General features: G+C 39.0%; 3 protein-coding genes and 1 long non-coding RNA gene across 6 annotated transcripts in view; 3 read left to right on the forward strand and 1 right to left on the reverse strand.

The window, feature by feature from the left end:
* THG1L (tRNA-histidine guanylyltransferase 1 like) overlaps positions 1–4,060 on the forward strand; it is a 6,856-nt gene extending 2,796 nt beyond the window's left edge. The window contains exons 4-6 of the mRNA XM_019740399.2: positions 148–236; positions 1,412–1,519; positions 2,583–4,060. Of these exons, the coding sequence (XP_019595958.2) occupies positions 148–236; positions 1,412–1,519; positions 2,583–2,744 (359 nt within the window). The 3' untranslated portion in view covers positions 2,745–4,060. The remainder of the gene's footprint in view (positions 1–147; positions 237–1,411; positions 1,520–2,582) is intronic.
* A 1,542-nt stretch (positions 4,061–5,602) lies between these two features.
* LSM11 (LSM11, U7 small nuclear RNA associated) lies at positions 5,603–18,991 on the forward strand. 2 transcript variants are annotated; one of them, XM_019740422.2, is made up of 5 exons: positions 5,603–6,080; positions 11,316–11,455; positions 13,337–13,420; positions 13,868–13,975; positions 14,054–18,991. In XM_019740422.2, exons 1-5 carry the CDS (start codon positions 5,642–5,644, stop codon positions 14,276–14,278), a joined length of 996 nt encoding a protein of 331 aa, XP_019595981.2. In that variant the 5' UTR covers positions 5,603–5,641; the 3' UTR covers positions 14,279–18,991. The 2 variants fall into 2 exon arrangements, with proteins under 2 accessions (XP_019595981.2, XP_019595973.2); XM_019740414.2 differs by having other exon boundaries at positions 5,605–6,080; positions 13,868–18,991.
* Positions 18,992–42,235: 23,244 nt separating this feature from the next.
* Positions 42,236–99,580, reverse strand: CLINT1 (clathrin interactor 1). 2 transcript variants are annotated; one of them, XM_019740454.2, is made up of 12 exons: positions 99,337–99,580; positions 69,951–70,055; positions 69,299–69,395; positions 67,695–67,803; positions 66,575–66,739; positions 63,352–63,529; positions 59,769–60,015; positions 57,638–57,707; positions 50,907–50,981; positions 47,024–47,316; positions 44,956–45,106; positions 42,236–43,982 (listed from the first exon to the last, which is right to left on the reverse strand). In XM_019740454.2, exons 1-12 carry the CDS (start codon positions 99,375–99,377, stop codon positions 43,636–43,638), a joined length of 1,878 nt encoding a protein of 625 aa, XP_019596013.1. In that variant the 5' UTR covers positions 99,378–99,580; the 3' UTR covers positions 42,236–43,635. The 2 variants fall into 2 exon arrangements, with proteins under 2 accessions (XP_019596013.1, XP_019596005.1); XM_019740446.2 differs by having other exon boundaries at positions 44,956–45,160.
* Positions 99,581–102,720: 3,140 nt separating this feature from the next.
* On the forward strand, positions 102,721–130,292 carry LOC141567130 (uncharacterized). The gene is made up of 3 exons (XR_012489524.1): positions 102,721–102,915; positions 103,470–103,594; positions 130,138–130,292. It is a non-coding gene; the product is annotated as an uncharacterized LOC141567130 (long non-coding RNA).
* The last annotated feature ends 13,887 nt before the right edge of the window (positions 130,293–144,179 follow it).

The raw sequence follows: 144,179 nt of genomic DNA on the forward strand, positions 1-144,179 counted from the left end.
TTTCCTGTGTATGATTTCGGGCAGGTCTCTAAATGTCTCTGAGATCTCATTAAAGAGGAGAGAGGTGGGGCTCTAGTATTCTTTGAAGTGTGAATCCCGAATGAAGATTATGTGTGTATAAACAGTACTACTTTATTCTCGTTACAGGTCACATCAATAATCTTTATAATACAGTTTTCTGGGCACTCGTACAACAGTCTGGACTAACACCAGTACAAGCCCAAGAGAGATTACAGGTATAAAGATCTTACTGTATGAATACTTAACTGGGGACAGTTTGCTATAGGCTCTCCCATGACATTTTGCATTCTCTTCAAGCTCTCTTTACAGCTTTGTTTTGAAAGGATATAAAAATCATCCTAGTAGCAGCTGTGCTGCTTTGCTTGCTCTGTGACACTGTGTGAGTTAGTGCTTCTCCCTGAGCCGCAGTATTCTCAGCTGGAAATGGAATCAGTGACATTGGCTTTGCATTCCCATGTGGTAACGCTTGGCTGGAGCTGAATATTGGCTGCTCTCTTTAGACAGGGTGTGTGCTTTTTTGGGGGGTCATCCCACCTGTCCTTTTCCCTCATTGCCACTGCCTGCTGGGCACCTATAGTTTCTCCGGTTTATGACCGCAGTGTATTAAGAGTCTGGGCTCTGGGAGTCAAATAATTGTACTCAGATCATGCTTCTGTTCAATTTTATTCTCTCTGCCTTAGTTCTTTATAGGTAAAATGTGGAAAGTAATAGTTCCTACCTCATAGATTTATGGTGAATGGCATGATGCATATAAAACACGTAGGATAGTACAAAGCACATTGTAAGTACTTAAACACTGGCTTTTATTATTAGGTAACTGTTTCTTGTAGGACGAGTAACTCTGAAATGATTGATGTGTTATAATGGCTCCTAGTACAATGCCTGGTACTTCACTCAGTAAATGGTTGTCATTAATAATAATGATGAAGATTTACATATAACAATAATCGGAATCCTAATAGGTCTATCCAGTTTGGAAGAGCCAAGTTTAGATTCTGTTCTTCTTAGAAGAATAAGAACAACCTTTAATCTTGAGCAATTTATATTAACTTTCTCGGCTTCAGAGTTATCATCTCTAAAATGGAGATGGTTATGAGGTTCAAATAAAACATATGTAAAGTATCTAGTACAGAATAGGTTCTCAGCATTAATTCCTGTCACCCCATCACAGTCATGACTTGTGAAGCCATTGTTTGCTACAGAATTTTTTGAATTTACACATCTAAATAAGTTTTGACCTCCTCTTAAAATGCAAATTCATTAGTATCAAAAGATGTTTGATAGAACACTTCCCCTTCGTGATTTGTTTATGGAAGTTTAGGTCGAGGGTGGAATGGTAGCGGGGAGAGAAGACATACAAAGCTTTTTATATCTGTTTTTATTTCCTCAGGGAACTCTTGCGGCAGACAAGAATGAGATTTTGTTCTCTGAATTCAACATCAACTACAATAGTGAGCCACTAATGTATAGGAAAGGAACTGTGTTGATATGGCGGAAGGTAATGCTGTTGTGTCCCGGGGAACATGGAGGTCAGGAAGGATGAGCCTGTGCTCATCCCAAGGGTGTCTTGCCTGCTGCCCGGAAACTGTTGTGACTGCAGTTGCTAACACAAATTAGATCCTTTATGAAACAAGATGCTAGAGATTACTATTTTGATGCTTTTTTTTTTTTGGTAAGGGCTCATTGTGTTTGTCAGTGAACTCTGTGATCTGGAATCTCCCCTGTAAGTAGAATCACAGAATTTTGGAACTAGTACACTTATTTTTCTGTGTCATGAGCTCTTCCCAAATCAAGTAAAACCCTGATAAAGGGTTGCAGTGCAGATAAAAGTATTTTTGCATTCACTGAACATTTAAAGAATACTTTCTCCCACACTGCATAATACCATGAAATGGTCTGTCCTGTAACAACTGTAATAGGAGGCCCTAAGAGATGTTGATCTGAGGGTTCTGACACTTACAGAAGGTTTATGAGATTCCCCAGACATTCATACTTACCTTAATATTCTGTAATAAGTCTGTACATTTACCTAAGTCCTTAATTCTACCAGTATTTTCTCTCCGTATCCGCTCCTGGGCATAATGATTTCTCTAAATGTATTTCCTCCCACCTAAAGTAGTTTTTTCCTGAAATGAATGTTTTCAAGTCTTAAGGGCAACCTTAAGAGTGAGTCATTCTACTAGCAACTTCAGCTCTTTTATTAGTATTTTTAAAACACATTTGTTGTTTGGCACAGACTTGGGTACTTCTTAATGCAAGTGGGAGAGCTAATATACCATTAGTTCTACAGTTATTGCTAACAAGGAACATGAAACTCCTCCTTTGTTCTTAAATGTCCTTTTAGAATATAGCAACATAACATTTTTAAAGTATTTCTTAATTGTAAAGAAGTTCATGTATGTTGAGATATACATATGTGTGTTGTATCTGTATCTCTCGATAAACATATATATGTGTCAGAAGTATATAAAATAAAAAAGCAAACTGCCCTCGCATCCCCCCCTTTCCCTTCCTAAACCCACTCTCCAGTTAACAGTGTCAATATTTTAACTTGCCTGTAGGTGGATGAAGTCACGACAAAAGAAGTTAAGCTGCCAGCAGAAATGGAAGGAAAAAAGATGGAAGTGACCCGAACCAGGACTAAGCCAGTGCCCTTGCACTGTGATATCATCGGGGATGCTTTCTGGAAGGAACATCCAGAGATCCTAGATGAAGACAGCTGACCCTTTGCTTTTCAATCCTGGCGTGCTTAACCATGCAAGGCCTTCCAATTCTTCTGGCCTTAGGTGGCCTTAGCATCCCTACCACCCAGAACAATGTCCCAGGAGTGACATGCCTCTGGTTGGGAGGGGAACAGGGAAGGAAGGGATGGATGGAGGTGGGGTATCTTGTTCTGCTTTAAGTGGGACACTTTTTATGCAGTATTGGAACATGGTGCCTTCGATAGAAGTGCGTTTTTTAAAAATCATGGTACTATTTTTATAAAGCAAGAACTATTTCATGCCTTGCAGAATGAATTATTTTTAGGTTGTGGCATAAGTCTTATAAAAACCTGCCAAGCTCTTTTCACCTGTGATAGAAGATGAGCCCAAACTTTATTCTTGCCCACCTGTTCTTAACTAGAATATTCAGTGACCTTGAAAAAAATGTCACCTTTCCCACCTATCTACTTGCTTCGTCTTTGGCAGACCTGGAGATAAATATAGGTTGATGCCTGCATGATGTCTTTTGAATTCAGGAATTCCAGGGACAACTCAGCTTTGTGTCAGTCTCCAAGTCGCAACTTGGGCTGAACAAATAAATTGGAAGTCCTTGTGTAAACATTCCAGAGATTGAGTCTGTGGAGGTATCAGTGTGATCATCATCTTGCCAGGGTCATTGTTTGCAAGGCCACTTATCTCTTTATAAGAAGAAAGAATTATGTGTATATATGAGAGAAAGAAAACGTGTGAGGAGGGAGAAACTCACTCCGTGTCCTCTAGATACTTCAGTCACCTTGTCACCTATTGGACTTACTGAAAAAGATTCTCATGTAGCCTCTGTATAATTAGAACAATGACATTTGAATTGGAGAGCAGCGGGTCAACACTCCCCTTGGGGTCACAGGTGTCAGGTGTCAGAGGAGTCCCAATAATAGCTCCACCTGCGGATGGGCCAGCAGAGATGGGTAAGGAGCAGAAAGCGACAGCTTTCATTTTATGTTGTCAAGCTGTTGGCCTCTGAAAGGGGGCAGTAGTCGGGACAGGTGGTGAGAGAACTCACATGGCCTCTTGTCCTCGGTTTCATATTTTAGAGGAAAAGATTATTTGGCTGTTAAGGATTAAGAGACAGCCCACCTCACAGTGTCTGGTCTTGCACTGCAGGCCAAGAAGAAAATGTTTTTGAAAGGGCAATGACTGGTCTCATCGTTCTCCAGTTGATACCCCATCTGTTGATGCCATGTTTTCCCTTCCTGTTCTCTCTACAAGAATAGGCGATGAGGCTCATGTTTGGTAATGGATAAAATCTCTGAGGAAAAAAAAATAAAGGTTTCAACTCCCTTGGCCTCATTTTTCTCACACAAACGCAGACTTCTGGATGCAAAAATTTACTTGGAATGCTTGTGTAAAGTACTGACTCCATGTTACCCCATAAAGATTTGGGGTTTGGGGTGCAGTAATCTGATTTTTTAACCCCAAAGGCTTCTGATGCCTGTAGTCATTGATATACTACATTTTGAGCAACAAAGTGTACTGTGATAGGCCAAGTGAGGCAGTAAGGTAATGTAGCTCTTAACTGGCAAATGTAAGTGGTAAGTAAACTTACAACATTTTATATCAAATTAGACATGAAGGCATTTAAGTATAAATTTTCAAGACAAAAGCATCCAAAGACGTTCTTTCTGTAGATGCCATGTAATACCACAAAGGCTATCACTCAGTTTTGTCATAAGATACGGGGACAAGTACTTGTTCTTAAATTGCCAGCCGTTTGCAGCTTTGTTTTTTGGGCAGGGGGGTTTGAACAAAGGACTAGCCTGGCTTCATACTCATGCCATAACCAAACCTGTAGTGCAATTACTTAGAAGCCCCATGCCTGATGGTTTTGTTGTATGTATTCTAATGTGTATTGCACAGTTGTATATTCCTTTTCATCTTGCTGTCTAAAAGAATAGTATTCTCTTGGGCTTCCTTTACACAAAAGCAGTTAGTATAGAATAAATTGATGGTTTCGGGGACTGGTTGCAGTTAAAGTGATTTGTGTGGCCTGTAGGTGACTGGGAACATCTTACCTCTGCTGGATGAGGGGGCCTTCGGTATAGACTGTCATCTTAATATCCAAAACCAAAAACGTTTTAATGAGCAGAGGCTATAAAGTACAACCAGGTCTTGTAAATCCTCCATCTTCCTGTCTTCCAAGAGCTGGATCCTTTCCTCCAGTTGCTTAATGCATAGAAAATCAGTGATGGAGTCACTTACTAAGGTCCTGGTGTTAATGCAAATTACTTTTTGCACAGGGCGTAGGAAATGGAGGACTGGGATCCACCCATTCTTAGTTTCATTGTCCACTTAATATTAGCTAACATTCAAGAACAATTTATTATAAGCTCTATATGCACTGTCCATTCTTAGGACAATTCTACGAGGTAGGTACTATCATATTTCAGACGCGAATGTAAAGACTCGGAGACGCTAAATAATTTGAGCCCAGGTAGGTTAACCGCCAGTGGATAACCCCCAGTGGTGCTCAGCATGAAAGCAAATTGGGACATTCTTTGCCCGCTTTCCGCCCAATCAAGGTAGGGGAGTAGATGGCAGTTCCAGAAAGGAAACGCCTGGAGAGTTAGTGGTCCCGGGCTCCACCCCGGGTTATCTGGTGTAATAACAAACACCCTAAGTGGTAATGGTGTAGATGGGGAAACACCGCATTAAAGCAGATGAACCTGTCACCCGCGCGCTGAGGTGGTGGGGGCCCTGGCGGGTCGCAGCCCCGGGCACGCCCCCGGCGGAACTGAACGCGGACAGCTGCTGCCCCCCTGCGGCCGCGCCGGCGCAGTGCGACCCCGCGGCGCGGCTGCGCAGTGCCGCCCTCTGTCGGCTCCGCTCCTTCCCATCGGCCTCCGCTTGCGGGCCTTTCAAACATGGAGGAGCGGGAGCGGGGGGCGAGGTCGCCCGGCGCCGGGAGCCCCGCGCGCCCGCCCAGCCCGCGGCTGGATGTCAATTCTGACAGCTTCGACCCGCTGCTGGCTCTGTACGCGCCCCGCCTGCCTCCCATCCCCTACCCCAACGCGCCCTGCTTCAACAACGTAGCCGCATACGAGAGTTTCCTCAGGACCGGGTGCCGGGGCGCCAGGCGCGGGCGGGCGCAGGGCGCGGCCCCCGGCTCGGGCGCTCCTGCCGCCGCTGGGCCCTCGGGCAGGACCCGTCGCCGCCAGGACGCCCCCGCCCCGGACCCCGAGCGCATCCAGCGCCTCCGCCGTCTCATGGTGGTCAAAGAAGGGGACGGCGCCGCCGGGGAGAGCCGGCGAGGTCCGGGCCGGAGCAGGAAGGCGCCGCGCAATGTGCTCACGCGAATGCCCTGTGAGTCCGGCAGGCGGGGGCGGGGACGAGAGACTGACCGGCCCTCTGTCCGGAAGGTGGCGGCTGAGGGGACGTTGCCGCGGTGATAGGGGCTTGGTGTACTGGCGTCTGCACATGTTAGGGGGAGGGTCTCGGTGAAGGTCTGCAGAGGTGATCAGCGACCGTGGGGACGTCCTCCTTGAGTAATGAGGGAACTGGGGTTGGTCGTCCTGAGGAATGAAGGGTCTGCCTGAGCAGTGGGGGCGGAGTGGGAAAGGCTGTAGCGGTAACACGGGGCCATGGAGAGGGTCTGCGTGGGCAATGGGTGTAGAGGTCTGCGCAGGTGGTGGGGGTCCATGGACGTGGCTGCAGGGCAGGGCTGTTGCGGAACCTGCAGCGAGGATCTGCAGGAGCGGGCGGTTTGGAGAGAGAGATGGGGACATCGGAGGGGGGTTTGCAGAGGTGATAGGAGTTCTTGGGGACCACAGACGGGGGAGGCGGTGCACAGCCAGTATTAGGAGAATGAGTGTTGGTCAGTGGGATTTGGGGATGATGGGATGCAGTGTGGGGAGGTCTGTTCAGGTAGCACAGGAGACATATAAGCTCATAACCCCTGCACGTTAAGTGACAGCTCATGCTCCCCGTGCTATAAGCAGAAGGGCTGCAGGGTCTTGATACACATATGTTCACATTGCCAAATCACAGTGCTAGAGCAGCAGGCACAAAATGCCCCTAAAACACACTGTCCTCCAGCCATTCTACCAGGCTGGGTGCCGGACTGTGTCTGTCAGGCTCATATTACCATAGGCACAGGTTATTTTAAGTTCGGAAGGTGGAAATGGCGCTAGGGGATTTCTTGGAGCCGCCTAATAGATCCTTAAAGTAAAGCTGTCAGCAGCAGAGGTTGCTTATGTGTGAGCTAGGTCTTGTATAAATGGCATGAACACAGCCCAGGCTTATATCTTTTGTTATCTGGCAAGCAGTGCTGACATCTGCCCCCTGCACACAATGACCTACTTAGCCATTCAGAGCATCTGTATCCTGATAGCTAAATTGTGATATTATTAAATCCCCACCTTTGGAATGGAGGGTTGTGCTAAGCAAGGATATATTTTGATTCATTCCTAGACCTGTGTTTATTAAGAGAGGAACATTCTGAAAAGCTGTATGCTGTTAGGAGTGCCTTTGTGGGTGGGATAATGTACCATGCCAGAACATCCCTGCCCAAGCTCCAGGCTCACCCCGGCTTGCGTGCCCAGCAGTAAAACAAAGATGGAGTGTCATGTTCCTAAAATACGAGCAGTCTGGGGTACCTTATTTTGCCTATACTTTTTGCCACATCATATCTTTGAAATGCATTTCAAATCTCAGATGGTAACATTTATTTTCATTTTGCCAGTTATTGCTTTGCTATTGAGATTGTCAAGGAACAGAAATCTTTCTCTGTGGTGGGTGGTTTTAGCTTTACTTATGGAGCACTTTGCTCTATTGTTATGGCGGAGTATGAAGACCAGCTTTGTTGACCCCGCAGTAGAATATATGCCTGGAATCAGGGTCTCAGAGAATGTGCCCTAAGCACTGAAAATTTGAATCATGCCGTTGGAAACAGTTGGGTGCGTAATAGACATGGATAGACATCACAAAGAGTTGATGATTTTCAGAAAGCAAAAAAAATTCAGAAATGTGGGTGAGGATAGATTTATGCAAGAAGGAGTTCCTGTAAGAGTAAACTTCTAAGTCTTGAAGTTAAGAAAAAGCATGGTTGAGGATAGCTAATTATTTAAAAATTAGGCTACTGAGGTGTAATTTACATATAGTAAAATACTATATGTAAAGTGAGTTGTGACCAAAAAAAGTCTTAAAATCACCACCACATTCAAGATACAGAACAATTCCATCACCACAAAAAGTTTTCTGAAGCTTCTTTGTAAGTCAGGTGATAATTTTATTGTTGCTAATTATAGCTACTGTTATTAAGCACATGTGCTATAACCTTTGCTAAGCCCTTCAGATACATTATATCTAATTTTACCCTTAGATATGACTTTATACATGAGGAAACTGAGGCTCAGTTATCTGTTGTTGCCCAGGGTCACATAACTAGTTAGTTTGCAGCTGAGAATCCTGGGTTTGTCCAGCTCCAGGGCCTATGTGCTTAATAGTTATGCTGGTGTCAGGAGAGGGAAAAGGAGAGTACATTCTAATTTTTCTTTGCTTGTTTGGTGTGTGGAGGTTACTACATATGTGAGGCAGAGGATTTATGTCCAGAGCAATGAGAATGGAATTTGAGTCCAGAGAGGCATTTGTTGCTAGAATGCACTGAAGAGCCAAACCAAAGAGTTTCTGTTTGACTTTGTGATGCTAGAGAGGGAACTTTGGTCTATATTCTTAAGCAAAAGCACTTTTAGGACGAGTGTTTCTAGAAGCTAAGTTTCTTGTTGTAAAATGTATGTAGAGCACAGGGGTTTAACTGTCTATGTTTGAATACTGGCTCCTCCATGTTCTAGCTGTTTTACTTTAGGCAAGTTACTTAAACTCTTTAGGGCCTCAGTTTCCCCATCTGTGAAATCGGGACAATAATAGAATCTACCAATAGCTGTGAGGTTTAAATTAGTTAACACAGTTAAAGCATTTACAACAGTAATCTGCTTTAGCACATAGGGAAATTCTCGGTGAATGTTAAATGTCACTTTTAGACCATCATAATTAAAAACCCCAGGTCAGGATATATATAACCTGCCTGTATTAACTGTTGGCTCAGCTGTTTACTAGGTAAGTAACTTTGAGCAAATTATTTAAACCTTTCTGAGCCTCTGTTTCCTCATCTATAGAAAGAGGTGAAATAGTAGTCCCTATGTGTTAGAGTTGTGAGAATTAAATAAAATAATGTGCATAAAGTTAAACTTCCCAGGGCCTGGCCCATACAAGGGCTCAGTACTTGGTAATAAGGACAGTGACAGTGATGATGATGAATTGGTTGACGTGAATGAAAGGACCTGGGAGACTCATTGTAAACCTATCATCTGATAAGGCTCCGGACGGTATGGTTGGTCGTGGAAAGAGAAAAGTATTAGTTATTGAGAATCTATTGCCTGAATTTAGTGATTGGTTGGCCGTGAACAGGGAGAAATGAGTGGAATTAAAGATGACCTGGACTTAGAAGGGTGTGCGGCCCAAGTATAGTGGCAGTGGAGAAGGGGATTGGAAGAATATGTTTCTTAAAAATAAGGCTTTTTTTTTTTGGTCATGTTAAGTTTTTACCAGCCTGGCTTATATCCATTTGGAGTTTGTCACAGTCACAGAGATTGCTGGAAAGAGATTCAGAATGTGGAACTCATTTGTGCCTTGGCAGTTTGTTCTGATAGGGGGTGCTAGTGTTGTATGTTTGGTCACACGAGGATAAAAGTGCTTCCTGGAATTACACCTTATTAAATCTTTGGAAGAGAAAGATACAGTGTGGGAGTTGAAACACCTGAGTTTGCCATTTGTTTAATTAGAATAAGAGACTGTTGTAAGATACATGCTTGCCCTTTCTCTTGGACTTGGAGGGTCAGGGGAGAAGTGGTGCCCCTATTTTTTTCCAAGTTAGAAAAAGAATGGTCTGTCCACTCTTTGTGGAAACATGTATATGTTTGGGCTGGGGGGCAATGAATGGGTATAGGTGAAGGAGTAATCCAGGCATTGTGATCAGTTGCTAAGAAATTGAATTATAGAGATTTATTCCTGAATCTAAAATTTAACTAGTCATCTAACCTCATTTTATGAATGAAGAAACTCGGACTTGTAGAGAAAAAGTTACTCACCAAGGTCATGCAACTAATTAGAATGACCTAGAAGTTGTTTACGATGCTTGATTTAACACAGTCTATAGCACATATCCACATACATGTACACACACACACCTTATATATCAAAGGTTCAAAGAAATTTAGAATATTGCTAGAGGAAGGGTAGAAGATGAACGGCAGACCAAGGTTCTCGTGTTCCTTTCCAAGGCTGCTGTTTCTGCCACTCTGCTCTCCCTGTGCCTTCTTGCTGAATCTTCAGTCTGACATAAGTTCCTACGTCTCATCTGCTAATTCACTTTCTTCCAAGAGTATTTTCTTTTATTAATTTATCACTGCCATCATTTATAAGCCAACCCATGAATGAGGAATAAGGAGGTAAGAGTAACCAACTTAGTTTTCCAAACTGAAGTGCAGGACTGTTGTTCTCTCTTATGCCACTAGAAACAAAACAGAGTGATTTTTTGTTGTTGTTGTTGTTTACTATCAATGGCATAACCTCCAAAGAATTTGCATTGCACACTTGGGAGGGAAAGACAGACTGTGCATGTATGAGTGTGAGAGTGTGTAAGAGAGTATGTGTATGTGTGTCGTTCTGTTTTGAGATGTTATATATAATATAGCCAACATGTTGTGAGAGCTAATTTAACATGAAGTAATAAAAATGAAATTCATCCCTGCTGTCAAGCTCTCACAAAAAGAATTCACTGTAGTAAAAACTGAAATTATAGTCCCAGCCTTCTACTTAGGAATGGTCGGACTGCTCTTTTTACATGATGCTTATCACAGTCTCAGGAGCCGGGTGCTCAGCAGGTGCCTGTTCCCCAGCAGAGCTTGAAATAGCACCAGGTGTCTGACGCTGAGTGTGAAGATGATGTACATTGAAACACTAGTGACTCTAGAGAGCCTGTGCACGGAGTAGCTCAGACTGGGGTGCCTAAAGGCCATTTTCACTCGGAGGATTATCTGTGTTGACTGTTTAATGGAAGATGTGTTACAGTTTGTTGCCTTCAAACATATGAACAAGGTTTTTGGTTCTTTGGAAGGCTCAAGCTGGATATGTGGTTCATGAGAATTATCCTGAAACAAGTTGTCTTAAGAAAGCACAGAACTGAGAAGAATCCAGCTGCTGATGTGTACATTTAATGTGATACTTCTTTTTTGCCCAAAAAGGTTTTAAATGATGGTGCATCTTAGAATCAATGACGTCATAGACGATAGGATATACAGGTAGTGAAACATGGATAATAGCTATTCCTATTATGGTTTAGCAACAGTCCGCTGGAATCTTGTTTCATTTCTGTGTGTTGCCTGTACTAGCCAGTTGCCCGTTAGGCCTTCCTGCTGCCATGGTGAGGTTGCCACTACACCGTGTTGCCTTGTGTTGCTGGAGATGGTCGGGTGGTCTTGGTTGTTAATTCTGAGAATAACAGATGTTCATGCCACACTGATTACTCTTCTCTTGTTTCAGTGCACGAAGGCAGCCCTCTGGGTGAGCTCCATCGTTGTATCCGGGAAGGGGTGAAGGTGAATGTTCACATCCGCACTTTCAAGGGACTTCGGGGAGTCTGTACAGGCTTCCTCGTTGCATTTGACAAATTCTGGAATATGGTAATTATGTCTTTCTTAAGGGGCTGGAGAAGCTCTTAGAGATTAAATCTTTTATATGTCTAAAGGATCTGAGTAACCTTATTCAGTGAAACCTACAGAGTAACCTCTCAGATGAACTAGAATCTTTACACCCTCTTGGGCAACCACAAAAAAGGTCTTTTTATTGCTTCCTTTTCCTTAAGGCAGTGGCTTTCAATGGGGCAATTTTGCCCTTCTCTCCCTCCCAGGGGCACTTGGCAACGTCGGGGGATATTTTTTTGAATGTCACAACTGTGAGATAGGGTGCTGCTGGCATCTAGTGCGTAGAGGCTAGAGCTTCTGCTGCATGTCTTACAATACGCAGCAGCCCCACAGCAACAAAAAATTACCCCCTCCAGAGTGTTAGTAGTGCCAGGGTTGGGAAACCCAGCCTTCAGGAAAAATTACTTATTTCATTGTTTAGTAATTTTGTATTGATTTCCTATTAAAAATATTTATTGACTTCCCTCTTTGGTTGGACATATTCTAAGTACAGAAGTTTCAGAAAAGAACTTTCACTCCACTGTTTTTGGCAAGAGAGATAAGGATAGAGGGGAAACAGCTATACTAGTAAGAAGACACTTGGCATGGTGTTTTCTTATAAAGGAGTGTACCACACACCCCAGCCTTCTAGGAGCTTCCTGTTTACTATAGATGTTTGTAGGAAAGAAGGGACGTATTATAACACAACTGTAATATGAAGCAGTTAAAAGAGGGCCGCCGGGGCTTTCCGTGTTTCTTTTCCATATGTCACCCATCTTCAACTTTCCTTTTTTCCCTGTGCCTTATCTCCATCCATGCATTGCCCTGGATAATAATAGTTGCTCATATTTATTAAATACTTGTTATGTGCCAGATACTATACTAAGGACTTTATATAATCTCAGTGAATGAGCTGTAGGTCTATTACTGTTCCATTTCACAAATGAAGAAATTGAGGCTAGAGATTTTGGAAGATTGGTGCAGATCACACTGTTACTATGTAAGTGGAAGGTACCAGGATACTATCCCAGGTCTTTCTGACTTCTAAGACCATGTTTTCAACCATTATGGAATCAGAAAACCTGGATTTGAATCCTAGCTTTAATACCTGGTAGTTGTGTGACTCTAGGCAAGTTATTTCTCAGAGGCTCAGTTTTCTCGCCTCTAAAAATATAAGAAAACATTTTATTATGATTTTACCTTTGAAAGAAAAGGATTTAAGAGAACATATTTCATGACATTGGTAATAATAATGTAATGAATAAATAATACTGTAATAAATAATAAAGCTTATATTTCTGTGGTGATTTACACTTTTCAAAGTACTTTCTCATACACGATCGCATTTGATCCTAACAGCTGTGCAGTGAGGTTGATATCTCAGTGACAAGAATTCAGCAGTGATTTTGTATGTAACCCTGGTCAATCTGTTAATTGCTGTCAGAAGCTGGAAAGGGACAAGAAGCAGTAGTGTTTCTTAAAGGGTGATTTAAGGCCTTCCTACATCAGAATCACCTGGGGTTTCTCGTTAAAACAGAAAGTTCCTGCTCTTCATCCCAGGTTTACTGCGTCTGAATCTCTAGGAGAGTAGCCTTGGATTTATATTTTAATAGGCTTCCTAGATATATATACACTGAAGTTTAAGAACTTCTATGAGGCAGTTGTAAAGGCACCTTGCCACAGAGAGACTTGTCTTTTACATGGTTGTACTTGGAGGGGGCCAGGTGTTACCATTTTTTTCTGCCCAACAGCTGAGTCACCGGTTAAGTTTAGTTTTCTACAATTAGATGTTACTTTGCCTTTTAAAATTTTTCCTGAAAGCTCTAAGAATAATATTTTTAACTCCGCCTCATTTTTTCCCCCTTTGGACTGTTTCTCTAGGCACTTACTGATGTGGATGAGACGTACCGAAAGCCTGTGCTGGGCAAAGCATATGAGCGGGATTCTTCACTGACTCTCACGAGGGTAGGTGGTTTCTCCTGACTTCCTGAGTCCCCAGCATGCTTTTAGCTTGAGGAATTAGGCTCACTGAGTGCAGTGACCAGGGTTTCCTAATGGGAAAACCCTAGTGCTGTAAGCCAGGTTTGCCTGGACCAAGGTCTTCACAGTTTCTCTTCTCATGCCTCTAGCTAATTTCAAATGCGTCCCTGCTTCTGACCTGCATATTATTTGAGCAACAGATTATCTCTTATAAAGGCTTACAAGTCTTTCCATTTTATACTGTAGAAATATGCACCTTCTCTTGACATACTGTTTTATCTGAGTTATGGCTAGAAATAGAAAATTTATTACAAACTTTTTAAAATTTACAAAGCAAGTAGTCCTCAGAGCATAGCTAAGGAATCTGGTCTTCTTTCTGTATACCGAAAGAGCGATGTTGAATGCTAATATTTGTTATTGCCTTCCTCGTAGCTATTTGATCGGCTAAAACTTCAAGATTCCTCCAAGAAGGAAGCAGATTCTAAGTCTGCAGTCGAAGACTCCACTCTGTCCAGATACTCCCAGACGTCCACGTGGAAGGTAGCTTCAGTGTGGGGAAGAGGAGACACTGACCGGGGCTCACGCAAGCATTCACGCTCTGTCCCTTCTTCCCTGCAGGCATCTACAAGGGAGGAGTCCAGGTCAGAGCTGTCAGGGAGGACTGTGCAGACAGAGGGGTCTAGTGCGGGGGGGACCTTTTCCAGAGCTACCACCCTTTCCAGGGGCCAGCCCCGTAAGAAAAAACGAAAGCCCAAAGTGGACTACCAGCAGGTATTCACTAGACATATAAATCAGATTTTCATTCGAGGCGAGAATGTCCTGCTGGTTCATCTTGCACAGTGATTAGCTCAGCCCCACTTCAGCTTTGGTTTTTAGAAATAAAATGCATGAATCGCTGCTATGCTGTGTCCTAGTATCCCAGTGAAACCCTGACTTGTAATGATTCCCTCTGGTACTGCATGTGCTGAGGAGAGAGCCAGGCTTGGGCTCTCTGCGAGATGAACTCCCTCAAGGGGAGAAAGGCCTTGGGGAGGGTGGGTGTTCACATTAATATAAAGGCAAAAGCTGCACATGGGTACACATGTCTCATCTGGTATCATGGTCTGCTTCAGACACTCAAGCCAAATATAAGATCTTCCATTTGAATCAGGGGTCATGGTATGAATTGAATTCACTCCATAGACTCAGTAGTGTGTGGGAGGAAATGAGAACAGTCTCATTTCTAAAAGCTAGTGCTCTGAGTACTCATGAATGTGATTCAAAGAGTAGCAGTATAAATTGCCCTGGAGCCCTGCACCCACATCTTGTAACTGACCATTGAATTTTTCTCTGTACCATTCTTTCTTGTTCAAGAAATGTAATCGGTTACCTTCAGATATCAATAAGATCTAAGAAAGCTACCAATTTATGTAAGTGTGAATTTTGAATAGCTGGTATGCCCAAAGCAGCCAGCAATGAATGCCTGTTTTCATCCCTCTCACTATGGAAAGGCATATGGGACCTCAGCGGTCTCCCTTTACCAGAAGTAGCTTATGTGAATGGCATACCAGATGGGACTAGAAGACGCTCGTGCAGTGGCTTCTTGTCCTTCTCTCTGACTTCTGTGGCATGGTGCTAGTGCATGTACCTTGTGTATTGCCCCTCTGTGATATGTCCTGTGAGTTTTATGGCAGGAGACTGTGACCTTCATGTCTGGCTTCAGAGTTCTGCATGAGCTCTAGAACACACATGCATCACACAGCTGAGAGCCCTCTTTCCAGGCAGGGCTGGCCTTGTGTAGAATATCTTTCAGAATGCTATTATTCTCTTGGTCAGGCCAAAGAGATTCTCATAAACTGTAGTGGCTGGTGGCTGGAAGGGACACTACTCACAGGCTGGCTTCAGTAACACGAACACCATAGCACTCTCTGATACTACTTGAATCACATTATACGCTTTTTCAGTCACCGATGCAGAATGGACTATATCTTGACACAGACTGTTAGTCAACATCGATTTTTTTGTTTTGTTAGTTTATATTTGGTTTTAGTTTAGCTAACTCATGTTCAAAGTGAGAATAAGAAATAACTAACTAGTTAAAATGCTTGAAAAGAAAAATTCCCCCCATTGTATTTGTTGTATAACTTAGAAAAGCCCTCTGAGAGCAGGGTGAATAAAGTTTATGGAGCTCAGATGCCTGGTCCTTCTACTGGCTGGGGCACTGGTTCATCATATAATGAAACGAGAGCAGACTTAATCCCTCTGTGCCTCAGTTTTTCCCCATCAGACACCTACCTCACAGGAACACTGAGACAAAGAATTTTAGGAAGGCATTTTAAAGTTTCTCGACATGTTTAAGTGCCATGAGTAATTTTTACTAACCCTGTTTCATAGCTTGGTAAAAACTCTGTCTTAGTAGCAAGGCAGGTGCTACATAAGAAAGTCATCTCTGTAGGTGTCATAATTATGATCTTACTGTATCAGAAGGCAGTAATATCTTCAGGAACTATTTTCCATATTCCATTCCTTTCTTCTAAGGGACAATGGAAGTTTCAGAAGAATATCTTCAGGGAGACTAGCATTTCTTTGCTGTGCCCCCTATATCCCAGCCTCCACTCTTTTCTGATCATCATCAGAAAGAATTTCCCTGAACTTTTCAGGGGTTTATATGATAGTACCAAAGGGAGAAAGAGCATCTAAAAGTGACACATCCCCAAAGGGGAATTTGCGGAAATTGTTTTGTTTTTATTTAAAATGCATTTTAAATATACTTTTTAGAGCCAGAACAGATGCACTAAGCATTTAGAGAGGTTCCAGGTCACAAACTTGAAATCTGCCAATCTTCTAAATAGTGTCTAAAATCTCAGTTCCCCAATTATTAGTTACCTTGTTTAATCATCAGGCACCCCTGCCTCTACCTCTTTCCAGTCTCCCGTTTGGCTGTCCCCATCTGTCTGCCCTCTTGTCCCTCAGTTAGAAGCTGAAATGGATACTAGATTTTTCCTGCTAAAGTAGAAATTTGGAATCAAAAGGAATGAATGAATTTCCATTCATTCTAGTGCCTGATTAAATTTAACCTGATTTGTTTTAAACACGTGCTGGTTTTCATGTTTGCATATAATTTTCATATATCCATCTAAAGATTGATTCACTACTTTTCTACCCAACTTAACAATTCTGGCTCTGAAAATTATTTTAAAATTGTATGTGATCTGTCTTATGCACCCATTTATTTGTTTGGTTTGGACAGTGATTCTGGAATGAATGAACTATCTAGTAAATGTGCTAATTTGTACAAAGCATGATAATTTTTTAGAGAAGTCAATTTTTAAAAATCATTGCTTTTTTTATTATTGGAGAAATTTTTCATAAGGAAGAACAAATAGTTCCAATGTATATGTTGTCCAAAAATGTGATCATTTAGGACGTTAGAGTTGCTATGGAAATAACTGAAGTCTTCCTCAGGAGAAAAAGAGAAAAGGGGAAATTAACAGCTAGAATGGTAGTCCTGGAGGCCCCCCAACAGCTCACTTGAGGGGGACCCTCAGCAGCTGAAATGCAGCAAAACTGGTTTCTAGTATTGTCCAAGAATTTGGGTTTGGGAAACTTGGTAGGAATAGTACTTATTTTTGAACATCCAACTTTGGTTCTTCAAAGTAATCTATAAACATGTGGGCGTGTTTTCCAGATAATTCACAGGGCATACCTGTGTACTTGTTGAAGTCTTCTCAGGAGTTTCCAGTTGCGTTAGATAAGAACAAGGGATTGAGAAATGGAAGGTATGGTTTCACATCCAGAATGATTGCTAGGAGAACTTGCACTTTAGGTTGTTCATTCTAGTATTTGGGAAGCATTTGTGCTTCCTTTCAGAGACCATCTTATGACAGAGGTGGGCCGTTGGTGAGATTGTTAGCCAGAGTTAGCAGTGTCTATTCAGTACCCTGCTCTCTGTGCATGGTGCCTGTCACGTCAGAAAGCTTAGAAAATATTAGCATTAATGTCTAGGTGCATAGGAATCCTTGCTATCAGTTGTTCAATGGATCAAGAGGGGCTCTATCTGTTTTCATGGTGAAATAGTCCAGGAGCACCTTTAGAGATTGTCAGGTCAGGAGCTGTGAGCTGCCCTTAATCCTCAGAAGCCTTGCAGAAATGTAGCTGTACCACTTCTATCCCTCGAGAAAAATTAGAAACTGAACTTGATGCAGAGTAGATATTTGTATTTTCAATTTGCACTATTCCTGTAACAGCTGACATGGGTAAAATTAAATAATAGATTCTGTAAATTACTTCTTTAAATTTTGTCTAAATTTGCCTTTAGGAAAAGCATTAAAATTATTCAAAGACAGCTAGCTGTCACTGGTGCTGCCCAAAGCTTTTCAATCCTTTATGTTGTTTTTTTTTTTAATGAATGAAATGCTTGCTGTGAGAAGGTCAAGGTTATGTAAGAATATCATGGTCTAAATATAATGGTTTTGCAACTGTTGTAATTTTTCTTTTCCTGTGCCAGGTATAGAATGCAGTCGAGCCCTTTTCAGTAACTTCTGTTCATCATCCTGTGTTTTTTGGGGGCAGTACCTCTCAGAAGGCTTTTCTTAATGATTCTAAAGCAAAAAATATCTTATCTGGGGCTGTGTTGCAAAGGTGGGTTGTCTGTTATTACTTTCTGGCAAATTGAGTTGATGGATTTAAGATAAGCCTGTGGGGTTCCTGTCACAGTTTCCTCGGCTCTAAAGGGTTGGGCCTTCTTTACTCTCAGTGTTTTGAGTATTTTTCAAATGTTTGTAAGTTCTCTTGCACTCCTCTAATAAAAATGAAAGCTCTCTGTCAAGAAATCGCTTTGGATGGTTCAGAGATCTAGGGGAAAAAATAAGTACACCAGAGACCTTCAGTTGGTTTTTTATTTATTTATAATATAAAGTAGTTTGATAAGCTACCAGAGTTAGTGCTTCTTTAAAAACACTCTCTGAAAAGATGGGAACTGTCTCTCAGGAAAGCTATAAAAGCTATTCCCAATACATTGCAATTGCTTTTGATTTTTAGTCCTTTGGAGCAAATGTCTGATGTTATGTCTGATGTTATGTTTAGAGCTATGGGGGGAAAATGTCTTAAAAATTTTTAAGGGATATTATTTAAACAATGATTATCTAGCTGAATTATGTGTGAACTAGGTTCTAGGGCAGCTGTCCAGTTCTTTTTCTATTTTCCAGATAGTAAAGCAGATAGTAAGCAATGTCTTGAAAAGTGATGTACTTATTTCCTGCTGACATCTAAAGACGTTCATTAGCCTTCTGGGCTACCCTGGGGATAGCCTTCTGCACCGACTTATTAGTGTGTTTTTAGACAAGGCTAAACCTGGATGACTCTATGTATTTGTAGTTTCTCTATTCATATATCGGCTGCTAAAAGAAAAACCATGACTTGTAATCTTGTCTTAAAATTACTTCTATTGTTAAGTTGACCTAACCCCTTCCTGTTTACAGAGGATTGCTGCTAGTAACTTAAGTTTGCAATGTTCTGCTTTACATATGTGTCATATGGGAGTGTGGAAACCGTAATAAATATGATTGCATTAATGCACTGGCTGCTTTGTCTCTGCTGATTTTGGGAGTGGAGGAGAGAAGGCAGAAGAGTCTATTGTCAAGTGAAGACACCTATCTAGAAAGTTAAAATATCTCAGGCCTCTGCAATCTCATTGTTGTAACTTGGGTCTTTTCTTTACCAAAGCACACACACCTAGATCCCTATCCTTGAAGTAGCTTTGTTCTTCCAAGTCTATTTGAAGTGCATGCTTAGAAAAGAAACTTGGCTCACATTGTGAATTACCTCTTCTAGAAGCCTCAAGCAATGGGAATTGCCCTGTGAATTCATTCCACCTAATAACTCACTGGCATTAATCCACTGTCCTCACGATCTGCTGAGATCACTATTGACTGCTCCCCTCTCAGTGTTTTACCACATCTGAAGAATTGATCCTCCCTGCTTCCAGAAGTATCTGAATTTGCCACCAGCTTTCCTCTGTGCATGTACAAGCAGTTGAGCTGCCCAAAGATTTGCCATATTGGTTACTTGGTCTCCTCTGTGTGCTTCCAGAAATGAGACATCTTGGTGAGGTGGACACACAAAAATCACATTGATTCTTAGAGAGGGAAACCTCAAGTGAACTGTCAAGACCCAATTCCCCACTATCAAAGAATATGTTAATAACTTGGGCTCAGCTGACATATGGGAAATTTCAAAGAAGAAGAAGTGGAGGTAAGGGAGGCAAGACCCAAATGCTCCAGTTCTGCCCTTGCTTACTTGTTTTGTATCTCAAAGATTTCTGGTTAAAGGAGAATGTCCTCATTAATCAAAATAAAGGCAGAAGAATCAGCTAGCTTGACAAGTAAAGTAAACAGTGACAGTTAAATAGTGGCAGGAGAATGGAGGCCAGTGGAATGGCCTTTCCCTAGGCTTTCTGGAGAGATAGGAGTGGCAAAGACAGAAAGTTCCTTGCCCGACTGCTTTCTCTCCGTGGATAAAAGTGAAGCTTTTTTCAGTCTGCTCAGTTACCGCTAGGTGGCAGTGAGTTAAAGAGAACTGTTTGACTAGAGGTCCCAGAAGGACCTGTCTCCCCCGATCTCCAGTCACTGCTACAATTAATTGTTAAATGCTCACCAGTCTGGACTGAGATAATCAAGGAAAAACAAGCTATAATCAACTCAAGTGGCAATATAAGCGTTTCTTACCGATATTGAATTTACCTAATTTGAAGCTTAGGAAGCCTGACTGATGGCAGTCAGCCAGCGAATGTGCTGGGGGAAGAGTGGTTAAAAGAGAAATTGCCCCGTGTCCACTAAAATTTTAGGCTTTCTGTCACCACTCTGACATCATGGGGGTCCTCGTTTCTTCTTGGAGTACTGTCTGTCACCCAGCGTCTTCCTGTCTGCTGCCAAGGATCACCCAGGAAAACTGTCTTGATGCACCAATTTCTCATCACTTTCTCAATTTTGGAAACAGTTCAGTTCCATCCAGTGTTGATGCCTGAGAACCCATTTGTGACAAAGGTTGCAGCTGTCTTATGATTCCGCAGCCACAACTGAGCCTCCACTCCAAGACTGCAAGTAAATAGTCTCTTGAGTCGGAGGAAAATTTATAATAGACTCAGAAAAGTCTGTAATTTTAGACTGGGCACTGGGGCAGAACGGGCGGTGGGTTGTGCTAGGAACCCCCCTAGAACTTCATATCAATGTCTTCAAAAGACCTTCCCTTCTCTACCTCAAGAAAGAATTTCCCAGCAACCTATGGTGACGAGAAATACAGTATGTGAAGTAATAAATAAATAGTGGCCTTCAGATGAATAAAAATAAGATTCCAATAAAGAGCTTTATTTCATACCTTTTTGGACCTTGGCAGCTTGTACCACGTTTCACTCAATCAGACTATGTGAAAGGGAAGAGGACAGAACATGCAATAAGAAATACCATCATTTTTGAGCATGTCAGCCCTGTGCCAAGCATATTGCTTGCGTTACCTTGTTCAGATAACAACCACCACGAGAGGAAGATTTTGTCCCTATTATATATGGGAGGGAACTGAAACAGGATAAGTAACTTGCCAACATCTCTCTGCTAATAAATGGTGAATTTGTGATTCTATCGAGATCTGACTCTTAAGTCTATTGTTGGTCAATTATGCTTTAAAAATATTAAATTCCCTGGGCACTGACCAGGAAATTTTGAGGGCAAGCTGAGTCATCCCCTACGACTAATCAGATACCAAAGGGCTGAGTTAAAATACGGCTTGTTGGTTTGCTCAAATGTCTCTATTCTCCTCTGATTCGCACTGTTCTTTGACCAGTAGACACACACACAGGGCTTCATGGCTTCCAGAGAGGACCAGGGTGATGGGCACCCCCAGGGCACTAGGCCAGCTGTGGCTCTGGGAAGGGCAGCTGGAATACTTTTCTCGTTCTTGACTGTAAGTGTATTAGTAAAAAAATTCTTCTCAAGGCTAAACTATGGATATGTTAAAGCTACAGAAAAATAAAGGACCCATAGTCTTTCTTCTCCTGGCACCTAAAAAGGCACAAGCAGAAAGGTTTGGCAAGCTGTCTGTCCATCTTGTAAAATTTCCCTTCAACTCGATGATGTGTTAATTTCCAGAATATGGCAATCCTGGCAGGAGCGCACTATCCTAGGCAAACAAATGGACACAGCAGCATGTTGTCATCCTTTTTTCTAGCACACAGGTGTTTGAAAGATTGTCCCCAGGTTGCCTGAGTTCTCCGTGCTTCCTTAGTTGGCTCTTCCTGGGTTAAAACTTCAGAATATCATCAACTTCCCCACTGCTGGGAGAGATGTGTGCTCCCCCAGGAATGACATTAGGCTCCACAGGACATTCATTAGTTGAGGTTACGAAAGGACCACAGGGCACTGGAATGGTAATTTCCTACATGGGACCCCAGTGACCCAAAGCGAGCTAGCTCAGCTGGTCTGAGCATGTGGCTAATGAGGGAAGGGTCATGGTTTCACTCCTGTGTGGGCCAATTAGTGTCACGTGGAAAAGCACGCTCTTGGGGCATCAGACAGCAGCCTCACATGTGTATGACACTGGTCACCAGGATGACTCAGTATAGCCATCATCACTATCAGAAACCCAAGCCAAAGCTTACACCTTCTTTCTTATTATTACATAGCCCATTGTTTCAAAACTTGGGTCATTTTCAGAACACCTTCATGATTTTTGCTTTATCCTAAGTAAACCACTGCATTTTTATTTAGTCAGTATTTTTCTATAAATGGATTCACTTTTTAGCTTACATTTAAAAGGGAGCTGTGCATCACTACTGTCAATGGAAAATTGGGAAATTTACCTTAAATTGAAAGTTCGCATTAAAATATTACAACTATTAAAATTAAAATGTTTATCTTCATACTATCTGCAGACACCTCCTGAACCAAAAGTGATGTATTGTGTGTTAATAAATGTTGCAGGTATATAAGCTGAGTATGTTATATAATACATTGTTCTGTAATAAAATGGTCATATCAGCAAAAACTATTACAAAGCTATTGCTTTATTGGAAAGCGTTGGGATCAGTGGGGAGTTTCACACTTGAAGTGATGAAATTATTCTTGCAGGAATTTCAACACCAAAGGTCTTTCTAATAGCCATAAATGTGTAGCTATAAAACCTAAACTCTGAACAAATCCAGGGTTTAATTTACATCTAGTTTTTGCTCAAAAGTCGTGGCTTTCGTTCACATTCTCCATTGATATTATCATTAGCCCTGTGCTTCTTACACATCCTTGTCGTTACCACCCGTTTCATGGGAAACAAAGCACAAACAGGCAAAACAGATGTGTTGACTGCATAGCATCCTTGTTCCCCTCCAGTGATGAGCCACTTCCTGCTAATCTCCCTGGTTGCCAGTTCCTTATGGAGATCAAAATACAACCTGTAGTGGTGTTGGTAATAAAAATATTCCCTAATTAGTTGAGCGTGTTACATACAGTCCAGTTATGAAAATGGGCACTGGAGGAAAAATGCACATACACACACACACACGGGCCTCTTCAGGGTGAAGAGAGCCTGACCACTAGCATTTTTGAGGTTCCCAATACATTAAAAAAATGAAGAAATGTCAAAGCAGCATTGTAAAAGTTGTGTATATTTTACAAATTCAGGTTGAATGATGGACAGCTTTCAATCCTCTCTGTGTACCTGTGAGTGGGTGTGCAGCCTCACTTGGAGGTAGAGCCCCAGGTCTGGATGTGAGGTCTTCGTGAATGTAAGGTCTAAAGGGTCCTTCCTCCCTGCCCCCAGGGCAGGAGATGAGCCCCACCAGGAGCATTGACTTAAGTAAGGACCGGGGTTCCCATGGGCCATAAGGCAGAGCATGACATTTTAGCAATGTGGAAACTCATTTGGGGTGTAGAAGGGTGGGAAGGTGAATAGCGTTCATGTTTCTTCTCATGTCCCCCTTACTTTGTGAATTCTTGCTGCAGTCACTCCTATTATTTCAGTGCTACTTGGGTTATCCCACTTTACTGGCTTCTACACCATCCGTGGAAAGCCATTAATTGGTAGCAAGAGGGCCCGGCCATTTTATAAGTGCCAGAAGACTTACTTAGACCAGAAAATAAAAATACAAAGAAGCAGGAATGCAATTATAGCTTTCTTCCATTGCACGTGGACCCAATGACTTTAAACACACACACAACACACACACACACACACACACACACACACACACACACGCTCGCGTAGTAAAGATCAGGGAAAGGAAACCATGCCATTGACATCTACAGTGTTCTCATTAGACAATACTTGCTGGAACAGTAAGATGGTGTAACTGGGGAGGGTTGTGTATGTATTTTTATAAAATAGTACAGAAAGCAAATACTTTAGATCTATTAGGATTCTGTTTGTATGGCCTTGTTCTAAGACTGATGCATACATGTGATCTTTGCCTCTGAGAGCAGGAAGCGATTAGTTCATTTGGTATTCTGCGCGCGGAATCTGAGGCCCACATTAAGGCCTCTTTCCTACCCTTGCCAGGTCCAATTATGCCTCAGCAAGTCCTCTCACCCCCTCCTCCCTGTCCCTAGAGTTCATCTGAGCACATCTGTTGCTCCATGAAAAGTATTTTGGCAGAAGCTGCCTCCCCTGGGAGTCATCTGTCCTGACTGGTTTAGAACTGCTTTTACTTACTTTATTGCAAAAAAGACATACATATATGTTATTAAAATGTATATATATATATATATTTATGGTGAGAGAGAGAGTTACATACCTTTATATATGAATATGCGTGTCATTTTAACAGACTAACGTTTTGACATCCAATCATGAATGATGTAGAGATTCCAGTTCCAAAGGGGTTGGGAGACACAGCTGTAAACTCGCACATGCTAGAGGAAGAGCCCGGCATTCTGGATGTTTCTTCCCAGCTCTGCCTTCCACTCTCAGTCTTCCCTGGGTGTAACCCTCAGGTATCATACGTCAAATCTAGACTCTCTTGCACTGAGTGGCTTTCCAACAGTTAATGTTAACTCTTCATTTTGAAAGGTCTTACCGATGACCTAGTAGACATATCTCAGGTCACAGAGCTCTTACCAGAAAGTAATGTGCCTGGGGACTCATCCTGCACGGGACTGCCAAATGGTAAGCCATGGCATTTTGAATTGTATAGCTGCTGCCTCAGTTCTTGGGAGGGCTGGGACCTCTGGGCCAGCCACCTCTAGCCACAAGCATCAATGGCTTCAGCAGGGTCCCTCCGGGATGCTGAATGGAGCAAGCTACAAGGGCACGTGAACGTTGAACCTGGCGAGCCTGATGACATCCAGATTGTTATGTATACTCCATGTCGAGGAGCTGAGTGCCGCAGTTGAGAAATGGCTTCACATCTCAAAGCCAGTGATGACAGATGCCTCTGCCCATCATGGGCAGAGGCACAGAAGGGCTACTGAAGGAGTTCGTGAGCCAGGTGCCCCAGATGTCAGCACCAGCAACGTCATCCGCAGGGCCCAGTGAAAAATGAAAATGCAGGGCCCCTTGCTCAAAAAATCATTTTAAGGTGACGACAACAGAGCATTAATGCAAGTATTAGGTCCTCCCGAGCTTCCATGAAGCCGGCCCTGCGAGAAGCACAGCACTTGGCCAGAGTCGAGCCAATCGGAAGTCCCAACGGGCTGGTTGGGGGCAAGGGAGGGGGCAGGCCCAGCGCCAGATCTGTCCTCACAGACATGGACTCTTCCCTCTGTGACTGACATGCCCCTCCAGTGCTTGGCAACTAACCATGCATGAGCCGCCTATGAATTAAAACATTACCATCATTTTGAAATACTTTATTATGAGAAAGTTTCCAAAGATTTGAAATCCATTCACACAATTTCAAAAAATTTCAACAGTGCAGTTGTCAATGAAAGAAAATGAAGAACTGTTAGATTCTTTAAATATGACTGAAATGTTGCAAAATTTGGCATGGTTTAAAATTTTTTTTTTTTTTTTTAATATCGCTTGCTTGGGTGAACAAAGTTCATAGGAAGTGACGACTAGCAAGAATTTGAAGAGATCATGATTAAAAAGTCTTGATTGGATTAAAAAAGGCATCAGGAATTGCTATTTCAAGCATGTAATCTGACATTAAAAAGCTGTATTCATAAAAAGCAAATGCAAATTCCTCATTAAAAATTAAAGAGATTATTTTTTAGAATTTGTATACATTCAGTTTTTAATATCTTCCCTAAATTTTGAATTTCATCTCTTATATAACAAAGAATAATGAAGGCTTTTGCTATGCCCCATGTAGATGGCCCAAGTCCTCTCCAGTTTACTCCAGTGTGTACCTTAAAATATCATTTTCTGTGTGTGTTACAAAGTGAAAAGTGTTGGAAGCAGCAATCTATCCAGCAGCTCTCTGGAGTCTGAAGCGACTCATCTGCCTTCGCCCACTGAGATTTGACTTGGGAAATCCTGACTGTAACATTCAACCATGGGGACAATTAATAGTACTTCACAGAGCTGTTGACATGATTACATGCGATACTGTATGTAAAGTGCTCAGAACAATGTCTGGAACGTAGGAAACACTCAATGGCAGTTACTATTCCCTGGCATCTTGGATAACCATTAAGTTGACAAACTGTTATTCTGTCTACAGTGCCTCAGCTCTGTTCTTGACCTTATTTTCCATTCTTCCTCTCCCACCCCGCCATAATTTAGCGTTACTGCTCATCTGACAGTTATATTAGCCTCTCTATTTGTCTTTCAGATTCCAGTGTCTTCATTTTTGACTCATCTGGTTCAATTAAGAGACTTTAGGCAGCAAGTAACAGCGTATCCAACTGAAACTTCCTCTTTCATACATTAAGACATTCGAAGTTTCCAGAGTTGGTTCAGCATTCAACAGTATCAGGGCTCAAGTTAGGGAGGGAAAGAAAGAGGTGTTTTGTTTGTTTTGCTTTCCCGGCATGGTCTTAGTAAGCTGCTGTAACTCCAAGTTTGGTCACCTCCACTCACGATTGCATCCAAAAGCATGGAGGAAAGAGGAGACCTTTTTTCAGAGTGGAAAATTCTTCCAGAAAGCCTCTTAGAGTTCTTCAGAACACATGTACCTTAACCCAGTCATAGGCAAAGAGCAATGGGAGTACAATAACTGCTTTAGGCACGTCGTCATTTATCATTGGGCCTGGGCCTGTCTCCCCTGGACGTAGTACTAACCCTAAGCCAAAAACAACTGGGATTCCGATAGCCAGGAAGGAGTGATGGCTGTTGGGTAAACAACCACAATTTCAGCCAGTCCTTCCTATACACCACTGGCAGAGTCATCAAGCATTTCCTGTTTGAACAACAATTCACAGTCTGCTGAGTCTCTTCACCTGAAATTTAGTGTTTGATCCCTCATCTGGAAGGTGAGGTCAGATTTCATGAGCAGAATTCTCTTGGAGCATCTTAATATTTTTCTTTATAGCTCCTTATCACATTTTGTAATTACACATGAATGTAGGCAAATGCATGACTGGCTTCTCTACCCGACCGACTCCAGAATGTAAGCTCCATTTGAACTGTGTCTGTTTTGCTCATTATACGCAATACCTAACCCAGTAGGTATTCATAAATATTTGTTGAGTCAATGAATGTCTATACCTGTCAAAGGAAGCAAGCAGCAGTTTCAACATTTAGATATTAGTCTGGCAAAAGCAGGTTTCTATGTAGCTATCAAAAGAGGTTGAAAGAATTGGGTATCTCAACATCACCAACATTTTGTTAAAGGACTAATTACCAAGCCCTGTGTGCACGTGGGACCATTAGTAATTCTGTAGCTATGCAAATTAAAACAGTGATGTATGATTTATAGCTTTAATAACATTCTGAAGGCTCTTAAATTTTAATCACTTGCAACATCCTTTTTAATATTCAATTACTTTATTAACTAATTAGGTCACTTGCTGAAAAAGCACATAAGGCTGGTGCTATTTTAATATCAGCTGAGCCTCACAAAATACCTTTGAAATGGTGCAAATGGTTTATTTATTTTAAACAGATCATTAAGATGCTATAATTAATAAACCAATTATGAAAAAAGGCCCGATAGTGATAGATGCACAAGTACAATAGCAGTGTCCGATGGATTAGTCATTTTTATACACATACATCAAGGGACAAAACTTAAATGAAAACCCACTGTAAAAAGCACTTTCCTAAATAATTAATTTGTGCGATGACTGATAACCCTATCAGGACAAACCTAACTTGAGGCTTATTCATTTCGCAAACCTGTAATGTGTACTTTCGTTTCACCTAATGACACTCGCAATAGAATATCCATGGCACGCTAAACTTTGTGTTCCCTGATTACTGACGAGGGCCTTAATTTGCAGACCGAGATGGGCACTTCAGGACTTATCAGTGCATTGGAGTCAGCCGAGCCTCCTTGAGAATTAGGAGACCCATACATACAGGGTCAGCAGCCTTGCTTATTGATTTCTCAGCACCATGTTAAGATCTTCAAACATAGTGAACAAAGAAAGCTAAGGGCAAGCCTGTGGGATTTTTTTCATCCAATATTCTCAAAGGAGACTGTGGATCATAGTGTGAAGCCTGTATTGCTAGTTGGGACTGTGGCTGAGGGTAGTGGGGTGCAGTTCTTAGGCTGGGACTAGAATGATATTTCTAGGATCAGAGTGAGGCAAGAGGTACCAAATCATTTTGCTGGGCTGGGAAAGAACCCTGTTAAATCCTAGAGGCCAGGTAATTTTTCTGGCTTAAAATCATATAATAAAAACATAATAGCCACTGAGGGGCAGGCGGATGGCTCAGTTGATGAGAGCACGAGCTCTGAACAACGGGATTGCCGGTTCGATTCCCACATGGGCTAGTGAGCTGCGCCCTCCACAACTAGATCGAAGACAACGAGCTGCCGCTGAGCTTCTGGAGGGGCGGCCAGATGGCTCAGATGGTTAGAGGGCGAGCTCTCAACAACAAGGTTGCCCGTTCAATTCCCACATGGGATGGTGGGTTGCGCCCCCTGCAACTAAAGATTGAAAACAGCGACTGGACTTGGAGCTGAGCTGCGCCCTCCACAACTAGACTGAAGGACAACGACTTGGAGCTGATGGGCCCAGCAGAAACACACTGCTCCCCAATATTCCGCAATAAAAAAAGAAAAACAAAGACATAATAGCCACCATTTGTTGAGTGTTTACTACTTACTAACTCGGCACTGTATTCATTGTCTGAGTTATCTTCTTGGATATTTCATGGTGTTTGTTTAGTTAACATTTGTTTACTGAGAAAATTTCAAATACAAAAGAATTGAAAGAAGAAAACACAGGAAAAAGAAAAACCAAAAGAAAGTTAAAAAAAAAAAAGAAAAAAGGAAAAGGAAACATTCATTTACTGAGTGCATTCTAGGACCAGGCACTGTTCTAGGCACTGGAGATAGTGGGGTGAATGGGACAGACAAGTCCCTTGCTCTCGTGATGTTTGCATTCTATTGGGGAAGAGACAAAATCATACATTGCAAGGCAACAATATAAGCAGCAGCTTTAGGCAATGCAAAGTGCCATGAAAAGCAATCAAAAAGGAGAAAGGAAGAATGTGGTGGAAGGTGACAGACGGCTCTTTGTGACTGATTTGCTGGGGAAGGCCTGTGGGAGGAAAGTATTATAACACTTGCACATGCACAGGAGGGTCTTGAACAGCTTCGAGTTTGTTCTTGGCCAGTGTCACCAGTTGTTTTCTGATTTGTGTCCTTTTCAAGTTAGTGGAGGTGAATGGGTAAGGCCACCAGGGTGAGAGACTGAGGGAAAATGGGAGATGGCATCATTATATTGCTGTCATTAGCATTCTTTTGCAAGGGCGGCCACTTTTTTGCAGTCAGACTCCAGTATGAACTTGCATGCATTGCGTTGTTTGTGTGTACGTGCTGGTGGGTGAAAAACTGCAGGGAGAGCTATTCACATCCTTCACTTCTTCCTGCCACAGACATGCTCTGCTAGTGGTGCAAGCTTTGTTTTAGGTATTTCCAGTCTGTTTAGCACCTTCGTGTGTTGATGAAACTTTAAAATATTCATAAATTTCCACATTGTCCCATGGATGCTAAGCTCTTTGAGAAGAGCAACCTCACCTGAATGCTAAATCTGATGTGGGTACTGCTCAAATATGTGGAAAAAATATTCTGCCTGGGTCCCTAACGGAAAACATCAGAGAGCGCCCCCATAATCTCTGTCAATGGTGAACTTAAACAGCCTTCTAGCGAAGTGTGCCCCTCCCTTCCTGGGCTGCTTATCTGGAGGGCCACTGAGACTTTTGTTACATTCACGTGGCCCAGTATATACCCAACTCCCAGCACAAGCTGAATTATCTCTGAGAGGTGTGTGAAGAGCATTTCTTTTCACATGAGACAAGAAAAGGTTAAATATAAGCAGATCCCCATATTAATGGATAACTACTTTAGTGGGTGAAGTTCCGTGGGACTCAAATGAATAGTGGTTCTTTCCCTCTTTACTGACCCTAATAAGGAATGCACCCGGAAGAAGTGTACTAGTGATACTCTAGCATTAAGGAAGAGAAGAGCTGTGAGTTTTGCAGTGTGAAGTGGGACAAGAAAAAGCTGGTTCTGTGCATCTTTCGTGGCTTTCTAGTCTCAAAGGAAACTAGAAGATTTTTTTTTTTTAAAATCTTCACTAAAGTCTCTATTTCTCATTTTCGTGGCTTTCTCTAACTGCCACCTTGTTCAAAATAAATTATTCTTATTCAATTTTTGTTCCATTTAATCACTAGTATTGTAACAGCATTATAATCTGTAAATTGTCATTGCACATGTCTAGTTCTGCCACAGTGAGTATTAAATAGATCTTTTCTAAGAAAATAAGTTAATGTAAACCATTTTTATAGAAAAAATTAATAATACTCAGAAAATTCGGGAACACAGTCTGTTTGTGGCCTGGGTCTTCCTTCCTTTTTTAAACTTGGAGCTGGAGCAAGATGCTTGGGTTTTGAGGTCTCCAAAGGACTGTAGCAAACCGCCTGTATCTTTCCCATGTGAGGGTGACCCCCGGGACACACGTCTTTTACTCAGGGGTGGATTCTTCAGGGTCTTCTGCCCTCTCTCAGGCATAGATAAGGCGCGAGAGAGAGGGCAAGTGTGCCTAGAGCAGGCGGCCTGCAGACACGCTGATAGTGCGCGTCCTGGGGCTTATCAACTCTTTTCCCTCACCTAGTAGTAACCAAACCTTTTTGATAGAATATCCTATCCATAAAATGGTGTTTAGTGTCCCACCCCAAAAATGCATATTTATAAAATAAGTATCGATCCTACTGTCAGTCTGTATAGTAATCATTAGTAAAATTTATTTTTCTATTTCTATATTTTAGATGAAGTAAATACAAGCAGACATTCCATCGTTATCATACTGCAGTGGCTCCTCTGGCGCTCTCCCAGGGCCTGTGTGAAGGGACCTTTGAAAATCACTACTCTGAACAATTGAAGTGACCTGAGGTAAGTATGGTTTCTTGCAGAAAACTGACCCTTGTTGAATGGGGACAGACCTACTGCTGGAGACACTTTAAGAGCATTTTGGGCATTTCTTACATAAGAATCTGGGTGGAAAATGCATGAAACAGTGTTCTGGAAGGCCTTTGGCCTTCCTTGGAGCTTCTCTTGGGATCACTGGGCAAAGCTTTCAAAGAGGTGTGCAGTCATCTCATCTGCCAGTGCTTCCCAAAGTTCTGCCTTTCTCATGTCACAATTTTTGCCTTGTCAGAGCACCATGGCATTGTTATTTTAGAAGTACTTTTCTTTAACTTTTCTCATTTTCACTTAAATTAATATATTAATAAAGATTTTTTATATCACTACCATAAATGGAATACCAACCAACCTCACTTACTGTAGCAGAAAGAAATTTTTAAAATTAAGTGTGTAATTATTAAATTTTAAAAAACAGTGAGATATCACTTTATACCTGTTAGAATGACTATCATCAAAAAGACAGGAGATAACAAGTGTTGGTGAGGATGGTGTTGGTGGAGAAAAGAGAACCCTTGTACACTGTGGGTAGGAATGTAAATTGGTGCAGCCATCTTTTCAAAAGTTTCAACGTGTTTTTTTTTACCACTCAACAATGAATTAAAAAATCCTTTTCAAGTACAAAATATGGAATTTTGAAGGTATAACTAACAGGAATGTAAATAATGACTTAATATTATTGAAGAATTTTATGAACCACAGCACTGATGGCTGAGTGTACCTGTTATGTGAAGCCCATGGAAAAATCCCCAATGTGGGGCTTGGGACCCACCAACACTTGCCATATAACAACAAAATATAACATAACCTTGACTGAGAAAAACACCATCATCTCAGATTGCACTGCCAACTGACACCAACAGAACCTACCATCTGCCCAAAATAGTTTTGGAAAATGGAGAAGTAAAGGGGAAAAAATTCAATAATAAAAGGAAGTTGTCTTGCAAATACATTATGAGGGATGGATGAATATTATTATTTACATTGCCTGAATTTAAGCCATTTATTTGCTAGCATTTAAGATATGCAGGGTTATATACAAGATGGATTGCAATTTTTAAGGAATTTTTTTCTTAAAAAAGAAAATTTATGTTTTCATCATACGTGTACTAAAAATGATACAAATATGTTGTATCTGTTGTATAGTGACTGCCTGAGTATGACGTTGGAATTCCTTCAAAAATTTCCCCACGCAATCAGGGATAGAGAATATTTTGCATATCCAAATATATGATTTCCTACTGGATTGTGGTGTAGAATATTCTTATAGTTACATGAGCAATACAACTTGTCCTTCTCTACAAAACCACTTTCTTCTGATACTAAGCCAACTCATAAGCTGAAGTTTTTGGTGTATGGCTTTCCATCTGTAACAAGAGTATGTTAGATGATGTGATAGTTGTGGTGGTAATTTTTATATAGTTTTTAGGGAAAATGGACCTTACATGCCCACAAATAAGATGATAACTTCTGTCTAGGAATTCGAGGTGATGTTTTATTTAATAAAGTAGTCACTCACACAACTAGGGTTACAGGATTTTACATACGTATTTGATGCTTTGAGTTCTTTCTTTTTTTAACACATAGCATTATATTAGTTTCAGGGGTACACCATAGTTAGTCAACATTTATATACCTAAAGAAGTGATCCTCATGATAAGTCCAGCAACCATTTGACACTGTAGAATGCTATCACAATAATATTATATCCCATGACTTATTTGTTTTATACTTGGAGATTTGAACCTCTTATTTCCCTTCACCTTTTCCCCCATTTAAAAATTTTTCAATTACAATTCACATTCAGTATTATTGTATATAAATTCCAGGTGTATAGCATAGTGATTAGACATTTGTATAATTTAAGAAACGATCCCTCTGACTAGTCCAGTACCCACTTGGCACTATACATAGTTATTACCATATTATTGACTATATTTCCTATGCTTGACTTTATATCCCCATGACTATTTTGTAACTATCAGTTTATATTTCTTAATCCCTTCACTTTTTTTCACACTGCCCCAAACTCCCACCCACCCATCACCCCAACAAATCTAGTACCCATCTGACATCATACATAGTTATTATTGACTATATTCCTTATAATGCTATTGACTATATTCCTTATGCTCTACCCTACATTCCCATGATTACTGTTTAACAACCAATTTGTACTTCTTAATCTGTTCCCCATTTTCACTCATCCCCAACCGCCTCCCATCTGGCAGCCATCAAAATGTTTTCTATATCTATGAGTTTTTTCTGTTTTGTTTGTTTATTTTGTTCTTTAGATTTCACATGTAGGCAAAATCACATTACATCTGTCTCTCTCTGTCTGACACTTCATTCAGCACAATTCCCTCCAGGTCCATCCATGCCACCACAGATGGCAAGAAGCTGTTCCCTTCCCTGGGCAAGCAATATTCCATTGTATATATGTACCACCTCTTTATCCATTCTTCCATCAACGGACACCCAGGCTGCCTCCACATCTTGGCCATTGTAAACAATGCTGCAATGAACATATGGATGCACATGTCCCCTCTAAGTAACATTTGAGTTTCTTCAGATAAATACCCTGAGGTTGGATTACTGGGTTCTTCTTTTTCTGGAGTTTTCTCCTGTTCTTTCATTTGGGATGTATTTCTTTGTTTTCTCATTTTGGCTGCCTCTCTGTTTATTTTTATGTATCAGGTAGATCTACATCCCCCAGTCTTGGCCAGGTGGCCTTATGTAATAGGGGCCCAATGGCACAGTCTCCTTGGTTCCCTGTACCAGGTGCTCCAGGAGTGTCCCTTGTGTGGGTTTTGTGTTCCCTCCTGTTATAGTTGAGACTTGGTTGCTATTGGCACACAGTGGGTGGGATCAACCCTCAGGCTAATTGGCTGTGGGGTTTGGCCATGTCCACAGCTTATGGGCTGCTCTGCCGGGGGCTTACCCCACTAAGTGGGTTTTGCCCCAGCAGGCCCTGGTGCTTGTTGAGTTTGCCCTTTGGGTATGCTCCTTGTGGAGCTAATTGGACGATGTTCTGCTGTGGTCTGAAGCCAACCTCCAAGTATGTTTGGTTCTGGGACCTCTTTCGAGGAGCTCCGGTGCAGGTCCAGGTCACCCACAGCCTGTGACTGACTGTGAATTACTTGGCAAAAACTAGAAAGCAATGAGCAGATGTTTGCTGCCTATACTACCCCTGGAGGCATGTGGGAGAGGCCACGCTGTGAACCGAGGTCATCTGCCACCAGTACTGGACCTGGAGTAGTTCCGCAAAAAGACAGGACACCCCATCGCCTGCTGCCACCTGCCAACTCCCATACGGTTCAGCCACTGATAAAGCCTCATGCTGTATGCAAGTTGGGTGAGGCAGGGTCTCAGAAAGTCACTAGGTTAGTAGAAATTCTGATTTGGTGTCAGTGCTGAGCCTAAAGCTACTGAGCAAAAGTCTTATTAGAGTACACCAAGGCCAGTTGCCACCTGCCTGGGGTCTGTCAGACTGATAGTTTTCCAAGAAAGAATGCAATGCAGACGGGGCTGGCTGCTCTTGGAGAAAGTGCCTCCTGTGTTGGGTGAGGTGGGGTCCTCTGAGTCAGCAGGGTGGGGCTGCAGATCTCACCAGACCATTCAGATTCAGATTTGACCTTAAACGTAGGGGGCGGGCACAATGCAGTTAAGATGGCGTCAGCCTACCGGCTGCGCAGGCAGGAGGAGGAACCGTCACAGCAAACATTCCGACTGTCCTCCAGCCCTTGTCTCAAAGCCACAGAACTCATTCTGCTCCCCATATGTCTCCAACAGCCCCCAAGTTACTGTTCCTTCGCTGGAGCCCAAGGTGAGTGCCTGGGAGTGAGAGGGTCTGTGCGCAGGCCGTTTAAGAGGATATCTGGGTTTCCCACAGCCCTTCATCCCACCCAAATGGTCGGAATCCCCACTGTTCTTTACAGCCAGATGTTGTGGGGGCTCCTCTCCCAGACACAGTATTGTGGGCTGGGGAGTCTGGTGTGTGGCTGGGACCCATCACTCCTCTGGGGGGAACCTCTGCAGCTGAGATATCCCTCCTGGTTCTCAACCACCACACGGAGGTTTGGGGTTAGCCAGTTCTATGTCTCCGCCCTTTCTACCAGTCTCTATGTGGTTTCTTCTTTATATCCTTAGTTATAAAACTTCTGTTCAGCCAGACTTCAGATGATTCTCCAGGTTGATTGTTCTATAATTTAGTTGTAATTTTAATTTGTTCATGGAAGGAAGCAGGCACAGTGTTTACTCCACCATCGTGGTTCTCCTTTCCACACTAACTATTCAAATATACCTGCTTTGGGTTCTTTCAAAAACAACCATAATTCTCAGCTTGTCATAGAGCACATTTATGTAAAAAATCACTTTCATATTGTGGGGAGTAGCCAACCCCATCTGCATTAATTCTTCTCCCCCACTTTTTTAAAGTTATTCCCATGGTGTGCATTTTCATTTATTTACCCACCATGAAATGAGAAAAAAAAAATAAAAGGAATAAAGTTTAAGGTTGTATTGGACTTTCTCTTTGAAAAGGCCAAGGAGAGAAAATGGAATCTGATCAAGGGCCCTGTGTACAACTTACTGGAGGGTCTCATTTACACCAGTTACCAATGTCTGAAACATTGCCTGCCCGGGGGATGAGTGGTTCTCTCAGGAGGACCCAACAGTTCCCAAGGCATCTGTAGACACATACAACTTTCATTCTAAATATAATCTGAAACTGATATTTCCTGCTTTTCCCATCTGGAGATGACTCCTTTGTTTTAAAGATTCCTGGCAAACGTGGTTTTAGTGGAACAAAATGGGAGACTTTTTGAAACATAGACACTGTAAGCCTTAAATCTAGTCAATCAGGAGAACGAAGTTGTACATTCGCAATGTGGCCAACAGTTTGGGAAGAGTGTTAGCACTAGTGTAGAGCTACACAGGCACGAGTAGCTAACAGTGGATTGTTAACCTCACAAACTCGATTCAATGTGACAGTGACACTTCACAGCACATTGCATCCAATCTCATTTGAAGCTGACAAAGATTGTTTCTGCTTTACATCTATTGGTTTATTAATGGTCTACAGCCTCTTAAGCAGATGCATATTCATTAGGTAGCCAGCTGTTAGGAGGTTCCCAGATGTCGAATGTAACTCTGTCTTGGAACATGTTTTTTTCCTCCTTATCATGAAACAAAGTAATTGAGGCCTTATTAAAGAACCAGTTAATTACTAAAGCGGTACCTTATGGCACCCTTTTTATCATTCAAATCTGAGAACTCTTGGGACATCTAAAAAATTTGGTAAAGAGACAGTATTAAAGAGCCAACCTTTATTATGTATTTATATAAAAAGACAGATACTGTATGTGTAGAAACATACATACACACACTTCCATGATGGAGGAATTCAAAGTATGTGAAAAGTTCTTAACAACTGAAAAGTGTTTAGCTACAATATCCTTTCCTTGGTTCATTATAGGAATTAGGCCCAAAGGATAACACTGATAAACCTAGTAAATTAAAAGTAAAGGTACTTTAATATTTCTTTTATCTAATCTTACCACTTTTCTGTAAATGACTTGAAAAAATGATTTTTTGTGTAACTTATGCCCAAACTTTATTTTATATTTTCCATTAAAGTCAGTATTTCCGCCCCCCTCATCAAAAATAAGAATTCATCTATTGGGGTTTTCATCTTATTGGGGTTTTCAGAATGCTAAGTATTTCTAAATGCCCTTTAAAACTGTATTCTAAAGCTGTCAATTCAGATATTCCCTTGAGAACCGCTTAAATCTAGAAATTCCATTTCTACTATTATTTGGTGGCTGGGCATCTCAATTCTGTTTCTCAAATGCAAGAATCACAGGATCAAATAAAAAATTGCCAAGAGCACACAATCTTTATAAAGCATTGCAATGTAGGTTTTGAAATGGATTCCTGAAACAAGCAGTTCAAGGCCATCCACCTTTACTAGGCTGGCTCTTAACAAGTCTTCTGATACCTAGAAGAGCCTTTGTGTTATACTTTTCCAAACCTGCTATAATTTTTTGCTTCTGAGATTTGGCTCAAGTCTTAAGTTATTTCACCATTTCTACAAAGCAAACAAAAGATTTGCTCTTCAGAAGAGATCAGATTTTATTTGCTCTGTGGCTCATCTCCTGATGGTGACCTTTAGAAAATGCAAATAGATTTCAGATACATTCAGTGCTTACTTGAATAACATATTATGTAACAACCATTTACTAGCTGTCTACTGTGTGTGGAGCATTGCATGGCGTCTGGGACAACATACTCAGAGATCAGGGATATGCAAGAAAAAGCTGACAGTTTATCTGAATGGCATGTACTATGTTTAAATGAAAAGGTCTGAAATATTAGCAGCAGAGCAATGAGGGATAGTGGAATGAAACTGGATTTGGATTCCAAAGACCTGTCCTAGGAGACCTGGTTTCATTAACTACCTTGAACTTTCAGAGCCTGTTTCCTCCTCTCTAACAAGGGGATCATGACTGTCTTACCTTCTTAGCTCAGAGCTGTTGTGAGGTTCTGGGAGGAAATGAGTGTGGATCCCTCTGTAAACTATAACATGAAGATGCATGTTAGTACTGTTTGTAATACTCAATTTGTATCTACAAATGGCCCCTTAAGTATAAAAATGTGTATCTTTCACATATTAATGAACTATTAATGTATTTCAGTATTAATTATTGACAGTAAATAACTACTGTCATACAATTTTCCACTCAAGTTTTTTTTAAAGTCCAAGGCAATTTTTCGAAGGGAATCCTATGACAACCATGGCAATGAAAGCAAATGGGGCCTTCAGCATATACCACGGCATCTGGTGGCGGTAGCCCCCCGCCTGAGGAACTTTGAGGAGAGTGAAGTAATTACGTATCTCAGCACTCAAGACACCAATTATGTTACCATCACCTTGCCTAGCCCCCCAGTTCCACTCCTTTTACATTGAGCTTCAGCCACACCCGCTAAACCTCTATGGTTCTTTGTCCACTTGGAGTCTTCACATGTATGGTTCCCATGGCTGGCTCATTCTCATCATTCTTCAGATGTCTGCATAAAAGCTCCCTTCTCAGAGAGGCCTTCCTGAGTTACGCTCTCTAAATTAGGCCTCTCCTGCTATTCTTGTATAAGAGCAACTTGATTCTCTCTTACACATGCACATACTTAAACATGGTGAGCTTATCGGTTTCTGTTGCAGCCACCAGAGTATGTAACTCGAGGTAGTGCAGGCAGTAGGCACATAGAAGAAAGTAAACACACAGAAGAAAATCTGGGCAGTTGTTCTCTGGTTTAGTAGCCCATTACCGTATTGTGGTCTCGTTACTTCACTGCACGGGCTTGGACTTTCCACATTTTCATCATGCGTGTTCTGATATTGTTTTCCTCTATTTAATTTTTGATGATTGACAAGTGAAAATATGAAAAACATCTAGAAATACTGGAACCCAGTCCACAACCTAGTATTTTAGCTGCATTTTAGAAATTAGTTTGATAAAACTGGTATATAAATGACCAGACACAAAAGATCACATCTTCAATGTCTCATTCATTAACAAAAATTGATTCTGTGCCCCAGACATGTACTAGTTTCCAAAATGAAGCTCTTCTGGGATGAGAGGGAATTGTGCTCATTTCCTTCCTCTTTCTGTGGTAAAAAGTCTGCCAAACATACTGAAGGCTAATGTTGGTCAGTTACTGGAAATCAACAAAGTCTTCGTTTGGGGGACCCTGCACAATCTTTTCAAAGCCACTTTCAGCAATTTCATTTCTGACATGCCTGTTCTGTCTCTGTCAGGTAGGTCACTGTTCCTTAGATTATGAGAAGGAGGGAGCTGATGTATGTAAGGTGCTCTGCAGAGCTTGCTACTGCTATTTCATGAAGTGGGTGGAAACCTTGCTGGATTCTTCCAATCTTGGGGCTCAAATTTTTCTAGGATTTATCAGGAACATTATGAACAGGGATAAACTATTTCTATAGCTACATCCTTCTGTGAAGTGTTTGCCAGAGAACACAGTGTACAAGGCTGCCAGGCCCCCTTGCAAACAAGTCAGAGGCCTTCAGCTTTGACCCATTTTACTCTCTCTTCTCAAAAGACAGAAAAGGAAGTTCAAAGGTCTACAATTCACCACTCAATACCCAGTCTCCAGTCTAGGCTTTTCTAAAAAATCCAAAGTGGGTAAAAAACTTACTTCATAATTATAAAAGCTAGTAAATGTGCACTATGTATCAGAAGAAATCATCTCAAAAACTGAGCAAAAGCTATGGTGTCACCGATTTTTTAATATGCAATATCCAGGGAGCAATTTCATATGACAGGCCTTTTGCTTGTGACTGAAGTGAAAGGCAAAACGAAATTCTTTGTACCTCAAGCGGATCACTTTATAAACAGAATAAATCAAGCAAATGGATAGTTACTTGGAAAAACTTAGCAGCTGTTCTCCAAATGTGGCATGAGGACCACTGGGGGGCCTGCGGCCCATTCTGGGATCTGCAAGGTTCCATCCTTTCCAACCACGTGTCCCTGAGGCCTGACTTTTCCCATGTACTTATACCAAAAAAAACCAAAAAACATAGCACAGATTAGATGCCAAAGTAGGTAAGAGAATCCAGCTATATTGTTAAGCCAGGTAATAGATTTTCAAAAATGTAAAACGCTACTCTTTTTACAGATTTTTATTCTGGAAAATAATTTTTTATAAAATTGTAATTTGACAGGTAATGGGTTAAAATTTTTATCAGTTTTTATTTTAAGTACAGTATCGATACACATGACCCACATAAAAGCTCTTTGGGGTCCTTCATAACTTTTAAGAGTACAAAGGGCGTCCTGAGCCCAGAGTGCTCCATACACCAATTCTGAGCACTCTTATCTCGTTACAAAATGGAAGGATGCTCTTGCAGCCTTTAAAGAACACAACTGCAAGGATGGTTAAGAAAAATCAAATGGGAAAGAAATGGTAAGGTTTTGTAGTCCAGGACTCAGTTCTTTAATGTAATGACATTTAAAGAGTAACACATGAAACTTGTATTTGCCCACCAGGACTTTCAAATCCGTCCCAAATTCCAGGAAAGTTAAGCATCCGAATTGGCTGCATGCTGACACCCCCGACCCCCATGGTGTAAGCAAGCAGTGTGAAGGGTTACCAGGAGCTGCTTATGTCTGAAACGCTTTCTTAGCAAGTCTGCCATTATTAAAGAAGACACAGAATTAAAGCTGTAAGGAATTAAAAGTAAACCCAAAGTCCTTGTATGCACATATATTTTTTAAGTTTTTATATCTGATTGCTTTTCTGGGTATTAGAAGAATAGCGAGATCTTAGTTAACAAAACTGCAAGAAGTCAACAGAGAAACAGATCTCTACTGCTTCTAAAAGCTGAGAACATTCTAATGAGGGCTGTGTGGCAAATCCCACGCGAGCTCACTTTCCTAGTTCTCTTCCTCACATCTGCACTAATGTGGTAGGTAGGAGTGAGTCAATACATTCACAAAATGGCTCATTTATAATTTTTCTGTTAAAAGAAAGTGGAATTCAGGCAGACAGGAAAATCCACAATTAGAAATCAATTTAGTAGAACAGTCTCTCAGGCTTTAACTACACCCTGCTTTTAGGAATCGAACAGGAATATGAATTTTGGAGTTTGCTGCATAGATTAAATGACACACGGTAAGGTTGTAGTAGTGACTGGCACAAAGTTTTTGGGATATAAGTACATTTACATACATAAAAATATAAATGGGAGACAGGGAAACATTTAAAGCATGTCAGTGCTGGTGGCTGTCACTCATCATTTTATTTATCTAATACTTCCAGATTTTAAGTTCATTTTAGAAAAAAAATGTGTCAGGACCCAGAGCAGACGGGTGAATTGATCAAGGTGTCCCAGATAGCGAGTGGTTGAAATGGGATCAGATCTGTTCTTCAAGTCCAAGCTCTTTCCACAAAGCAATGCTGGTTCCCAGGAGAGTTGAAAACAAAGCCAGTTCATTTCAGAGATCTATTTACCATAAGGTGTGCTCTGTGTTTAGGACATTATGTTACCCATGTGCTTCATAAATATTTGAGAGGGAAAAACAGTATTAACCCTTCCCTCCAAATATAATTATAGTCCCCAACTTATTAGTGACTACCTCCAAACAAAGAGCATTATATCATTCAGGCAGTTTATTTTAAAAAATAAAGGAAACATCCCAAGTGCCATACAAGAACACTGTATACATTTATGGTTCCTAAAGATCATATCAGAGAAGTGAAAATTTCAAGAGGGAAAGAAATGAATCTGGAGCGGCAGTGGAGACTCTCGCCATACGTAAATTGCTTAGGACAGTAACTACATCCCCCGCCACCCTCCAAAGTCTTAGACAGAATGAAAAACATACAATAGAAGCTGCTGAAAAGGAAAAGGGAGTATAGGATGTGCAGAAGGGAGCCCAACCCAATAATTAGATTTTTTTGATAAATCCAAATGATTTGGGGGTTTCCGGTCCTTTCTTTGAAGTATCACTCAGTTACCCCATCAGAGACAAATCATTCAACTTGATGGACCCCCAATGAGACAATTCTTGTTTTCCCCTTTCATGGCTCTGAAACAAAAAATTCTAGGATGGCAACTCTATGTTGAGGTGCAATAGTAACTGAGATGGGCTCCCTTCTGTCCTCAGAGACACCACATAGGAAGAAGGCAGAGTACAGAAAATGCTTTAGAGAGAAATCTTAATTTTATTAGAAAATAAATTTTAAACACAAAAGTTTAGAAACAAAGTATTTATTTCCTCCAAGAACCATATAAAGGTGATGCTATACCTCTCAATTTATAGAAAAAATTCATTTAATATTATGGGTTTTAAATATCAGTGAAGATACTCCCCATACTGCCACCAGAGCCTGGCTTGACTGCTCTGAAGTAACAACACTTGAAAGCTCCTATTCTTTGAAACTAATTTAAACACATTGAATTGTTGAAAGATTAAAAACCACAGTCAGCTAATTACACTCTCTCTCATCTCTTATTCAGCAAATGAATCACTTTTCATTACCACTTAGCTGAAGTACATGAATTTCTGCCTAATTAGAAATGTTGTAGATGGAACATTAGCAAGAATAGAGCGGGTCAGGATATCTTTGCTGCTTCATTTTTAATTCCTAACAGTAGAGTTTGATAGGAAAGAATAGAGAAGTCATTAAATAATTTTAAATTATTTATAAAAATTACTTTGCCCAAATTATAATTATTTTTTCCCCAAACAGTCTCAAATGTCTAACAGAATGAAAGAAAAAGCAGTTCAACATTGATTTTAATGAACATTTTAATGTTATGTATAACAGAACATTATGAATACAATGGAAACAAAGTTTTATCAATTTAATAAAAAAAAATGTCAACACCAAGTGGGGAGGTAATAATTTGATACCTATATTATAGTATTTATTTTAAAAAATATTCCCAGCTTGAGGGTGAAACAATTTTGCATTCCAAACTCTAGAACCATGATTTTCATGTGAGCTTAATGTAGAATTACAGCAAGAAAACAAAAAATTTTAATTAATTTCATTTATTTGTCATTAAATCAATAAAATCTTTGACTGCTACAGGTCTCCTTTAATAATATATATTTAACTCCTCTCTAATGGAACCATATTGCTAATGCCATGTTATATACACTCAAAACCAAAACAAGAATACTGTATAAATCTAAAAGCCAACATTGTTGAGTTGTAACATTTATATTTAACTTAAGGTCTTAATGGATTTTTACCTTTTCAATTTTTTGAAGACACCAAAAAAATAAAAATAAATATTTTCTCTTTTGACTATTCCTCACTTTTAGATGGTGGCTACAGAGACAAACACGGAAGGAAGCCTTGCCAAGTTAATCACTGCAAATTGTAAGTAATGACTGCTAAAAACAAACAAAAATACTGGAGCTTTTTTATTTTTTTTAAGTTTTTTTTTTTTTTTTTAAAGGAAACCATAGAGCAGTCTTGAAAAAAATATTTTTCCTAGTTCTGCACAGGATAATTATAGCAGAAAATATGGGAAAAGTCCCATACTATCACCAATTGCTTAAAGAGGTTTTGTTACAATAAAAATTTGGATAGTATAATAGCAGTGTTGCTGGAACATTAGCAAAAGTATATATACATTCCAGTTACCTTTGATTTAGCCATAATCACATATGTATGCCTTTTTTGGACAAAAATATATATTTTTATAAAAAACTGATCATCCAACTTTAATGATTTTATATATGGACTCGAGTGGTAGTAAAAGGAACAGACCCAATTATGACAAGGTGATTCAGGGACAGAAAAATCAAGTTCCTCAGGAAAAGAAAAGTATAAAATTAGAGATTCAAACACATTTATTCAGCCCTATTCCAGTCTTCCCACAAGTTACGATGTTCAAACGGGCTCTTTAATTATTATAAAGGGTTTCTTTCAATGGTCTCACTACCCCATTTATGGTCAACTCTCATTGGGAAAAATGATTTTGACCGCTTCACCTGAAGTGCCCTTGTCCGGCCATCTGAAATATTAGATATTTCACTTTTACAGAACAGCCTTTTTGGTTCTTTACATAGGTTTGTTTTAATTAATTGATAAAAGGGGCATTGATTAGCATTTTCCATCCCAACATCACCTATCTGCACCACTAAAAATCCTTCATTCACTCTGCTCCTTTACACTCTTATTTGCTAAAGTTGGCAAAATTTGCAAAGGCATCTTGCTTGGGTTGCACAGTTCCAGAAGCCATGGCTAAGTTGGGCATGCCCATTCCCACTGTGCCCGTCAGGCCCATCCCAGCAGTTGACATCCCTATGTTCATGCTCATGCCCATCATGTTCTGGCTCATCATCGGAGTATTTCCAAGAGGGGCCATTCCCATGGTGCCAGTCATCACATTGGGCATGCTCATAGGCATGGGTCCCCCCATCAAAGGGGTAGTTTGGGGCCGGACAGGAAGCATGTTCGATGGGGAACTGAGGTTCACAGCTCCAAAACTTTGGGTCATCAGATTCATAGGCTGTTGCATATCTACCAGGAGAAAAGAGAGAAAATAACTTTACCACAGTGAATTCTTAGATTCACAGAGCAGAAAAACAATAGTCTTCCTGATCATCAATACCTGTAAGCCACATTAAAATTCCTTTTGGTGATTATAACCAGAGAAGTCAATTAACATGCATTGTTTACTCTTAAGAAATCTTCAGTGGCTGTTAGCTCTGGTTTCCCAAAGATGTAGAAACGGTATGAGTGGGCGGGGAGAAAACATGAGGCACTTTAAAATCATTCCCACAAAATCTATTGTGGAATCCAACCTAAAAAGTTGTCAAGAGCTACTATATGTCAAAAGCCTTTAAAAATTTTGTATCCTTTGACTCATTTTATTTTTAGGCTATTATATTAAGGAAAAAAAATCACAAGCACAGAGATTTATACAAAATCATGGAGTTATTTATAGCAAAAAGCTGGAAACTGAAATAACCACCAATAGAGGAACTGTACACTGACTGATATGATGGATAACTACAAAGATCTAAAAATAATTTTTAAGAATATTCAACACAAAAAAATGATAATGCTGAATGAGAACTGCAAGAAACAAAATATAGACAAAATACTCTTAAGTATTAAAAATAGGGTTAGAAAAGATGGAAAAAATATGAATTAATGGTGATTATCCCTGGATTATGGAGTTCAGATGATTTTTGTTTCCTTGTCATATTTGTCTATATTTAAATTTTTTTTCTACAAGAAATATTTTGATTTTTGTGATCAGGCCCCCAAAACTCACCACAATACAATAAATGTTATCACATCAAGAGTAGAATACTAAGTAATTCAATGTGCCAGGAGAAATAACAAGTATTATGTGAAAAAGTCTTAAGTGAACACACAGTTGCCTTCAGTACAGTTTGTGTTTTTATCTCATGGCTTGAAGCAATCCTGGCATCAGGGCAAAAAATTACATGTACACAAAGAAATAGGATGTCTTGTGGTAACTTACTCTGTTGTTGAATCATTGTGTTGAGTGATGGCTGCTGGGGTTTGGAAGGCTGCATACCAGGTAGTAAGTTGTCTAGGCTGATGTTTACACTGGGGTCAGACCAAGTCGAGGGCAGGGTTTTGCTGACTGACTTCTGGACCATATCTGTATTCTGATTATAGAGAGGATTAGGCTTCTGCAGCACTGTGCTAACATTTTGCAAAGGCTGGAAAACAGAAAAATGCTCTAAAAATTAAGCATCTACTCTATAAAGATTATCAGATGGCAACTTAATCACAGTAACTCCAAATATATACAAAACTTTGTAATAAACTCTTGGAACTAAAAAGAACTACAAATGTTCTATGCTAACGTCTTTAATATCCCAAATCACTAGCTTCCCCAAAATGTTCCTCTGCAGTTCTAATCGTGTTTAGGGTGGAAACAAACAACATACTTACACTAATAATTATCCTCCCATCACCCGAAGTCTAGAAGCCACTTTCCTAGGGGAACTACCAACTTCAGGTTAGTACAGCTTTAAGGGAATATACAAGTGGACATTTATTCTTACAAAATGGAATACAGGATATGATTTCCCATGTTATAAAAAGCAAAACAATCAAAATAGCAAATTGTATTTCACATATCCTGATAGTTCCCTGCTCCATGGACACATCTACTGACTAAAGTGAGCAACACCAGTGGAACTTGATATATGTGGACCAATTCAGAAAAAAGAAGCAGAGGTGCCTGGTAGTTTCTAAGGATAACTGTGAAAAAGAGAGAAAAAGGAAAAGGAATAGCAGTAGGAAGAACAACTGAAAATGGACCAATGCAAACAATCACAACACAGTTGCAACTAAGATTGCAAATAAGTAGATTGGCTTTATGCTTAAATCATATAAAAGAAACTCAAATAAACTGGCTTGGGCTTTTTCAGTGGTGCACAGTTCACTTTAATGGTAGTAGTGTGCTTTCATGTCCATTTTCTTAATAGTAGGTCTAATTTCTGTTATATAGAGCAGTCACCTCCTGCTTCTTTCTTCTCTTCCTTCTTCCTAACACCCAAAAGAGGAGACTCTACACATTAAAATGAGTAAGTAGCATCAGAAACAAATATTCTGAATAGCCTGAATCAAAAATAGCAAGTTCTGGTACAACTCAGACACTTATATTCTAACCCTACATTTGTTCACATTCTAAGCTAGAATGAGGTAATTTAGATTTAACTCTAAAGAGAATTTAAAAGCTCCCAATTAGTTGTTTTCCTTTATGAAAATGAGAGTTGAAAGGGCCTATGTAAACATTATGTAATTTAGAGGAGGCCCAAAACAGAGGAAAAAAACTCATCATTTTAGAGAATGATTTTCCGTATTAGCAACGATTGTTTGCTACCAGTAAGTGACACTTCTTTAAGAACAGATTTTACCGAGTGAATGCCGCCGGTGGGGGAAGCCCAATCAGGCACAGCTCCTTTTACTGCACTTTACTTTCACCAACACTGAAGCAAGACTCTCCACCAGCAAAGTAATCAGGGCTCACTGAAGGCTCAGGTGACGGTTAGCATTTTTAGCAATGAAGTATTTTTAAATTAAGGTATGGACATTGTTTTTTTAGACATATTACTATTATTGCACACTTAATGGATTACAGTAGAGTGCAAACATAACTTTTATACGCACTATGAAAGCAAACATTCATTGTGATGTTTTTTTGCTTTATTGTGATATTCGCTTTATTGTGTTGGCCTGGAACTGAACCTGCAATATCTATGAGGTATGCCTGTATCTCTATTCCTTCTTAGAAACAATTTTTTTTAAACGATTAAATACCAATATGTTTACTGATTCAGTAACTTTTCAGGCAGTGTCTCCTTCTGTGCTTTGCATGGACTACAAGATGGGTGAGAAGGCTTGCCCTCTAGAACTCAAATGACTACACCAGGGGAGAGTGTAAGATGAATGCCACGCACAGAAGCAATCTGTACACTGCTTGCTTAGTTTTCTGTTTTATGCTAATCTATTAGATTAGTTAGAGCATCTCAAAGATTATGAAGCACAATTTCCAAGGGAGGCAGACAACTCACCTGTGATCTTGACATGGGCAAACCCAGCCCTACAGTGTTAGTGCTCATCATAGAGAAATTCATACTCTGGGAAGATGTCATGGTTGCCTGGGACGAGCCCATAAGATCAAATAGGTCTGAAGAATTTGAGGCAGCTGGAGCTGGGCCCAGAGCTGCCTGTGAGCCACTGGCAAGTTCCACAGCCGGCTGTGAGGCACTGCCAAAGAGCTCACCGCTGGACGCAGCAGGGCCCGGCGGGGCTTGGTTGAAGGCACTCCAGTCACCAAAGTCTCCATTCCCACTTGCTGCCGTCACTGAGGAAGAGCCAGCGCGCGGTAAGGGTAAGGAACTTTCTCAAGTGCACAGTACAAATGCAACAGTCTGCACACTGAAACAAACAGAGCTGAACTGTGTCTGTCCAGATGAACATCTGCGGGTACCATCTCCATCTGGACATTATTCTTTCTCATGAATATTCCACGAGCGTTAACAAGGTGGCAAAGAAAACAAATGAAACTCCCACATATAAAGTAAAATCCATCTCTTACCAGGTCTGAGGTGACACACAGAAATTATAATCAAACTTCCCTTCAACCCAAGTTTGCATATTAAATATGCTTCCAGCTAAACAAATATGAACTAGCCTGAGACCTCAAAAAGCAAAAAGAAAACTCTAAACTGGTCAAACTTTTTGTTGGGATATACAGAATCCTCATGCGAGGAGATAATCAGTAAAATCAGAGAATTCAACTCATTTCATTCATTATTTGGAAAGGTTCAAAGAGAAATCAAACTATAATTTATACCATCTCATGTAAATAAAACCCTAAATTCATGACATTAAATTTATCACACACACACAGAAAAGCATGGAGGAAAAAAGCTCCAGGGTTAGTAAGTTTCTGTACCTTCTCCCTCATTTGGCCATACTCGGGTGACAACGTAAGGGCTGCAGACAGCCGTGATATATATAACCTTAGGACACTGCTTGCTTCAAATAGGACTGCTCAGTCTATTTATTTAAATTAAAAAGTAGGGTATAATTCACGCTAATATTAAAAAAAGAAATAAAGAAAACTATCACTACACTTCAAAGTATAATTATAACAAGTTTAAGACAATGCATTCAATAATATAAAAATTGTTAATAGGTTAATTAAACTAGTGTTTAAGAGTATGGATTTTGTATCCTACTAACTGTGTGACTCTGGGCAAGCTACTTAACCCTCTCTGTGCCTCAGTTTTTAAAAAAAAAAATCTAAATTGTGAAGATGAAATAACTTAATATATAGTAAGTGCAATTTAAGGTTTATATTTATTTTGGATTAATTTTGAAAAGACAGCAGAAAGCCAAAGCACCTCTCTTTCAGGTGTGTCATATAAAAGTGTTAAGTCAAGCTTCTATAAATTCTTCATACATAATATTAACTGCTTGGAACCTAATAAACATAAAAGCAAGCGACACTTAAACTTTTCTAAAACTAAGTTATACACAACTGTAATTAAATAAACCTTTAAGAAAGGTACAAATAGATAAATATGAATTAATGGAAGTTGAAAAAACAAAGGCGAAGAAAGAGCTACATATAAACTGTCATCTGAAAGCAAATAGTTGGTATTTCCAAGTTACCATGTTTCCCTGAAAATAAGACCTAGCCGGACAATCAGTTTTAATGCATCTTTTGGAGCAAAAATTAATATTTAAGACCTGCTATCATATCATATCATCATATCATATCATTATATTATATTAAAGACCCAGTCTTATAGTAAAATAAGACCAGGTCTTATATTAATTTTTGCTCTAAAAGACGCACTGGAGCTGATTGTCCAGCTAGGTCTTATTTTTGGGGAAACATGGTAATTAACACCACCTCTTTGTAGTCCACGTTCACTTACAACTTGGAAATATATTTTGTCTAGCTGAAAAGGTAATCAACCACTGCAATATTGTCTCATTATGCTAAGTATCAAAAGAGAATAACATTAAGTCTTTAAAATTATATTCTTCTATTACCATATTAAAATTGTAAGCACCCTCAAAAGAGAAAATAGTTCACTTAGAAATTCCAAGCTCTACCAACAATTTAATACAAGAACTGGGCTAATATTCATTACCTCAGGGTTTTACTAAAACATGTCTTTGATCTTCTTTATAAAAGAGACTGAATTTGAGTTTTACAATTAGTTCTCTATATTCAACAATTTAAACTAATTTAAGGACAATTGCTGGATAAAGGTAAACTTTCATGCTGATTTTCTATTTGCTTGATATATAAACCAGAATAAGAATGGAAACTGGGGCAAAATGTGTTACCCCATCTTAAAACTTTATCTGAGATGATTAATCATGGGAGGAAGATATTTCTAGTGGAGCATATATTGTTCAGAAATGATTAATCATTACTGCAACAGTTTCAGCCCCTTGCGTAATGGTGATCAAGTTATATTAATCACATGCATACAGATGAAGAGATGTATCACTTGGCAACATTAACATATTTGAGTTATTTGCATAGTAGGCAATTTTATATACATAAAAACTTTGAGAATTACACAGGCAGTCTGTAAAATTAGGGCAATGTTTATCTTTCACTTTGATTCGCCTAAAGTAAGGTATTAACCCTTAGAAGGCACAACCATACTTCTAAAAAGAAGCAGTTAATTACTCCACCAATCTGGTTTCTGGGAAATATTTGGAATTTACACAAGTAGGCTATCAAAAATAACCCTAAATCACATTAAAACCTATTCATCTTTCTTCCTAAACCTTTACAAACCTTAACCAGACATTACTAAATACAAATTTTAACCCAGTTAATGTAACAGCAATAAACTGAAGTGAATAAGACTAATTTAGTTAAATTACATCTTTTCGCCCTGCCTCACCTCATGTTTAAAATTGTTAGAAATTTTTTGTATTATCTCTCAAACTTCAGACTGACCACATTCTATAAAAAAAAAACAACAACCCCTTTCACAACTTAACAATGAACTTAGTCCCTATTCTACACACTCCCATAGACATTTCTGTATCGTTATAAAAAAAGCACGGCAAGTAGCACCAGTTCCAATTTCAGAACGCTGGAGGCTCAGAGGCTTTCCCAAAGCTAAACAGCTACCACAATAGATAGTAAGATAAAAATATTCACAAAAAGGAAAAAGACAAGCCCTTCACCTCAGGCCTCGATGTTTAAGCCTACATTCTGCTTAGATGCTGCCTTTCTTTTCTTTTTTTTCCTTTTAAAAATTTGAGGTATAATTGACATATAATGTAATCTTAGTTTCAAGTATACAACATAATGATTCGATATTTGTATGTATTGTGAAATGATCGCAGTAAGTCTAGGGCATTTTTTTACTTCTAATCTAACATGGAATGAGGAAGTTTTGCCTGGGGTTCAGCTGCTCACTATTTAAGGATGTTACTAAAATGAAGCTCAGTTATTTTTCATAGAAATGCTCTTAAGATATCTAAGTTACAAAGAAATGACTTTTAGTAAGATAGTCTACCCAAACCTAATGTCCCTGGATTTCATTCATGAAAATCATATATGCTAAACATAAACCATAATACTCGTAATGCTAAAATGAGACGATTTATACTTATTCACACTCCCAACCTCACCCCCAACACACACAGAAATAAGCTAAATAAGAGCTACTTAGGATTAAGAACAATTTTACTTAGGTGTACCTGAGTAATTTGAAACCAAATTAATTCATTTGACACATTTAAGACACTGGCCCAATAAAATACCTTTGTGAATAAATTCATTAGGAATGATAAATACTATGAAGAGAAAAGTGCCAAAAGGAAGCTGATTTTGGGGGCAAGGAGTTGTTTTGTTCTGATAACCTTTCCATCCCCCCCAGATTTCTGACCAATCAAATACTATCATACCTTGGGAAGGAAAATTGCCTGATGCAGCAGCTGAGTCAAAGTCAGCAAATCCTCCAAATAAATCAGTTGATCCTCCTAGAAATTAAGTATGAGGAAAAAGTTAAATTTTAGAACCGCTAAACAACTGATAGCAATTTCAAAAAGCCATTTTAGCACCACACTTAAAAAATACCCAATATTAGAGGCCCCAAACCCATCGTAAGAGCTAGCTTGTTGATCTAGGTTTTCATGTCACCATGTTCTCTTTAAATTATCACAGACATTCCTCTGTTCTGTATCTAGTTAGAAAATTGACACTACAACTGTGGTTCAAGTTTTCCCTCACTTAATTTCATGAACATATTAATACATGGGCATGCAGTTTAGCAAATTGTGCTCTTTATAAGAGTCCTTAATGGATGCTAAAACCTAGCTAAAATGTTGCTGGGGAATAAGAGAGTCACATAATCCCAAAACATCATCCCACAGATTACTTAGTAAACACAAAGGGGTGAAGCTACCTAGACAATGGAGAAATTCATGGATACTACCTTAACTAAGTGATCAAACTTAATGCCACTAACAATCGAACAAAATAGTATTCATGGGCCTTCTAAAGTAAGGGACTGAAAAGGCAATCATCACTCATGTAGAAAGTCTGCCAAAAATATTTAACCTGAGTCTAATCGTGACGGATGAATCAGATAAATACAAATTGAACATATTCTGCAAAATAACTCTTAAGACTTCAGAATACATCAAAATCATGAAAGACAAAAAAGACTGGGATTGTTCTAAAGGAGCCTAAAGAAACATGACAAGTAAATGAAATGTATGATCCTTGATTGGACTCTGGATGTTTAAAAAAGTGCTATCCTAAAATGACAAAATTGAGACACCAGGGAAATCTGAATATATAGTTCGTATATCAGACAATAATACTGTTTTAATGTTAAATTTCCCACGTATGATAATTACATTGTGATTATAAAGGAGAATGTGTTTACTGTAATGAGACATGTACTTAAGTATTTTAGGAGCAAAATATCATGATGTTCCTAATTTTTCTCCAAATGGTACACAATAAACAAACAACAACAAAAAAGAACTAGAGAGAGAAATAAAATGTGACAAATTTTATATGTAGGTTTGAAATTTTTAAAACTAAAAATTTAGGGGGAAAACTTTACTTACTCCACGAACAAGCAAATATTTGCATTTTTACTGCATGAAAAAAATAGCTTTTTGCTACTTTTAGACTGGTGTTTTTAAAGGGGGTCAAATCCAAATCATAAGACCGCAAATCAGTCTCTACGTGCATTACATCACATTCTCATACAAATTTTTATTTGTAAACACTACATGGGTAAGAATATTTACTTTCATCTACAATTTGAACAATGACATTAAATTTCAATATTCCATTTCTCTCCAATTCAGCTATCAATGAAATAGCAATAGCCAAAGGATCTGAAGACTTAAGTAGTTGTCCTTAATTTTGTTTGTCCTTAAAGATTTTACCCCTTAAGAGTCACAACCTTAGAAGATTAGAGTGGCAGTTCAATTATGGTGCTTTTAGTGTTATGCGAACATTATATAGGTTACATCACAGCTGCTTAGCCTGCAGTGCTTAGAAACTAGCCAGGTGGGACTGGAACATCTGGGTTGCACTCAAATACCACCAGGGACAGCTTCCAACATCTGGTGCCATTTCTGAATTGTCTTATCGCTGCAAGACATTCTGCCCCATCTGCTACACTCAACTGGGTTAATTAAACTAGAACCATCTCCCATCTTAATAAATGGCCAGCAGTAATAACAAGAACAAATCAGTTTCTGATACATATGTACTTGGTATTTCTTTTTAATGCACATTTACTGTAGTCAACTTTTAGCAGGCATAACTAATTCCTCATTCCGTCACCTCATCACAGACACCCATATTCACATACATCCTCACTCACCATGAACTAACTGCCACCAAGGCCAAGGTTCTTCACTCCTACCAACACTATAGCTAATACATCTACTTTTGCTTTATCCAAAGGATAACATCACAATGATTTGTCTTGTTCTTCTTTATAAGTACATACATCACGATAAAATGTGACGAGGGGCACAAAAGATCAATGACCTATATTTTCGAACTATTTGAACAAGACATATATTAATAAAAAATAGCAGGGAAATGAATGTTGCAAACAGTTGCTACTTAATATTCATAAGTTGTCTTCTGTAATGTTCCTTCATATTAAAAATATTGATCAAAGTATCCAGTTAGGTAACAGAATGATAGTTAATCATTTACTGTAACATGAAGGGATTTGAAAACTGGAGATTATTTTAATTTGCTTCATCCAAGCAGTGAATAAACATCAATATGTAATTTGTTATGCCAAACAAGTTAGAAATTTTCGAATCTTATCCAGTCTGGGCTAAAAGAAAATTCATGTTTCAGATAAAAGCACTGAGTACTGTAGATCACAACTTCAAACTGGTGGAGATATTTTGTTCATGTCATATCCCGAATGTAATATTCCAGATAATTACCTACTTTGGTTATTCTACTGTTCTACTTTTAACACCTAAACTGAAATTATACTATGTCCATAATTTACCTATAGCAAATATTATTACACTCCATCCATACTAAAAGGAGGTTTGATTTCAAATGACTAATTTAAGGACATTAGGAGTAAAGAACGGAAACACACACATTTAAGTATTTTACAGATAGAAGCCACCTTTCCTTGAAAAGAATTTAACTTTAATCTTTTGAAGTGCCACAGATTATGCTTCTACTTGTGTTTTATTTACACAGCGTAAGCTTCAAGTTTGAAAACTGTCTCAAAAATCACTTTATTACATTTAGGAAAACTTTCTTTCTCCTAAGAGGAACTATCTGTGCCTCTATGCATGATGTTAGTCATACCACTGCCTTCAAATCAACAAAAATTTTCTATACTTAAGCATTTTCCCAAATAACTTCTATCTAAGGGAATTTAAATAAAAGAATCTACCAAAAATTGCAGCATGTGGAAGACTGCTAAATTTCACAACAAGAGCGATCCTTCAAGATTCCCACATGAGAGCTGTCATTATAAATGAACTATTTCCATCTGCCTTTTCAGGGCAGCAAGGAGGTTATTTACAATCACCAGCTGGGAACATGTACTTTCCAAAGCAATACTGTGATCAGGAAAAATAGAGCTGAACTAGACAGTGCTTAAAACTACAAATGGAAATTTTCTTCAACAAAAAAATTTAATCTCCAATTATTAAAAAAACCCTTTGCATAAAGAATTCTAATACTTACAAAATTTTAAAAAGACAAAATGCCAAAAAATTTGTAAATATATGACAAAGAATTAATATATGTAAAAAGTTTTTTAAACTCAGTAAGGATAAACACCCCAATTAAAAACATGGACAAAGGGCATGAACAGACAAGTTACAATTACCTATAAAAACATAAAAAGTATTCAAACTCAGTCATCAAACAAATGCAAAATAAAATGAAATAGTATTTTCTCCTTACCAAACTGGAAAATTTTGAAAGATGCTATTTCTCTACTTTAAAATAGAGAAAATTTGGGGGGGAAAAAAAAACAAAACAAAACCTAATGTCCAAAAAATAAGACACTGATTGATTAAATAAATTATAGTTTATCCATATAATGTTAAGATTATAAAATGATTAAAAGGTCTGTAAAAGAAAACCAACTATCATAAGGAAATGGTCATGAGATCTTGGTTGAAAAGCAATTTACAAAAAAACGAATATATATCCTTATCTAGAAGCCCAAAAAAGATTTGCCAAACAATAAATACTTAAACATATTGACTGAATATATAGAAAATGTATGCATTTAAGTTATGGTGAATCACTTGTTTTCCATCAGGTTTCTAGAATGAGCATGCATTACTTTTAATTAGTGAAAAAAGAGTATGTTAAAATTTTTAATTTTTTGTACATTTGGCTTAAACTAGAGACAATTCCATGGAAATTCTAATATGTAAGTTGATATATTAAAGATGTAACAAGGTGGTTCATATTCATGTAAATTTCCTCAGCTAACTTTAGTGATTACAGGCAATAGGTTCAAATGTTAATGTAATGAAAATTGTGGGTTTGCTATACTTTAATCTTTAAAAAAAAAATTTAAACTTAAAAATCAAAACATATTGCAAGTCATGTAACGTCTCTCTGTTTGTACTCTTCAACATCATTTATTGTACTAGAAATAACTTATTTAATAGCATGTTAACCAAGACCTAAACTCCTTACTTACAAAGGGACAAAGGAGACAATGTGGGCTTTTAAATAAGTGAGACATATTTAAAAAATGAGATGGAATGGTTTGTGGCATCCTATTTCTAATTGGCTTGTTTTCTAAATAAATTATTATTCTTTTATAAAATGTTTACTTAGAAATGTACTCTATATGTGAAAGTCATCAAAATATCACTTGAGTACAGATTTTAAAAGAACATCACCACAGTGGGACATTTATCAAGATAGTCTCAAGTAAATCTTGATGAATGGGTTTCACATGTGTTTTTAAACTTGGTAGACAGTCTACAATGATTTTACCACTCATATACTTTTGAAGTTGCTACCAAAAAGGATGTAGTAACACATACAAAAAAGAAACTCAGAACATTTTCTCAGAGGAGATATTTATCTGGTGAGCGGTACAGATGCTATATCTGCTTTTTGTACGTTTGTAGGTTTACAGTTCATGCCCATATATTACCTGCATGATGGTACTATTTTAAGTATAGGCACATCTGGTAAATGACACCCAAATGGCACACACCAAATAGCAATGCTAAGATGGTAGATTCTTAGCCTTTCTCATGTGTAGGTGCTAAAGATTTAATATCCAATTTTTTCCACTGAATTCAATTTCTAATATTACTGAAATATTTAAATAGAGATTTGAGGCAACAAAATTTATGTACTGATTGGAGGGGAGGTCTGCACAAATTGGTTAAATACACTGTTTCAAATAGATTAACTTTAAAAAATAATTCTGATGGCAACATTGTTTATTTGTTTGTTTTTTAAGAGAATATTAAGATAAACATTAAGGCACAAAACCTTCTAGATTTCATTTGTCTCAATTACTGTATTAATATTAATCGCTACTTCTATTATATTTAATTAGTCAATGTACTGTTTGCACTGGAGAAGAAAAACCACTCAAAGGTTTCTTGCCAAGCAAAGGAAGCATGTTATATTTAATAATTCTCTTTGTTCAAAGGAGTCTTGGTATCACTGAGGAAAAAAGTTACATCCACTCATCTGACCTTCCTAGTTATTTCTTCTCTGATTGCTCCATTAAAACTTTCCACAGATGCATGAAAGGGCCTCTTTAATATTTAATGCCAGGAAGTCCAAAATCGTTGATATTCTGTGACAGTATGTCTGTATTATCTGACCACATGCTAACTGCCAGTTAATACCACAGTTAAAATCTTAAACGTACAAAAAGCACATGAATTGTTAAAAAACTAATATAGTTGTTTGTAACCTTGGGCATGACAGTTCAAGAATTTAGAGAATATTTTTAAGAACAATTTACAGTTACAGAAAAAAAGGAATAGGAATTGAAGAAATTTCAGCAATTAGGTTCAACCAGATACCCTATCAAGTTCACTCCCAGTCCAATAATTGTCTGTCAGTAGGCAAGGAGAAGAAGAAACTATCAGGAGACTTTATATTAAGTACGTGTACTAAACTATGACTGAAAAGTAATTTCCATTACAGACTTCCACTAAAACAATAATGTAAATATTAACACAATTCAGTTTTAAAAAACCATTACATACAACTAGGAACAATAGATTTATTTTGCATGTTACTTATATACCAATCTTACCATCTATATTTTAATGTGAAACAAACTTGAAACAAGTTGGAAAAGACTGTTATTACACAGAAGTTTTACTTCTTAAACTGCTTTGACTAGTAGCACAGGAGTTTATTAGAATTCCATAATCACTGGATGCAACCTAAAATATCAATTTTTTTGAAAATAATTTATAGGGAATTACTCAAAATCTAGCACATACTGGTAATCAAATCGAATAAATCATTAGTCCTATCTTGAAAAAGTCTTGGTAAACAAACTATTCTTTTGCTACAGTCCTCTTAAAATAAGTCAGGTAGGTAGTTACACTTTCATGGAATGCTCCTTTCCTCAAAAGCACTCTGCATGTTTGTAATTAGATAACTATTTGACTCTTTGATTAATGATTACTGTACTTGTACCACTTGGTCTTCCTGTGAGGGCGAGAACTCTTTTTACTAAGCATTATACCTCTAGCACTCAGACCAGTGTCTGGTTCAACAAATATTTGTTGAATAAGTTAATAAAAAGTTTAAATGAACTCTGGACATGGCTGATGCTGAGAGCCAGAATTAAGATTTAGGGAAAGGCAATAAAATGGGCAGAGCAGTACGTTTTACTTACAGAGAAAGCAAACGACCCAAATACTCAGTGCTAAAGAAATTAAGGAGCGAGATTACTGAATTACCAAATATTTAAGCACTTTTCTTCCTTATTTTAGGCAATTAAACAATCCCTCCCCCAACCTAAATAATGCTCAGGGCTCACTAATTGCATATTAAAAATAAATCCAATGCAAAAAATGTTTATTTTTCATTCCATCTTTTATTTGACATTTTAAAAAATTACTCTGAAACCAAGGTTACTAAAAAAGAGAAAGACAATGTAGTAGCTTACCTGTTGATTGGCTGGTGCCATCAAACAGATCAACAAGGTCACCAGATGACTTGCTGCTAGGCACTGAAGTCTGAAGACACACAAAGAATAAGCTAAGAAAACAAACATCTACTTTTTTTCCAAATCTGCACTACTCGTCTCTGATTTCCAGCTTAGACACAAATACCTGTAATTACCTTAATAGGGGTAGATTTAGTATTCTGGAAAAACAAACAAACAAACAGAAGTGGCCTTGAATCCTTATGGAAAGATGGTATTTTTAAGTAATTCTATCCCCAGCACTGTAAAAGTCTGTATTTCCTTGACTCACTTTTTTCCTTACTGCATTTCACTCTGGAAAACATATCTTCCAGATCCCACTCAAATTTTAATGTTATGTATCAAAATCAATTGAGAAGCATTAAAAATACATACATATGAATATGTGCCCCATCCCGATCACAACATATTGAGTCATAAATGTCCAGGGTAGGATCTTGGCCTGTACATTCTTACAAAGCTCCCTTGATAATTCCAATACCTTAATAAGGTCTTAGATCTACTGGAATAGAGGCCAAAATCCTATCTAGTTCTAAGGATTCTGTGAACTTCAGCAACGCTTACTGTTTGTATACCATGTAAGTCAGTATAATTCTGTTGTTTGATAGACCTTGACATTTAATTGTTTCGTCTTTAGTTCCCAAACTAAATTACGGGGCTGGAGTTGTAATAGGATTTTTCCCTTTTCCATAGTCCCAAGCACTCTGATGTGTATGTGCTGTATGTTCAATACACACACACACGCTAAATGAGAACTGCTAGGCAGTAGGGAAACACTGTGAGTTCCTAGGCTTGCTAATTTGAGGTTTGAAGATTAGAATACTACATCGTGGTTTAAAAAAAACTTGAGATTGAAAAGAGATCTGAAGCAGCTGAGTAACTTTTCAAGAACTTTGACCTTCTAGACATTTTTTGTAGTAAAAAGAAAATCAAAAGCTTACACTGCAAATATAAAATATTTACGGCAGAGTGACATATAGTCAGGCCACACTGCAAATCGATATTTAAAATCCTATGAGACATAAAAATCTCAATTTATTGTTAAAAAATTATACCGTTGGTACAATTTTCTTTATGCAACCTTAAATGAATTTTCCACATAACAGTCATCACATTTGGGTTTTAATTGTTATAATATCTACCAGATACTGTATCTCCATCAGTAAGCAAAGTGTATCCACAGCAGGGGAAATATAAGATCACAAAGAAATAACAGACATTTTTCCTTTTTAACTACAACTAAAGTTGAGTTGTAATTTTGAGGTTTTCATCAAAACTTTAGGGCAAAATAGGTGAAACTATATACCAGAAGATATTTGGCAAAAGTTGACAAAATACTTCTTCTTGCCACTAAGCAGGACTACCTATATTTTCAGAGTCACCTATTATTTGCAAGGTATATTAGAAAAATGTTTTCCTTAACTTTTAGCTACTAATTCTGATGCAAAGATACAAGTCAGGTAAACAGTGGGGGGGGGGGGGGGACTGACAGAACAGCAATTTAGCCTTTAGAGACAAATCTCCCCCTGGCAGATTTCTGTCCAAAAGACTAGCTTGTGGCCAGGTATCTAGTAGGTGAATGAAAAACAAATGAAGAAGGTATAAGTCAGTCCAGCTACTGATCAGCAGTGACCGCCAAGCAAATTAGCCTCTGTTTAGAGGCATCACCTCTATATTAAATGAGACCATTTCCCCTATATGCCTACTTGGTCTTCTTTGTCATTTCTTATACCTTCCAAATACTCCGTTTCTCTTAGTGAATCTTGTGCTTCGTAACCAGCAGTGGTGTCGATAAGGAAGCAGATGTATTACATTCTGACTCATGACCTTTCCCAAATGAACCAAGAGTGTCATTTCTACTCTCAAAGAAAGTGCATAGACAATCATTCAGCAATTGGACAGGTTTCTTCCCCCAAAGAGAGTTCTTCTTATTAATGACTCAGTAATATATGCCAAACATCTGTAATTAATATGATTGCCTAGAAATTTGTAAGCCTACTAGAATTACTTTTAGTAATTACTGACAGTAACTACTAAAAGTAATTCATAAGACTAAAACTGTGTATAATGTATAAACTCGTGCCGTTCCCACCTTAACTGAAGACTGAGGCGTATGAGTTGAAGCATTCTGATCTGGACTTGCTTTGTCCCCTGTGTAATGTGCTGCTGCTCCAAGATCAATGGTTTTGGAAGGATTTGCTGTGCGCTTGTGTCTGGTTGTGGTGGTCTCTGTGGCCTGTGTGATATGGATATGCTTTGTCGTCACAGTCTCCTCTTCATCTTTGAATTCACCTTTGGGAGATCTGCCTCTCCTCGCTTTCTTTTCCTCATCACTGTCGCTAAAAGATATTAAAAATGAAGCAAATAATAAGACTAGGGATTATTTTAAAATGGAGTCCTCAGTGAGTTGAAGAATTTCAAATACAGTAGCTCTAAAATTCCATACTTTGACTATTTGACAGGGATCAACAGAATGTTATCTAAGCTATCTGAATAATGACGTGTTGGGGGGGAAAGTAGGAACCCGACAAATTCCCCAGGTAAATCTGAAACACTGCTACAAAAAAAGTATTTACATAAGTGTGTACAAATAAAAAAATGTCTGAAATAATTCAAGTGCTTATCTATTACAGATTTAAAGCTTAATTAAAAACAATAAAATAGCAGGATTATTGTCTTATCAGAATCAACTGCTGAGACCTTGGGAGCTCCAACATTGCATTTGATGACCATTTTCTTGAAATGGATTGTGTGCAAATGACTATAGTTCCCTTTACATAATATAATTCTGTCAAACTCTTACATTCTAATACAATACATAATAAAGTATACAATTTCAATGGATACCTTTTAAATAGTATCCTATCTGACTTCAAATGATTAAAACTACACTGTAAATGCAGAAAAATATGAGGTAATTCACTTTACAACTGTACTTTCTTTTACTATAGTATCAGATCAAACTTTTGCATGTCTATGAAAATTGCTTTACAGAAAACGTAAATATATTTTAAATGTTTGAAATAATATTTTTTAGGCATATCCAAAATTTTTTTAAATGAGTAAAAATGTACTTTTAATTCACGGCTTTTTGTATGCTGTGAAGTAAAAATGTCAGTATTAGTCTGTTCTCCAGTAATAAGGCATTGGGTTTTTTTCTGGTGCAAGTAGGACAGAGAGAGAATACCTGAAATATGTTCCATTACCCATATTACTTAATTTTAGAGTAGGTGGTTTAATTTCTAAATATTCTGAAATAAAATACTTAAAATTCCCCTTAAAACTATGACTGTTATTACTGATGACTGATGCAATTTAACTTAGACTAATCTAAAGCAATTTCTCCTTAAATATAAGAATTGCTTAATTCCAAATCGGTATAAATCAAGGATCAAGAAGAATGACTTCCCACACAGAGCAAAGGGGTTAAGTGTATTTTCATCTATAAGCATTTTAGGGAATCTACAAGTTCCGATTAAATGCTTAAGAAAACTCTTGTCACTCACTAAGTAATTTCTCAGCAACAAATGACCTAAAGATTCCCACCACCAGTCCTATAAGTGAAACAGAAATTTCTTACCTTTCTGATGTCCAGTTTTATTACAATACAAAATAATTTCTTTACATGTTGAGAATATAAACCTGACTAGCACAGTGAAATGAAAGCCTCATAGCTGATCAATGTTCAAGAATTCCTGAAAATAGTAATGAACTAGTAAGTCTGAAATTCTGCTAACATGCTTGAGAGGTCACATGAAACTTTGTTTAGAAATCCACTCTTCTCTCACAAATACTCCAAGATGTAAAAGTCCCTGGTGTGCCCTTTAGTTACTATGATAAATAATACACACTGTATTTTCACTCTTTTAAACCTGAATACTCCATGTAAAAGATTTAGGAATCTAGCAGATCCTGCCTTAGAGCCAAGATAGAGGGAAAAAAAAAATCAAGGGAGGAAAAAGAAAAAGAATAGGAAGACAAAAGCACGGAAAGAAAATCTGAAGGTGGAAGGGCAAAGGAGAGAAAGTACCAACACAAGAATGTACACAGATGTCTAACTACCTACCTGACTCCCACACTTCAGGAAATATCAACAGAATATATGGCCTCTCTGTTTTCTAAACCAAAATAAAAATGTAAACACACAGGCCACAAGAATATTAGTGAGGGAAAAATTGCACAGAATATTTGAAGTACGCACCATTTTCCAAAGTGTAGTATTTGTTATCATATACATACTATTTCAGCATAAAATAGCTGGAAATGCAATTATAAAATAGATATATGGATTCAAAAGTACTAAAAATAAATTCTAGCTCTTTAAAGATCATATTTCAGAAACAGTTTTGAAAAAGACAGGAATTCTAGGGATTTAATAAATATGGAAACATACTGAAAAGACACTAAAAATATTTCAGAACCTGAATAGTTTCAAAATTTATTTTTACTTTTTTTCAATTACAACTAAATCTGAACTATTAAGGGTTTTTTGTTGTTGTAGTTTTTTGTTTAAGAGATAGTACTTAGTTACAAGAACTCACTTGACTCAATTCTGTCACTAACTATGTTACTCTAAGGCAAGTTCCACATAGCCTGAATGGGCCCCAGGTTTTACTTTTAAACAATAAAGATAAAATCCTTGCTCTAGCCTGTCTAATAGAGATACTGTGGGGCACAGATAACAAAGATCTCACAAAACTTGCTTTTCAAATTAAGTGCTACATACACTGCCCTTTTAACCTGCAGGAAAACTAGTTTATAGCTATACTGGCAGGAAAAAAAACAAAAATAAATGCTATTCCAAGTATTGTTCTACATAAAACTAAATAAAAATGCCTTACCATTAGAGAATGTAGTTTATGAAACTAGAGGTCTATGCTCAAAAACATTTTAGTTCAAAAATCTATTTGGATTTTCTTCCTGGTATATACTGGCACAGAATCTAATGGAATATCACAGGAGGAGTTAAATTTTAAACGCTTTAACTCTTGTTTAAATTTAATATAATAAACTTCATTATCCGTCAGCAATACCTTAGATCTCTGGATAATCTGATGCTGAAATGCACAATGAGCTTTGAAAGTTCTTATTGCGAAAAAAATAATTCCAATAAATAGCCTGAATAAAAACATATAGGACATGTGATCAACTTTAGAAATAAATGGACAGACAACATTGAAAGCATGTCAGTACTAATTTCAAATAATGTTTTAGCTAGCATCTTAAAAACAGCCTCACAGCGCTCAAATCAGCAGCAAATATACTAAAACTTGAACAATAGTGAGAAGATTAGCAGGGCCACTGTATAACTATTCTGTATGTTCTATAATGGTGGGTATTAAGCGTTTATCAACTGTACAACACAGTGAACCCTAATGCAAACAACAGACTTTAGTTAATAATAGCATATCAATATTGGTTATCAATTGTTAATAAATGAACCAGAGTCATACAAGATGTTAATAACAGGAAAAACTATGTGTGTGTGTGTGTTAATATGGCAACTCTTTATGCACAATTTTTCTGTGAACATAAAACTGTTCTAAAAAATAAAATAGAGAGAAAAACAGCTCAACTTTAGGTAATAACTCCCAAAACAAACAAAACAACAACAAAAATCAGCTGCATAAATTTGGCACCCTCTCCAAGAGACCCAGAACACAAAGTGTTAATACCTGCATCTTTCTGGAGAGTCTTCTCTATCTTTCCTCCGGAACTTGCTGATGGTGTCATCAATTGTGCTTCCAATTTTATCACTCAGTTCACCTAATTTATCACTGAATGGAAAAGCACTTTTGTTTTTATCCCACTCCTCATCCCATTTTGATTTGGGCTCAGGATCGTATCTTTCACCTATATAAAAGCATTAAAAAAAGAAGCAACTCTCAGGACATTAAATCCAATAGGTATCTACAGTTCCTATTTCTGAAGCTCTTCCTCATAATAAAATAGTTTTCAAAGGAAAACAGAAAGCTCCCACAGTGCTGAATCAACACAATTACAGCAAGGCACAGCGTGTAGTGCCAGTCATTAAGTGGCAGGAATGCAGATTCAAAAGCTTTTGTTTACAAAAACTTACACAATCTTAATGCATAGCATAGCATATCGGGAAGTTCTTAAAGGCTGTTGAAAGGAGTAGAGGTAAACAGAAAAACCAACACAGGCTATATAAGCAAAGGAGAAATGGAAATCTTTTTGTTTTTACAAAAGTCACTTAATGCATTATATTTCATTCCTGTCTCTTAATGGTTTTTCAATTGTTAGAAAAGTAATGGACAGCAAAGTCTCTTAAAAAACAAACTATAGGAAACACCGTTCTGAATGCTGTATGTCCCAATATGCTGTAAAGACTCATAAATGTCATTCTTTAGTATCAAACTAGAAAACTAACTCATTGGATTTGATGCATGAGAAAGCATCTTTTAATTACTATAAAAGAAAAGAATATTTGAACTATTAAAGGATACAGACTGTTATCATGAAATATGCTTACGCAGTTCAGAACAGTAAAGATCTATTCAAACACCAAGATCAAACATGCCAAGACTGGCAAAACCCAGGGAGCCTCAGTGTGAATTTGAGAATGAAGGGAATAGATCATGGCAGTGAACAAAAAACCCAAAATGTCAAGATTTGTTTTAGTCCTTAACCTTGGGGTCCAAAGGAGAGAAAGAAATGACAAGGCATTAAAGGGAACCTTTCCATTTCCGTGTCCATGTCCCAACTCAAGAGGAAAAGGTGGAAGGTACAGAGAAATTCCATGAGGTTAAGAAGAAAACACTGAAAATTAAGGCAGGTTGGAGAGAAAATCCCTTTTCTCTTTTTTCTCTGCAACGGCAATGAGAAGCTCCAAAAGTGGTTACCAGAGCTTTTGTTTTGAACTTTGGTTAACAAGTTCTGATGGCATATATGTATGCCCTTTGGTGAATGGCCTGCTAAAACTACAAAGTCAGAATTTTCTGTAAGAGCTTGAGGATTTTACAATGTGTCTTCTAAATCTGAAAGTGACTACCAACGTGAAGAGAACATGACAAAGTGAATTTTTTAGACAAAACTTAAACCAGGATGGTTTTATAAAAATAGGTGATTTTCCAATGTGTATATACATTTCAATAACGTGATGAACTAGACTTTGAAAAAAAAATTTTACCAGAATAATAAGAATAGCTGAAAACTAAATTGATTAGCATGGTACATATCATACTAAATGCGTGCCAAAGATAATGGATGTTGGCAGGACATTATCTAATGTCAAAATGAAAATAAAAATAGTTAAAGTTGATTAGATATGTCTCTGAATCATATATATAAAATTATACATAATTTATAAAAGAATGTGATGCAAATACACAGGACATTGAACTCTGTTTCTAATGCAGATGCTGTAATTACCGTGTTTCCCCGAAAATAAGACCTAGCCGGACCATCAGCTCTAATGTGTCTTTTGGAGCAAAAATTAATATAAAACCTGATCTTATTTTAATAATACAGTATGATATAATACCAGGTCTTATATTAATTTTTGCTCCAAAAGATGTATTAGAGCTAATGGTCTGGCTAGGTCTTATTTTCGGGGAAACACAGTATTTCACTATGACTGATTCTGAAAACTTATTCAATTTTCTAACTTTATCTAATTATCTACTGTGCTGGTAAAAAGATGGTTACAAGCAAGTAGAATGAAATAGTAAGTTGCAAATAGCAATTTCTACACGAAAAACATCAAATTGCCATAACTATTTTGAAAAAGTTGAAGACTAAAATAACTACCTGGGCAAGTAATCCAAAAACTTCTTATTCCCCTAAACAAATAAAAACTCCAAAACATATTTACATGATTTAAGAGAAACATTTTTGCCCAATTTAAGAACTGACTTTTATGTGATGCTTAGACATAAAAAAAAGGGATTTTTCTGCTGTTAGAAACATCCTTTAACAGCTAATTCAGTGCATTATTTTTTCTTTGAGGGCAAGAAAGCAGAGGAGCAAAGGAGTGAAGATATTATTTTATAGGTAATCACAAGACAAGAAATTTTACAGTTCCTGTGAGTTATGAGTTCTCAGTATAATCCAAATATAAACAAACTCAGACATGGGTGGGGAAGCTAGAGAGTCCTGATATGCAGCCACTAAGTGTACACAGCACTGGCCTGTCTGTGTATACAAAAAAATGACGACCAGGAGATGGTCAGAGCTCCAGAAGATACCAGTTCAAAAAGACGTGTGAAGAAAGAGAGTTATTTTCTGTATCCGTTTCAAGCACCTAGTGATCTATTTTAGGCAAACTATATTATTACATTAAAAATAAACACAGGCGATGAATGTTCTAGCTGCTCTTAAATGTGTTAGGAACAATAAAGAGACAGGGCTAGATGAAAAACTGATGGTATTGTCAGTCACCTTTTTCTACATCAAATTAATGCACTGCTTAATTAAGGGAAGAGACTGGGGCTGGATGAACTTATAGGAAGCTTATTTATCTGTGGCCAAAAACAGCTAAATTGGTTTCAAATTAGAAACATCAATCTCTTGATCAAACTTCGTATTTTTATGCTCTAAATGGTGAGTTAGAGAAATCCCTTTTTCTTTATTAGAATGGTAACCCCAAGAGGGGAGGGCATATATCTGTTTTATCCTCTGTATATCAAATCAAAGTTTATAGTCATTTAATTAACAGTTAGTGGTTAAAATCATATTCTTGAACCCACCAAAGTGAAAAATAGAAAGATGCCTAAGATCCATGTAATAGCAGCTGAAAAGAGCATTACATACATGTATGTTAGTATTCTCTGTGTTCCTGAAAAAACTAGCATTGTGGTCTTTCATATGTCAATGATTCTTAACATACACCTAAGAAGCTAATGGATGCTTAGGTGCCAGTTTGTGTCTGATACTCACTGTATCTGAATCCTCCAACACTGTCTGAGGAAACCCCAACATATTTGTCTTTGTTCTTCTTGGCTTTCTTTCGCTCTTCACGAAGCCTGTCGTCATCCTGGGCAAATTCAACCAGTTCTTTCACCTTCTGGCGAATATTTATACCTTGATCCTTGCCATGCTCATCTGTGAGGATGGTAAGAGAGAAACAAAACTTTAAGAATTCAGTTAATGTGTGTCAAACCCTTTAACACATACACAAAAAAGGCATGAAAATTTCAACATAAGAAACCAACTTCAGTATTTTAAAATTAATAAAAAGAGGCAAATTGTGCCGATAAATTTTGCCATTTCCTCATCAGCAAATTCTAAGTTTTGAGATGCAATTTTGGCTTATAAGGGCCTGTAAAGGTGAAGTAAAAAGGACCACAGATAATGGTGCTGTGGAAGATCAATTAAAGACCCACTAAAAAGGATTACTAATGATGACCATATGAAATAGACTTATAGCCACATAGGTTATTTTCTTTTTCGGTATTTTCCCAAAATAAAACGGACTTGAACATTTTAATGACTGGAAAGCACCCAAATGCCTTGGTTTCCCCAAATTCAAGTTTGGAAACACTAATTACCAGGATTTAGTGTAGCTGAAAAACTGAATTTTTAAAGTGCTTTCAACTGGGGTATGCTACAAAATGAAATGTGGTTCATTCTGTATCCTCTTTCACATTCAAAACACACTCTGGCCTTGCTGCCTTTGCACAGTAAATATTATTTGGTGGGAGGAAAAAAAACCCAGCTTCAAACAGATGTGTGTGTTTTGGAGCTCTAACCTTTTCTTCCCATATGATTAAAGCTATTCCTTTATGGACACCACAGGGGACCAGTCTCCAGTGCATATTTTAATATAAACCCGAACACTCATGTTGTGTTGGTTCTGTTGTTATTAGCCAGTCTTTTCTGCGAGTTCTTGTCTTCACTAATTAATACTCTAGGGCCCCACGTCTTGGATTCTGCACTCGTCACACAACCAGCAACAGTCACATTCTAATTAGAGAGGAGAAGCTTCTAAGCTGGTTCAGGTGACTGACAACTCCAACTACTGTTTTAATTTGCTTATAAGGGTTTTTCTATTGCTCACCTACAAAGTGGTAATTTTCCAGGGATCGCAAATCATAAATGTGTTCTCTGGCACTTGTAACAACACGCTCTGATCCATTCCTTATGAGGTAAGCTAGGAGCAGCAAAGACTGTAAAAATACAAAGCACCAAATGATTTAACGAAATAAATACTAGTAGAGCTTTGGTAAATGGTTAAAGAAAAATAACTGCAATATTAGCAAATGAATAATCTTCGTGTGTGTGGGAGGGAAAGCTTCTTTACCTTCTATTAGACTATACGCAGCCTAAAACTCACATTATCAATTTGAAGTTCCTCTTACACCAAGCACAGTAAACAAACTGTCCATGTAGCAGAAGATTAAAAGTACAAATCTGCTGTTAAGAAATATTTGAATGTATGATATAAATGAACATTAAGCTTTTAGAAAGCTGACTCAAAGTTTTTACTTTCTATTTAGGCATTATAGAACTATGAATTGTTAGAACATCAGTTTAAAGAGGACAATTATTTAGTAATTATATGATTCCACAGCATTTTCCACAGGTAAAATTTAATTTGGGGGGTTAATGATGTGGTTGTTTCAAACACTGACAACAAATAAAGAGAAAATATTGTTTATGAGGTTTCTTCTTGGAGTAATGAAAATGTTCTGGTATTAGATAGTGGTGACTGCCGCACAATTCTGAATACACTAAAAAATAGTGAATTATGTATTTTGAATTTAATTTTGCTTGAAACAAACCTCACATCAAAATGATTAGATCTGAAAATTAAGTTGGTGAAATTGAAGGGCAAAAATCTTCATCCTACCAAGATTCATTCTTTAAAAAAGTAGTTTACCCAAGGATTTTTTTTAACTCTAATTAAAAATAATTTAACTTATAGAAATTTCAACTATTTCATCACAGCTACTGTACAAGCTGAGGAAGTGACAGTGAATGTTTTCAGAAACAACTAACATGCAACTAAATAAAAAAACATGCAACTAAATAAAGCACTGATTTTCAGTCCTGAAAGCTAGAAATGTTGTTTTCAAATATAATATTATATACCATTTGGAAAGCACAGAAAAACTTATTCCGAGTAGCAAGAAAATACGGTGGGAATGGAAGAACAGATGACTATCTTGTTTTAGATTTCTACATTATGTGAGGACATCAGAACTAAATGAAAGGAATACATATTTGCAAATTTAAAATGTTAGAATTTCAATGTGTTTTTTTCTTTAATTTTTGTAATAACACTGTTATACATTAGGTAAATTTTTATAGAGATGACAAACCATATATTATCATTTTTATCTTAATTGCTCATATAGTAAATATGCATACCACTAGAGGTTCATTACCTTTGATATACACAAATGTTTTTAGTTTGAAAATTTTAACAAATAAAAATATTAAACATTTAAAAGTATTAATACTAATTTTAAACATTTTACATTAAGAATAGTTATTTATGCTGACTAGAAAACAGAATATAAATAGCAAATCTACTTCTTTTACCTGTTTTAGGATATTCTATTGTAGGATTTAACATCCTTCATAATCACTTATGAATGTACACCTTAAAATTTCCAGTTCTTTTCAACATGTTACATAAAAACAGACTAATGCCCATACCTTATAAACTCTTCTCCAATTTTTTTTGTTGTCTTTTAACATTCGTGACCAAAGCATGTTCATAAGTTCTGGAAATTGTTCATACATAAATGTAGCCCTGAAAAGAGAGTAATTTCTCTTAAGAGTTTGCAGTATGTTAATTTTGACAGTAGATGGCAGGCTTGTTCTAAGTTAATGTGTTTTCTAAAAAGCTTAAAAAAATTAATAAGCTTAATTCAAAAAATTTAATGATATGCTTCCTTAAAAAATGCTTTTCCTATATTTTGTATAATGTCTAGCACATTCATGAGCCCCACTAATTAATATCATATTTTACAAGCCCTTCATTCACTGGCGTAGTGGTCCAGATGTTCACCAGGGAAAATTTTTCATAAATTTATTTCAAGTTATTTTATACACATTTATCAAAAATTTACACGGTAAGCTACAGTAAGTCTCTAAAGTTCATTGAAAAAGAAAAATTTTGTTTTACTTTTCTAGGCTAATTTCTAAGGGGAAGGGACCCTGTGTAAAACTTCCTCCATTAATATCTGAATGATTATGCAAAATTTTTATCTGGCAGCTAAATGGTTTAAAACTGAAAGCAAATTTCACATTTCTGTGTAAAGATGGTTGGATTCTTTCTGCACTGCTGAGTCAAATTATCACTTACTTGGCAATCTCTCCCATGAGTTGCCCAGAAGGTCCCCAAGGATCGTCATTCGTTGCTTCTCGAACCTTAGACTCGATCTCTGAATAATTCATAACCACATTGGTGCTGCAAAGAAAAAAAATGCACGCACACACGCACAGAGATTAGCATCAAAACTGAGAAACACATGAAAACTTAATAATGACACTACTGGGTATCCTAATGAGATACCTCAACAGGGTGGGAAAGAAATAATCTTTTGTGCACAAGCTACCCTGAGGACACTATACAACACATTTAAGTTATCTTTAAGGTTTTACTATTCCATTAGCCTTCAACACAGATAAAAGATTATATTAGACCTGGCATAACTCCAGTAAAAAATGGTTTTGGGTCACATTAAAAAGAAAGTTGGGCCTGCCAGAGTTTATTATAAACTAAATTATCAGTTTCCTGTACAGACCTGGTTTATATGTAGTCATAAGTTTTCAGCTTACAGAAATTCTGTAAATTAACTGGCAAAATTATGTGACAGCTAAACACTATTTATATTGTATTTACGAAAAGCAATGACAAATAAAAGATAACACTCAAATGTTTAGAGCCACTGTGAACATTTAACTGTAATCCCCTAGTCTTTTTCATTTGTTTAATCATATACATCATGTACATGTGTTACAATCATATACATTTTCAATGTTACTATATAATCACTGTAACCCTTACTTTTAATGGCTATATAATATTCCATCAGATTGTATGACAATGCATCTAACTTTCACTCCAAAGCCTTCAGCAGTGGTAAAGGACATGGGTTCTAGGAGTCAGAAAGATCTGACTCCAATCACTTACTTTGTGACTTGCCAAAACTATTTTAATTCTTTTAAACTCAGTTTCCTCAGATGCAAAATGGGAATAAATACGAAGAATACCAGCTCAAATGGGTCATATCAAATGGTACTCAATTATTAGCACACTGTGTGACATATAGGGAGTGCTCACATATGTATGTTAGCAATTATCATCATCATCATCATCATCACCTATTAAGAGAATCTTAAAATATTAAATAATATTTTTATAAGAAAGAATTAACGTTGAAAAGAGTGGCTTAAGACATGAGATGGCAAACTGGATTATTAAAACAGCATTTCTCATGCTTATATGGATTTAAGAATCCAAAGACATTCTGAGGAATAAAGAAATACTGGGAAAATGTAACACGCTATGGTAGTATTAATGTGACATCTAAAGCTCCAGTTGTTTACCAACTTGTTAAATAGATGCCGGTGAATATGGTAATTCAAATCTCCCTCTTAAAATGAAGTCTTAGAAATAGTGAAAAATCAGAATTCAATAACTATTACTTAAATATACCCAACTTTTGTTGTATGGTTTTACAGCCATCAAAAAAATTCTATTTTTTAAATGAGAAAGGTTTGGTTAAAACTGACACTCAAATCTTTTCCTCAAATATAAAGAAAAATAAATTTCAAATTTATTACAAACACTTCAGTTTCTTTACCTTTAAGGAACAGACTAGTTATAAACAGTTTTAAGTCAAATTTTAAAGGAACCATTATACATATAAACATGACTTGCCAAATCGCAGAATAAATCTGGCTTCTAGATTTACATTCAGAATACTAAGGAAGTTCTACTACTAAGGAAGGAAAGCAAAATCCTATTACTTTCTTTCAAATCTTGGAGAAAGCTGTCTCCTAAAATATCTACTGGTTTGATCAAATAAATACAAATTATTTCCCTGGGATTAAAATTAATACATAATCACCACTGCCTCCTTTAAAATTTAAGACTATTAATGAATGAATATACATAAAAATCCACTAAGATTCTATTGACAACAATTTTATGTATAAATAAAAGGAATAATCCCATTTTCTCCCTAATTTTGTCAACAATGGAACCAAAATAAAATCAAGGTAGCCAATGACAGATTTGCAATTTAAGGTGACACAAAATGATAGATTTCAGAATGCTTTTGTTTGTCCTAGTGGCTGAAGTATGCATGGCTTAGGCAGTTGAAAGTGTCAAAATCCAGCTGTGGGAACGCACAATAGCAATTAGGATTATAATTCACCCAAGCATTTCATTCCCAAGAATACACTTGAAATCTGTTTGCATTGTTTAATTTGTTGAAGAACAAGAGAAAAGAATCTCTTAGTCCATGTGTGTGAAATATTTTCACTAGAACCTTCATAAATGCTGTAGCTTTCAGAACACTACTTGCCTTGTTCAAGCTAAAAAAGCCCATGGGTCAAATGAGGAAGGTCCTGTTTCCATAACCCTTCACAAAATTCTTAGCTGAAGGCCTGTGTGTGAGTACTGTGTGTTTAGATGGAGAGGTGGCAGAGCGCCAATAATTTAAGAATCTTATTTCCTTGGTTTGAAAAACAATGGGAATTATGTAAAATGACGACTTGCCATTAGAACTGACTCACAATATAGTTATAAAGTATATCCACAGAAAAACATGGCAATGATGAAAAAAAAAAAAATCAGAAAATTTCCGTGAAGAGAATCAGGATACATTTTAAAGCCATTTTCCAATGGAACTGTTGCTTTCAAAAACTGGAAAAGAACTCTCTTAAGATGAAATCTGATGGCATAAAGAATTCTAAACAAAGTATTTTTAACCTGCACTTAATTCAGAAACAAACGTAAACTGAAACAAAACAACACTGTATAGTTTGGCCTTATTCCAGGTCATTCAAAAATAACTATTTCTAAGAAGGTAGACATGGCATTTTGCTCCTTCCTTTCCCATGTTTTCTACTGCCCTCAATCCATACCCTATCCACAATTCCGGTGACCTTTTTTTAAAAAAAGGGGGGGACCCTCTTTGCCCCCAAAAAAGAAAAGTTAAAAAAATTATATCCAGATGTGAAAGGAAAAAAACAGCTTCTTTAATTCTGAAAACTTCCCATGATTGACACAAACGTTTTAAGAATGGATATTTCAGACACTAGAGGGGGCTCTCTCATCAGTTTTTTAAAACAAAATTCAGACAAAGGTCTAGGGTCATTCCTGCAAACAAAATTAGAGAAAATTACCAGGAATGACCACAGTGAAGAATGTAAGAAGCTGCTCATGTTCTGAAGATTTTACCTTAAAGCAATATTGAATGACTGCTTTTTACAAGGATAAAATCCACAATTAAAATCACTGTTGTTTATGTTTGTAAAACTGCTCACTGCTTCCATAGTGCTTTTACACTTTCCATTTGTGAAAGGCACAATGAAGTCCCTGGTGAGAGTTCTTAACTCTGGACACCCAGCACCACTCACACACTGGACCTTTAATGCCCACACCTAGGTTCCCAGGCTCAAGTGCTGCACGCACGCTGCTATGTGTGTGTGGATACAGACACTGTGCAATTAGTCAAAGGTTGATTATTCAATTTGTAAATTATTAATGTTCATTTTGGCCTTCCTGTTTAGTTCCCATTTCTGGCTTATTTCACCACTCACTAATGATAAAATATCAAGTTATTTTACTTGGTAACAGTTTGGATCCAGGTTTTAGAGGCAAAATTGGTTGAAAGTAAAAGCTAAAATGGGGTTTTTACTTATAGATGGTCAATGCTTCTAATCTGCATTCAAAATAATCAGTAAAATGATTGACAAGAGAAAACTTTACTAGTCCTTGCCAACATTTTTTTCCTGTCAAAAGGTCAAGAATAATATGCTTTGCTAAAACAAAAGCAAGAGAAAAGGTGAAGTATAGGTATAATCCAGTCCTAACTGTCAACAAAGGAGTAAGGAAATTGAAACAGACGGATGTAGTAAGAAGTATTTTTCCCAGCTTGCCTTTTTAATTTTACATAAAAAATAGTTAAATGGGTCTATATCTTTAATATGGTTTCTTTTTTGTTTTAAACTTATTATAAAGACCTCATTCATTCCAAGATCAGGAAAATATTTAGCAGTATTTTCTTTAGAACTTTAAACTTGTATTTGCCATATGCATGCACACTTACATTCACACTTACAGACACAGAAGGTCAGAAACAGAAAAACAGGCAGCAAAAGACAGGGACAGTGTTCAAAGCAATGGTTTTAAATAATCGTATTTTTTTCTTTATACTTTCCTGATTTTTCCAAAATTTCCCCCATGAATATTATATTGTAACCAAGGGAAAATTATTAAATGTCATTAAAAATATAAATCAAGTACTATATCATCATTAGCTCTATTTTAACTATAGAGAAATAAGAATCATGGTAGACCCATGTAAGTACAGTGTTTCCCGGAAAATAAGACCTAGCCGGACAATCAGCTTTAATGTGTCTTTTGGAGCAAAAATTAATATAAGACCCGGTCTTATTTTACTATAAGACCGGGTCTTATATAATATAATAAACATAATATAAATATAATACCAGGTTTTATATTAATTTTTGCTCCAAAAGACGCGTTAGTGCTGATTGTCCAGGTAGATCTTATTTTCGGGGAAACACGGTACTATTTATACGTTCAATGTTTTGTTTTATCAGGCTAATAAGTACAGCAAACTAGTAACTAAAACACATGCATACATACTGAAATATGTATACCAAGTGTGTAAAACTACAGGGAACAATTTAAGTACCTAATGTTGAAATTAACATGATTTTTAAAAACTATTATGGAAGAATGACTCCTGACATTAAAGCCTATATTTACAAGTTACTTTTTAATCTCAATGCCACGAAGATTTCAGATGATACTTTTATGATGTACGTAAATTATGCTCCCTGTAAAGTATTAATCTTTACAAAAACTTTTAAAAAAATAATAAACCACCCATAAAAGGAACAATAAACAAAGTTTCCTGAGGTAAGAAGTCCCTTATAAGGCAGAAAAAAATTTTTTTTAATCTTTCCAGCCAAAACATTAGGGAAATAGTTTTAAGAATACCTGCTCTAAAAGCTTGATAATTGACCATGTGATAGTCATTTTTCATCACGAAATGGTCTTCACCACATTACCCTTATTTGCAAGCTGAACATTTTATAGATTCAATACTCATATTTTAAAACCAAGTTATATGTTATTACAGTCCCGTGAACAATATCAAATTTATGGTCAACAACCAAGAACTCTAGTACTCCTAAATTCAAAGTACACGTAATTTTCGTTGTTAGCAGAAAATCTGAGGCTGTATAGAAATGGTGTGGGGAGATGGAAAAACTGATTCATCCATTTGGCTGGATATTTACTACCCATCAAAAAAAAGTCTTTTCTTGATCTGAAAATGAAACACAAAGCAATGAAAAAATGTCTTAACATAAGCAGTGGTTTAGTAGAAGAATTAATGCTGTTAAAGCAAGTATTATATTTGATTATATAGTGTCTCAGTTATAAAATAGCTACAGTGCTAAGACAAGGAATAAACTACAGTGCTCCCTCCATCCCTAAGGAAATCTAATGAAATATTGGAAAGAAGAAACACAGATCACAAACCTAATACTGGCCAACACGGGCTGCAGCCCCTCTACCAAAAAAGTGAGGAGAGGGGGAAATATATTTAATACCAATTCTTTACTAGAGAAGTTAAAGAAACTCACTCAGGACCCATGATTAGCAAGTGGCAATAGATGTTCAAACCTTGTAGGTTTTCTAATTCCAAAGCCCACTTTCTATTATGTTACAATGCTGTAGATGAGAGAATTAATATTATTTGACTTAAACAAAAAAGCCTACTAATTAATATATAAGATGACATCACAAACTGTGCTACTAAAAGAATGAAATGCTGAATCAATGTTTAAAAAGATATATTTGCAGTCATGGAAATTATATTTTCTTTGGTTTTAGTAAATATTAAACCCAAACTATCCATTTGAAAAGGAGGAAACCAACATACCCCTTCTTAAAAGCTAGGGAAAGAAAATATGTTTGAATAAGGAAAAACTGAAATGGAAGATATATGAAGTCTGAGGCTCTTATCCGTTCTTCTGCAGTACCAAGATTTCAGAAAAGAATACCCTGTGTTACTTAAAAAAACATATGCTCGATTTCAATTCAATTATATCGTAAGTATGTGGGATGCTCATGTGCATATTATTTATGACTTCACCTATTTACACAGAGGACTATGCTGGATTATGCATCCTGTTTTCCTCTTTACTTTTCAAAAGGGAACATTAAAATGCTAAATGCTGAAACATGCAACTTGTGTTTTAAAAGAACTATCAAGAATTTACACTGAAATATTATACCTCAATCCTTTAGCTACCAGTCAAAAAAAAAAAAAACTAAAACCAAATAAATATTAAAGAGCAGTTTACTGCTAGGTTTTGCTGACGGAGGAGGGGAGTCCTACAGTACCTTTTTAAAGATCAAGAATAATTCTAGGTACCTAAAGATCAAGTTAGATTACCACAGCCGATCCCTAAAACATTCTAAAAACATGGTAGAGACAGAAAAACTGCCTAAGTTTAAACTCAAGCTGCCCGCCCATTTCACATTGAAACCACAAAAAATGTAGTATTAATGTTCAAAAACACCACTTCAATTGTCCCCTCTGCACATGTAAGACAATACAGAACTACTCCTAACTGATGTAACTATTTTTAAAATTCCTGTTTTAAGCTGTTAAGACAACTAAGAATTGTGTATTCTTTTCTAAGCCAAAAGCCATTCTCAGTCTACTACTAAATTCTTTGATACATTCACACCATCGATGGCCTTTAATTTCAATAATAGTTCAGTCCAGTGTTGTCATGGGGGTGGAAAACTGAACTACAGAATTTTAATCATTCTTATGTTTTCCTATTACTGAACATTGTTGACTGATACGGCTCAATATTTCTGTTATCTTAACTCAAGTTTTTAGACTGCATTTGTGCTACTACAGGTAAGGGAGAAAGATAAATTATATAGAACTGTTTTCTATAGAAATATTTACTTTTCAGGGTTTTTTTTTGGGGGGGGGGGGCAGGAAGCAAATTAAACACTGAACACTACTCTGCAGGAAGAAAAGTAAGAATAAACCCCTAACATTCTTGAAAGATTAGCTGAAGACCTTTGTGTATCTTCAAGATTATGAAAATGAAAATGTTTGTACAGACTCGTGACAATCTAACAAATTCAATCAAGAGTTCAAGTATCCTGTGCATATTATACTTCCTCAAACACAGGGTAACACTACTGAGATTCTCCCAGTTTTACTTCTCAGGTAAAAAACTGTTGCATGGCAGCATACTTTCATAATTTTTTTTACTGACTTCGTGTAGATTAGATTGTGTCATCAATACTTGTACCACCAAACCTGGTGCTCCTCTGTAAATATGTACAAAGCTCCTATTTTCAGTACGTGAATGATCATTGTCTTAGGCTTGGCCAGGTTCACTACCAGCACTGGAGGCTGGCTTTCTTCTAGTTGTTTTTCACACAGAAGTTCGATTCTTACCACAGCCCCAGAGCTGGAGCACAATAAAACTGCCAAGTGGATGCCAGTGACTGGCTTAGCTGAGTGACTTGTTCTCACACATGCAAGTCAGATTTGCATCGTAACAAAATTATACCTTATTTCCTTTAACAAATCTCCTGGATCTGTTTTAGAAAGTCAAAACTCTGAACAGAAAAATCTATCAAGAATCTACTGCATTTTAGAAAGAAGAACAGTTACACCAGTAGGAAATGTAATGTGAAAAAAATTTAATCTAAGGATTTAATCAGTAATTAACATTAACTGATTTGTAACATACTTTCTCTTCTACTCTAAAAATAGCCGTTATAGGTTATCAGTATTCCAAATGACATCTTTATCTAAATATTTCAAGCTTAAAAACTAGCATTCCAATTCCACACAATTTCAAATTGTGCATTAAAGAAATACTCAGTCCTTTGCTTACAAAGGAGTTCACCAAACACGGGAAGAAAATTTTCGGTTCTGATTTATTATCAGTTTGCATGGGCCCAAACTAGTCACATCTAAAATTTCTGAGATTCACAACAAATGATATGTTTGTCATTTAAATATAAAGTTGTCCTAAAATGTAACCAACTGTATAAATTTTATGAATTTTTTTCCCAAGAAAACACAGAAAATAATTATTTTATGGTTTATGTAGAATTCAAGGCAGGAAGTCAACACTCCAAATTTAGTGTCAAATGGCAAACTATATATATATGTAAATTGATCATTAAAAAGATAAAAACTTATAGCAGCAGTGACTAAAATACCTCATTTTATATAAAAGGTCATTAAATGTTTATAGTCCAACATAAAGTCTTTTGGGAAACACTAGAAACCACATGTAATTATTTCAATGCCTCAAAAAATACAGGAATTGATCAAAACAAAACAAAATACTGAATCCAGGATGGTAGGTAGAGTTCTGCCTCTCAACGTCTATCATTTCATTCTTTTCTCCAAAAGGCACCAGGCTCTTGATCACTATTAACTGTGACTTAAACTGGCAACTTTTCAAGGAAATAGTTCAGTAATTTATGTAACAGATGTTGAAGGAAAACTTATATGAATGAGATAAGCCAAGAAAAACATCCTGATGTCCACAACTGAATTATGGCCTGTGACAGGAAGAAACTATAAAACTACTTCCTTTCCCTTACAACGTCAGTGGGTAGCAACACCAAATGAAATCACCCATTTGATAGCAGCCCATTTTCAGAAGTAAAAATGGGCCTTAACTCTAAGAACTGTTCCAAACACATATTAGATGAAAGTATTGCATTTATGTAATTTCATAATCTGCTTCATCTTTTATGGCTATTTTGTGTAAAAGCAAATTAATATTTATAGTACTTGATAATTTATTAGAAATTAATAGGGCCCAAATTTTGTCTCTGATCATTAGACAAATCAACCACTGTGTCTCAGTATCCTCATCTGAAGGGTAGTTCCCAGGTATTATTAGAGATTAAATGAAATATATGTAAAGCATTTAGCACACATGGTTATTTTTCTACCAGTATTTATTATTAACAGTTTGAAGATATTCTTTACATGTCCCCTTATACTTATTAGGCATTTATACTTATTAGCTATCCACATCTCATTCTGACCCACAGTACAGACACTGAAATGAAGATTTTGAGGCCATAACTATACAGCAAGGCAAAAATGACTCTAGTACTAAGAAATGGCCAAAGAACTGGAAAGCGGTGTCACTAAGAGATAGGACAAACAGCTAGTAATACGAGCCCCAACAGAGAGAACTGCTATTTTATGTTTCACAGAGTTTGTGTTTTGAGGTCCTCTCCTTAATCTTAGTACAGCACCAACTGTGAGCTAGGGTTTGATTTTACATAAGTAGCAGCTTCTCCTTTAGTGATAATCTGACATCATCTGATAAAATAAATAAGTCTCTAACTTTTTTTGAGTCATTCATATCAACTATTGCAGTCACACATACCAAAGTAAATTATGCCAAAAACAAAGACTTAAGCTATTATAATGAGGGAAATTAGCATGAAGTTTATATTTACAATTTAGGAATATCAAAGGCAGCAGAATTCTGAGCTTTCAAAATGCCAAAAATAAGGTCAGTGTAAGTCACTCCATGAGGTGTCCAGTTGAACAAAAGGTTTTAGAAGGGCCACGATACCCAATGTCTGTGACCTGTTTCCTCGGCAAAAACACAAATGATTATCTAGGAAATGTCTGGACATCCATGGGTCTTGATAGTTCACATGGAAGTCCTTCCACTCCTTCACGAGCACAGATGCTGCCGCTCTCATGACCTGGGCAGATGAGAGGCTTACAAAAAAGCTGTCCCAACCTAAGCTAGTCCCATGATGCTAAGGAATTATTATTTTCCAGAAAGGCACTCTAGTCAGAGGCCATAAGACTGGGGTGGGGGGGAAGGGTGCACATGGCTTGCAAAAGGGAAGAACACATTGTATGGTTCAAGGAAGCAGGATGAAAAGCTGCTTCCAAAATGTAGCAGCAATGTTGCTTGGAACGTTGTAGCAACAGAACAGGCAGAGGCAGCCACTACTAGAAAATTCTTTTCCTTTCATGGCCATAGAAAAATAGCTCTCACAACACAGAATTGTATGAACACTAACCACTATCAACTATATAAAAACTCATGCATGTGGACAAAGCCTAATTGGAAAAAAAACACAAACAAACATGAAAACAAAGTGTTGGAGGCGGAAGGGACACATTTAAAATTTTATTTATACAATGAAAAAACTGATCTCTCTTTTAAAAAAAAGAAAAAGAAAAACAGCACTTGTATATAAAACTTTTCTTGACTTGCTAGGGAAGTATCCCATGGCTGGGCTGATTTAATTCTGCTGAGGCTCAGCTTCCACTCCCTGGCTCAGCAGCCTGTGTTCTATCAGTGCCCTGTCTGCACAGATAAAAGCTTTCTGAAAAGACAGCTTTGGAGGGAGGACCAGAAGGTAAGGGTGTCAAGTTGCTCTCTCTGCCCCGTGGCGGGAGGCCGGACAGAGCTGCCTCCAGGGGAGACTGCCTACTCCCTAGGAATGCCAGCCCTAACCCTACACTGCTTTCTACTTCCAGCTGATTTGTTTTCTTTTATCGTGTATCTCTGTAACTTTTAAGATTTTTATTTTATTTTTATTTTCTTCTAAAACAGTGCTCTACAGTGTTTTGTGAAAAATACTCTGGGAGATATTCATAGGTGTTATGTGAGAAAAGGATTCCATGGTGAGGTTTGGGAAATGTTAGGTAAAAACAAAGGCAACTTGATTCAGCCTCTCAAGAGCGTCTCTCAGAGCCTTGACTTACGTGCATTGGGAGTCTCAACAGGAGACAATACGGAAGATTTCTCAAACTTTAGGGACAACACACCTTTCCCCTGGAGCTTTTTAAAAGTGTCCCAAGAAACCCACTTTAGTATATACACTATTTTTAAAAATTGCCCTCCCCCCACCAAACTTCAAAAAAGGTCAGTTTTATACCTTTCATCTTACCATTCTCGTTTTTTCTTTTCTTTTTACCTAATAGTTTTTCCTTTAACCTTTTATTTTTATGTGTTTAAACTTTTATCTCTTGGCTGGCTTTCAGCCTTTTATCTTCCTTTACAGATCATTTATTTTTATTGCATTAAGAAAACCAATTGATCTTTACTGTTGATCTCAATTTTCTATCTTGTTTGTCTCATCTGTTTTATACTCTTTTTATATCCCTTTTTTCCATTGGGTTTAAAAAGCTTAAACATCATTCCAATCCCTTCCAAGTTCTCACTTTATTTTTAGGCTAAAGTTTTAATTTCTCAGTTTTACTTTAATAAACCTATGTTAAACATTTCTTTTTTTCCCTGCACATTTCCTTATTTTATGGTATTTTATTAGCATAGCTGAAAAGAGAAATGGGGCTAGGAGCTCAGGAAAAGATGAAGGGCCTCTCCCCACAGCCCCTTCCTCTCACACAGAAGTAACATTTTATATGAGAAGCAATTAAATATGTATACAAGATACTCAAAAAGAAATTAGCTTTATCAAGTTCCCAGGGTGGAAGAAAAAGATAATTCTTACAAATTAGAGCTGCTTTTTAACAATAAAATGTCAGTTTCTATGTATCTGAGAAGTAGCAACACAGGGTAGCTTCACTATTTTTCATCCTGAAAAATGATCTCAGGGCACATTACAAAGCCAGGCAGGCTATATGTTTAGAGTCACTTTGGGGGCCTTTTCCCTCAGTACCTACTTCCCATTAATTTCCAAGACCTGTTCATTCCACATTAAAAATACATACTCTACCTATGTAACTTTACTAACCACTGTCACCCCAATAAACTTAATAATAATAAAAAATACATGCACCCACCTCTAGCCCAGACTCCTGCAAAAGCCATTTAACAATCTCTGCATGGCAGGGTATTCTTTTCTTCAGCCTCCAAATCATGACCAGAGTCATTTTCCTACTATTTAGTGTTGGCCATGTTAGTCCACCACAGATCCATCACCACCTGCCCCCAAACCTTTTCCTCCTCCCGCTGACACTACCATCCAGAGTTATGCCTTGAACATCACTACTGATTACTTCTCTCCCCTTCTCCTATCCAGCATCCAACCCAACCCATCCCCAGGCCTTTTCAGCCGGATTTCCTAAGTAGCTCTCAGATACAGCCATCCCCTTCTTGTTCCCCACACTGCCACTACCTCACTGGAGGGTCACCACCATTTTGCACCTTGGTTGTTGCCAACAACCTAGTAACTAGTGCCTCTGCTTCTCTGTCTCCCACCAGGCTAGAGCCAAAGTGAGCTCTTGCTGAAATACAAATCCTATCTCACTGATCCCTCATTTTAAATCTAGCAAAGGCTTCCTGATTACCTGGAAGATGAAGTCCAAATTCCTCAGTGTGACCAAAACGGTCCTTCATGTGAGATACCAATTAATGTCTTGCTCACCTCCAGGCCTTTGCACAGGCTGTTCCCTCTAAGTCCTCTGCCACCCAAGACTGCCCCCACCTCACTCCACCTCATCATGAGGTTTTAGCTTAAATGCCACTTCCTCCAAGGAGTCTTCCTTTAACTACCCAAACAGCTGGGGATCTGCCTATATGCTCTTCATAGTACCTGTGCTTTCTAAATTATCTTGAACTGAAACTAAAACCAATGTATTCTAGCAGGCATGTTTGTTTCCTTACCTGTCTCCTCCTCTGGACTGAAAACATCCAAGCACACAAAAAATGTCATTACTGCAAGGTCCACAGTGCCTGGGACATGCTTTGTGACAGCAGATGTTCAATATTTACTAAGTAATTGAACAAAAGGACTAAAATTCTCAAATAGTTTCTTTCCTCTGACTAAAAATATCCTAACTGAATAGGTGATTAGGGTCTACATGATCTGGCCTCGCCCTACTTGACTAGCGTTTTTTCCCACTACTTCTGCATTTTGTTCATGGGATAATTATACTGCATTACTGGCTGAAATTTAAACATGTCCTTTACTTTCTTACCTCAGTGCCTATACTCTCGTGGAACCCACATCTCTCCTTTCAGTTGAAGTCAACCCTAGTTGTTAAATTTTTTGCGGGAAACGAGTAAACTCGTCATATCGCCTCTAGTTGGAACCGGCAAAAATTTTGCAAAGTAAATAAATAGAGACCTCTTTTTAAACTAAGCCACTGAAAGTTTCAAAGAAAAATATTAAATAGATCAAAAGATATGAATATTTTACGGAAAGCCTAATTTTGGCGAGAAAATGTCAAAAAAGCCCCGCGTTACGACGCGATTTGGCGGGAAAATGCCCGCTAACAAAGTGTTAACAAAGATATGAAAATGAAGCCTTCCTGATTCTTTCTAGCCCATAATGTCCCGATCCTATGATGAAATCTAACAGTACATTTAGAACTCTTATGAATTATGCCCTGCCCTGTGCAACGGCTATTTATGAATTTATCTCAATTCCTTTAGTACATTTTAAGTTTTTAGAAAGCAAGTAGAGTTGATTCTCATTAGAGGACACCATTTGTGAATTTGCTTGCTCACTAAAATGCATTTGTAAACTCCAAAGTAATATTCACAGTGCTTTCATGGTCATCTGTGAACATGTGCAGAGCAGTGAAAAATCTGAGTCGTCTTCATGCACATTCCCAGCTGTGGGATCAGAGGTGATGCTCTTATTCTCTCAGTCCACATGCTGTAAACAAGTGGCCCTTCCCTGTCTACTTAGGGCCATGTTTTTCACTGTGCTTTTTGCTGGTGATTTCACTGTTTAATAGGGCCCCATGCCTAGTGCTGACGTGCTGTCTAGTGTTCCTAAGCATCAAGACTGCAGTGTGTCTCAGAGAAAATACCTGTTAGATGAAACTTTGTCCAGATATGAGTTACAGTGTTGTTGGTAATGAATTAACTATATATTAAATAAGGTGTATTTAAACAGAAACAAATATAAAACAAGGTTATATGTTAATGGGTTGATGAAAATGTGACCAGAGGCTCACAGGAACCTAACCCTGTACTTCCCCCAGGAGCAATGGTTCCGGATTTGCTAATTCGGTGTTTAAGGTGACTTTATGTAACTACCTCAAATATCAAGAATTGACTATACTCTATATTATGCGTGTTTGTTTCCCTCTCAGTGCCTAACAATGAATGCCTCACATAAAATCGGTATTTAATAACTGACTAGTGAATACACGCATGAAACCGATGATTTCTTGGTAAAAGAAGGGGCGATGGAAGAGCAGGAAGCTGAGATGGAGCTATGAATAGAGGTGACTTAAACAAACACCCCTGACCAACACACACACACACAGAATGACATGATAGATACCACCCTCACACACACACAGATTTTTTTAAAGGCTATCATGAAATAATGTTTCAAATTCAAGGTCTTTTGGGGGCATGGTCAAAAAGACTTAAGTTGCTATACCCCTAAAATTAATGTACCCCTAGCAAAAACTTAAAAAGTTAAGATACCTTAGCACAAGACTTCTAGGTCCCACAGAAACATGTGAAGAGCTAAACATGAAATCTCAGGCTAAAAAGAAAACTGCTAATGTTATAATCAGGATTTTAACCGCTGCCTTCTTCTCCTCTTGTCCCCTCGCTGATCCATTATCCAACTGAGCACCAAGGGTAACCTACGTAAGTGGTATTATTTCACTTCTTTATCAAAATTCCTCACCAGCTTCTTATTACACTTAAAATAAAACCAAACTCAATGTAATGGCCTACAAATCCCTGAAATTAACCCTCTTCTTTCATGCTCTTGCCACCCTACTCTCCCACTTTTTCACCAGCTCTTTCCCCACTCAGGGCCTTTGCTCATTTCCTAATATCCTCTCTCTAGTACACTCTTTACTCTCTGTGCTCTACTTTAAATTCTTTAGGACTTAACTTAGATGCTATATCTTCAGAAAGGCCCCCTATGCCCACCCTATTTAAAATAAAAAAAAATATATCAACCTCTACTACTTAAAGTCTATTTGTTTACTTATTTTTTAAAATTTCTCTCTCCCCACTAAAACTTGTTTTAGACTGTATTTCAAGTATCTAAGAATTCCAGATGATCAATAGATGGACATTAAATGAATAAGCCAGGTTATCCCGAGGGTTCCTGCACTCTTTAGTACAACAGCTCATCCTCCTTGGGACATGGGCATCTGACATGAGAAGCACACCCATAATTGGAGTCTTCTTTATCAGAAATTATATAAGCATTAAGAATATACTTTACCTTAAAGTTATACAGTAATATATGTAAATTATTTCTCAATAAAACTGGAAAAAAAAGCAAAAAAACGTACTTTAACTCATTCACTAAAGGTAATTATCATATATTCTAAAAGCTCATATCTGAAAAATGTTATCTAAAAGGAATATCAATTATGTGTTGTTATGACTTTCAAGTTACTCCTTAAAAATCCCAACACATCGAAAGGGATATTACCTATGTTAAATTCAAACGTCAGTGGTGTATCTCAGAAAATTTCTCAAGCTCCTCTCTTAATGTTCAAATTACTTATAGTTGTTTTAATTATTTAAAATTATATAATATTGCTATTTCTTAATACACACACATACTTTCTTAATTGCCAGAAAAATGTCTCTCTCAATATGTGGCCATTTTTTTCCCAATTTAAGTCAAAAAAATTTCATATTCAAAATGAATTATGTATTTGGTTAGAGGTAAAGTAGACATAAGTCTACACTTAAGATACACATCCTAACATTTTCTACAGAAAAATCCTCAATACTTATTTCTACAAATATCACAAACATAGGTATTTTACACTTGTTTGCTAAATAAAGTGTCAACATCCACCATTCTAATTAGAATAGTGCTGCCGTAATTAAGACTTAAATTACTCAGTAATCAGCTGCTGGTATAAACAATTCAAAAGCCAAAGCGGAGTTATAATGCGATAACAGTATGTGAATTGCAGGTGCCTTGTTGTACCAGGAAACACCATCAGGACGAACGCGTTCTATGGGAGCATTTTATTGACACAGTCAGATGAGCTACAACATATACACTTTTACAGCATGTGCTTTGATTTTTATCTGACTTGTGGAAAGCAAACTACATTGCTGGAGGTGGGAAAAGCAGGAGAGAACGGCAATGTAGCATCAGTTTAAAAACATAAAACCAAAACCTTAAATTTGAATTATCAAAAAAAAAAAAAATCCCCATTCTTCCAAAGAGCTCTGTCTCATGTGCCAACTCTTTGTACTGTAGCTGATCCTTCATACTAAGGAGTTCGAGCAACATCTTCATTATGACAAAAATTTATCTGTATCTGTCTAGAATCTACCATATAATCCCTATTTAAAAAAAAAAATCTGCCTCACCACTGAAAGGTATCAAAACCAGGGGTCCTTGGAGAAAGGGCTACCTCCAGGGATAAAGCAGTGAAAGTATAAAATAAGCTTGAAACATCTTGTGCCAGAAAGTCAGAAAGTGCTCAAAAAAGAAAAAAAAGGAAAAAAGAGCATGTCAAAAGGACACAGGCCAGCTTTACAGAGATCCCACTGGCCAAATCTGTAACAATTTGAGTATCAAAATAAATAAGGGCTGTAATAAATTATAACCCATGAATAAAATGAAAATCCACAAGGGAGGCAGGGACAGGAGAAGAAAAAAATGAGAGCTCTTGATTACAGTAAACTGATCAATATGGAGAAGGGTGAAGTTGGGGGGGGGGGGTCTACCATTTGAACCATTATAGTAAAGATTAGCTCAAGCAAGAAACATCAGTAGATGCTAAATCTAGAGGGGAGTTTGATTAGCAGCGGTCTCAGAATATCTCCTTACAGACTGCTATTAACTGAAATGAGAAAAACAGTAAATAGACAGTGGAGGGACCATACAACACCTTGACTGAGTGATCAAAATTACAATCACTGATGAGAAGCATACATTGTTTTCCTACTGGAAAGAACACAATATTACTTAATGTAATATTCCAGCTCAGAATATATAAACTGAGGAATTTTCTATAAAGTAATTGGCCTGTAATCTTCAAAAAATGTTGATGTCATGAAAGACTTAAGAAAAAAAGTTTAAGGAACTCTTCACTAAAGGAGAGGCATGACTATTAAATACACGATCCTGGGCAGAATCCTGTACTGGACTGGAATGAAACAAGTGACAAAAATCAGAATATGGACTAAAGAGAGATTAATTGCTTTAATGTTAAATTTTCTGAATCTGATAACTAAACTGTGGCTATGTAAGAGAATAATCCTTGTTGTTAGCAAACACACACAGAATTCTTGAGGCAAAGGGGGCATGTAACCTACTTTCAAATGGATCACAGAAGTGTGTGTATGTATAGCCAAAGACAGAGTGGAAGAGGAGGAAAAGAGAGAATGACAAATATGGCAAAATCTTACAAATTGGTGAATCTAGATAAAGGGTATACAGGTGTCCTCTTGACTATTTTTCAAGCTAATTTCAAAATAAAAAGTTATTTAAAAATCTGTCATTGCATAACACTGTGAATGTACTGATGCCCCTGAATTCAATACTTGAAAATGATTAATCTTACATGAATCTTACCTCAATAATTTCTTTTTTTAAATCTGCCTAAGTAACACATATAACTTAGAACAAAGTCAAACTTCAAGAAAAGGACTGGTTGGTTTATTTCCTTTTCATTTTGAGCTGTCATTTTCTTGATTCTACAATTTGGAGAACATTTAGTATCAAATTAGGCAATAACTAGTTTTTTCAAGTGCAATCATTCCTCCATTAAAGCATTGAAGAGTTTAGATGAAGAGTAAACATCATGCTTTTTAAATACAGAATGCGTAAGTTTTAATGTAAAGTAAGTTTATCAGAGTTAAAACACATTATATTTAGGTTTACTTGGTTTTTATAATTAATGTCATTTTATTTTACATTGAAGATATACTGTTGAAGGAAGAATTAGTAATACAGTAGTCCCCCCTTATCCGTGGCTTCAGTCTGTGGTTTCAGTTACCTGTGGTCAGCCATGGTCTAAAAACATCAGATGGAAATTTCCAGAAATAAACATTTCATAAGTTTTAAATCGCACACTGTTCCGAGTAGAAACATGAAATCTTGCACTGTCCAGCTCTGTCCAGACTGAGACATGAATTATGCCTTTGTCCAGCGTCTCCACAATGTATGCGCTCCCTGCCCGTGAATCACTTAGTAGCTGTCTTGGTTATCAGATTGACTGTCTCCAATATCGCAGGGCTTTTGTTCAAGTCACCTTTATAGTAGCCTAATGCTACATCACAATGCTGACATCATTCATTTTCACTCCAAATCATCACGTAGGCACTGTTTCATCACAAGGAGAAGGGTGAGTACAATACAATAGTTTATTTTGTACATAGCATGTAAGGGTTCCATACTATCCGCGGTTTCAGGCGTCCACTGGGGGTGTTGGAACATATATCCTGCTGATCAGGTGGGGTGGGGGTGGGGAGCTAGTGGATAAATTATGCAAATCTTATTATTTTGGGACAACAAACACCACAGCCCCTGTCCCCAAACCATTTTAACATGTCAAGGAGTCCTAAGTATTTTTATGAGTAAAAAATCAGAAAGGTTAAACATTTTACTCAATTAATAAATAGGCCAAAAGTGAAACTCTCAGGCCCTGTTCTAATTACAAAGTTTTCATGGAATACAGTAACCTATTACCATATTTAATGACAAAAGTTAATCAAGGCTAGCAAAATGTTATATTTAGATACAATAGTAATAGCATATTTATGACTCTATGTAACTAGTATATCAAATCCCACTTGCTAGAAAAACTTTTAGTCAAATATTTAATGTAATATTTATTTAAAAGTTGTTTCTCAAATTCCAGTCATTACAAATTCAATTGTATATCCTGTGGTACACATTATATATTCAAGTACAAGTTCCTCAAATGCAATTTCTGATCAATTTTAAAAGCCAAGCTCCCAACGTCTATTTTTTAAAAAATAGTATGGGAATATCATTCCTATTCAACAACCCAAAACACTCCTACTCTACTTAAAGCAGTTTCAGACTCACATTGTTTTATGTGTAAGTTTAATTGTGAAACAATCTTTCTTATTGCTGACAGTTGCTTAAGGCCACTTGCACAGGTTACTTGCTTTTTTAGTAAATCCATTTTTTTTTTAAGAAAGGATAACGTGATCTTTTTCTTGTCAAGAGGTATCATGTTAAACTAGCTTCACAAGCAGATCAAATAACAAAGGTACAAGCAGATCAAATATCCAAGGTATTAAAAAATGAGTATAGCCTAAGAGTTTTATCTGCATTATAGATCCCAATTTAGTTTTTATAGGTATGATAAAATAGTCACTAAAATAATTTAATAGTAAAATTGTACTGTTAAAGGAGTTTAAATTTTTAAAAAATTTTTGCCAACTTTCAAATTCCTATTAGTTAGAATGAATCTAAAGAATAACAGACTTCATTCATCTATATCTTTTAATTTTGGGTTACAGCTTTTTAAAGCTGTATCACAATGACAAAACTAAATAACCCAAACAAAAGCAAAGGACAAGAATTTGTTGAGAATATAATGGTAAACATTTTCACAATACATTAACTCATTAATTCTCTTAATAGTCTTGGAGGGTAGATCTTATCCCTATTCTATACAGCAGAAGCGGACAAAGTCTCTTTACTTATGTTTCCCCTTCAGCTTCCCCTCTGCCACCCTTCACTTAAAAATAAAATTGGAAAAATAAATAAATAAAATTAAAACAGAAACCCAAAGAAACATGCTCAGGTTGGACATACAACAAATTATCTTTTTAATACGTGGCACCCCATTTAAATCACCCTATTAAGGTAGTTTTATTAAATGCATTACTAAACGACTCCTTCAAGGAAAAAATCTGGAAGTACTGAAATTAGTTAACATTAAAAAAAAAGAAAGGCATAAAACCCTTCCAAGAGAATGACAAAATGATGAGATACCCTGAACTGAGACGTGAAAATTAAATCCTTGTAGACACAAATACTTGATACTATAAAGTTTGATTACATCACCTACAAATTTTTTTCACTTTTGATTAAATTCAGATGCCTTGCCAAATATCAAGCATTTAACCCAAAGTATGTAACTAAACAATCCATCAACAGAATGATAAAATGAGAAATCCTTCACCTCAAAAGTAATACGTTTATAAAATCACCTCTATGTGAACTCAAATACTGTATATTGTTTAAATTAAGCCAGTAATAGTTTTTTTTTCCATTTTTCACCAGTGACTGATTAAATTTAGACTTACACAAATGCGTTTACAAATCCCCAAAACTAGACTCAACTTTTCTGACGTGAAAAAAAATTGTTTCCAGAGTCACACTACTAAAATTTTGAAACCTTTTAAATTTATTTCCCCTTAAGGTCTCAAAAAAAAACCACAAAATAAAATAAAATAAACATCTATACTTTAAATTATTTAATTTGGACTATCTGATTGGTATAGAAGGGGGACCTCCTTTTGCAACAGAACTGCTTCTCAGACAGTATTATTCATTGACGTCATCCAATGCTTGGAACCATTTGGGAACAGGTTCTAATCAGTGAGCCTACATCATTTGACCTGAGTTTCAGATTTTTAACTCCATGTTTGATACCTTACTTGGCCTCACCTTCCTGTCAGCAAATACACATTTTTAAAATACTATGAAGGATCTATCTCTTTCATGAAGCGTTTGCTCAGTTAATTAATTGTTCTTTCCATTCTCTAAATGTCTACAGTATTTACACCCTATACCCCATATTCAGATATAACGTGTTTCCCTGAAAATAAGACCTAACCAGAACATAAGCCCTAGCATGACTTTTCAGGATGACATCCCCTGAACTTAATGCATCTTTTGGAGCAAAAATTAATATAAAACCAGGTCTTATTTTCGGGGAAACACGGTACCATCTTGTATCATTTTCCCTTGTTCATGTGCGTGACAGAATCATAAGCTGCCATTGGAACCATAAGGCCTCTTACAGTACTGTACAGGGCTCATGGTAGGTATTTAACAAAGCACTCATTGAAGGGCCCTTAAAGATATGGCCGAAATTAGTAAGGATATCAGCTGTGTATTTTCAGTTATTGTATAACAGTTACATATCTACAATCTATGTCCAAAATATATTATTTGGATAGGTACATAATGGACTAAGGAAAATTATTCTTAAGTGGTCCAATTTGAACATAAGGAAAATTGGGGAAAGTTGTGTTTAATTCAGAGATTAATATGACAGCACTACAGGCACAGCAAACTACCATATAAAGATCATAGGATTACATGAAACTTATTAAAGTTGTAGAAGCTGTTTACAGAGGACTACTAATTCTGAAGCATATAATACAGGTATGACTATCACAACATTTTTAAAGAATTACAGTGAGCACTGTTGCTACAATAGCTAAGATTTTCTTTTTTCACCAACAGAAACTTGTTTCTTCCCTTTTGAGGGGCATCCAACTTACAAACATTATTCAGAGTACTGCAAGAGTCCAGAACAACTTTTATGACAGGTACATATAGGAGGGAAAAAAAGAATAAACATTCTCACTGAATTTGGTTCAGAAACTTAAGTATCACCAGTTTTTCCAAGTAATTTTTAAGGTATACACTAGTAATTCACCTTTATTATAGTGAAAGATAACAATTTTTAAAATTTAAATAATATCCTGTAAAAGTTAGGGAAAACAGTGAATATATGTTCTGAAAGCAGATCATCTAAATTTAAATCTAGACTCTATTTTCTAGATATATTACTTTGGGCAAGTTCTTGGACTTCTGTGGCCAGTTTCCTCATCAATAAAGTAAGGATAATAACAATGTTGCCCCAGTGTTCTTGGCACATGAAAAATGCTTGATAACTATTAGCTTTCATTAGAAATATCTGGACTTACAAGATTTCCTCAGTAATGTAAATTAACTTACTAAATTTAACACTCATTCAAAAATATTCATTGAGCACTTACCATGTCACACACTGTTCTAGGATTTAGTAGTACAGCAGTAACAAAACAAAGTCTCTGCCCTCTACAAGCTTAACATCCTAGAGGCAGCAGAGAAATATATGTACATAAAAAAAGTAGGGGGAAAGCGTGAACGCATGCTATTTTACATAGGAACAGAACACTGAAGAACCAGCGAGTGGGAGGAGATGAGGTCAGAGGGGGCAGCAGAGAGCCACATTATCTAGAGGCTGGTCAGCAGTGAGAAAAGAAGGGATTGGGAGTGAGTGATCTGAGCAGATCTGAAATATTCATGTTTTTAAAGAATCACTCTTGGGGCAGCTGGATGGCTCAGTTGGTTAGAGCACAGAGAGTGAGAGCTCTGAACAACAGGGTTACCGGTTCGATTCCCACATGGGCCAGTGAGCTGCGCTCTCCACAACTAGATTGAAGGACAATGACTTGGAGCTGATGGGCCCTGGAGAAACACACTGTTCCCCAATAAAATTAAAAAACAAACAAATAAAAACAACAACAAAAACTAAGAAAAAAAAAAAATCACTCGTTACTGTGTGGACAGCAGATTATAGGGTTAAATTTTTTTATTTGGCTTCATGAGAAATGAGTCACACTTCAAAGCCTATGCAGTACCAAACTTGTAACTAAAGTCAAACATATCAAATTAAGGATATTATTTAACCATGGTGGTTTAACTGCAAATAAAAAGTTTTAATCATCAACCTAAGTCACTGAAAAAAAATGACAACTTAAGAATGAACATGAGAAAAATAGAAAAAAAGCTTAGTGTTTATTTGCATTGTTCTTTAATGATTTGCTAAAAATGCATAAGAACAAATGGCAAGAAAAACAAGAAACTGAATTTCCTATGCATGTCTTATTTCTACTATAAAAATATAAGATTATTTGATGAGAATTTTTGAGTGAAATATTTCAGAAGCATGCATACATATTTACCACATAATGGTGAGTATGCGTGCAAGTTATAAAAAGTTACTTATATCAGCACTATGTAGAACTTAAATCCTCTCCAAGAATTTAGAAACTAAACAAAATTCATGTCAAAAGAAGACATTCTAAAGTAACTGGCTAACTAGACTTTTCTTAAGTGAAGTATAAAACATGCCTACCTATTGTCGCGCATTAACAAAATCACTTATATTTAATAATTCATTAGCTAAATCTACCCACAAGTCATAAATAGCTATAAATTGGTTCCAACATGGGAATATGCTATGTTCTTCTACCTGTATTTAATTTTCAGGCTAAAGGGCTCTGGTGAGCCAAAAGAATTTCTTGCCAGTTGGAGACAATGGGTTGAGTAATAGGAAAGCCCCTTCTGCAATGTGCTTTCCTTGCATATACTGCTCATCTACTGTCAGAGATCATGAATTTGATGTATTTTACAGGGTTCTTTTTCTTGATATTGTTCAGTCTCACTAAGGATAAACTGTCAACTTCAATTTCCCTTAATATGTCTTTTTACATTTAAAAAATGTTTCACATTAGCAGTATCTTTAAAATCTTGAGAAAATACAAAACAAATTGAAAAAAAATCAACAGATGGACAAAAATAAATAATGTCTTTCCAAAGACTTTATTCCTCAACATGTCTTTCAAAAATCATTTCTGTAATATGCTTTACAATATTAAAATGAAAGCATTTTTGATTTGGTAAACACAACATAAGGCACACACAATAGAGGTATTTATATGAGTTCTCCTACATGTAGGGTAAGATGTCTATTCAGGTGAAGAGTTTTAGAAGAAGAGTGCCAGTGAAAACAATGATTGATGAATTAAGACACAATTCTTACATACTTTTAAATAATTTAGTCTGCTAACAATATTTCCTTTAGTCTTTGAAATCTATATTCGTTTGATTTTTCTATATTATAAATTATTTTGTGCATTACATAATGATAATGATAGGTGTTTCAAGTTTATTTTTGCGAAGTGTTTCACATGCATTTAATCCTCACAAGAACCCTGTAAAATAAATATCTCCATTTTACAGACAGGGAGATTTAGAGATACTGTTCCAATGCCCAAGATCACTGTTGCTTAGTAGTGAACCTAGGACTTCAATCCAGTTCTGATCTCAACCACAAACTGCTTCCAAGATCCATTAAATACCACCCGAAAGTGCCTGTGTATGGTAGGAGTGTGTATGGCTAGCAAATTACTACGTATAAAAATGTACAGATGGACAAACACACATAATTAGGCTAGACAAGGGAAGCTCATGTGAAGTGACCCCTTAAAAAACAAAAAAGAATTAAGAGTTAAATACATTGTCCCAGAATTTTAAGTAATGTCAGCTGAGACTGGAAGGAGTTAACTCTTTAACTGAAGACCTACTATAAGTACTAAAAATATACTTTAAATCTGTGAAGTAGTTTTGCTCTCCAAAAACTGGAACTTGAATTTGATCAAATGACTAGATACAATTACAGATTTACAGGGAATACAGAGGTTAGAGAAACATTTAAATAATCCCATGGGGATCCAATTAGCAAAATCCAGGCTGAGGCAAATGAAAATAACCATGTTTCTTCAACAAGTAAATTGCAAGGGGGGAAAAAAGTAAAGGGTGAACCTATAGATTAAGAGAATCAAGAGACAGATCCACTAGTCAGAAACATCAAAAAGGAATTATCAGGCAATAAAAAATGAATGCTGACTGGACATTAGATATTAAGTAATCAACTTTTAAGGTTTTATTATGGTATTGTGGTTATGATTTAAAAAGATGACTCCTTACCTTTTAGAGATTGATATATTTACAGATGAAATGAAACGGGGTCTGGGATTTGCTTCAAAATAATATGGAGTGGGGGTGGCAGGGAGAAGTACAGGTGAAGCAAGACAGGTCAAATTGTTGAAGTTATTCATGTGTACATAGATAGTCCCTCCATTTTTTGATATATTTGAAATTTTGCATAATAAAAGGTAAGAAACAAATTTCAGCTAGATATGAAATCTAGATCTAAATATAAAAGATAAAACAATAAGTTTTTCAGGATTAAAAAAAAGTTATTTAAGCTTCCTATAATCTTCTTAAAGGAAATATTAACTACATATTGGAAATAAGAAAAGACGAGAGCACAGGAAAAGTTTCACCTGTGGAGCTATATTGCAAAAACTAGGAGTACTAGTAAGTAGTACTTAAGATAAGAAGGCCAAGAAGTACTTTTAGTGAATGTACGAGTAAACAGATGAAAAACTACTAACACTAAAGAGTTCAGAAAAAATGAGGCAGTTAAGTGGCTTTTAAAAGCATCTTGACAGTAGTACTAAGTAGATTAAACTGCAGAAAATCACCCCTAAGAAATGCTGGCAGAAGATAAATTAAACTCATCTTTCTTTGGAATTAAATTCTTATTATGTACTTACGTCCAGTTACTAGAAGAGAGGAAGGATAATCAATGTATTGTTTCAGCAATTAACAATTATCTACAACTGGTTCAAAGAAAAGTTGATATGGTAAGACTAGAAAAGCTGACAATCATCTTTGCTTTCAAGTTCAAAGAAGCAAACTGAACAGAGATTTATTGGTAAGATAGGAAAAATAAGAGGAAAAACAAAGAAAATGCTAAGTTCAAGGTGTGGCATATTTGTAGTGATGATAAGTTTCTTGAAGGCAGATATTTTACTTTTCAAGTTCAAAAATACAGTACTAATCCAATAAATAATAAATGTACTATCTGTTGAAATAATTGAATGAACTATTTTCTATAAAAGCAAAAGTTTCTCCTTCGGGGGTTAGCTAGATTAGAACAGTAGTTTCTACACTTCTATTACATTATCTAACATTTAGGAACTAAAAAAATGCACATTACGCCAACAAAAATCAACTTATTGGGGGAAAATGCAAGCTGTTTAAGAGAATAACTTAAAATGGACTGTCTATTGCAGTTGCCTTAGGACCTTGGCCAGCGCTGTTTGAATTATCATAAAAAGAGTAAAAGTCATTGATGAAATACATTTACCATTAATATTACTCCTGAGATAAAAGAAGATTAACTGGGCCTGAACAATATGTAGCAGTTTCAATCTACCACTATAGCATGTAACCCTATGTTTCCAAAACTTGGAGAAAAAATGTAACAGAACTGTAGCAACTTTTAATTAATATGTATGGCATGACAAAATATAAAGTACCCTGTTTTACTACAGCCTCAAGTAAAAGGAGGCAGGTCCTAGGATGACAGTGACGCTGGCCATAAGAGTAGTTGGTGGGAGTGGTGCCACTTATCCTTTCCTGCCACAGCTGCCTTTTATGCAACTTGATACAAGTGGGGGGAAACTGGCACTCCAAGCTCTGGCTGGCCCATGGCTTTATCTGCTTTCCCTCAATTCCACAATGTTCTACAAAACAGAGCTATTTAACATTACTACCAGGAGTTGCCACAGTTATGGAAAATATCTCAGCACCCCCTGTAAAAGTCTTAAAGGTCTCAAAAGCCAATATTTGAAACATATCATGATACTTAAGAACTATCACCATATTGAATCTAACAATCTTTCCAGGGAACACATTTTGAAAGCGTACATTCTTCTTTCTGAAGTAAACCTCATTGAGTAGGGATGTACACTAAATAAAAGTCATAGTTTTCCAGAGTCATGGGTTGTACTTATTTACTGCATAAAACATTTAAATATAACATTTATTGATTACTACTATTTTAAAAAATGCCCCCTTTCAGCCAAAACTGTCTCTAAAGGATAATGACTTTACAGAATTTATCTGCTATTATGGAGTACTAGTGCCAATTTTTTTTTCCATGATAGAAATTCATGTCTCCAAACAACCATTGAAGTTGGAAAGTCTTACTCTATCCCAATCCCTCACTTTACAGATAAGGAATCCAAGGTCCAGAGATTAATGTGATTCTGCCTCAAATCGTACATATTGCTAGTCTGTAAGGCACTGTCAGAATCTGAACCCAGGTATCCAAAACCCTTAATCAATACCCCTTCTATCTACAAGCCTTCATTCATTAGTCTAGATCAGGGGTGTCCAAACTTTTTTCAACGGTTTTCCCCAAGGGCCATATGCGGTAAAATACACAAACAGCCGGGCCACTCACTCAGGTGAAGTACGTATTGCCTCACCTGGTTTATTTAAGTAAACTAAATGTATTTTTGGAATTTGTGTGGGCCAATTAACAATGGATTGTGAGCTGCAGTTGGCCCGCAGGCTGCAGTTTGGACACCCCTGGTGTAAACTTTCAGAGCAGTCCTTAATCACTTCACTGTTTCCTCATTTGCTAGTTCCCTCATCACCTTCTCCCCTGGCTAATCAGAGGACAACCATTCTATAGACGTGCTTTACCTCCATTAGAGCCATTTTAAGGTCAACAGTCTAACTGGACACAGTACCACAGTTCTGGTTGTAAAATGCTTATATTTGGGGAGAAGAACATTTTCTCTCCTGCCAGTGAAAGATAAAATTAAATCCTGAGTATACATCAGTGAAATAACCTCATGTTCTAATCTTAATATCATGTATCAGACACCATGAAAGCTTTAAAAAGTCCTTGGTGGCAACACTCTTACATATTCTTGAATAACTTGGTTGGGTAGTAAAAAGGCAGAAGTTATTTTTCAACAACAGATCTTCCATTAGATGAACTGATGCCTACTTATGTGGTAAATTTAATCTGAAGCACTAGAAGGTTAGTAACATAGATGATAAAGACAAACAACGAAACGAACAGCAGCGGAAGGAATATTGCCTTGATTTTTGTGTCCTGAAAAATGTAGCCTCTAAATTTTTGAGTACCACAAATTTAGTTCTCTAAGATAACAAGGTGTTTATTAGTGGTTTTCTTCTGTTGTCCTTCTGCTTAGAAATAAGAAAGAGTTTTGTAGAGACTCTTGGACTTTCAAAAACTGTTTAAGCTAGTACCCTAGTCTTTATACCATATATGAAAAAACAACCAATGAACCTGGATCTGGAAAAGAAACAATATTTTATTTTATCTTTGGAAAGCAAAAGCAAAGGGTATGTAAATAGCAAAATAAGCCCAAATTAAACGTTTGAGGGCTTAATGGTCAAATGAATAGTTGATAAAGGAAAATTACCAAAGCAAATCACTTTTTAAACATGGAGCTTCTCTCTTAATGAGGTTAATCTCACTCTCAATGCAGAACAGCTGCTATAGTTATCAAAAGTATACTGATCTAGATAGACACATTGTGTTAAGCGTTTATATGCTGTTTAAGCTCTTAGCTCTTAATTCTGATGTTCTAAGGTGGGTATCTATCATTATGGTCATTTTGCACTTGAGAACATTGGGGTCCTCTGGGGTTAAGCAACTTGCCAAGGTTACAACGCTTGAATCCACCTCTTGAAACCTATGCTCCTTAGGTGTTCTTTTGCTTTCTTGGTAGTGCAGAAAATATGAAAATATGGTCAAACTCTAAGTTCTATCTGATGCATCAGCCAAGCCACTGTGAATGATTTTTTCCCTGGTGTCAAGAAAGCCTAACAGGTTGCCATCGACACTTCCTGATTTTAGGTTGGATGGGTGTCACAAATAAGCTGTTTCTGTCACTACACTTACTGCCTACTCATTGAAACCCAAAAGGAAGGGGCCTGGTTAAATTCTCAAACTTTATTTCCTGCTGTCCTAGAAGACGTTACTTAACCGCTGTTCTATTCTGACATACTCAATTTCAGTGTTAAAATGTTCCCAGTGTAGCAAGGCACCAAAGTCATCACTTACTAAGTCTTAAAGGAAATCAACTACGTATTAGTCATTTCACCTGTCAGGGAAGTTAAAAGCAGATCAACTGGGTGGTTTTCTTTAGGGGAAACCTCTTAATGACTCGTTAATTACAGCCAGTGGACAAACGGCCCTCTAAAAATGAAGCGTTGTGCAAAGGGAAGAGGAAAAGAATCACAAGAAATTATGTGGTCATCTACTTTCACTCGTGCTAGAAAAGCAAAGGACGCGTCTCTTGAGTAACTTCAGCCTGACCACAGCGGCCACTTGTTACACCTGCCACCCACTCCGACACTTCACGGTCATTAGAAATGAAAAGAAACCCAGAAAGGGAAAGGACCTATCCCGACCAGGCCTAAGGTCTCCACACCACCGCACCCTAGGGACACCGAGGGCCAATGCTCTGTGTCCCCCACCCGCAGCCTCCGCGGCTGCCCCGGAGGCAAAGCACCCAGCCCGGGGCCAAGCCAGTCCTCGGCCGGGGCAGTGACCCAGCTCCAGGCAACCCCGCCCCCTGCCCGGACCTAAGGGTTTGTGCCTCGGGCGGTGGGGCGGGGGAGGACGGGGAAAGGCCTGGACAGGGGAGAAAGGGGATGTTCTGAAACGAGGACGAGTCCCTTCCCCGCCTCGCCGATCAGGCAAGGCTTGGGGCCGGGGAGAGAGCCGGCCTCCGCCATGATGGGGCTGGCGGGCCGGGGGGGCGTGACGCGGGCCGCCCCGTGCGCAGGGCCAGCTCCCCTTACCCCGTTCCTCCCCTCCCCCGCGTGGGCCTTGGCCACAACTGCCCCCGATACTCACGCTTTGTCCACCAGCTCCCGCACCTTCCACATGTTCAACATTGTGCGCGCGCGGGCCGGGCCACCGCCTCCCTCTCCTGCTCCCCACGGACCCCGGGACACTTCCGCGCTGGGGCAGATCCAGGCCGGGTCGCCGCAGCCGCCCGCCGCCTCGATCTCCCCCAGTCAGCTCCTCTTGCCACAGCCGCGGCGCCACCGGTGACACGTCGAGACGCCGGGGCAGAGGCGCTGCGTGGAGCGGAAGTGTCCGACTCTCCGCCCACCGCGCGCGGGGCACCACGGGACTTGTAGTTCTCTCTGCGCGCCAAGCGGAGCTGGTTACACTAAAAGTTGGCGTGGTAAGGGTGGATTTCTCTTAAACTAACCCGGTCCTCCGCACCCCTGTGTGTCCCCCTGACTTACAGAACCAGGGTGGGGCCCAGCATTCTGTGCTTTAACACATCCTCCATGCTCAAGTTTCAGAACCACTGGAGTAAGATCTAGCTACACTCAGACGTGCTTTTCAAGCGTGAAGTATTGCTATGTGATTAATGACTAAATGGACGTGTGAGTGGTACATGTATTTCTTACTGACAGAAGCATGGCTGTATTTGGTTCCAAATGTCCAAATATACTTCTCTGAGCCTTAGGTTCTGTCCCTGTAAATTGAAGTGGTACTATTACACTCTAATTCTACCGTACGGTGGTTTTATATTTATACACCTTCCTGATATCCTTGTTAGATACTTTATTATAAGACTCAGGAAGTCAGTTCACACTCGTTGGCAAACTGTAGAAAGAACGCCACAACACTATGACATGCCAAAGAGCTTGGCAGTTTTCTATTCTTAAAGCACAAGCATACACACACACACTGCATTCAGTGTTTTATTGCAATGGTTGTTTTCACTTCATGTTTCACTCACTCATTTTAGACAATGTTCGTGGTAAAGCTGTACATCTTAAAATTCACTTGGTCCAACTGCTTGAATTATACAGTTCATTTCATTCTACAAATATTTGTTGAGCATCTTCCATGTGCCAGGAGTGGAGAACACAGCTGGGGACAAGATAGACCAGGCCTCAACCCTCTTGGATCCTAAAGGTCTTTGAAGAAAACATATTAATCAAGGAAACATTGAACATATTGCAGATAGAAAGTGCTTGAAGAAAAAGAGAAGATAATGTTATAGAGAATAATGTTAGAGGAAAACAACATTAGGGAATATTTAGGGCCTCTTTGAGGACTTTACATTGAAGCTGAAACTTGAATGATACAAAAGGGCTGGCCATAAAAGAAGGATCTACAAAAACAGACTTCCTGGTGAAGGGAACAGATGAAGACTGATTCAGAAAGAGAAGTGACATTGATTGCTGTTAGTCAGAAAGCTAGGTAACAAGGATCCCAGCTCAAGAACCCAGGACCCCTGACCCCTAGTTCCTCAGATCAAGTCACCTGTTCTTGTTGCATCCACTTTTAATTATTGGAAGCAGCTTTGAAAAGGGTTTCAGTAAGACTTTGGGATTAAGGCCTGAGAGAAGCAAGTTGAAAGCATTGCCAGGCAGAAAAGGGCAAAAAGCAGAAATCAGGACAAAGCTATCTCAGAGCCTTGTCAAGATAGGAGTGCTCGGGCAGACAGGAAGTGAGTTGGAAAGGTGCGTGGGGAGGGGCAGGAAAAGATGAGTAGAGATAGGTAGAGAAATGGGGCTTTCAAATCAGAAGTTTGTGTTTCCTGTTGAAAGAACTTTCCAGCCCAATATTCACAGGATGGAATGTGGCCAGAGAAGATAAGAAATAGAAACTACTTTGCATAAAAAAGAGCTCACCAAGTTAACTTTGAAACAAATGGGTCCAGGGTACACCAGCAGAATGGGCTGGGCATAAAATAACCACCTTCCCAGGGCCTGTTAGGACGTTCATAGCAATTCAGTTAGTTTTACCAGATTTACCCAGAGTACATTGTCGTCATCTACTTTGCTTGTTCCAACACCAACTTTGAAAGTGTCCAGACTTATTCCAGAATTATCACCTGTGGTGTTTTTACGGTTATCTGGGGATATCTCGAATATAACACCAAAAAAACCTGTCTATCCACCTTTGATTAAGAGGGCCCCTAATGGATTCAGAGGAACCAGACAAAGAGAGTTTGTTAAAAAGTGGTCAGGAAGACTAATCATTTGCATGTCAACAAAGTGTTCCATTTTTATCTTTTATCTTGCAAGTTTTGGGGCAGTTTCCATAGTAACTTCTTTGTGGCAATTTAAATCTGTTCATGGTAGAAAAAAAAAATGAGAGAATGCCCCACCCACCCTTCTTCAGGAAAATATATTTTTCACTGAATGAGCTGACACTTTTAGTAAGGCCATACCAACACAAGGTCCAAAAGCAAATGTGCTCAGTTGTGTTATTTATATGTGAGGAGCAGTTATGACTGCTGATCCCATGTGGTCGTTTTCCTGGAGTTTCCTTCGGAGGAGTTTAATTCATGGCACACAGGTGTGGCAGCCCTGGGAAGGCACCACCCAGATCTCTCTTTAAGAGAACAGTGTGAGGAGTGTGGATGGCCTACAGCTTCCCACAGCCACTCCTTGGGGATCGGCCACAGCATTTATGCCAAGGCCATGCTCTCATTGGGCTACTCCCAGGCAATGACTAAGCAAGGCACGCTGGAGCTGGGCTGTTTCTGCCCGGTGCTGGACTCCTCTACTGGGCAAGCATCATCCTGGGCTCCCTATTGACCTGGCCCAGATTTTCTCAGAGCTTTGCTGCAGTTGGACAGACCTTCTTCCTACCCAGTCTTCCTTCCCTTTCTGCCTTGACAGGTGTCAGAACCTCCCTGTGGTCTTCGGCTCTCCCTACCTCCTCTTGTTTTCTCTTCTCTTCGTCCCCCATAGGTCTTCATAGGAAGAGATTTATTCCCTCAGTGTATCTCTTACACTCCTCATTTCATTTTGGTTTCTGCTTCCTGCAGTACCCAAACCGACACCACAGGCAAACAGCTGTACCTTGGTTTCAGGATTTGGCCCAGTGAACCTTGTTTTTGATCAGGCCTGCTCCTTCTTGCTAACCTAAAAATAAAAAAAGGCCTTTCAAAGAGAGAGGCAAATAAGCATTTATTTGAAATCAAAGAATAGTTGTTTGGGAATCATTAACTCAGGTCAAAGCCCAAATAATGTTCTGTTCAGAAGACAAAGGCAATCGGTATTTATAAGAAGGGGAAGGGGGACAATTACATCAGTAGAAGGCAGGCATTTCTATTGGTGCAGATAATACAACATAGTGATGTTAATTCTAAACAGTGCGTTTAATTTTCAATCTAGTGGTCATCAGCCCAGTAGTTATAATAATTGCTTTCTTGTTAGCTTTGCAAATAGTTCTTTGGGAAACAAGGTTGTTTAGGTGCAGTCCAAAGGTGATTTTGCCCTGTTTTAACATTCCAAGTCTTGAGGTCTAAGACATGCATGCCAGTTCTTCTGGCATGGCAGCTCCGGCTCCATCTTAAAGTGGTTCCATTTATATTATTGTTTACTTTCTCCAGAAGTCAGAATACTCCATTTTTAATCATAATATGAGGATTGCCACAAAGCCATGCAGGTTATGGTGAGCTTTAAACAGAGCAAGGGAATTTGTTGGCGAAGGGGAATGGGGAGTTCAGAGACAGAATTTGCCTCAGGATCTTAGCAAATATTGTCAGAACTCTCCGATTTTCATTTTCCTTTATTGCAGATACGTTTCTTCTAGTTGGCAGGTATTAGAGACACCACCTTGTGGGGAGTAGGTACCATTTTCCCAGTTAGACAACCGAGGGGGAAGACATACTTTGTCTTTCATACACTACGTCTAATATCACAGGGAGTGACTCTGATCGACCCAGTTTGGATCATGTGCCTACTTAGGGGCCAATCCCTGTACAGAGGCATGCTTTCCAGATTTGGTAGCCTTAGGCGAACCACAGGGAGTGGGGATAGAAAAGTTCTCTGAAGAAACTTCGAAGAGACCCACAACCTGCTCACTACTGTAGGTCGACGGTGGGAGTCTAGGAATCTATATTTTTTTAAAAAACCTCTAAAGTGATGTTGCCAGGGTTTGGGATGCCCTGGGTTGGATGACACGAGGCCCTTTCTAGCTTAACACCGTACTTTTTTATTTTTAAGGTCCAAATTCCACAAATGTTGAGTTGGAGCAGCAAAAGAGAAAAGCATACCTTGGGGGATACGAGAAAAAAAGAAGCAATGTGAAGAAGGAAGGCGTTCAGTGGCCTTGCAGTGTTGCACCGCTGGTAAGCTGGGAGCAGGGCATGCCTTTGCTACCTCTGTTCTGCTGACAGTTGGGTTCTTCTTGGCTGAACTTGAGTTTCCTTTCAGGGCTGTCAGTAGGGCTCAGGTGGGCCTATTCAGAAAGCCTGGTAGGTGCTCTGAAGGGCTCACACGTTGTCAGTCCTCCTGCAGCACTGTGCAGGCGCTGGCAGGAGGTGAGAGGGAGGCAGACGTGCTCTTGGCATCATTTCCCTGCCTCCTGGGATGCTCTGTCCTTCTGTCTCCTGGCCATAGATGAGCCCAGAGTGGACACGCTGCTCCTAGTGTCTGGGCCTCTGAATACTCTATTCACAGGAAGCCAAGGTGCCATCAATGAAGCAACGAGGCAGCGTGTGACTGTGGGAACCGATCCTGCATTGTCAGGTCAGATGCAGGAGTGAATGGGTGGATGTCAGCAAGGATAGGCCGGCTGTTTTCTCAGGCAGGGTCTCTGGATAATATCAAGTGTCCTGGGAAAGCCCCCAGGTGTCCAGAGTTCACATGGAGGCTCTGCTGGTCTTTAAATTCTACCAGTTTATTAAAAAATTGTGCTCTAGAGGAAGAGCTCCCTGCAATGGGCTTCAAAAGAATCTGATGGACAGAACAATGCTCTTTAATAAACAAAATGAATGGGGCTAAAGACTGCGGTAGTGGTGGAGCAGTCACTCACCACAAGGCATGCTTTCCTGGAGGGAAAGAATCAACACTTAATGTCTATTGAGCATCTGCAATGCGCAGTGGGGTTATGCAGGTGACGAAAGGTTACCCAAGGTGCTTACAGTCTAACGTGGAGGATAGACATACAAATAAAGAAAAACCACAATGAGCTATTTAAGGAGGCAGGCAGTGTGGGGGGGAGGTCAGAGCACCGGCTGTGTTATCATCAGGACCTTGATTCATACCGTGCAGCTGTGTGGCCCTGACAGCTTACCTGAGCTCTCAGGCGTCGGTGCCCTTGTTGGGAAAATGGGGCTGAGAAGAGTCCCTGACTCATGGGACAGTGAGTGAGATGACATACAAGTACGTTAATGTCTAGCACAGTGCTTGACATGTAACAAGGAGTGATTCCATAAGATCTATTACCATTGCTAAGCTGATCAAGGTCACGGCGAGGTGGGAGAGGGTGTCAGAACAGAGTCATTGGATCTTTCAATAAATATATATTTGGGCACTTACCCCGTTACCCGGAAGTATACTGTGAAAAACAGACACAATTCCTGTTCTCATGAAGTTCACAGTCTGAGACAGGAGATAGATTTTAAATAACACTTTGATAAATCTATCATTGCAAAGATGATGAATGCAGTGGAAGGACAAAACGGGGTGCAATGAGAATGTAATGTGGTATTTCATTCAGATTAGGTAGGGGCAAGGGCCAGGAAAGGCCTCTCTGGGAAAGTGACATTTAAGGTGAAGGTGGAAAGATAATTTTGAGTTAATGAAGTAGCAAGGGAAGAGCGTTCCAGATAGAGAGAACAGCCTGTGCCAAGGCCTGAGGTCAGCTGCAGCCCAGCATGTTCCAAGACATGGAAGGAGGCCCAGTGAGGCTGGAGGGAAAGGAGAAGAACGGTCCAAGATGAACTGGGAGGTGAGCAAGGTCAGAGATGAGCTGGGAGGTGGGCAAGGTCAGAGATGAGCTGGGAGGTGGGCAAGGTCAGAGATGAGCTGGGAGGTGGGCAAGGTCAGAGATGAGCTGGGAGGTGGGCAAGGTCAGAGATGAGCTGGGAGGTGGGCAAGGTCAGAGATGAGCTGGGAGGTGGGCAAGGTCAGAGATGAGCTGGGAGGTGGGCAAGGATGCACTGGTTGTTTGCTTGCTCCATCCTTCTCTGCCTTGCTCTGTTCCCTCCTGACCTCTGTGGATTCCATTACTTGCATTCTCATGGCTTCTCGCTTTCCCTTGGGTTCGGCCAATGTACTGAGGGGAGGTCAGAAGATGGAGGAGAGACAGGTCGTGATATTTTTTTCCCGGTCTCCCTGCTTCAGGAATATGGTTATGGCAGTAGCCAAGTCCCTCTGGGGTCACTGCTGGTATCGGGTGGTCCCCCTTCCATGGCTCCAGCTCACTTCACCCATGTTAACCCTTGGGTGCTTGCCCAAATGTTGTTAGTTTCCTCACTCTGCCTGCACTGCTATAAGTTGTCCCTTTCTTATGCTCCCGTCAGCTAAATGCTGTGTGCCAGCGTTTGCTGCTGGAATGCTGACTGATGTAAGGAGTCCTACAACATTGAAGGACTGTATGTCACGTTAAAGACATGGCCTTTTACATTTTCATCGCAAGGGCAACAAGAAGCTACAAACGTGCTCTCATCACTCCCTTGTCACTTCATCTTCTTCCAGCTACCGCCCCCTTTCTCTGCTCTCTTACCAGAGGGCTGTCTTTTTCATTGCTTCTCAAGCCACAGCCGACTACTTCTTCCTTTACAACACTCTCTGCTCTTTTAGCCTCCATGGCCCACAGTCTCCTAGTTCTTCCAACATCTCAGTCTCCTTCAGAAACTGTTGCTCTTCTCCCTGGCTTGTAGGTGTTGAGGGGACGTACGTCTTTCCTTCTCCATGGCCAATGGCAACCATAATCATCTCTCAGCCGAACCACTGCAAACGCTTCCTAATTTCTTCCTCCAAGATCTTTCTGAATCATAAATGGGACCATGTTACTATTTGCACAAAATACTTCAATGGCTCCCCATGGCACTTAGGTTCCTCATTGGACCTCTTAGGGGTCCATCCCTGGTCCAAACAGCTGTATCCTGGAGGAAAGACTGATACTGTGACCCTCCTGTGGCTCAGGCCTCAAGCCCAGTTCTCAGAAAAAAGGGTGGTGGTGGGCCATGGGCCTAGCAGGCACCCCTAAAATCTTTCATTGATAGCATGGCACTACTTTTTTTTTTTTTTTTTTTTTTTTTAACATTTAAAAATATATGTATATTCCAGCCAGTCCTTCCTAAGAATAGGTTTTCATGATATTGATTGGACTTTTGTAGCATCTTGGACTTTCAGTTTAGATGTGGAAATTACCGAGGTTTGCTTAACAATTTGTTTATAAACCTTCCCCTGTGGTAAGGTTACTTCTGCTACTCTCTTGATGTTTTGATTTGACTAGTTTCAGAACGTACCCTTTTCTTCTTCTGCTGTTTAATGCTAAGCATCTACTCTGGTGATACCTTGTTATTATAGAAAAGGAGTGTCATGAGTTTTGTTTGATTTGGTTTGCAAGTGGTTTCCGACTCTGGAAGCTGTTTTTCCTGTGTGTTAGCAGTTCTTCTGAATTACCACTTGAGTCTATGGCTTCTGGTGGGTGGTATCTAGCTCTAGTTCCTCCCTGCAGATATAACATTAGAATTTCCCCATCTTTGATGATTCACCCTGAAAAGTGGTGGGTCGCTGACCTAACCTGGGGAGCCTAAGATCTGACAGACACCAATACCTACCTACTGAGAAGGGAGGGAGTAGAGAAAAAGATAGCAAGTATTTCTGTCTTTTTAAAATACAAATTCATTCTCTTTGCAAAATTTTTTCTTTGAAATGTGTCTGTTAGTTTTTTATTTTATTTATAAAAGTAAAATATGTTCATATGTCCTCATGAATCTAACCTTTGACCCATAAATTCAACTCTCAGGTATTTATCCAAGAGAAATGGAAATCTGTGTCAAAATTCTTGTGCAAGAATGTTCATAGCACTTTTTTTCATGATAGCCAAAATCTAGAAACAACCCAAATGTCCATCAACAGGATATGGACAAACAAATTGCGATACAATTGTATACAAAATGGTATACAATTCAGCAATAAAAAGGAATGAACTACTAATATATGCAACAACCTGAATAAATCTCATAATAGTGAATGAAAGAAGCCCCAAAACACAAAACATTATGACTCCATTTATATAAAATTCTAGAACTGGCAAAATTAATCTAAGGTGAAATAAATTAGAACTGTTGCCTGAGGTAGAAGGAGGGGTGGGAACAAGAGAATTAAAAATAAAAGTAACATGCATTCATTTCAACAAGTGAAACAATCCAAAAATGTATAAAGGAAAGTACCTCCTTTTTCATTTATTTTTACCCTACTCTGGTAATCCTGTTAAAAGCTTGATACGTACTTTTCCGTACCCTCTCTGTGCTTATACAAATATAAACTAATACATGTGCACTTTTGTAATAGGTTTTGCTTTAGGGTCATGCTATCCATGATGCTTGCTTTTTAAAATATCTGCTTAATAATGTATCATGGATACCCCTCCAGTTCAATAAATATAGATCTAACTCATTCTTTTTAATGCTGGTGTAATTCCTTAATATGAACATACCATAATTTATCGAACCATTTTCTTATTGATGGGTAGTCAGACTGTTTCTACTTTTTGCTTTTGCTACTGTGAACAATGTTGCAATAAAATAGATCTTTATACATCTATATTTACATGTGGTGTTTAAAATAGATGCTCAAACATGGGAATAGGGAAGGATATATGTTTTTAATTTAACTAGATGTTGGCAGATTGCGTACCAACGAGAGTATAGCAGTTCTCACTCTCACCAAGCAACGTATTGAAAAGCCCATTTTGTCACATCCTCACCAGTGCTCTTGCTCTTTTGAATTTTTGCGAATGGGGTTAATAAAAATATGTTTCCTTAACTTCAAAGTACTTCTGTGGTAAACCTATGCTTTCATATGGTATATAAAAGTCTCTTCTAACATCTCTTCCATTTTTTAATCCTGTTTCTTCTTGGTCCGAATCGCTCACACCCCTCAAATTTACATTTTCAAGTATATTGGGAGATGGAAGGCAGTCATGGCAGGGAAGGAGCTATTCCCATTGTTTTTTTTTCGACTTCAAATCTTCAGCCAAATAGCAGCCTGCTCGTTTTCATCGTGGTGCCAAAAAGAATCTGTGATTGTCTTATTTATTTACTTGTTGTATTAGGCACAACTCAAAACAGAACAGAAAACAGAACTCAAAAGGGTTTAAATGTAGAGAATGAAACGAATGGGCCATTCAGGGAGGCAAGATCAGGCTTAAAGGTGTTGTTAGTAAGGTTGTCGAGGTACCTGGGACTCCCAGTAAAGACGAAATATTACCATCAAGTTCAGTTATCTCATGCTGTGGCACAAAATGCCCCATAACTTAGTGGCTTAAAAAAACAACCCCCATTTATTTGCTCACAGTTCTTCCTTTGACCGAGGCTTGCTGGAAATGACTGATCTCCACTCTGCACCTGGTAGAATTGGCTGGGGCAACGCAAGTGGAGCTGGATGAGGGTCCAGGGGGGGTTCCCTCACGCATCTGGTGCCTGGGGGTGGGGGGGACACGGGCTAGGCTTGTCTCTGTCTCTCCATGTGGTCTCTTGTTATTTAATAGTTTAGCCTGACCACTTAAGAGGTGCCTAGATCCCAAGAAAATCCAAGTGGAAGCTGCCTGGCCTCTTAAGGACTTGTCACAGAACTGACAGAGCGTCACAGTTGCCACATTCTGCAGGTGGAAGCAAAGCACAAGGCAAATCCAGCTTCAAGGGGAAGTGAAATAAATGCTGCCTTGTAAGGGGAGCAACCGCAGTGCATATAGAGTTGAGATGAATCATTTGTAGCTGTCTTTGCTGATAATCTACCACACGTGTCTCAGTAAGAAAAGACAATGGGAGAAAATAGAATTTCCAATGAGTCTGGCACTGTGGAGGAAGCTCTGTCCTACAGGAGATGTAGTCTTTGAAATCTACTGCCAGAACTGTGGTGCTGAGGCAGGGAGAGAGCAGCAAAGGATATATCCTGATCTCTCCCCTTCATGCTGCCTAATTTCCTGCCAGTACAAGGGAGCCTGGGTGATACAATTCACAGAGGTCAACCCTACCTCTCCACCTTGCAAGGCAGGTCAGAAAAAGCCATCAAATGGAGTGGGGTTGGGGGAGGGGGCATGGAAGAAGAAAACCGACCTATTTTTTATTATCTGTTTGTTATATTATTATGGAATGTAAGTTTCATCAAAGGAAGGGTGTCCTTCTCCTGATCACAGCTGATTCCCTGGGTCTAGCAAGTTCTGGAGTGTCCCAAGTGTTCAGTAAAATGTGTTGAGTTGAACTGAGTTCAGTTATTTAAGAACGAGTCATAAGCTTGACCTTCTTTCTTTCTGATACTCCAGGAGAAATGCCTGAAAGATGGCAAGATGGAGGTCAATGAGAACAAGGTCACCTTGGTTCCAAAGCCACAGTTTCACTTTAGGGGTAGTCATGGTATAAAGCATGAAAGCAAATTCTGTAGAGACAGTGCTGCTAGAATACTCTTAGAGCCACAACCAATTTGACCTCCCTGGTGATTTTCTGAGCATCATTCTTTTCTCACTTGGCTCCCTAATGGTGATGGCCTTAGGAGCACTGAATTAAGTGAGTCATTTGTTTTTCTTAATGGAACACCTGTGAGAAGCTGGGTGTTACTCTTAAAAAAACAAAACAAAACAAAACAAAACTTGAGCTATAATTCACATACCATAATATTCACCCTCTTAAAGTGTGAATTCAGTAATTTTTGGTATATTCACAAGGTATGCCACCATCCCACTAGCTAATTCTAGAATATTATCATCATCCCCTTACCCCCAAAACCATATCCATTAGCAGTTGCTTTCCATCCCCCCTTTCCTCCCAGACCCTGGCAACCACTAATCTACTTTCTGTCTCTATGGATTTGCCTATTGTGCACATTTCACATAAATGGAATCATACAATATGTGGTCTTTTGTGTCTGGTTTTTATACTAAGGGTGATGTTTTCAGAGTTCATCTATTTGTAGCATGTGTCATTACTTCATTTCTCTTTTATGGCTGAATATTATTCTGCTGTATGGATTTACCATATTTTGTTTATCCATGCACCAGTTGATTTACATTTGAACGATGTACATTCTTTCTACTTTTTGGCTACTTTGAATAATGTTGCTAGGAACATTTGTGTACAAACTTTTGTGTGGACATAATATTTTCCTTTCTCTTAAGTGTATACTTAGGAGTGGAATTACTGGGTGTTATGATAATTCTGTTTAACTTTTTGAGGAACTGCCAGAGTTTTTTCCAAGGTGGCTATACCATCTTGCTTTCCTGTCAGCATTGTATGAAGGTTCCAATTTCTCCATATCCATGTTAGCTCTTGATTATAACCATCCTAGTAGGTGTGAAGTGATAGCTCATTGAGGTTCTCATTTGTGTTTCCTTGGTGGTTAATGATGTTAAACATCTTTTTATGTGCTTACAGTATTGGCCATTTGCATATCTTCTTTGTAGAATTGTTTATTCAAGCCCTTTGCCTACATTTTAATTGAATTGTTTCTTTATTATTGAGTTATAAGAGTTCTTTATATATTTTGGATATAAGTCCCCTGATTAGACATATGATTTTCTCCCATTTTGTGAGTTGTCATTTTCTTGATGATGTTCTTTGATGCACAATTTTTTTTTATGAAGTTTAACATCTATTTTTTTCTTTGGTTACTTGTGCTTTAGGTATTGTATCTAAGAAACTATTGCTTAATCCAACATTGTGAAGATTTACCTTTACATTTTCTTCTAAGAGTTTTGTAGTTTCAGCTCTTAGGTTCAGGTCTTTGATCTATTTTGTGTTAATTTCTGTATATGGTGTGAGGTAGGGGCCCAACTTCGTTTTTGCATGTAGATATCCAGTTGTCCCAGCACCATTTCTTAACAAGATTATTTTTTTCCCCAATGAATTGCTTTGGTACCTTGTTGAAAATCAATTGATCATAACTTTCAGAAGTTATTCCTAATGTCAATAATAATGATTAGAATTATTGCTGGCACCTGGTTTGCATGAAGAATCTTCTCTCCTCCCACTTGAGCACTTTTGTTTCAGAGATTATTCCAGGATCTCAAAATTGTGTTGATGAACACAACACCAAGCCCACCAAGGGAGGTGGTGGAGGGAGGGCGATGGTGTAAATCCCAGCCCAAGTCCAAAGAGAACCAGGAGTGGTGTTGTCTGAGGGCAGAAGATGCATGTCCCAGCTCATGGGGAGAGAGTGAATTCACCCTTTCTCCACCTTTTTGATCTAGTCAGGCCTTCAACTGATTGAATGATGCCCACCAGTATTGGGGAGGGCCATCTGCTTTCCTCAGTTCACCAATTCAAATGCTGATCTCTTCTGGGAACACCCTCACCCACACACACCCTGAAATAGTGTTTTACCAGATATCTGGGCATCGCTTAGCCCAGTCATGTTGACACATAAAATTAACCATCACAGGGATTGAAACGATGCCTATAGAACTATGTACATTAGGGAGAATAACTGCGAAAGCTTTCCCGATACAAAGAAGTCGAACGTCAATGTTTTGGCAAGAGTTGGACTATGTAAGATGTCAAAAAGCAAGCTTTACTCTGTGATTTATTAGCTGGTGAGCTTGCCTATTCACTTAAACTCTCTGAGTTCCAATTTCCTGGTCTATTGAACGTTGGTAATAATGCCAAGTCTATCGACCTATCTTTGTTATTGTGAGATTGAAACAATGTGGTAAGTGAAAAAGGACTTTGGAAAACTTAACTTGTAATTCTGGACATTGCAAGCAATCCATAGAGTTTTTGTTCTAAAAACTGCCTTTGAATTGTTTGTAGTACTAATTTATCCCTAGTAATGTTTACCGTAGTAAAACATTCACATTGGATTTCTCACCACTGAGCTGGGTAAGGGTCAGGCACCGGTACGTGACTCAAAGAAAGTTGTTATGCAGTGTTTAGTAACAAATAGGCCCTCAGGGAACTCTCAATAAATACTTTTGGTGCTGGGGTAAAATGTAAGCAAAGAGCATCAACCACAGTTTTTACTGATGGCTTAGAATGGAGGGGAAATGTGTTTTCAAAAAGTCTCAGAGGACCTTATTTATATTGTACTGGAGCTGGAAGACATAAGCCTTTGGACCCTAGCCTGCCCACCTCCTATCCATCCCAGGCAGTTATGGGGAGGACAGTGATTTGCCCAAGGGAACCCAATTTGAGGGGAGGGAGACAGTGAACCAAATAAATGAACCATCGTAATCCAAAGCACTGACTCTATTGTTGAGAACGCTAAATTTGCAAATTATGACGCAGTTAGGGACATTCTTCTCTATGTCCCTATGGGTTAGTTTAGATTTAACTTCCTGTGATGTTAATCTTTGGAAGAGACAAGTAGGTCCAACAGTTACGGATAGCCCAAGATAGAATAAAGATCTTTAATGGTTACCTACCATGTCAGAGAGACACCAAAGAGGACCAGATACCTGGAGTACCAGCAACCCTGTCACCTATGACCACCCCTTCCCAAAGTTCTGAGTGTTATTCTAGACTGAGTAATTCAGACTTTGAGAATTTTCACATACGGGGAACACATCACTTGGTTGGGGAACAGGGATGGCTTGGGGCAAGAACAGCCCTTGTGAGGAAGGGTGGAATTTTCCAGAGGCAGGTGGAGAGGAAGGCGGTGCTCTCCTCTAAGCATATGAGGATCCAGAAACAAGGTTAGGATCTGGGGCTTCCAGGAAGGAAAATCCCTTTATGAAGTATTCAACCTCTTAGGTGCTTTTCCCTTTAACCACAAAGTTTTAAAAGTGTTTTATACTATTTCCCTGATGCTCTGTAATTCCCTTATGCCTCTTCCAACACTTCAGTGAAGTTCGATACACAGCTGCTTATCAGCTGTGTGCCTCAATTTCCATATCTGTAAGATGGAGGTAACACCTACATCATAGGTGAGGAATAAGTGGATTAGTGCATGTTAATTAATGTGCTAACTTATGGGAGTTAAATGAGGACACTTGGCAGTGTCTGACACATAAAAGTGCCTCGTATGTGTTGGCTGTTGCTGTGATTGTCACGCCTCCTCTTCCTTTTCCTCTTCTCAGGCCTTTCAGACCTTGAGAGAGGCCAAGCCCACTTCCATATTTTGGGGCTATCAGTATATTAAAAACTAAGGAAATTACAAAATCTGATTGCAAAGTCTTGTGGTATGCTTTAAATTTTTATATGTCACAAATTAATGCTTTGCAACACACACAAAATATCAGCAGTAAAACAGGGTAACTACACAGGACACAAATCGTGTGCTACAGACACCGTCGCTCAGCGATAGGACATAAGCCTACTCTGCAAGGCGAACGTCAGTCTTGTCAGCCTGTGTTTCTATCTTTATATATAAAGCTTCATTTGGAAAGAGCTTTAAAGGCAAACTTTAGTTCTTTCATGAATGAGAGTCCACACCAAAAGGCCCTTGGGCACCCCTTTACCTGCCATCCCTGGGCTGGAGGCAGAGTCATAAAGGAAAGTGAGCCCCCTCTCCCCCGACCCCCTCCCTCCATCCTCACAGAGAGAGGAGTGGCCAGAGAACAAGCAGCTTGACTAAGCAGTGTCAAGAGGATGTTCTGAAAAGGGCAAATCATTGACTCCCACCTCCACCTCGACCCTTTCCCTAATATTCAGGAGGAAGGGAAAAATCTGGGCAGAAAGAGAAGTGGGCATTCCCATAACTGGGTCATGCCTATAGCATCGCAGGTGGCCAGACTTCAGCTTCATGGGCTGAAACATTCATGTTTATCTGTCTTGATAGAAATCTTTCCAAAATGGAGTTTGCTTCCCCCACATTATTAAAAAGAGCGTAGTAGTGAAAGTAGAAAACAGAACCAAAACGTACTCTCCAAATGAAAAAGATGCATGCCATTTCATGTGTGATACCACGTGCATGTGAATCTCATCCAAGGAGTTTCATTTTGCCGTGGAGGAATACCTAGAAACTCATAACAGAGGATGAAGAAAGCATGCACATTTTCTGCACTATCTCTGTTTCCGGTTTCCTTCATATTTTCATGTCCGTGTCATAGCTCAACATATGTCATCATGGGGATACAGAGAGGGATTGGTATCTATTACTATAAAAGTGAACCTGCAGAAGAAATGGGACTCTCTTGGATAAGGACCATTTCAAGTGCTTTTTTGTTTTTAAGCTCAAGAGCGCGACTACAGGACAAAGCAAAGTAACCTCCTAAAACAAGTTTCCTTAAGAACAAAGAAAGAAAACCGCAAGGTTTATTTCCAGATTGAGACCACTCCCCCTCGACTCAAGTTTCTGCCTTTATTTCATTCCCCTTTTGGACCCCAGAGTCAGAGTGAGCTCATGGGAAGGACATACGAGTTACAGACCAAAGTCTTGGGTGCTGGTTTGTCTCAGGCCCGTTGCAGCTTGTGGTTTCAGGCATCTCTGAGTCTTGGGTTCCCTATTTGTAAAATGACCCAATCCCCCTTCCCCCTCTCGGCTCCAGGAATGTTATAAAGATGAGGAGCAGTGGAGATTTGCGACCACACATACAGATGGAGCACGTTGCCGAGTGCCTGTCCTGGACTCTTGGTGGTGCTCGGCAAAGGTCACGGCTATTAGTTGGTACTCACATTTTACTCCCACTTACATATATACACCCCTTAGTGCATCAGCCTTCCCTGTTTTCATCTCAGTAGCTTTGCCTAATGGGATGCATGGCATGGCCCCCTACCCCCCGTTCTTTCAATCATTTATATATTTATAAACTTTTTATTACAGAGAACTTCAAACGTAGTCCCAAGTAGAGAGCATGGTATAATAAAGCCCAATGTACCCATCACCCAGATACAATCATTAACTCATTGCCACTCTTGTTCCATCTATACTCTCTCTGCTGCCTTCTCCGCAGGACTATTTTAAAATAAATCCCTGACAGCATATCACCCATTCGTAACTATTTCAATGTGTATCTCTAAAGGACAGGACCGCTTTAGGAACATAACCACAAAATTATTTGATATAAAAAAAGTCAGAAGTAGTCAATGTTCAGATTTCTCAATTGTCTCATAATTAGGTCTCCAGTGCTGGGAGAAATTAAATGTGTTGCATCCCATCTGTGGTACTTTGTTTTGGCAGCCCCCGGAAACTGACTCTGGTGGTATTGGGGGTTTCCAACGTGAGGCAATAGTGTGGGGTTGTCTCTGTGAAGGTACTGTTAGTGCCATTGATGATTATTGCCTAGATCCATTATTTCGTTTGGGGTTTGCAAAAATGGTCTTGTTCTAATTCCATCATCCCTTCTTCATTCAACTGGAATTCTTTTCTAAGGAGAACATTGTTTTCCTCTCATCAGTTATTTGGAAACTCTGAGCGCAGAGTTTCTCGGAATTGCTCCTCTCATTAGTCACCAGTATTCAGAATAGTGAGGTGGTTCCCTAGCATCTCTCAAAAATGAGAAGTCTTTTTTTTTTTCTAATGAACTCATGGAGTTTAATGCATTTGACTTGTTTGACTCAATTACAGTTGTTATTCTTATTAACGTTCAAATTATGCCAACTTTGGCCAAGGAGAGGTTTTCCATTATGGCTCCCCAGACCTTTTAACACCACACCAGACTTCTTTAATTGCTTCCTTGCTTTTTATTACGACAAGATATCCAGGCGATCTTCTACATTTGCTGCCCCAACCTAGAGGCAACCATTTCTCCAAGGAAATGGTATTGAGAGGCCACGATCTGAAGATTAGCAGTATTTATTATGATTGGGTTTATTATTGTTTCTAGGAATTTTCAGTGGACAGAGCTTGGAAACACTTTTTTTTTTTTTTTAAATTTTAAAAGTGCAAAGACACTATGAGTTCATAATAATCCAGAATTTATTATTACAAGGTATTACTTACATTCTTTGTTTTTTTATATTTGTATTTCTTTTCTCTTATTCTGAAAATCTTGGTTCCTAACAACATTAACCATTCCTTATTTGCTTTATCCTACCATGAGTATAATAGTTTCAGCATGATAGCAATATAACTAACAACATGATTACAAAAACTAGTTTAAGATACTTTCTGGTGTTCTTTTTCTCTACTAGGCATATACAGTCTAATTACTATGTTTTACTAACATGTGGAATAAATCCTTTCAATATACTGTTAGTTTTTGTTTCATGGGAAGTGTTTTTCTCTTTATTTTTGTTACTTAATCATTTAAACATTTATATGGTTGAAAGTCAAATCTACAAATCAAATTATATTCAGAAGTCTGGTTTCTCACCTTATCCCCTCTACCCTGTTCTGTTTCTCCCCAATAGGTAACATTCTGTTTTAAATATATAACAGCACCACACACACACACACACACACACACACACACACACACACACACACACACTCTATCTATCTGTCTATCTATCTATCTATATCTATCTATATGCATATATATGCATATATGTATTTAAACAGGAGCTTTTCTCCTGTTTAAATAGCTTTTCTCCTGTAAAATAGCTTTTCTTTGCCTTGTTTTCTGACTCATTGTTTTACTGTGGAGCTCACTTCATAGCATTTTTACAGCTTAGAGAGCTCCATTGTGGGCATGTATTGATGAACATTTCAGTTGTTTCCAGACTTTTGCTATTACAAATAATGCCAATTTATACAGTTATTTTTTCTTTTCCATTTTCATGTGTAACATCTCTGAATATAAGGTCCTCCTCCTGTATGTAGTGTCATTTTGACTTTGGGTTTCTTGTTTCATTATCCAGATTCTTACCCACCCCCACGTCCCCCTCCCCCACACAGAGCACACAGAGAAAGGGGGAGTTTCCTGAAACTTTTGGCATTACCAACCCCTGTCTTTCCTACACATTTCCCTCCCTGCACAGTTATGTCTGATTTAGTAGAACCATGCGTCTCCCTCCCATTGTAGTAAGTGTGGGCACAGAGGTCCTTTACAGTTATTTTAGAATTATAATAATATTGGAATGTGTTTACAATATATTATTAAATAAAGAAACTTAGGTTATAGTAACACATGGCCTGATTTTATTTTTTATTATAAAGAAATATATTTGTAAAAAGTATAAAAATATGTAAAAAAGTAAAAACGATGTTACAATTATTTACATGTAGATAAAAATATTTACCAATACGTTATAGATACATATATACACATAATATATCTGTATATACACAGATGTGTGGGTATTTACCAATCTGGAGGAAAATACTAAATTCTCCATAAATATTACTAGTCATTGATTATCTCTAAATTGTAGGTGATTTTATAGTATAGCATATTGGCTAATCTCATGGACTCAGGAGCTACACTGCCTGGTTACAAATCCTGGCTCAACCAGACCGCGTGACCTTTGGCAAGTTACATAAATTCTACATGCCTCAATTTTCCCTCTGTAAAATGGGGATGAAGAAAACTGTATCTGTCTCATGGGACTGTTTTCAGTAATGGTAGATAAGATAGGAAAAGTGCTTAAAATAGTGCCTGGTACATAGTAAACACTATATAAGTATCATTACAATTTTCAGTATTAGCCACATTATTAGCAGTGGTCATGTAATCTGCTACACTTAGGAAATAATCCCGTAAATGTTATTTTTAGCCAAAAACATACTGCATGATTGATGCAATCTTTCCAGGAATGTATCCCGCTTGTATCATCAATGTGTCAAGTTAGTAGGAAATGACAATGAAAATAATGTGCACTAGGGCTCTAGAATAATTATTTGGAAGTTATAAATAAGTTCACCTTTTTTCTGTCCACTTATTGTCAAATGTAAGCAGACAATGAAAAGTTTCTCTTCCAGCCATGGCTGTCAAGCTTTGGCATGCTTCAGAATCACCTGGAGGTCTTATTAAAACCCAGATTTCTGGGTCACACTCCAGATATTCTGATTCAGCAGGTCTGGGACGGAGCTTGAGAACTTGTATTTGTTTCTGAGGGGTTCCAAACTGATGCTGATGCTATTGATTCTTGGGACCACACTTTGAGAACCACCCACCTATGGCACCAAATGCCGCATGATCAAGTGGAAGGGCCTACGACCAGGGAATCAGCCCCCCCAGGGATTTCAGTCTCGCCCAGCTGTATGATATTCCTCCTTATGTCTCCTTCCTTCTTTCCTTCCTTCCTTCCTTCCTTCCTTCCTTCCTTCCTTCCTTCCTTCCTTCCTTCCTTCCTTCCTCCCTTCCTTCCACAAGCATTCATGGAGCATCTACCATGGGCGAGGCACTGTGTTAAGTGCTGGAGATAAAAAAGCTTTTGCTCTAATGAACTTACAGTCTTGGGGGAACCTTGGGCAAGTTTTTTTCAGTCTGATCTCTGATATCTCAACCAGGAAATGAAGAGTTTAATCATTAATTCATTTTAATGGCAATTATTAAACATTTACTATGTCCCAGGCTCTATGAAAAGCAAACACACAACAAAAACATTTCATTTTATAATGTTTTCAGTGAGCAAAGTGTAGCCGTAAGTACTGTGTCAGTTGATCCTCATACCAGCCCTTCGTGGCAGGTAACATATGGTTAGCCCTGTTCTGTAGATGAGCCAGGCAAAGTGCAGGGAGGTCCCCAGTTAGCCTGAGCAGGGAGGTAGCTAAGATGGACCTGAACTCAGTTCCTTGCTCCCCACTCCAGAGTCTTTCATCTGTATACCACCCTGAACTAAATTTTCTCTAAGGTCTCTTCCTACTTATTTAGTAAGTGACTATGATAAATATTGGTTGAATTAAATGGTGATAATTTTTTACCCATTTTTCCAAAGTTGTGGATAATACTTTCCGATAATAAACACTGGAAACTCACTTAACATTGTTGGCAGTGCAAGTCAGGAAATATCGATCATCTGATACTAGTGAGGACTGTACTAAGGGCTGAAGATTACAAAGAATCTGTCTATCTATCATCTATCTATCTATCTATCTATCTATCTATCTATCTATCTATCTATCTATCTATCTATGTATCTATGTATCTATGTATCTATCTATCTATGTATTTATCTATGTATCTATGTATCTATCTATGTATCTATGTATCTATCTATCTATGTATCTATGTATGTATCTATGTATGTATATATCCATCTATCTATCTATCTATCTATCTATCTATCTATCTATCTATCTATCTATCTATCTATCTATCTGTAGTTCCTATTTTTGAAGGGGCTCAAAGTCTAGTAGGAAGCAGAAAAAACAGGAAATACAATACTACAACACAATATGGTAAGGACAATGACAGACAGTGTTGTCAGGGGACAACAGAGTGAGGACACACACCCAGCCCAAGGAGAGGACGGGGTAAGGTTTCTTAGGGAGCTCACGTCTCAGCTGATTTTTGTGAGATGGACGAGCAAAAGGGGTGGGGAGCAGGAGGTCCGAGTAGAGAGACCCCTGTGGTGGGAAGCAGCAGGGTGTGTTCAGGGAGTTGTACCGTCTTCGATGGGCCTGGAGTGGAATGTGTAGCAGCACATAAGCCTGGCGAGGAGGGCATGGCCTGGGTGAGGGAGGCCTTAGAGAGTCGCTCTTGGACGTTCCCTGTGTGCGGTAGGAAGACTGTGTATCCTAGAGGCTCAGAGCTTGGGCTTTCAGCTCAGCGCCTGTGTTCTTCATTCCAGTTCTGTATTAGCTGGTGATGGGCAATTTAATCTTTGAACTTTGATGTTTCACAGCTGGAAAATGGGGATCATAGTGTGTACTTATATACATTGTTCTGAGGACAGAATGAGCTAATGCGTGTACAGCTCTTGACAGTGCTTATCACAAAATAAGCTCCCAATAAATGGCAATATATGCTAATGATCATTTTTGTTTGAAGGGATCATCATAAATAACTGCCTAGTTGTGCATCATGTTGTAATTATATTGAAAAGGACACATTTGGTGACAGCTGCTAGGAATTCACTGTCTTAGACACCACATTAGCTCGGACAAGGAAAGCATGAGCGTGTTGTGGAAGTGACTTTGCATTTCTTTCTTTCTTGTTTTTAGTCTGTGAGCTGTCCGCCATTTATTCTTCATTAAGACATGGCCCCTCCAAAAGGAGTGCTGTGAGTTTGTTCACACCAGGTGGCTTCTCCTTCCTTATAATTAATCTTTCCACCATCCTCTTACTCCTCCTAACACATTCAGGGCATCACCTATTGTCTTCTAGGTCTGGGGATGGGAACGTGCGGTAACAGGTAGAGAGGTCATCTTCTTAGGAATGTTGAGCAGCCAGGCCTCACCTGCATGGACCTGCAGGTGAACCCAGCCCCGTCTGTTTGCCAAGAGACGTCTGCCATGGTCCACGTGTGACTTTACATTTCCACGCCTATCAATCGAGGTTCATTGATACTTAGCTTCAATGGGAGGACAGAGAAATGACCATGGTTTGGCCTCAGGCAGGCTGTCATTATTAATCTTTTAGTTTATGCTATTTTGTATTTGTGTGTTAGAGTCAGAGCCAAGGTGTGAGTAGGTAAATTTTCCATTCACATCCAAAGAAGGGCAGACAAGCTTGAGTCTGGAGTTCCCCTGCTCCACCTGTATGATGACAACCTTCTTCAAACCGAGGCAGAGAGAGGAAGCTACAAAAATGACAGACACCAGTCTTCTCACTGACCTCATTGCATGGGGCTGGAAGCTGGATTTTGTCTGGTTTAAAAACATGTGACATTGCTCACATCTGGAGTATTGAGTCACAATTTCTAATCATTAAAATAAGTTTCATACAGACTTCAATTCATTGCAAGTATTGGCATGCATCAACTCACATGGCAAAGAAAGCTGGCACAGGAACAACCTTCCCCACCCTACCGCCCCAGCTAAAGCACCTGGTTGTGGGGGCTCTTGACGTCTCTCTTCCTCCTCTAGTCTCAGGCCCTAGTCCCCACTGTACCTTGTATACTGGCACAGGCTTGGCTAATAGAACAACATGTATCAGTGTGGGAAGGGGGCTTTACAAAGACGCTCACTCTGCTTTGTTGTGTTTCCTGATGGCGGTCAGGAGGTTTTCGCAGGCACCGTGTCTTTTCCTATTAATGGCTGTCCAGATTTTGGACTGTTATCATATCTTTTCCTATTAATGGCCATCCAGATTTTGGACTGTTATCATATCTTTTCCTATTAATGGCCGTCCAGATTTTGGACTGTTATCATATCTTTTCCTATTAATGGCCGTCCAGATTTTGGATGTTATCGTCTCTGCAGCTGCTGCAGTCCACCCACAGTCTTGGCAAGAGAGTGTCACACCACCCTCTCTACCGCCCCCATTCACCTACCACACCCCTTTCTCCTTGTAAACCTCAAAGGACTCCAAGGAAGGAGCAAGTTGCCACCTGCTGCACTGCCCTCCACCAGCTGAACTGGTTTTTCCTGCTACAGCAGGGCTCTCTCTGCTTAAGGCCAGTGGTGACCCATGGTGACCTATGCGGTTAACAGCCATGGGACAAAAAAACGTGGCTTTGGCAGCAAACAGGAAAATTGATCTTTTCAAGTGATTCTGGGAACCTGATGAGTAACCTGGTTATGAAACCTGTGATTTTCCTTTCTGCTCTCCAGTGAGTTGGATTTTTGAATTATGTTAATACTTAGTATTCAGAACTCAGAGAACTCCCTTTGCTCATTGCTTGAGAACACATTACAAAGTGAACCCGTCCTCTCAGTAAGGGGCACGGGGTTTTCGAAGAGCCCTGCTGCCGTCCTCCAGATGGTAACCATCAATGAGACACTTCAACTACCCAGCATCACTCCAGGTTCTTAGGACATTTCTGAACAAGGAAAAGGAAAACTGTTCTCTTAGATCCTAAAAAGAAATGTGCAAAAATTACTAGTTTAATTCAAGCCTTACCTAGATAGAAACTGATTACTATAGAGAGGGAGGCAAGAAATTAACACCTACCGTACCAGCTGCTGTGTGCTGGGGACTCAGTACGTTCCATGGTTAATCCTCCAGCAGGCTAGCTCGGCAGGCTGTCATTGGGGTCTGGCAGTCTCATTAATTCACAGGGCAGCAGCTCCGGGAGAACCACACCAGAAGCTGCAAGGTTCATTGAATTACCTAGTATCACTTATGCCATATTTTGTTGATTCAAGGAAGTGAAGAGGCCAAACAAGATTCAAGAAGTGAGGAAACAGACTCTACCCCTGGGTTGGAGTTGCTGCGTAAGGATGTGCAATTCCAGGGATGGGTGGGATTATGGAGGTCACCTTTCAGGATCAGCTGCCACATTGGACCTGGAAAAAAAGAAAAAAGGAATAATGACGTATGACTTGTACCTAGCTCCCAAGATGTAATGTTAAACAAAACAACGTTCACAAAGTGTTTTGAGCCCCTCGGTTGCAAAGCGCAGTGTACAAAGTGGAGGGGCAAGTGTCCTCTGTAAATAAACAGAAGTAGTTTCTGTTCATCACCATATCCTGCAAAATCAACTGTTAGATTTAATCAGATTTGGAGGGTGCGTTTGCAATGATCAGACAAAATATAGGCAATATTTATTTGGATTACATGTGATTCTGTTGTGAGGAGTTCTGGAGAAGTCATTCACTAGAGCAGTTGAAATTGAACTGAGGCCTGCAGACTGCTGGCTGGGAGAGATGTACGAAAGGGTTAAGGTGCTATGGGCAGAGAAAACAAACTGGTTTCAAATGTGAGTCCTTCTGAAAGTCAAAAGGCTGGATGCTCCTAAAGGCAGGTGTCAATTTGCCACTGAGCTGCCTCTCACATAAGCAGCTGTGAGAAGCAGGCTCCTGGGTAAGCAGCAGCCATGAGTTCTCTTTCTAACGAGGGTTAATGATTCTCCAAGCCACACCAGTAGACATGCTAGTTATTAAGGTGTATTGTTATTTCCCTATCTCTACAGGCTTTCTTTCTATCGCTGATGGTTAGTTATGATAAGCAGGGCTTCGTATCTCACTGAGGTTACTTCTTAGAACGGCCTTGGGGTCCCTGTTTCCTGGTAATGGACTCAGAAAGCAGCCAAGGAAACAGCTGGTAGGGGAGAGGGGTGGAAAATCCCTGAACTTAAAATACTGTAGCCAAGGGAAGAACGGTAATAACATCAGATTGGGATGTAGAAGAGCTGGCTGTACTTTTAGCTCTGCTACTTACCAGGAATGTAACCTGATGCTTCCCTCTTTCCCACCCCCAGGGGTAGTTACCTCTTGTCAGTCTATCCCTCCTGCTATGATCAGGGCCAGTGATCAAATCTTTTGGGTAAAAAGGAGCACTTTTCAGAGTTCATGTCTGACTATGTCACTCTTCCATGGCTCTCCATTACCTTTCCAAATACTAAGTTCGGAAAATAAGACTTTCTAAGTCTTGGACCTGTCTATCTTTGCAGGTTTACTTCTTGCCACTACTCTCCCTCAGTGATACGTTGATTAAAAAAAAAGCAAAAAAACAACAACCGTGAATTATTTCTCCCTGTAATTACATGCTTTGCAAAAAGATTGTGTCACTTCTCCCATCAAAAGATGGAAGTGTATGTCCTCACCTCTTGACTTGGGGCTGTCCTGTGACTTGCTTTGGCTTACTGAGTGCACTGGAAGTGGCACTGTGTCAATTCTGAGGCCTGGAGAGCTTCTGCTCTCTCTGTTGGAGCCCTGCCACGGCCATGTGGACAAGGCTAGGCTAGCCTGCTGGAGGATGAGAGACTATTTGGAGGAGAGCCCAGCTGTCACAGCCGCGGCTGTCCTAAACCAGTCTACAGCTAGCTAATGCCCAGACATGTGAGCCAGAGCTACCTGCCCAGCTCTCAGCTCACTGTCCACATAGGAATGAGCCTCGTCGAGACTGGAACTGCTCCACAGACTCATGAGCAATAATAATGTTGTTATTATTTTAAGCCACTGAGTTTTGGAGTAGTTTGTTACATGGCAATCACTCGTTGATACACCTTTAATTCTAGCTCTCTACACTGTGGGTTCTTCTAGTCGGGCTAAATTTCTTGCAGTGTTCCATACACATCATCCTCATTTTCCCCTTTTAGTTTTGGCATAAGCTGGCTCCTCTGCCTGAAATGTTCTTACCTTTCAGCTTCATCCTTTGCTTGGCTATAGTCTGTTCCTTTTTCATGACTGGCATACATGGTTCTTCCCCCAGCAAGATTTGCCTCACCCTCATCGAGAGCAGGTAAGCTTAGGGAGGACCATCCTGTCCTCCCAGAGCGTCCTGCCCATCCCTCTCTTAGCGCTTAGCTTGCAGTATTGCAATTACCTGTCTTCTCATCTGGCTTCCCGCCCTCCTCTCAGTTCCTGAAGGCAGGCCTCTTGTTTGAAGTAACATTGTCTGATCTTAGTGTAATATCTATTATATACAAAGGATGCCAAAAAAAAAAAAAAAGTATACACATTTTAAGCACTACTTGTTATTGCAGAAGTCAAACGTGACTTGTATTCATCTTTTGTTTTCGGTATATATTGAGCATTACAATTTTAATACAGTTTTTTCCTTTCTTAAAATGTGTGTGCATTTTTTTGGCACCCTTTGCAGTAGGGACAAAGTGTCACTTGTCAATGAATGAATGAAGTTATTCTACTTCCCCAACTTTTAGTTTCCTCATCTATAAAATGTAGGGGGTGGAAACAATCAGGGGTGAAAATCGGTTTGGTGTTTTGTGCCGACTGATCCGTCGGTCCTGAGCGCCTGTAGTTCTGTGCTGAGCAGGATGGTGAGGCCGTGACTGCAGCGATAAGGAAGAATGCCATAGTTAATTAGCTGTGTCTGCCATGGGCAGGAAATAGCAAGTGACAGCAAACCTGCCAAAGACGTGCCAATCCAGGGAAAGATGATTACTCTGACTCCTGGGAATTTGCATCTTGCTTAACGCAGCCACATCTACACGTTGTGTGAGTGAAGGGAAAACCGAACATGAAACTGACTAGATGCTAAAACGAACGTCACTTGCTACGTTAGAGACTAGGTACTTGCCAATCTATTTTCTCCTCTGCCTGGCACACCCTCAACTGTGTTTCTTCAGCCCCTTCTATTGAGTCTGGGCCTACGAATTCTCCCCACCGATGTAATATAAGCCGAAGTGATATGAGTCGTCCTCTCTGGGCTGAGCAAGCAAGGTTTCTTTGTGCTCCCCTCTTCTTACTTCTTGACCAGCTCCAAAGAGAGGCTGCACTGGGAGGGTCTGGGTCCCTGAATGACTGCATCTCACGTTGGGCTGTGATGGGAATGAGAAATAAAACCCTGTCCCTCAAATCACTGAGATTTGGGGGGAAGGGTTGTTATCCTAATATATCTGCCTACCTTTTCCCCTTGTAATTGTCAGGTGTGCAGGCATGGGGGCGTTAGATGCCACATGTTAGTGGCATCTGTGGAAGTCATTAAAGATTACATTTGATACTTCAAGTTCTTCAGGTGACCTAAAGGTAACCTATAAATGACTTTATGTATTCGAAATACTTTGGAAGTCTGTGCCGTTCTGGTGTGCGTTTCTTGTTGCTCTTTTCTCATATAAAGGGACCCATCATAGGGAAATGATAAAAGCCCCACATGGAGCACCCACGCCTTTCTTTTGATACCAGTTACCCCACAGACCCTGCACGTGAAAAAGTTTATCACTCTTTAAGCCTGAGAAGGAAATGGTATCTCCCCTCAAACTTCCTGCCTTCCACAATTTGATTGCAAACATTTCCCAGCTCATGACAGAAACAGAAAACTTAGATTTAAACTGTTCACTCCTTTCTGTCTGCAGCAGGGAGGGTGTGCAATACGCATATCCCACGTGACAGCTGTTGCCTTCTGGTTCATGGGGGAAGAACTCGGGCTACAAGAAGGGATGTGGGGGAAGCTGACCTGTCCTGTATCTCGGAGCTACAATCTTGGGCATCTTACCTTTCAAATTCCTGGATATCAAGCCCTCATTCTTTCCCCAATAATTTTGTTATGCAGAGCTGCCTGTTTTTCATGCAGTGAAATGTTTTCTCCCTACAGTGCCATCAAAACTTCCCTCTCCTATGGCCCAGCTCTCTTACCGGACTCTCTTTTCAATGTACGAATCTGAGCAATGTTTGTGAGCTAATGACCTACTGGGTGCCTAGTAAGGAAAGTGGCTTTCCTTCCCCTCTCATGTAAGAAATGAACATGTCTATAGTAGCCCATTGGGGACCAATGCGGTCTAAACTGGACATTTCACAGGACATTTGAGGCCACGAGGGCAAAAGGAAGGCTCTGCAGCGGACCAGTGTGGGGAGGTCCTCAGACAAGCGTGGTTTGCTGGCTCTCCTCAGACCACCTTTCCAAGATGGCTGTGTCACCTGCCAATGCCCAGGGATGGTCCAGGCCTATGCTGTAATGAAAGAGGAGACGGGAGCAGCAGAGACAGCAGGTGTGCTTCAAATATTTGATGGAATGGACAGCAGGACTTGAATGGGTGCCAGGGTGCACGCGAGAGTGCTGTGTAAGGAAAGGTCAATGGGGAGCGCAGATTTCTGGCAAAAACAGGGCAGGAGGAACGTACTGGGACTGGATGGGGCAGAGGGAGGTTTTAGCATCAACAGAAGGTAAACACAAGAGTGAGGCAACTTGGAGTTTGTACTGTTTTCTCTCTTCCTCACCCCCTCCCGCCCTCCCTCTCTTTACTTTCTTTTCTTTTCATTTCTTTCTTTCCTTTTTTTCTGCCTCCCCCTCTCCCTTTCTTTCTTATGTTTATAGGTATTAGAGCCTGGGCCTGAAGGCTTGAACTTTCCCATGACTTTGATTGACAGGGGAAGCCCACACTACCACCATAATCATCATACAAGGTCATAATTAGTGAGCCCTTACCTTGTGCCACTGGTTCATTTATTGCTCCCTACAACTCTTTGTGGTCTCATGTCATTATTTTATGATTATTGATGAGGAAACTGCAGTTAAAAAATAACTTGTGTAAGGTTACAAAACTCGTCAAGTGGCAGAGACTCAAGCCCTGTTTTCAACAGCCACACCTCCTTACTGTTACAAGCACCCGAGAGGTAAGGGGAACAGAAACCTTTATAGGGCCTGGGCCTCCTGTTATCAGCCCTGCCTTTTCCATGAAATGTTAGTGGAAAGTCACAATGGTGAGAAAGTCTGTGCAGAGCTGTTGAGTCGGGAGTTAGTCCTGCCACCAAGGATTCCAGCAGCATCTTTGGCTGGCCTCATTCTCTCTGGGCAAGTCTTTGCGACCAGTGTCCTTTGGCGGATTTGAGAAAGCAGGCTGCCAGCTTGCATAGCATAAAGCCTCATCAGTGCCAGACGAAGGGAAACGTCAAGGTGAAAGCCCTACAGTGTCTGGAGTTGTCATGCACTTCAGCAGTCAGGCAGGGTCTCCCCGTGGAGGACTCCCAGCCATTAAATGGCCCCAAAGAAAGCTGATGTGCTTCCCTTCAGAGAGTCGAGGCAATAACAAAAGATAAGCAGACGTAACTGTATATTTGTGGGTGGAAAATCCATTGTGACAACGGGCTGCGTTTGAAGCACCAAATGGACGCGGCCACTTGGCTGGATTTCCACCTCCACAGTACGTCCAGAGGCGTCAGCCTGGGCTCCAGCCCTGCCCTCCATTGCGAGGGAAGCGGTTCAGCAATCAGACCTTTCAAAAGCAGTTTAGTTCATGCTGCAAAGTCCTTGCTGAAGTTGGCAGCAACTTCCTCCCTGGTTTCCTAACGAGCAGATAAAAGTGTTGAACATTTTCAAACCTTTTTTGAGGCCAGGACTCATCTTCAAGGGGAATTTTAAGCGGCACCTGCAAAGAGATTTGACTTAATTCCAGACGTTCCTTTCTGCTCGGATGAATGAATAATTAGCAGAGAAATCCTAACCTTCGGTACCAGAGCTTATGTATAGTGATCCAAAGTGGGAAATATTATAGAAGCTCTTGCATAGTGGTGGGGGAGTCAAAAGATTTCTCCCCACCTTCTGTGTTCCATGAAATGGGGATAACAATAATGAACTCTGCAGGGTGGTTGTAGGCCAATTAGTGCAAGTTGATAAAGCTCAGAGTCTTACTACAGCTTTACTGCTGTGGAGAGCGGACAGGACCTTCCTGTGACTTTGCTTGGGAAGCTAATTGCCCTGGAAACGTTGGGAATTTGATCTTCCATCAAATCCTCCAGCCCTTTAGACCCTTGACAATCTTTGGCTATTTGCATCTCAAGGTTAGAGGAGGCTGTTGCTTTCTGGGTGCTAATCAATTGCAAAAACTTTTGATCTCCTCTCTCCAAGCACGGTGAGAGCTGAGCAGGAGAGTTGCAGACAGGCTGGCTTTATTGGAACGAGCAGTGCGTTTTCGCAGTTGTGAGTTTTAATTCTATGTTTCTTAGGGTTCTGTTGGGATCCCAGAAATATCACTTACTATTTCTGTGTATTTTTTCCCCCAAATGTGATCTGAATTTTGTCAGATCTCCCCAGGGAAAAATTGGAGAAATTGCCATTATAAAACTCTAGATCATTATAGCTTGTAGATTTAAAGGAAAGAAACTTTGCAAACATGTTTTCTGGGGGGGAAATATATATGCTTACACATATACATATGTACTGTTTTCCTACTGTGCTATGTTAGCCATCCTAGGTACTTTTTAGAAATATAAATAATGCTTCTACATCAGGGCTTCTCAGCAGTGGCACTATTGACATTTGGGATCAGCCCATTCTTTGCTGGAGGGACTGTCCTGTGCTTTGGAGAATGTTTAGCAGCATCCGTGTCCTCTACCTCCCAGATACCAGTAACACCCTGTTAAATTAATTCAACAAGGAGGCTGGTAGACTGAGGCAGTTCTAATGCCTTAGCAACTGGCAGAAGCAAACCAAAACACAAGCCTGTAAATGCTCTAAGGTTCAGAAATGAAAACTTAAGGATGACCAATCACAACCAACTACGCTTTTCCAAACAAGGAAACTGCTCAAGCTGTAGCCAATCACATAACTTCCTTGCATCGATTCTGCATCTTCTCTATAAAAGTCTTGCCCGTAGTTCCTGTGGGAGGAGAACTCCTAACCACGTTCTGTTTGGCATCGCAATCGATTTTTGCTCAAATAAACTACTGAAACTTTTAATATGCCTTAGTTTATCTTTTAATAACCCACAAGTTGTGACAACTGAAAAAGCCTCCAGACGTTGTCACACGTCCCCACGGGTAGGATTGCCAAATTTAGCAAATTAAAAAACCTGGATGTCTATTTAAGTTAAAATTTCAGAGAAACAATGAACAGATTTTAGACTGTGTAAATTTGACCGGCTATACTCTACTTAATCTGGCAATCTACTTGGAAGACAGAATGACCCCCTGGTTAAGACCCCCTCTTCTAGATAAAGATTTGCATTTATCAGTGAACTCACGTTATCAAGCACCTCATCCTTCTCTCACTCTGGCCCCACTTTTCTTTCCTTCCCATCTCTCTCCCTCCTTCCAGCCTTCACGACAGAGAATAAAATACATTACATTGTGGGCCTCACCACAGATTGTTGCTAGCCTTAGGCATGAGAGCAAATAGAAACAAATTGCTACTGTGCGCGTAATACTATGATAAAATGGGAGTTAGTCAAAAAACAAAAACAGTGTAGGAATTCAAAATCATGCCTTTCCCAGCAGCATCCTATCATGGATGGCATAGGACCCAATCAGATAGGCCTCTGAGGAAAAGAAATTCCATGTACTTCCAAGATCTCCATGGACAGTTTGAAAGTCAAGCCCAGAAGTTACTGTGAGTTTTTCTTTTTTCCATTTAGTCAACAGGTTTTTCTTTCTTTTTTTTTTTTCTTTTTGAGAATGACAGCATCAGCCAGGTGCCGCACAGCATACAAATAAGGAAAAGGCAGTTTGTGCCTGGTGGAGAAGAAGCAGATCGTCCTTCCACAGAGAGATACTTGCTGATAACAACTGGCACATGCCCAGCGCCTGAGCAAGAGCAGATGAGAAGCAAGAGGAGAACCAGGTAACCCTGGGCAGACAGGAGTCAGGGAAGCCTTTGCAGAGCAGGTAAGATGGGAGGATGGGTGGGGGTAAACAAAGCTCGCTGGAGACGTGTGAGTGTATCCAAAGGCTTGGTGAGTGATTTGGTCTTCACAGCAGACCAATCATATGGTGATCCTTTAAATCGAAGGTCCTTGATATTTGTTTAGTGTCTGTGTATGTATGGGGGAAGGAAAAGGAAGAAGGCTAGCTTTCCTTAGCCTGTAGTCTCTCCTTGATAGTCCCCAAGGATCCGTTATTGCTCAACTCTGCAAACCAAAGGTGAATGTGCTGAGCCTGCTCCTTGCGGGCACCTTTGCTCCCCATTCCTGTCACAAGCAACTTATTCGATATTCCATCCAGTTCCCTCGGAGTTTTGGCTGAGACAAGTTCTCCACTTTACGACTTTGTCATTGTGTTTCAGTATCCGTTATAGATTGTTGATTGCCCAACTTGTCCCCTTCTTAACCCAGCTCTAAGCCTATTGGTGTATTATTGACAGGTGTTGTGATGAAACCATTTATGTATATATTATTCACTCTGTGAAAGGGTCCACACCACGTGCTCCGTGGAGGGCGTGGTCTGGTGGTGGCTGAAGAGGCTGAACACAGGGGTGTCATGGGAGCAGCATTTAGTTGGGAGGCAGGAGGCTAGTTCTGAGCTCTGGTTTTCCAACTAACTGGCAGCATGTTCTTATTTAAATCACATCCCCACCCTCAGCTTTCTCTTCTTTTTCTAAGAATCCACGGTTGGAGTAGAACCAGGGTGGCAAAATAGGTTTTACCTTAAGCACTCGTTCTGATTGACAGGTAGCAGATCCCTGGACTGCTGCACAGAGAACGCTTTTTAGACCACATGGGGCTCTGGAGGAGAGTGATCAATTAGCAATGTCTACTATGGGCGAAAAAAGTGAGGGCCATGATGGTAACAGCATGCGTGCCTCGTTTTTCATATTCCTCAGTTGAATAGGCTCTAAGAAATTCCCATCTGAGTCCTGAGACAATGTGAATATTGGTTAAAGATCCAAAGAGTTTGTGGATTCAGAATTAGGATTTTGTGGATTTTCCAAAAACAAACAAAAAACATGATCGTGTGGTTGTTGAGAGCTGAATAGCTATAATTCTTTGCTTCATTTGGACAGCTTTGCTTCTGACCGGCCATCAACGGGATCTACACATCTGTGGATTTTCTAGAAGTGGGGAATTCTTCTGTCACTAAGTTACACATCACTAAACCCACCAGCACACATCGAAATATTTTGTTATAAAATAAGTTGTTGTGACCCTAACCCAAACAAAATAAAACAAAAGCCAAACACTATAAACCTAATTAAAAGGTAAATGACAGGCTAAGTGAAAATAGTTGCAAACATTTACCTAGAATGTACGTAAAAGATAAAAGAACTAAAACCCACAAGGAAAAGACAAACAACTCTGTAGAAAAGGGCAAAGAATATAAACAGGCAACTCAAAGAAGAAATATAAACCCATCAGACATATGAAAGACATGAAAGAATCAATCATTTTAATAATCAAAGGGATGCAAAATGAAGCAGGATATTATTTCCCCTCTATCATATTGTTAAGTAACATTCAATGGTGACAAGGCAGCGAGGCAGAGAAGGGTGTAAATTGGCACAACCATTTTGGAGGACAATTTGGACTCATCTACAAACACTTGTAATACATATATCCTTTGACCTAGCGATTTCACTTCTAAGAATTTATCTTAAAAAATACTGGTGATGCACCAGTATTTATATATATATATATTTGCACTCAAGGGCATTTATTGTAGCAATTTTAAACAGCAAATACATAGAATCCACTGAAATACATATTGTCAATAAAGGAGCAAAGAAACAAAGTGTGATAAATCTATATGATCGCATGCTATATGTGTTAGATTATGCTGGGTAAACTTGGTTTAGCTGTGAATTGCTTCCCAGAGTCCCCTTCCCTGTATCATTCTGCATTCGAGTTGGCCAAAAGAGGAACCTTTTGAGCTTGGGAAGGTAGAAGTGAAGAAGTGGCCATTACTCTTAGAGGGTTGTCGTGGTTAGCTGTGGGGATGGGTAGATGCAAGAGGCTTCTCCTTCATTCTTGGCTCTCTCCTCAGCTCTTCCTAACTGTGGGCCCCAGACTCAACACCAGATGCTGGGCTATGGACTCACAGAGCAGTAGTGACACAGCACCCACAGGCTTCCATAGACCTTTCTGCAAGCTCCTTCTTTGTGGTTCTACTTCAGAAGCGAATGGTTCTTGTCTTCTCAGATTGACAGGTTCATTGCTCTTCTGGCTTTCCCTGCTTGACCTTTATTTCCCAGCCCCTTGAACAGTGGTGTAAGTTGTCATTTCTATATTAAATGATTTATTTCACATATTCATGGTGATTCTGCTTCCCTGACTGAACCTTCTCTGATGCAGTTATCGGCACTGGCAGTGGTCCCAGGGAATAGAACCTTAAGGATGGGAATCTGGAATTGGTTCTTAGATCTGATTTTAAGGTATAAACGAGCGTGTAGCTGGTGGTAAATTGGACACTGGTAGTATATGGTATGCAGTGGCAAATGAGTTACTTAAATGATCGCCTGCAGTCCCCTGGAACCAAGGGCCTGTGGAAGACAAGGAAAGCATGTCACTGCTGCCGTAGAACACTGAATAAGGGATATAAGGGCTGTGGACTTGCTTAGCTGTGTCGCGGACACCACTGAATTTGGAGAAAGAAAATAATGAGCATAGGGCCTGTAATTCTTGGCTCAAGGGCGAAGTAAGGAAATACAAAGCTTCTGTGACTTCCTGGAAAGAAAACCTTACCATTTATAGCCAAAGGGTCTAGGTTTTTGAAGATCAAACCCAAATTCCAATCCTTTGGGTGGCTGAATTACGACACAAGTGGAATTCCTATCCTCACAGGGTCTCTTTTGTTAAATTTAGGCATCGAATGGACAGGAGTGTGATCCTGAAAAATCAAGATGGGGATAGATGGGCAGATTCCAATAAAGCTGAGTACCTTGAGCCTCCAAATTTGGCTAAACCTCCTTGGCCAGTAGCAGTGACCTTCCGTATTTGAGATGTCTAGTTTCCCTGCCTGAAGAACCTGTAACGACCTCTCTTGAGGTGGTAGCATTATAGCAGAATGGCGATTCTCCTCATGACCTACGTCCCACCACTATCATTGCTTACAGACCTAACACAGACTCAGTCTTGGCAGGCTCCAGGGGGTCAGGTGCAAAGTGTAATGGTGGGGAAGTATCATAAACGCCAACGTTTTGGGAAGATTTTGTCAGAATCCTAGGGGATGTGTAAGGGATTGCATCTGTGTGGGTGAGGGTACGAGGGATCTTGTGCTAGATTCAGCCAAATTTATTGGTGTGTGTCCATAAGGCAGAAACTTTGTATTTAATGTGGGTGGAATCAGGGAAGTATTAGATCTACTGTGAGATGAACCTGAGTCATAAGTCACTTTTCTAACTGGTAGACCACAGTGGCCTCATGCATTTCTAGGAATTAGTGTTAGTTCAGTAATCTCCAAAGCTATATGATTTAATTTTACACAGAAGTGGCAAAAAACCTATTTATGTGGTGTGTGTATACACATACTCACAATGCATGTTAGTTTATTCATGGAAAAGAGTCTGGAAAGCCCAACACCAAAATGTTTAATTGGGTGTTTACTTTGGGGTTGGGATTTGATGGTGGTGGTGGCACCAATAAGATGAGTAGATTTTGCCTTTTAAATTTCTTTATTGTTTAACTTTGTTATAATGAGCAAATATAAAGGTATATTTGAGAAAAATAAAAACACTTCAAGAATAATATCACAATTTTGGAGAATACAAATAGGGCAAAGGAAAATGTATATTTTATGTACTTCTCTAGTCAAATATAATTAATTTTTGTTATTTTTCAATTACAGTTGACATACAATATTATATTAGTTTCAGGTGTACAGCATAGTGGTTAGACATTTTTATAACTGACAAAGTGATTCCCCTGGATAAGCCTAGTATCCACCTGGCGCCATACATATTTACTACAATATTATTGACTGTATTCCCTATGCTGTACTTTGTATACCTGTGACTATTTTGTAACTGCCGATTTGTATTTCTTAATCCCTTCACCCTTTTCACACAGCCCTCCAACCCCCCTCGCCCTGAGCAGGCAGCCATGTTTATTCTCTGTATCTATGAGTGTTGTGTTTTATTTGTTCATTTATTTTATTTTTTTAAGATTCTATATATAAGTGAAATCATATTGTATTTTTTTCCTCTGTCGGACTTATTTCACTTAGCATAATGTCCTCTAGTGCCATCCATGTTGTTGCAAATGGTAAGATTTCATTCTTTTTTATGGCCAAGTAATATTCCACTGTATATATGTACCATGTCTTCTTTATCTAGTCATCTATCGATGGGCACTTAGGTTGCTTCCATATCTTGGCCGTTATAAATAATGCTGCACTGAGTGGAATTCACAAGAGAGTTTTTTAAAATGAGAAATGCAGGGTCAGCAGTCTCCAATGTTGAAGCAAGGCAGGAATGAATGAGGAAAGGTTTTGTTGAGAAAAGCATTTTGGGTTTGGGGATTAGGATATCACTCGCGACTTTATAGTATGCAGCTCACAAACTCTTATCACGTCACACTTAGATTATGGGAATCTGTAAAATGCAAAAAATAAGCCTTAATTCCTTGGGTTAACATAAATGGTGGTTAAGTACTCAGCTCAGCCCTTCATTCATTCATTCAATTAATATTTAATGAATGTTTACTATGGGCCAGGTGTGGTTGTAAAATCTGTGGATCGAACAGGTAAGGCCTGCCTGAGGGAGGAAGTGGTACAAGCTAAAAGCTGAAAGACAAGAAAAGCCAATATTGGTGACGATGATGATGATTCCCTTCTTTTTCTTTTCGGTTCTCCTTCTTTCCACTTCAACTGTTCACTTGCCCTACACACCGTCCCATCTCATCATATCCCTTTCCTGCTTGAAACCCTTCCAGGCTTCCCTGGGTGACTTTGCAAGTTGTTATCTGGACTCAGAAAGCAAAGGAAAGTGCGGCTTCTGCGTTCCAAGCTGGCTGGCGGCTCCAAGTGGTGCTGTAGAAAGCCATCCTTGCCGGAGGCAAAGGCATTTACACCTTCCAGGGAGACAAATGATTAGAGACAGCAGGGGAGGTGCAGAGGCAGACACAGAGGAGAGGGTGGATAGGAAGCTAAGTGGAACTTAATCTATTAGAAGAGGAAAGGCCTTTGAAAAGTGAATTAACGATATTTATAGCCTCATCAGGTAAGTAGCTGTCGAGAGAGCTCACTGGTAATGAGGCCAAGGCTGAATTCCCATATGGACCAGAGAGCTTCCTGTGGAGAGACTATGCTGTTCACTCCCTGCTTATGAGACTTAGGCAAACAGATACCTCTCCGAACCTCGGTTTTCCAGTCTAACAAATGGGGACATGCACTCCACCTACCTGTCCCCTAAGTCATAAGGAACAGATGAAAATGGATAGTAAAGTACTTCTTAAAATTGTAAATTTGAAACATGATCTATTATGGTTACTGATCACATCATTTTCATGGCCTAGGTACCCTCCTGTCTCACTTCTGCCATGTATCAGATGGGTATCTCTCCTAGTGGAGAGCCAGCCACACTGTGAATTATTAAGATGGGGGATTAGAATGGTGGCACTGTGTATCCTCTGTTTTGAGATTTGGAGCTCTGGTACCATTTGATTTAACAAGTGTAATTTACCTTGGGACTTTTTGAAAACTTTTCTTTCTCCGCTTTCTTTCCGACAGGACTTAAGGGTTCTGCTTCCTATACATTTACTATGCAGACCAGTTTCAGTGTTTCTATTTACTTCTGTCCAGTGTTGGCCCTGTGACTTGGGAAAGATTTTGCATCTGTGTGGGATTCACTCCTAGCTCCCACTTAAATCTACATCACATATGCAAAGGTTGCAATAACCAGCTTAACTGCACCTTCTCCCATCCCAACGGATAAAGCTGAACCCAGTAGAAAATTCCACTACAGGCCGAAGCGCTTTACATCCTGGGTTGGAAATATAAAACTTGAGACAAACAAGCACTGGATGCATTAGTTTGCAATAGTTTCCAGCAGGCTCTGCCCAGACGACCCTTCTCCTCCTCTTACTTTAGTAAATCTTCCTTCTCTGTTTCTACCTGACTCGTGAATGCTTTCCCAGTGTGCGAGCGAGCAGTCACAACATGAATACTCCTTATAAACCAGCCAGCAGTCCTTGAATAGGCCCATTACATTGACCTTGAGTCAAGAAGATTATTTTTATAAAATGAATACAAAATATATTCTCAAGTGTTGGCCTAGTCTACCCACTCCTGGCTAAATCTTGTTTCTTACTTATTTTGATGTTTGTTATATGTACTCAAGTGGCTTCTAACCACTAACTACTAGTGTGGGTTTCCTGTTTCCTCCCCAAGAATGAGTCCTAGGTCTAGTGACCTTTGTTTTTTTTTGTTTTTGTCTTTTTTGTCTGATCTCTAGAGAACTAGAAAATAGGTCATTTGGCATCCACTACCTAGTATTGGCAACTCTATAGCATATGTGCCTCCCCTCCAATTCCTTGTTCACCTTGGACACTGCTAATTGATTACTGCACTGTCTCCTACTGACGTGATTTAACAGCTCTGTCTAATATGGGTAACCACTGGCCACATGTGGCTATGAGCATTTGAAATGTGGCAAGCCCAAATTGACGTATGCTGTGCAGGTAAAATATACACCAGATCAGGAAGATCTCACAAAAGAAAAAAAAGTCAACTTTCCCAATCATTTTTTATATTTATTACAAATCGAAACAATAATATTTTGCATATAATGGGTTAAATAAAATATACCATTAAAATTAATTTTACCTGTCTCTTTTAACTTTTTCTAAGTGACTACTAGAAAATGTGAAAAATTTGTGGCTCATGTTCTATTTGTGGCTCATGTTCTATTTCTACCGGATAGTGCTGCGGTCAAATCATTCTTAAGATGATTCTCTTGTCAATCAATTACCAATGAACCAGAAGTAAAAGCAGTAGTATTTTATGGGTGTGGGAGAGTTTGAATTTTCAATCTTAGCATGAAAAAAAGAATCTTCCAGTTTATATAGATTAGTGGTTCCCAAATGTGGGAACCCTGGAATCTTAAAATGTGAACTTATAGATTTCCAGGTTCCACCCCTGGAGATTCTTATTTAATAGGTTTGGGGAGGGGCAGATTGTGTATTTCATAAGCAGCCCAAGAGATTCTGAGATGCAGCCAGGTTTGAGAAGCCCAGAGCGAGGACTTTTTTACATTTCCATGAAAGGACTTTCCTGGACTGACAAGTTGTTATTGGCAGAGCTAGGAGCAGAGCGCATGTTCCTCGTGGATTACATTTTGTATTAGAGTATTTTGCACTATTGCGACCTAAGAGTCTTCACAGAACTCGGGATGGAATGAGGAACTCAAGCTGCATGCATCTCAGCAGGCAGGCACGGCGTTTCCTTATTTGGAGAAAGCCCGGTTTCGCTCAGCAGCCCCCTCTGCTGTGAAAAATCCCTAATACAGTCTGACAGCTGGCTTTGGGGAAGGGAGCACCGAGGGGAAGGAACACAGAAGGATGTAGCATAAAGGACAGTTCCACGGGAGAACCTGTTTGCAAACAGGCAGTGGTTCAGAAGGAAATGCTGCCGTCTAAGACCCTTAGAGCCAGAAGGGCCTGCAGAGGTCGTCACCTGAGTGTCCCCCAGTTGGAGGAGGAAATGTGGACAAATCATTTCACTTCTCTGGGCCTCAGTGTCCTCATCTGCACAAGGAGGAGACTGACATGCTGTATAGCCCTCCCTCCTTGGGGACTATTGTAACAGTCTAATAGATAACGGGAAAGTTCTTACCAATGTCTTGGATAGAGCCAGACTTTGACTCGGGTTTCCCAGTTAATCGAGGTGTATTATCTAATTTCAGCTAACAAAGGAGAAATGTGTTCAGCTGCTTCCAGGGGGACAGGGACAGGAAGTCCTTACAAAGGAGGTCGGGGCTGGCCTCATGCCTACGTAAGTTGAAGCCGGGTAGCTACCCTCTTATTTGTACATTCATTCATTACTTGTTTATTCTGCTTATGTTTACTGGGCACCTCTTAGTATGTGATTGAAACTGTGTAGGACATGCTGATACTAAGTCAAATTAGACCTGGTCCTCGTTATGTGTATGGTTCTTGCTATGTCTCCCTGCATATTTCCTTTGAAATATCCTCAACTAGCTGTCACAGCGCACAAGTAACGTCACTGGGTGAAATAATGATGGCTGCCATTTATTGGGAGTTAGCTGCGTGCCAGGCTCAGTGGTAGGCACATCCCATGTACTACTTCAGAGCACAGAAGAAGAGGCAGATCTAGAGAGATTTAGTAAATTTCCCAAGGTAACAGTGTAGTAGGTGGTGGAGTTGGTTAGACTCATGCCCACTCTTTAAAGCACAATGAAAAGCTCTTCCTACTGGTGACAGCATTAGGTGGATGTCAAGCCCTCGGCAAAATGTGTATTTCCTTGTGCATATTCATCTATGTGCTATTACAGCACTGAAACATAACCTAAAATTTTCAACCTATATTTAAATAAATTGTATCACAATAATTTTGAAGAATAGTTAATGATCTGAGAAAGTACCATTGATAAAATACCACTTCATAATAGGAAGATAAAATCGGTTGGTACTAATTTTGTAAAACGTCCACTCACACCTATAAATATGAAAAAAAAAGATAGGAAGCAGTTGACTATTGTTTTCAATATTGTTGTTGGGCAGTAGTATTTTGGGAGAGTCTTATTTCTTTGAACTTTTTTGAGTATTCCATACTTTCTGCAATTCTTTTTTGTTTTTTTTTTTTGGTTTTACTTTGTCCCCTGACATTTTATTATGACAATTTTCAAACCTATAGAAAATTTGGAAGAATTTTAGAATGCTTGTCCGTATACCTACCACCTAGATTCCACAATTTTACTACACTTGCTTTATTGTATACTATAAGTAAAATAAGACCGGGTCTTATATTAATTTTTGCTCCAAAAGATGCATTACAGCTGATGGTCCGGCTAGGTCTTATTTTCGGGGACACACGGTATCTATCCATTCCTCTATTTGGTCCATCTTAATTTTTGATGCATTTCAAAGGAAGTTGTTGACATCAGTACACTTCATCATGTGTATTCTTGAACTTTAATGTTTGTTTGTGTCCTTTTTTTTTTCTTATGAGCTAAGATTTACTTCCAATGCAGTGCACAAATCCACGTACCATGCGGTGGGTTCTGACAAATCCTGATTGCGATACAGAACATTGTCATCGTCCCAGAAAGTGCCCTCATTCCAGCCAATCCCCATCCCAAAAGCAACTTCTGCTCTATTTTTTCCCCCCTGGAATAGATTGGTTTTGCTTGTTATAGAATTTCATGTACGTGGAATCATATGATATGTAGTCTTGTGTAAGTTTTCTTTTATTTGACATAATGTTTTTGAGGTCTGCCCATTCTGTTGTCAGTCTCAGCAGTTTGTTTCTTTCTGTTGCTGGGGATGGTATGAATAGACCACTGTTTGTATTTCCATCCTCCCATCGATGGATACCTGGGCGAGTTCCAGGTTTTGGTTATCATAAATAAAGCTGTTAGGAACATTCTTATGCAAATCTTTTTGTGGGCATATGTTTTTCTCTTGGGTAAATACTCGGGTATAGGATTTCTGGATCCTAGAGTTTTGTAAGACACTGCCAGGCCCTATCCCAAAGTGACTGTACCATTTTATACTCTCGCCAACAATGTAAGCAAGTTCTTGTTGCTCTGTATGCTTGCCAGTATTTGTTGGTGTCTATAAAATTTTAGCCATTCCGATGGGTATGTATCGTTATGGACCACACACTTTTTATAATCAGAAAAAATTGTCTTATTAAAAAATAAATAAAACTGAAATGATGCCAAGGAAGAGAGAGAGAAAGAAAAACTATTGGAAGTAAATTGGATAGAATTAGCAGTGCTCTACTCTGGGTGAATTATGAATGGATTTCTTTCTTGTGTTACTTTGCTGAAGTTTCCAAATTGTCCAATGTAAACTTGTATTCTTTTTGTTATGGAAGACACTATATCTTATTTGTTTAAAAAAAGTACCCATGAGTTAATACATTAATCTAAGAGAATCTAGTGATATTTTAGTCCATGACTTTTATGATAACTTCAACAGTGGTGTGTTTTGACAGACTGTATTTATTTGGGCCTTAACTAGAGTAAATACTCTATGAGATTGAGCAAGCTGCCTCCTCTACCTTCAGTTTCTTCCTCTTTTTCATATGCAGATTGTAATATGTACTACGTCCTCTATCAGAAAGAAAATATGTGCAAAACAGATAGGCATTGGAGGAAACGAGAGATAGGACAAGTAAGCTTTGATGGGGAACAGAGACTTACTGGAAACGTAGGGGCTTCAAGTTGAGTAGAAGAGCCATTTGCTATGAGACTCATAGAAGAGGTCCAGGCCCACAGGCAGACTGTGGGATGTAGTGAGGATAATGTGAGCTTCAGAGTCACCTCGTCCTGGATTCAAATCTAGACACGACCCTCTTCTTGATCTGTGATCTTAGGCAAGTATGTTAATCTCTCGGAGTCTCAGTTTCTGCATTTGCTAAATGAAGATAATAGTCTATTATAACCCTCTTGGCTGTGTGTGTGTGTGTGTGTGTGTGTGTGTGTGTGTGTGTGTGTATTTTAAATCAGATAATATTTACAGACATCGTCATTTGCAGTTGTACCTGCGGTCGTCTTTTGCTTTGTAATGTAGTAGACAAAAGACAACACTGATGGAGAGAGACTTCAGATAGAGGGAAATAAAAGGGACCACAGACAGATTTAGAAGTCAACATTGTGAAGGCTTACAGCAATGCTAGAGACGATCTCGTCAAAACTTTCATTTTACAGAGACGAACAAGTGAAGTCCAGGATTGATTCTCCATGGAGACGGTGGCAGGGCCAGAGTGGGAACCCAAGGGCGTTATTTTCCAGTCATTCCACAAGACTTCGGCTAACATCACAATTTGACCTTAGCCTGATATCAGTCAGATGAAAGGAAATTTTCCTTGCACCTCCAGGACCACTTGGCTCGGAGGTGGTGTGACCAGCAAGAGAGCAGAAACAAACGCAGGCGACCTGTCAATGGAAGATTTCACTCTTCTCTTTAACTACATTTTACAAACTCAAGCAATAGGCACACAAATCACATTGATCAGCTTAGCTCCATCTTGGATTTCATCCATGAGAAGGTTCCCATTGTCCAGGGTTGCAGGCTAGAAGCTTACTGACAGTTGTGTGATTTTTCTGTCACTTTCAAAGGAGAACAAATACCCTTACACACTCATTTGTCCAGATTAGTTTCTTTCAAGGTTGCTTACCAGTAGTGTGTGTGTGTGTGTGGGGGGGGGGCATTCGCTTGCTTCTCTGCTTTATTTAAGAGAAAAGGTTTCTTTTTACAAAGTTAAAAATTAAGAGCTTAGAAACCCTCCTTTCAAACCTTCAGTTTTTTGGCCGGTAGAAGGATTACAGCAATCTCTTGGGTGGCTTTACTGGCTGAGAAAAAGAAAAAAGAAAAGAAAAGACAAATCAAGATCCAGCTTGAATCTTCTCTTGCTCCTTGACCCAATGTCTATGAAAAGTCTTTTCTGCCTGCACACCACACCCCTCCCTGACTTTGCAAAGGGGTGCTCTGAGCCAGTACTCTGGGCCCTGGAGATCTTGAAACAGGAAATAGCTTTACTCTGGGAAGGCTGTTTTCACAGGGGGATTTCCACTCCAGCCTCATTCAAAAAAATAATGAACCTCTTGTGAACTAATCTCTTAGGAAATATCTTAGCCTAGTTTTCTAAGATGTTTTTGGATCGTGGTTACAGGAGTGAGAGGACTTTGTGATGCTAGGAAGGCCGACTCTGGATCCATCTTTTCTTATATATCTCTTAGGATCAGGGTTTGCTTCACGGTGGAAGGAACAATTTCTACCAAGCTCCTTCAACCCAAGGAATAGAAAACAGAAGGAATAGTGATGCATTCTTGTGCTTTCCAACACAAGTGTATTTCATAGAGTCCTTACTGCTATAAAGAAATTCTTTGAAAGCAAAATGTAAGAGAGCATTGTTCATAGAAAAGTCCTTTCTTCCCTTGGCTAAGGGCTCCTTGTTCTTCTGCTATCTCCACTTCCTCCCTGGTGCGCTATGTTTATACGACAAAATCAACATTGTACTCCACTCACTAACATTTGCTAAGGTAGGGAGGATGGAGTCAGGGCCCAAAGGCAAGGTGAGGGAGTAGAAAGGCCTAGAACTCAGTCTGGTGGCATCAATTCAGGCTCTGGTTGCGCTAATGACTTCTTACATCTCAGCACCACCAATCACATCTCAGAAAAAGACTTGACGTGTTAAATGCATGAGACGTGTAATACAGTTCAAGCACAGAGTTGGCAGCCAGTAAATTCTAGCTGTAGTTAGCACGAAAGTTTGTTCCACATCATGCTTTCTTTCTCAATAGATGTGTGTGGCAGGGGGACGGGACTCCCCTAAGAGCATGAGGGAGATGGCTGCTGAAAGGGGGGCAGGAGACAGGAAGAACGCACCATATTTGTAGAAGACAACTATTGGCTAGTTCTTTTCCTGCGGGCTGACTCACTGAGGGATGTAGCAGAAATGTGGTAAGACTTTGAGTAAGACAGATTTGGGCTGTATTCTCTTGATATGAGTTGTGTAATATTCTGTAAGTTACTTAAAACTATCTCTCTTGCAAGTTTAGGAGAGTGACCCAAGTTTTCTGTGCTCTTCTCCGCCTTCCTCACCTGATGCTGAGAGAACTAGACGAGCATCACTGGAAATGACTCCATTTTCTGTGTGACACCAGCCCCGAAGAAGCACTTAAAGCAGCCTGAAGGTGTTCGCAGAAGCCTAAGAGCCTCTACGTGTGTTATTTGGGGTTGCTGACCTTCCGCACCCTCGGACTCTTCTAGTCACAGATTGGCTCCAGGTACACGCTGCACTGAAGAGAATGGCTCTCACTGGTTCCTAGTTGTTGCTTTGGGGTAAACGTGGACCATCGATTTTGAGGCTGGTCTGTTTGACACTGTGTCTACAGTTTGCCCAAATGAACTGATAAATAAGTGAAAAATTCATTCCACGGCCTCATTGTTGAGTCTATGGAAAGCCTGTCCGAGCAATCTGGCTGGTTTTCATCTAGGAACCTATAGAATGTTTTGACATGTGGATACTGACTTCGTGTCTAGGTATATGCATGTTTGTGTAAGTGTGTTTGTATTTATGGGAGAGAGAGAGAGAGAGAAAGAAAGAAAGAGAGAGAGAGAGAGGGATTAAAACCATGATGCTGATCAATGAGGATAGACACTTAGAGAAATAAACCAGTCAAAAGCTCCAGTAGAAATCTGTTTGCTTGACTGACCTCTCCTGCATTAATGTAACTTGAAAAAAAAAAATAATAATGAAAACATGTTGGCTTAATGAACAGGACCTGTGATAAATCCTAACGCTTTAGGAGGAAAATGAAACAAGGAGAAGATTCAGCCTCAGGACTGAGGATATTCCACACCTCCTTTTTCAGGGAGTTATTACAAGAAGGATATCTACTTAAGGTAGATGTTACTGTTTTGGTCAAGGGCCATTGCATGATTTTTTTCTGGACTTACAGCCTCTTTCAATTAGTCTTTCATATTCTTTTATTGTGTAAAATATACATAACATAACAGTTATCATTTTCAAGTGCACAATTCAGTGGCGTTATTAGCACATTCATATGGTTGTGCTACCATCACCACCATCCATCTCCAGAACTTT

This window comes from Rhinolophus sinicus, linkage group LG10 (assembly GCF_036562045.2).
Source record: "Rhinolophus sinicus isolate RSC01 linkage group LG10, ASM3656204v1, whole genome shotgun sequence".
Classification (NCBI taxonomy): domain Eukaryota; kingdom Metazoa; phylum Chordata; class Mammalia; order Chiroptera; family Rhinolophidae; genus Rhinolophus; species Rhinolophus sinicus.

Excerpts from the sequence above, each read along its gene's own strand:
- LSM11 (XM_019740414.2), top strand. The coding sequence starts at position 5,642 with ATGGAGGAGCGGGAGCGGGGGGCGAGGTCGCCCGGCGCCGGGAGCCCC. Across the intron at positions 11,456-13,336 it reads TTGACAAATTCTGGAATATG|GCACTTACTGATGTGGATGA; the intron begins GTAATTATGTCT and ends CTGTTTCTCTAG. Across the intron at positions 13,421-13,867 it reads CTTCACTGACTCTCACGAGG|CTATTTGATCGGCTAAAACT; the intron begins GTAGGTGGTTTC and ends CCTTCCTCGTAG.
- CLINT1 (XM_019740446.2), bottom strand. The coding sequence starts at position 99,377 with ATGTTGAACATGTGGAAGGTGCGGGAGCTGGTGGACAAAGC. Across the intron at positions 70,056-99,336 it reads CGGGAGCTGGTGGACAAAGC|CACCAATGTGGTTATGAATT; the intron begins GTGAGTATCGGG and ends TTTTCTTTGCAG. Across the intron at positions 69,396-69,950 it reads CTCATGGGAGAGATTGCCAA|GGCTACATTTATGTATGAAC; the intron begins GTAAGTGATAAT and ends CTCTCTTTTCAG.